Source organism: Stegostoma tigrinum, chromosome 9 (assembly GCF_030684315.1).
Source record: "Stegostoma tigrinum isolate sSteTig4 chromosome 9, sSteTig4.hap1, whole genome shotgun sequence".
Lineage (NCBI taxonomy): Eukaryota > Metazoa > Chordata > Chondrichthyes > Orectolobiformes > Stegostomatidae > Stegostoma > Stegostoma tigrinum.
Window position 1 is genome coordinate 86,235,948 of NC_081362.1, and position 144,179 is coordinate 86,380,126.

At 42.5% G+C, this 144,179-nt stretch overlaps 3 protein-coding genes across 3 annotated transcripts in view; 1 reads left to right on the forward strand and 2 right to left on the reverse strand.

Annotated features, from left to right (window-relative positions):
• Window positions 1-19,975, reverse strand: part of kif26ba (kinesin family member 26Ba) — a 379,843-nt gene extending 359,868 nt beyond the window's left edge. Inside the window, exons 1-2 of the mRNA XM_048536110.2 lie at window positions 19,460-19,975; window positions 18,929-19,309 (exon numbers count right to left, since the gene is read on the reverse strand). Of these exons, the coding sequence (XP_048392067.1) occupies window positions 18,929-19,309; window positions 19,460-19,519 (441 nt within the window). The 5' untranslated portion in view covers window positions 19,520-19,975. The remainder of the gene's footprint in view (window positions 1-18,928; window positions 19,310-19,459) is intronic.
• A 35,004-nt stretch (window positions 19,976-54,979) lies between these two features.
• efcab2 (EF-hand calcium binding domain 2) lies at window positions 54,980-110,433 on the reverse strand. The gene is made up of 7 exons (XM_048535610.2): window positions 109,813-110,433; window positions 104,119-104,203; window positions 92,121-92,193; window positions 88,555-88,634; window positions 71,141-71,183; window positions 69,678-69,744; window positions 54,980-55,303 (listed from the first exon to the last, which is right to left on the reverse strand). The coding sequence occupies exons 1-7, from the start codon at window positions 109,835-109,837 to the stop codon at window positions 55,188-55,190; spliced, it is 489 nt and encodes a 162-aa protein (XP_048391567.1). The 5' UTR covers window positions 109,838-110,433; the 3' UTR covers window positions 54,980-55,187.
• Window positions 110,434-130,620: 20,187 nt separating this feature from the next.
• Window positions 130,621-144,179, forward strand: part of hnrnpua (heterogeneous nuclear ribonucleoprotein Ua) — an 18,975-nt gene continuing 5,416 nt past the window's right edge. The window contains exons 1-10 of the mRNA XM_048536011.2: window positions 130,621-131,492; window positions 135,405-135,531; window positions 135,614-135,687; window positions 137,733-137,872; window positions 137,962-138,061; window positions 140,895-141,007; window positions 141,699-141,962; window positions 142,512-142,631; window positions 143,307-143,435; window positions 143,876-144,044. Of these exons, the coding sequence (XP_048391968.2) occupies window positions 130,775-131,492; window positions 135,405-135,531; window positions 135,614-135,687; window positions 137,733-137,872; window positions 137,962-138,061; window positions 140,895-141,007; window positions 141,699-141,962; window positions 142,512-142,631; window positions 143,307-143,435; window positions 143,876-144,044 (1,954 nt within the window). The 5' untranslated portion in view covers window positions 130,621-130,774. The remainder of the gene's footprint in view (window positions 131,493-135,404; window positions 135,532-135,613; window positions 135,688-137,732; window positions 137,873-137,961; window positions 138,062-140,894; window positions 141,008-141,698; window positions 141,963-142,511; window positions 142,632-143,306; window positions 143,436-143,875; window positions 144,045-144,179) is intronic.

Consider the following 144,179-nt stretch of genomic DNA (forward strand, 5'->3'; position numbering starts at 1 on the left):
CAGGCCAATTACCTCCTGCCACCTCCAGGCTACTCAATTTCCTGGCTGGTTACAAAGCTTTGCAATAAGAAGGGCCTGCCATTGTATGCCTTCTATTAGAACTCTCACTGGTTTATTTTGACCCATTGGACTCTCAATGGTTACTCATTAGAAGTAGGGATTGGGCACGTTTTCCTTCTTGGCACTGCTGAGAGGCTGAGCCTTTTCCCTCTCTGCCTCAGGCGGGGTTTCAAATCCCACTCCAGAGACTGAGACACCTCGGTTGACACTCCAGGGCAATGCTGAGGGAGTGCTGAACTGTCAGTAGTGCTCTTTTTTGGATAGCCCCATCTGCACTGTCTCTGTTGATTCTCAGAACTACAATGCCATGATACCCTTCCAAATACAAGCTGAGCTGTTTCTCTCTGGGGTCCAGGCCAACGCCTGACCTCAGATGACATGAGAGAACGGAGTTTCTGCTGATATAACACATTGCCACCTGTGGGATCTTGCTGTGCACACACTAGCTGCTGCATTTTTTTTACATGACAACAGTTACTGACACGAGAAAGAAGTACCTTTATCAGCTTTGAGTCTTCCTGAGGTTGCAAAAGGCGCTATGTAGATGCAGTTTCTTTCTTTTGCTTAAAAAAAAGGCATTGCACTGTTGGCACATTTCTGGGATTTGTAAACCTAACGCTCTCCTTCTGTGCCAACTTGCAACTAGAAAAACTGCCACAATTTTGGTCAGGCCAGGGTTCAGCGTGGTTCAGGTCAAATACTGAGATGTGTCTCTCTACGATGCCACCTTAACCAGGCACTCCCTCAGTGCAGTAATGCTGGGTAGTAAATGCAGCCACGTCAGGGACACACAGATTCCCTGTAAAACACAATCAACAGAACTGCTAACCACTGCCGCTCACCAGCCTGCAGATCACTAACCCTCTCCCACTGATCCCACGCCACTGAAGTGTTCCAAAAAATGGTGATTCCACTTCAAAGCTGCTGTACGAGCTACTGGTCACTTCTACAAAGCTGAAGATGACCAGTGAGAAACACAGAGATAATGGGAACTGCAGATGCTGGAGAATTCCAAGATAATAAAACGTGAGGCTGGATGAACACAGCAGGCCAAGCAGCATCTCAGGGGCACAAAAGCTGATGTTTTGGGCCTAGACCCTTCATCAGAGAGGGGGATGGGGTGAGGGTTCTGGAATAAATAGGGAGAGAGGGGGAGGCGGACCGAAGATGGAGAGAAAAGAAGATAGGTGGAGAGGAGAGTATAGGTGGGGAGGTAGGGAGGGGATAGGTCAGTCCAGGGAAGACGGACAGGTCGAGGAGGTGGGATGAGGTTAGTAGGTAGGGGATGGAGGTGCGGCTTGGGGTGGGACAAAGGGATGGGTGAGAGGAAGAACAGGTTAGGGAGGCAAAGACAGGCTGGACTGGTTTTGGGATGCAGTGGGGAGAGGGGAAGAGCTTCCCCTGCAACCGCAGGAAATGCTACACTTGCCCCCACACCTCCTCCCTCACCCCTATCCCAGGCCCAAGATCACTTTCCATATTAAGCAGAGGTTCACCTGCACATCTACCAGTGTGGTATACTGCATCCATTGTACCCGGTGTGGCTTCCTCTACATTGGGGAAACGAAGCGGAGGCTTGGGGACCGCTTTGCAGAACACCTCCGCTCGGTTCGCAACAAACAACTGCACCTCCCAGTCGCGAACCATTTCAACTCCCCCTCCTATTCTTTAGATGACATGTCCATCATGGGCCTCCTGCAGTGCCACAATGATGCCACCCGAAGTTTGCAGGAACAGCAACTCATATTCCGCTTGGGAACCCTGCAGCCAAATGGCATCAATGTGGGCTTCACCAGCTTCAAAATCTCCCCTTCCCCCACCGCATCCCTAAACCAGCCCAGCTCTTCCCCTCCCCCCACTGATTCCCAAAACCAGCCCAGCCTGTCTCTGCCTCCCTAACCTGTTCTTCCTCTCACCCATCCCTTCCTCCCACCCCAAGCCGCACCGCCATTTCCTACCTACTAACCTCATCCCACCTCCTCGACCTGTCCGTCTTCCCTGGACTGACCTATCCCCTCCCTGCCTCCCCACCTATACTCTCCTCTCCACCTATCTTCTTTTCTCTCCATCTTCGGTCCGCCTCCCTCTCTCTCCTTATTTATTCCTGAACCCTCACCCCATCCCCCTCTCTGATGCAGTAAGAAACTCAGCCTGCCCCAAACTGGTCCAGCGATATTATCATTAGACCGTTAGTCCAGAGAACCATGTAATGTTCTGAGGAACAAAAACAAAGTTGCTGGAGAAGCTCTGCAGGTCTGGCAGCATCTGTGAAGGAGAAAGCAGAGTTGACGTGCTGGGTCTGGTGACCCTTCCTCAGAACATTGTGTTCTGAGGATCTGGCTTCAAGTCCCCTCTGTGGAAGATGGTGGAAATTAAATTAAAATCCAGAATTAAGTGTTCAATGACGATGGTTGAGGGGGGGAGCCCATCTGGTTCACTAAAGTCCCTTAGCGGAAGAAGCTGCTGTCTTAACCTGTTCTGGCGTTTAATGCCACAGCAAGGTAGCTGCCTCTTAACTGCCTTCTGGGAAATAAATGCTAGCCTAATTAGTGATGCCCACATTTCCCTGAGTAAGTGATAGTCAGTCAGCGACAGCTCAGCAGTTTGTTATTGACTAGTGCACCAACAACTTTGAACAGGAGCCGATGATACAGATTAACAAGCCAGCTCTGCCATTCAATAGAGATAGTAGGATCTGCAGATGCTGGAGAATCCGAGATAATCAGGCGTAGAGCTGGATGAACGCAGAAGGCCAAGCAGCATCAGAGGAGCAGGAAGGCTGACGTTCGGGCCTAGACCCCATTTCAAATGAAGGGTATAGGCCCGAAACGTCAGCTTTCCTGCTCCTATGATGTTGCTTGGCCCTGCTGCGTTCATCCAGCTCTACACCTTGTTATCTCCACCATTCAATAAGCTTTTTACGCAGTTTCTTTTCAACGGAAAGTGGGCATCAGGTTGAGGGTAATAAGGAGTCAACCGCATTGCAGTCAACCAAGAGTCACATATAGCCCAGAGAGGGACAGCAGATTTCCTTCTCCAAAAGGGATTAGTGAAGCAGATGTGTGTTTACCACAACTGATCAGAGTTGTCACAGTCATCATTACTGCGACTAAATTTTTAGATTAGTTTTATCAGTGGAATTTTAAATTCCACCAGCTACCAGTGAGGGATTTGAACCCATACTCCCACAGCATTGGTCTGAGCCTCTCATATTACTAACCCACTGGCGTTACCACTGCACTGTCACTCCCCAGTAGCTAGCCCTCCCTCAGGCTGATCTCAGGTCACAATCTTCACACCCCCATCCCCATACCGCACCCCCCCCCCCACCCACTCCCCATATTAGTGAGAAAAAGAGGAACCAGATGGGCTTCTACAACAACCTGCCAGATCCAGGATCATCATTAACCAGTATTTTATCTAAGATGTATTAGTTACTTGTAAATTTACTCAAGGTGCTGTAATAGGATTTAACTCCACCATTTACATAAGCATCTCATCCTGCATTACCAGGAGGGTACCAGTTACAACATGAACTCCCCTAAAATACAACGAGTGGATCATTATTGAAGCTTTTCACTGTATTTTACTGTATTGTACACTGTAAGATGCAAGTGACAATATATCATTCAATTATGGGTCTGCAATATCTAAACACTGGCTTGTTGCTGAACTGTGTTAAAATATTTCACAGAGTAACTCATAGGTCACCATTTCCTCCCAGTTTCTTTTTAACTTCAATCAATAACTCCTAAGAGAGATTTCTCAAAGTATGCTTGCGGGTCAGAATTATAACTTTAGCTAAATTCTATACAACAGAAATTCTCGTACAAAATAATATGGAACTAAACGGCACCTTTAACATATTTAAAACTTCTCAAAGTTCATCATAAACCAGATTAATGTGACCAAGGCATATAAGGAGATATCTGGGCGTATTCATCACAGTGGAAGGTATTAACAGAGAAGAGTAGAGAGGCAGAGAGGTTTTGGGTGAAAATGTCAGAGTGTTAGGTTTAAATAGCAGGGGGCACAATTTCTGTAGAAGAACTACTTGTATTAGGTACGATTGTGGTACGATTGTATAATCCAGTGGCTAAATAAATACATTTACTTTTCAAGTGAAGGGTGTTTGGATCAGGTCCCAAATCTGTTAATCATTGGAATCAGTCTATTTCAGTTCAGTAAGTTTATTTAATTGTTTATCCAGTCTTCGGATGAGCAAGCACAATGGAAGCCGCACTGTAATTTGCATTGAGAGATGAAAAATATGGCATCTATCTCATTTCCCATTTTCAAATAAGAGATCCCTGGCACGTAACCATAAAGCACTCAAAATGAAATATAATAGGCAGCCTACAGTGAAGAAAATGTTTCCATTAGTCCATTTTGGCTCAATTCTCCTTCTAGAATTGGTGGCTCTATTCCTCCTCTCCCTTAGTCCTATCACAGAAGACAGACCCATGTTAAAATTCTCCTGCTGGTTTGTAAATCATTTCATGATTTGCCCCTCCCTATCTCTGCGATCTGCTCCAGCCCAACAACCCTCTGAGGTATCTGTGTTAATTCTAGCCTCTGCGGCTCCTCCATTCATGGGCCTTCACTTATTCTCATCATAGAGTCAGACAGCATGGAAGCACACCCTTTGGTCCAGCCAGTCCATGCTGACCATTATCCCAAACTAAGCTAGTCCCACCTGTCTGCGCTTGGCCCAAATCATGTCAAACATTTCTTATTTATCCAAATATCAATATTGTAACTGTACCCATATTGTTGACGACTTAAATTCTGGGAATCCCACCCAAAATCTCTCCATCTCTCTACTTTGCTTATCTCCTTTGAGACCCTATTTCTCAGCCCACACTTTGTCCTAATATCTTCCTAGTGGCTGGGTGTTACACTTTAATACTACTTCCCTGCAGCCCAAGTTGGAAAGTTTCATTATGTTAATGGTGCTACATAAATACAAGTTACCATTGTTATCAATGAACTATCAGAAAACTTAATTTTAACTTGTTTTTATTAAATGTTACTTTAATTTTCTCAGCAAACAACTCCTCCCAACAATGCCAACATTGGGAACTAACCTGAGTTTTCTCCAGCTATTGCCATCCTCTAAAATCACCATCACCACTGATCTGTAAGTATGACAAACTCAATTCATGACAAACTACATTCTGATAGACATGAGGGAACAACATATCTTTAAAACAAAGTGTCACTGTGTTCCCAGTTGTAATGAAATGATTACTGACATATAGGAAATATCACAGCCAATTTGCTCACAGCAAGCTCCTTAAACAATGAGGTGATAATGACAGGGCCGTCTGTAATTTCGATTGAGTTGTAAGAATTGACCAAGATGCCGAGGATCACTCCTCTACTCTCTTTCAGAGTAATGCCCTGAGATATTTAACATCTACTTGAGAGGAGACACAGGGTTTTGGTTTAAATGAAAGACGCCACCCCCAACAATGCAGCACTCCCTCAGTCCTGAAGTATCAGGACTCAAATCTCTGTACAGCTTCGGACTGCTTAGCATTTTAATTCATCACCATTCTCTCACATATCTCTCACAGTCTGCTGCAGTGTTCTTTTGATGCTCAATGCAAACTTTAGGAACAGCCCATCATCTTCCAATTAAACCCATTATACCCTTCTAATCTCAACACTGAGTTCAACAATTTGAGATATGAGCTCTGTTCCCCATTTTGATTCAGGCCATGTGAGTCCTGCTTTTCGTGTTTTTGCTTATGAACAATTGATTATTCTGTCATTTACACTCTTTCGGGGCAAATGCTTTGTTTTTTTTACACTACAGTCATTACCACTCCCTTGGCCTTTGATCCATGATGTGGAGGTGCTGGTGTTTGACTGGGTTGGACAAGGTCAAAAATCACACCTGGGAAAGCAGCAACGCTCCAAAAGCTTCTGTGTTCAATTAAATCTGTTGGACTATAAACTGGTGTTGTGTGATTTTTGACCTTTTGATCCATGACCTTTGACATTTAGTCTTTCCAGACCCGTACCTTTTCCCTGATTATCCCTCTTCTTCCTTCTCCCTTTTCAACATCATAAAACCCACTCACATTTCTACCTCCCTACATTCCAAAGAAGAGTCAGGCCAGACTGAAACATTCACTCTGTTTCTCTCTCCACAGATACTGCCAGACATGCTGGGTTTCTCCAGCCTTTACAAGCTTTATTTCAACATCGACAGTATTTTGCAATTCTCTCTGTGCAACTCCATTTGCAAGGAGCGTAACTTTTGGAAAGTACCGTTAAACACGAAGTAGGCTAATGTACAACACCCACACTTCACACAATGGTACACACAATCACCCAAAAATTTGTTTTAAATTGTGGCTTAAAGGAAATGGTGCATTCAATATGCCGGTGAAAGATTAAAAATTTCAGCTAGAATTCTGGGAGAAGTGTCATACTGGACTCAAGACATAAACTCTATTTCTCTCTCACCTGCAGAGTTTCTCCAGTATTTTGTATTTTATTTCAGAATTCCTGCATCTGCAGTATTTTTGCTTTTATTTAAGACATTCGGTCTCAGACTAACATTACATATGAGTGCTTATGTTAATCCTCCAATTTGCATCAAGTTCTGCCATTTGGGGTAATTTAGTACCTCTGAGTCAAAAGGTTCCAGGCTGATGGCGGGACTGGAAAGTATAAACAAAGATGGTAATTTAGCAATTCAGCAGCAATCTGCATTTATATAGAGCCTTTAACATTGCCAACAAAACAGCTTGCGGAACAGTCCAAAATGAAAAGCAATGAAGTGTGGAACATGGCAGGACCCTTAAAGTTTGCCAATAAGGGAAGATCACAATCAGAAATGGTACGTGCATAAACTAGGTTGCATAGAAGTGAAAATATAATGAATAATGATATTTCACAGTCACCTTTGCATTCAATGAACTGTCTATTCAGAAGCATCATCTCTATTTGCAATATTAATCTATCCATAGTGATTTGTGACATCATTCCAATAACACAGCATTAGCTCAGATAGCATTAAACAACAATTTGCATTTATACAGTGCCTATAACACAATAAAATATTGCATTGAGCTTCACAGGACCAGTGACAAACAACTTTGACACCATGCCACTTAAACAGATATTTTAGGTCCCTGTGTGGCACTGACATAAATCCAGTGTTGTCACTCAACAAGGAATCGCACCCACAACTCCCCCAAAGCAACCAGGGATGGGCAACAAATGCTGGGTTTGTCAGCAATCCCAACAACACCCCAAATGGAAGAATTAAAAAGGTCAATCCCTCAATCCAAAGGGTAGATTTTACACAGCATCTTTCAGGAGGACAGAAGAAAAAGCTGCAGAGCTGAAGAGGTCTGTGGAGCAGAATTCTAGAGCCTCGATGCTGGATGGCTAAAGGGATAAGCACCAATGGCTGGGGAAAGAAAATGGTCAGTGCACAACAGGCCAGAATTGGAAGGAATACAATAAGTTGTAGGGCTGGTGATGGTTAACATCCTGCAAACACCGTGAGATACAACAGCAGATATAGGCCATTCGGCCATCCAGCTCACTTCACCTGTCATGAAATCGTTGCTGACCTGATAATCTTCAACTCCATTTTCCTGCCTTTCCTCCATAACTATTGATTCCCTTACTCATTAAAATTCTGGCTGCCTCAGCCTTGAATATACTTAATGACCAGTGTCAACAGCTCTCTGTGATAAAGAATTCTACAGATTCACAACCCTCTGAGAGGAGAAATTTCCCCTCATTTGTGTCTTAAATGTGCAACCCCTTTTCTGAGATTATGCCCTCAGGTCCTAGACTGTCCCTCAAAGGAAACAACTTGTATGCTTTAGTAAGATCATCTCTTGTTCTTCTATATTCCAATGAGTACAGGCCCAACCTGCTCAACCTCTCATGAAACAGTCCCTCTATATTTGGTATTAACCTAGTGAACTTTCTCTGGATTGTTTCCAATGCCATGATATCATTCCTTAGATAAGGTATCCAAAAGTGTTCACAGTATTCCAGCTGTGATCTGACTAGTCCCTTGACTAGTTTAGCAAGACTTCCAAAGCTTTACACTCCATTCCATTAGAAATAAAGACCTACATTCCATTTACGTTCCCTATTACCTGCTGTAACTTTGTTGCTAACCTTCCATGATTCATGGATAAGGACTTCTGAATCCCTCTGTTCTGTAGCTTTCTGCAGCCTTTCTCCATTTAAATAGTACTCAGCTCCTCTTTTCTGTAATGTTTTTGGTAATGTTGGTCATGGGGACAGGTAGACTCCAGAGTCCTCTTTGTGAATTCTAATTCTTGTCCTTTAAACCTACCTGGTCATCTGTCCAAATCTCTTCTGCTGTGGTTCCTCGTCTCATTTGGTTTGATAATGCTTCTGAGACATTTTATTACATTAAGGGTGCTACATAAATGCAAGCCTTTGTTGTGTGGGATATTTGAGGTCTGCCCAAAACAACACAGTAGGTGGGTGAGACTTTGGTTGAACACACAATCCAAAGGGCAACAAAAACAGCCCATGGTGTTGGCGGCAATATAGTAGCATGAACTGAGGATTGGCTAAACATTAGAAGACAGAGAGTTCAGATAAGGGGTGCATTTTCAGGATGGCAGCCTGTAACTATTGATGTGCCACAGGGATCAGTGCTGGGGCTACAGTTATTTACAATATATATTAATCACTTGGATGGGGAAAGCAAATGTACTATCTCTATTTTTGCAGATGACACAACAGTAGGTGGGAAGTGATGAGGATGGTACAGAGAGTCTTCCAAGGGTTATAGACAGGTGAAGTGAATGAGTAAAACTTGGCAGATTGAATATAGTGTGGGTAAGTGAGAGGTTATACACTTTTGCAGGAAGAAAAGAGGAGCTGAGTATTATTTAAATGGAGAAAGGCTGCAGAAAGCTACATGAGGTTCAAGGAAGGTATATTTATACTGTGGGTAAGCAGGTTCTGTATCAATTTGGTAAAATGTTTCTAACACATGCCAATGGCAGGCAGTAAGACTGGGAGAAATTCCTGGTCAGCCATTCGAGGGAAAGAACGTTGGAGCCTGTCCCAAATCTCCAGACTGCAATATGCATGTTGCCACAGCAGCTCAAGACTTCCTCTTTGTGATCAATAGCACCCACAAAATTGGGGAAATGACAAAATCAACAGATGGCTTACAAAAGATGTAAATAGTTTTGAAACTGGCACATTTTCACCAATCCCTCCCGTTCCAACTTCTTACGGTCTTCTGGTCTTAAAACAGACAAGGAGGATTCTTTTTCTCTCAGTGTTGTGAGCCAGTGAAATTTTTATCACAGACAGCTGTCTAGGCTGTGTCATTAAGTATATTCAAGGTCAAGACAGACAGATTTTTAATCATGAGGGAATCAAGGGTTTTGGGGTAAGACAGGAAAGTGGAACTGAGGATTTTCAGCATAGCCATGGTCTCACTGAATAGTAGAGCAGACTCAATGGGTTGATTGGCTCCTATATCTCATTGATCTTTCATCTCTCAAAGGGTACTGAATCGGTAGAATTCACTGTAAAGGGATGTCGAGGGGTTGGAACATTAAATGCCTTCGGGGCTGAGATAGACTGATTTTATAATCATGTAATGGGAGTAAGTTGAAGTGGAGGATCAGCCATGATATCATTGAATTGGCGAGCTGATTTGATGGGCCGAACAGTCTACTTCTGCTCCTATGTCCTATCAGTGTGGTGGCTCAGAATAGGCAGCTGAACCTATAACAACTCAAACCTGGTACCCTAATGAGCACCCTGGGGTGAGCCACTAGGAGACTATTTTGGAGGGTGAAGTCTGGAACCCCATGCAATGCAAGTGGCTCAACTGCAGCTCTAAGCTAATTAGCAGATGGTGTGTTTGGTTCTGAAATTTACACTGAATTGACCAGCTTGAGGGGCGGGGGGGGTTTGCCAGTGGTTGGGGTGCTGGTAGAAAACTAAAGCCTGAAATAAAAATGTGTCAAAACCACACAGCTGTAAGGTTTTATGCATTGAGACTGTAGAAGGCCTTTCAAATATATCACTTACATCTCCCACAAACTGCTGACCATCCCCCAGCCAGTGAGTGGGTCATTACTGGCGAATGCTATTTTAATTGCATGTCTCTGGGTTTTATGAGCTGCCCTGACCTGCCATAAAAGCTGTGGGTCCCCGATTAATGCCTGAAACCTGAGATGAGAACTGACCAACAACACCACTGGCAAAATAACAAGAGTATCAAGCCTCCAGCAAACCACTGCCATCTGCTTGCTGAACCAAATATTTACATTGGCGCATCATCCCTGCCCCATCCCCCTCGGAAAATCTGTTTAACCTCACAGGACATCTGCTCCCCTCTCTAATCGGCTGCATGCTAACCTGCTGAGGCATTTGGCAACCATTAAGAGTGAGTCGGCTGTCTCATTACTTTTTAGGTGAACCGCGTTCTTTCATTGTCACTCCCTCTGAATGTCCTCCAGTTTCACCCCAGCTACAGTTTTTTTTAAACAAAGAAGGGACCTGCATTAGCATAGCACCTTTCCCATACATCCCAAAGGCTGTAGACTTTGCAGGCTTCCCACACGATGAAAACAGAGGGCGTGCCTTTTGTCTGTTTCCATAGTTTGCTCTTGTTGGTCACTAGTCTGGAAGCAGACTTTGAGAGGCACCTCTCTGCAGCAAGTAGCACTGACCTGGAGTCTCTCTCTGCTCTCTGCATCATGTGTTACCAGGTTCCTACTCAGCCTGTTTAGCTGCACTGTGAATTTCTTTGGTCAAAAAGTCCTTGGGTGGCAGTGAAACCGTCAGGTTCCTGACTCAGAAGGACGTTAACCACTGCAGCACAACCCTTTCCACAGCACTTTTCTGCCAATGAACTTCCTTTCTGAAGTTGAATCGCTGTCCCAGTCTGTGAATCTGAGCAGCCAACTGAAACACAGCAAGCTCCCATCAAGCACAGTATGATCACGGCCTGATAATCCAAATCCAATCTGATGTTATTCGAAAGATAAAGCTGACTAGAAATCTCACCATCACTTCCCTTTTCTTTGAAGTTTGCCGTAACCCGACAGGGTAAATGGGACCCCCTTTTAATGTCTCATCCAAATAACAGCAGGCACCTCTGATGCTGCAGCACTCCCTCTGTACTGCACTGGATCACCAGCCAAGACTTGGTGATCCAGAGTGAAATTTGGAGCCTAGCTATCCGACTGAGAGGCAAAGCTGAAACCCAGGACTACAATTGGCGCTAAGCATTACAGTGAAAGGGCACCATTATCACTGCTGCCCCCACAATCAGTAACATACATGCTACACGGTTACTGGACCACCTCTAACTAAACAGAACCTAACCATCACCTCTGATATCTGACGGCATTACCAAAAGTGAACCCCCTCCCACTGTCAACATCCTGGGGGCTACCACTGTCCAGAAACCAACTGGAAAAGCCCATATAAATAGAGTGGCTACTACAGCAGGTTAAGAATCTTGCAAAGAGTGACTCTGCAAGGACTGTTAACCAGCTACTGGCCATTGTTGGAGCTGCACTCATCCAGACAATTGCAAAGTATTCCATCATACTCCAAACTTGTGTGCGATGGAATACTCTCCACTTGTCTGGATGGGTGCAGCTCCAACAACACTGAAGAAGGTTGATCCCATCCAGGTCAAAGCAGCCCGCTTGGTTGGCACCACATCCACAAACGTCCACTCCCTCCAACACTGACAGTCAATAGAAGCAGTGCGTTCCATTGTAATCCCGGAATTCCCTCCCTAATATAGGTCAACTCAAATAGATCAGCTCACACCAACCTTCTCAAGGGCAAATAGGGATTGGTAATAAATGTTGGCCCATCCAGCAACACCCATGTCCCAAGAGTGAATAAAAACAAAACACTGTAAAAACATCTCTAATGTAGTCTGCTTTCCTGCTCCTCTGATGCTGCTTGGCCTGCTGTGCTCATCCAGCTCTGCACCTTGTTATCTCTAATGAAGTCCTTCATGTTTTTCCAGGAAACCTAGAAAGGACCAGTAACTGGACGGCAGGGCGAGTGCTCTGCTTAGAAACATTGCTGCTGTAAGTTAGCAATGCTCGTCACAGTGCTCGAACTACTTAGGGCCTCTGACTTCAATGGACATTCTCACTGGAGGAATGTGACCCACCCCCTCCACCCCAGAACTGTACTTAAGGCACCAGGTGGCATGGTATGTGTCAAATAAAACCAGGTCTGGTCCCTGCTGAGTGTGGTGATTACAGCTGGAGCGATGGTGGGGAGAATGGGTACAGTTTGGAGCAGGAGAGATGGTGGAGGGGGTGGGGGTGTGGGGAGCTCCAGGCAATGGGCAATGCCATCATATTCTGCCAGCTCCGTCTAAGAGACATTCTGAGCAACTGGCATTGGGCACACTGGCAGCAGTGATGCACCCAAGCCTTTGCTCTCACACAGAATGCTAGTCTTGGAAAAAGGTCCCCCTTGCCCAGCAGGTTTCAGCCATGAAGGCTGGACTCTGAACAGACTGAAGAAGCCCACACTCTACCCAGATTTATCAACATGGGGTTGTGCCAACATTCAAACAAATGGCCTGACGAACGGTTTTGGCCCAAAACATTGACTTTCCTGCTCCTTGGATGCTGTCTGACCTGCTGTGCTTCTCCAGCCTCACACCTATAATCTCTGGCTTCCAGCACCTGCAGTCCTTATTGTCTCCAAACAAATGGCCTCATCTTGTGGACTGGATGGTACAGAGTTGAATTTCACAAGAGATGCTCAGAAGGTTACGATAAAACAGCTCAAATCAGAAAGCACATAACTCCCTCAGCAACTTGAGGCACAAAACAGAATTAACACACTACCAACAAACTATTCACTGAGCCCAGAATACAACCTGATATTCTTCAAATGGAGTCTTTTAGAAAAACTGCCGAGAACTAATCTATTTTAAACTCCACTCAGCATGAGGAAACACAATTATCTGACCCATCTGAATCATTTCTCAATAAACCGCATCCAATATTCCACTCCAATACAATCCTTTCCCACAACAATACATTAAACAGCTTGAAGCATCACATTCATTTCTAAGGACAAATCCTTTCGCATTTTAGCATTGTTCATGTCACACATGTGATTAAAGAATGGGAAGATACAGCAAAGTAAAACAGTCTCTCCAGTATTAATGTGTTACTAAATGTGGTTACACCACTGGGAAGAGACCCAGATTTGGGAACACTACACCGGGACTGCACATTAACAGACTCTCCGGCATCACTCCGTGCACAGTACTGCAGTAAAAACATGCGGAACAGTGGAGACGTCAATGACAGGGGAAATCCATATTTAGGGATGGGCAATAAACATGGGCCTTGTTGACAGCATCCACATTCCATGAATGAACAAATAAAAACAGAGATAAATATGCACAGATCCAAAAACCTTCAACAGATACATGTGTAGAAACAGATCCAGTTATAGACAGAAAAACACGTGTTTTGATAGACACGTGTATACAGACACATGCAGAGAGACGTGTTTTCACACAGACACAAACATTCCAACACGTACAAATACAGGCAGGCACACGTACACAGATACATATATAACCGATGTACTTATACACATAAACACATATTGACAGACGTACAGATTCATGTTTAGAGCTGTGCATACACACAGGCACATCCATTCAGACACAAAAAAATACAGGCAGGCACATATACACAGATATATGTACACCGATGCACATATACACATAAACAAATACTGACAGACATGTACAGATTCGTGCATACACACACAAGCACATACATTCAGACTGACACATACACTGGAGGAGCCTAGAAACGATCAAGAACACAGGTACACTCTGACACAGGGAGACATACTTACAGTCAAACACAGAAACACAAACACACACTCAAATTCCACAGATTCCCACTATCAAATCGAACTCTTTTTTTCACAGGCACTGCCGATGTGATCAGCCTCTCGGTATCAGCCACTGCAACGCTGACAGTGTGCAGCTAGACAGGGAAACTGCGCCCCCCGCAGAAACCTACTTGTAGCTGTTTCATGATAACAAAGTGTGAAGCTGGATGAACACAGCAGGCCAAGCAGCATCTCAGGAGCACAAAACTGACGTTTCGGGCCTAGACCCTTCATCAGAGAGGGGGATGGGGAGAGGGAACTGGAATAAATAGGGAGAGAGGGGGAGGCGGACCGAAGATGGAGAGTAAAGAAGATAGGCGGAGAGAGTATAGGTGGGGAGGTAGGGAGGGGGTAGGTCAGTCCAGGGAAGACGGACAGGTCAAGGAGGTGGGATGAGGTTAGTAGGTAGGAGATGGAGGTGCGGCTTGGGGTGGGAGGAAGGGATGGGTGAGAGAAAGAACAGGTTAGGGAGGCAGAGACTGTCTCTGTAATCAAAGAGTTGAAATTCTTCGAGGACCAGTATCTGGAGCCCGAACATTTGCACACACAGTTTTAAATCGATCATACACGTTTGTTTTTTTTTTGAACAATACCCTTTCGCCTTCACACCACAGACATTAACATAAGGGGCCAGCTTCAGAAACCAATTAATTCCGGCGTTTTCCCAACTCAATCCTTTCTCGTCAGCCCCTGCTTCAGGGACTGGAATAGCAGGAGATGTATTAGCCAGAAGCTCACTCTGTTCGATGGGCAGCGCTGGAGCCCCGGGTTCAAATCCCCGCACCCCCTGTCCTGGAAGTATGCAGGAACACATCCAAACTGCCAGGCTCAAAAGCAAATGTGAAACTGTGAAGTCTTTCGCTTCCAACACGGTGATTAACGGAGGGACTGGAGACATGCAGATTGCAGACATCGGGGTATTCCGCTTCTTTCTGTCTGCACGTCGGTTTAATGTGACAATCCGAGCCCCATCCATTCCCCAACTGTGAGTGACCCCGCTCTCCCCCTCCCAGCCCCCAACCCCAGACACAAACTTGGACCAGTTCACCTGATTCAGAGCCGGCTCACCCGCACCCCCCCCCCCGGATGTGCATTGCTGTAGCGGCGGTGGAGGAGGGAGGAGGGGAAGGCATGGGTACTTTTCCTTCAGCATCTCTCTCACTCTGTCTGCCTGTACCAGGGCCTAACGCAGAGACTGTACTGGGGCTGATTCCGCGGTCATTTGCAAAAGGGTTTGGGTTCAGTACAAGTTTAAAACGGAAAGGCAGTGCAAGGGTGTGCGCTCGCCACTGGGGGCACTCGCTCGATCATTCTTTCGAAAGGCCAGCACCGGGTACGGTGGGCCGAGTAGCCTCTTCCTGTGTTGTCCAATGACAGGGGCCGATGTGAGCAGGGGCTACATTCAGCCAGGAGGGTCTGACTGATGTCTCTCTCACGCTCGACAACAAGCGGCTGATCCAGGAACCTATTCAACACGATCGCAACAGCCAGAAATGTAGCGAGTGTTTTCGGTGGAAGGCAGAGCTGTCGTTTATAGTGAACACAGAGCCCTGAGCTCCGATCCCGCTCCGTAAAAACGGATTCCCTCCGCTTCCACCCGGATTCAGTGCACTGCCTGTAAATATCCTGCTCTCTACATGAACTGGGATGAAACGTTCGCCGGCTGGATCCGGGGAGGGGGAAGGAGACAAAGCGCATGTATTAAGCCGCCCCCCTTCCCCATTAAAACAGCAGCGAGCTGCAGAGAAGGGGGGGGGGGCGTATCTGCAGAGAATGGGTATAAGATACTGCGGCACTTGAATGCATGAGTGAACGAACGAATGCAAAGGACAGCGCAGCCTGGCTCGTCTCAGCGGCTCGCCCCTCGTCGCTGAGTTAAAATACAGCGGGTGAGAGACAGAAACTCTATCCCACATGCAGCTCTCCCGAGAAATAGCAAAATCTAACCCAAACACGGTCTCCTGGAAGCAATGGCATAGCCCGTATCATTTGGCCTTGTCTACAAAACACACACACACTGTCTCAATGCACACACACTTTCTGAGCGCTGGTTTAAATCCAACACACGCAAACACACACAGAGAATACAGGCACAGACACTGACTCAGATATACACATATACAGGCGCACGCTGACACGGACACACACATTGACACAGGCTGACACTGACAGACACACTGACACACACAGATATACACATTGAAACAGACACACTGACACACACACATATACACACTGACACACACACAGATATAAAGGCTGACAGACACACTGACACACAGATATACACACTGACATAGACACACTGACACACATAGGTATACACACTGACACAGACACACTGACACACAGATATACACACTGACACACATAGGTATACACACTGACACAGACACACTGACACACACAGATATACACACTGACTTAGACACACTGACACACACACATATACACACACAGACACACTGACACAAATATACACACAGACACAGATATACACACTGACACACAGATATACACACTGACATAGACACACTGACACACAAATATACACACAGGCACAGATATACACACTGACACAGAGACACTGACACACAGATATACACACTGACAAGGACACACACACACAGATACACACACTGACACACAGGTATACACACTGACACAGACACACTGATACAGACACACGCAGATACAGGCACACACACTGACACAGACACATAGATACAGACATACACTGACATAGACACATACTGACACACACATATTGATACATAAACACACACACACACAAATACACAAACTGACACAGACAGTGACACAGACACACACTGACACAGACACACACTGAAACATGCATTGACAGACACACACAGATACAGACACACACTGACACAGAGTGACACAGACACATAGAGATACAGACACACACTGACACACAGTGACAGACACACACACACAGACACACACTGACATAGACACACACAGATACAGACACACACTGACACAGACACAGATACAGACATACACTGACACAGTGACACAGACACACACAGATACAGACACACACTGACACAGACAGTGACAGACACACACAGATACAGACACACACTGACACAGACACACACTGACACAGACACAGATACAGACATAGTGACACAGACACACACTGACAGAGACACAGATACAGACACATGCTGAAACATGGATTGACAAACAGACACACACAAATACAGACACACACTGACACAACCCATATTTGTACCGGGTCTTGTGCTTCTCATCTGTGAGAAACAGCAGTTTACTGCTTGGCACGGTGGGGCTGTTATTTTGATTTGATTTCATATATTAAAGACTTATTGAAAAAGCCTACTATCAAATCTCCATCCGTCCCCTCAGCAGCGAGTGAGAGGATATGAAATCAATCACATTGCTCCAGCTATGATTTTTGACCCTATGGTATTTCTAGGGCGTCAACATTCCGACACAGAAATATTGGTTGCATTTCGACACTGGAAGGGGTTGGGGGAAGGGACTTTGTAGAACATAACGTTGTTTATGATGTGATGTCTTATTTTTGGAGCTATAGATTCCTATGTCCAAGCGGTCAATCAGTCTGATTACAATCTGATCGTGATCGATAATATACCATTGCTGCTCCTCCTCTCAGTTCCACCTCACCTTCAATCTTTGGCCTCTGCTATTTAAGCTGGAATCTGGAGGAAGGGAAGGAGGGTGAGGGAGAGGAGGGCGAGGGGCTTGGGAAGAGGGGGTGAGCGAGAGGAAGGATTGAGGGAGTGAGGAGTTGTGTTGGGATTGGATGGGGCTTGGGAGTGTTGAGGGGGTGAGGTGTTGAGGGGATGAGTGTTGATGGAGAAGGTATTGAGGGGGTGAAGAATTTGAGGGGATGAGGGGTTAAGAGATTGAGGGGATGACGGGGTAAAGGATTGAGGGGCTGAGAGGGTAAGAGATTGAGGGGCTGAGGGAGTAAGGGATGTAAGAGATTGAGGGGATGAGGGGGTAAGGGGTTGAGGGGCTGAGGGAGTAAGGGGCTGAGGGGTAAGAGATTGAGGGGCTGAGGGGTAAGGGATTGAGGGGATGAGGGGGTAAGGGACTGAGGGGCTGAGGGGGTAAGGGATTGAGGGGCTGAGGGAGTAAGGGGCTGAGGGGTAAGAGATTGAGGGGCTGAGGGTGTAAGGGATTGAGGGGATAAGGGGGTAAGAGATTCAGGGGCTGAGGGGATAAGGGATTGAGTGGCTGAGAGGGTAAGGGATTGAGTGGCTGAGAGGGTAAGGGATTGAGGGGCTGAGGGGGTAAGGGATTGAGGGGCTGAGGGGGTAAGAGATTCGGATGCTGAGGGGGTAAGGGATTGAGGGGGTAAGGGACTGAAGGGGTAAGGGATTGGGGGGCAAGAGATTGAGGGGCTGAGGGGGTAAGGGATTGAGAGGGTAAGGGATTGAGGGGCTGAGGGGGTAAGGGATTGAGGGGGTATGGGATTGAGGGAATAAGGGACTGAGGGGGTAAGGGATTGAGGGGGTAAGGGACTGAGGGGGTAAGGGATTGGGGGCAAGAGATTGAGGGGCTGAGGGGGTAAGGGATTGAGAGGGTAAGGGATTGAGGGAGTAAGGGACTGAGGGGGTAAGGGACTGAGGGGGTAAGGGATTGAGGGGGTAAGGGACTGAGGGGATTTGGGATTGAGGGAATAAGGGACTGAGGGGGTGAGGGGTTGAGGGGGTGAGGGACTGAAGGGGTAAAGGAGTGAGTGGGTAAAGGATTGAGGGGGTAAGGGATTGAGGGGGTAAGGGACTGAGGGGGTAAAGGATTGAGGGGGTAAGGGATTGAGGGGGTAAGGGACTGAGGGGGTAAGGGATTGAGGGGGGTAAAAGGCTGAGGGGGTAAGGTTTCGAGGCACTCAGGCGCCTACCTTGCTGGAGAACGCTCCCGGGATCATCATCTTAAGAGCCTGCCTCTTGAGCTCCACCAGTCGCGTGTTACAATTCTCGCACCAAATGCCCTTGTCCTCCGAGCCGCAGGAACCGGGTGAACCAGAGCCCGGGGACGATCCGGCCACCGAACCCGGCGAGCCGCCGCCTGAGCCGGGGGAGCCGCCGAGAGACGATCCAGGGGAGCCGCCGCCGCTGCTGGAGCCCGGAGACGCGGTACCCGAGCCGGGCACCGAGCCGGCTCCTTCGGGGGCGGGTCGGTTCACTGTCCGGGATTCCTCGCAAGGCTGGAAGCTTCTCCTGTACCACATCTCCGGGGTGAAAGTTGCCAGTTTTGTCTGTGAATAACTCTCCGCCGTCCCCTGGGCATCCATCAAATGATAATTAATGACAATTAACAACAGGAAGGAAATATATTTGCAAAAAACAAATCAGCACTGGGGTCGGAGCAGATGCACAGTGGGGTTTGCAAACATTTGAAATAGTTTTTATGAAACAATCTCAACACTTACCACATGCTTGCGATTCCTTGCAAAAACAGCCCGCTCTTTGCTTCCAGATACAGAATTCATATCAACCCAATGATTTCTCTCGCTCTGCTCTTTTCTAGCTGAATTGATACTGTATCACCACTGGGTTTCCGTCCACCCAGGTTTGCACTCACTGTGCTGCAGAATGACACCGCCAGCTAATTCACTGTCACATTCAACTTCACCAACCCCTCGACCTGCCGGGGCATTTTTACTGCAGCCCCCACCACCCCCCACCCCCAGAGTCATACATTGCCCTTCATCCCACAACTGTCCGTGTCTGCATTTCGGTTTGAGACACACACACACTGCTCGCTACTCCCCGTTCCTGCGGAATTGTTTTCTGAGTGCAGTCCCCTGAACTCAGGGGAGGCGGCACAGCGCTGCACTCAACTTAGCCACTCTTCCAGCCGGCACTGCACCCCACCCCCTTCCAGCTGAGGGGCTCCTCCTCCTGCTGCTGATGCCGTCTCTCTCACCCCCACACCTCACGCCCAGCGACTTGGGTTCAGAATGAAAATGTGCCCAACTCTTGCAGTGAGCCATGTGGGCGGAGCTCGGCTTGGTCAGGGACCGCACCGCCCCCCCCCCCCCCCCGCTCGAGCTGAACGTTTCGGGTTTGGGGGGGGACGGGGGCTAAATTCGGGAAACAGGCTCTGATATGAAAGACACAGCCGCTCGGACCGGGAGACGGAGGCGGACTCGGGACTGATGGTTGGTTGTGGACAACTGACCAGCCCTCATCCCAAATAGATCCTTACCTGAGAAACAGCAAGCCCCCTCTTTCATACATACCCGTGACCAATGTTAAGATATCTTGACAGTCTAACATGCATTATCGATGTTAAGATACTTCTCAGGAAAAGATACATTGCCAATGTTGAGATTCATTTTCAATATGAAAATGAATTGTCAGTTAAGATGCATTATTAACATTAAGATGCATTCGTGGGATTAAAAGGCATTCTCAGGGTTAGTATGCATTCTCGACGTTAAGATGTATTGTTAATGTTGAGGTGCATTGTTAATGCTGAGGTGCATTGTTAATGTTGAGGTGCATTTTCAAAGCCAAGGTACATCCTTCATTTTAAGATACGTTGCCAACGTAAAAACGCATTCTCAACTTTAAGACTCGTTCTCAATGTCACTGTCGGCGTTGAAATGCCATGCATATCTGCAAAAGAAAAGTTTAACCGGTAAACGCGCTGATTTTCCTCCCCTTTTTTGTTGTGTTCGGTGATCTTGCTGTGTCCTTGCAGATTCCGAGCACTGCACGTATCAGTGAATGAGATTGGAACACCCAGTCACGGTAAAGAGGTGTGTGTTATTTATATATAATTATATGAATATGCTGAAATGAGCTGGTTGAAAGCGGGGGTGGGGGGGGGCGAGGGGTGCGGGTTTGTGATTGTAAATGCTCAGCGGGGCTGTTTTTGAGCAGATTGGAGGTGACCCGGGGAAGGGAGCAGGGCTGGCAAGGAAAGGCAAGGGGGAAAGCCTGGCGCCCTCTGCTGTTTGTACATCTCTGCAGACAGATGTTCTTCTCACATTTGCGATAAACCCTCATCCTCTCCGAACGCGGAGAATGCAAATGTCAAACCGAAACGTGTGCTTCAAAAACCCAAAAACCGGTTTGGATGCATTTCTTCAAAGTTTACTCAATGGAAAGAGAGGAGCAGTGCGATTGTCAAAAAAAATTGAGCGGCGTGAGTCCTTATAGATTACAACGAGGCGAACAGTCTATTGTAATGCAATGACTGAAGTGTTTAACAGATCCAAAGGAAGTGTATTGGGGCAAAGGAAGTTATTGGTTTCAAAAAAGGATCGATAACGTTATCAGTTCAGTAGAAATCTCTAAAGTGCAGATCGCTTAGCAGGTTGACGAAAATCAGTAAGTGTTTTCCCCTTGCTCATAAATTTTAGGAACTGTGTTGTATCCGGAAGTGATTGTACATTGTTTTGCAGAAGGGGTCCATTACCCTTTGTGGATGAAAAGTAACTGAATTATATCTGGGCCCAGCGTTTTCAGCCTAGATCCCGGGGGATAACGGCTACGTTGGGACTAGTGGATGTATGGTGCTGCATTGCCTGGTCTCCCAAAGGACCTCTTCACCAGACTCACTGGAAAATAGGGTCAAAGAATAGGCCATTCACCCTCTCCATCCCTTTCTAGCAATTAAATAACGGCTTGTCAATACCTGAATTATTTAATCTCTGACACCCTCAACTGACACACAAACACAACAAATCCTATTTCAGAGATAGTAGGAACTGCAGATGCTGGAGAATCTGAGATAACAAGGTGTAGAGCTGGATGAACACAGCAGACCAAGCAGCATCAGAGGAGCAAGAAGGCTGACGTTTCAAGCCTAGAATAATTTTTTTCTTCTGAAGAAGGGCCTAGGCCTGAAGCGTCATCCTTCCTGCTCCTCTGATGCGGCTTGGCCTGCTGTGTTCATCCAGCTTTACACCTTGTTATCTCAAATCCAATTTCAGTTGGCCAATCCTCAATTCACCACAGGCTCAACCGGATTTTAAAGGGAGAGATTTCCTGATTCCCACTACCTTTTGAAGAAGCACTACCAAGAAATAACCCCCTGAATGATCTGGATTTCATTTTTGGGGTTTCCTGCCGTGGTCTGGACTCCAGCCAGAGAGGCCATAGCTCCTTTCCATCTATAAGTTGATCTTACATTTAACAAAATGAAATATCCCATATTTCACAGGGCTGTGCAACAGAGTCACAACAGAGATAGTAGGAACTGCTGATACTGGAGAATCCGAGATAACAAGGTGTGAAGCTGGATGAACACAGCAGGACAAGCAGCATCAGAGGAGCAGGAAGGCTGATGTTTTGGGCCTAGACCCTGCTTCAGAACCAAAACCTTGATCAAAGAGGTAGGTTTTAAGAGCAGTCTTAAAGGAGAGAAGTGAAGAATAGACGTGTTGGAAGAGAATGCCAGAATGTAGGACTGAAGGAATTGAAGGCAATGGCACTAATGGTGGAGTGATTGTAATTGGGAATGCTCAAGAAGCCAAAACCAGAAGTGTGCAGATATCACAAGGGCTGTGGAGGGCTTGGAGGTGATTACACACTTGGGGAGGTGCGAGCCTATGAAGCAATTTGGAAATAAGATAAATTGAAAAGCAAGATGTTGATTGACCTGAAGCCACTGTAGGTCAGTGAGCGCAAGGGAGATAGGGGAACAGAGCTTGTTGTGAGATAAGATGCAGACAGCAGAGTTTTGAATGTCCTCACATTTATGGGATTGGGTGTGGGAGACGAGCCAAGAGTGTGGTGGAATAGTCAAGTTTAAAGGTGACACAAATGAAGGTTTCGGCAGCAGATGAGCTGGGAGACAGTATTTTTTGTCATCACCAGATAATGTGAAAGTCTATTAAATAAATGACGATATAAATTATAATCAAGAATTGCAATTGCCTGGTGTCTTTTTTCAATGATGTGTATTTGTTCTGGCATTAATCTGATACCTGTGTGGATCTCAGAGGTAAGGGCTGCAATCTGGATTGCAATCTGGATGTTTGAACTGAAAAAAAATCAGATTATGTACATGCCAACATTTTCTCTTTTGGGAGCACACGAACTCTGTGACATCCCAACCAATAAACTGACAGGCTGGAAAAATGCTTCAGTGCATTCACTTTTCCAAATCAAACATCTAGATTTTGATCCCAGCGGCAGTTAGTTGCAGAGATTTCCCTGAAGGCTTCTTTCAATAAAAAGGCATTTCAAAGACACAGCGATGCAAAATTAACTGGGACAAAATGAGAGGAGGGACTGGGACATTGGAAGACTTGGCAGAAGAACAGAATCAGTCACGTTACAAGTTAGTGGGCTCATTAGAAGCTAAGGGAAAAGAGCCTCGGATTTTGTTGTGAGCAAGGGGCTCCCATCCTATAAGTAATGAGGCTGTTTCCACACTGGGATAGGCTGCAATCAGTTCAGGTTATAGATTTTCATAATGTAGTCCTGGACCTCTTAGTATAGCAGAAGATTGTCAAATTCTTGTTTATCCATCACCAGACCACTGTGGCTCCCTGTATCTATTAATTTGCTGTCCCATTAGATCTATAGCTGTGTATACCAATAAAATATCTTCTGCCACAATAATACTCCCTATTGGTGGTTGTCACTTGCTTTCAGAAATAAAGGCAGTAATCTCTCAGGGATGGCTCAGTATTTGTAGGATGTGCCCTGAATGTGTTAATATTTGAAGGGCGCAGAAGACAATATTTCCTGGGAACTTGCAGATGTATGTCATTGTATGCAGGAAGCCCCAGGGAGTGTATCTGTTTGTAAGGGGGGTCTTGGGAGTGTGCTGATATTTGCTGCAGGTTCCAACATTGTATATTCAAAAGAGTTTGATAAGACTATGTCACAGTATTGGGACATTCCTGGGACTTGGAAACCATTGATGTGACTCTAAACACAAAGGCACACCCAACCTCAATATATGGCTGATGTGTTTCAACGAGGATAGGATTAACAGGAACAAGATCAACAGAATACTTCCACTGCATTCAAGCCATTGAAATTCCTCTTTCCAAATCGTCACCTTGACTCTGAAGTCAGTGGCACATCCCGGGATACAAAAGGACTGCAGAAATGTCTAGCACCTCCTGTGTCAGTCTGAACTACGCAGTAAACAGCACCAGAGAATGTGACGATTCACACCAGCACACGAGGACCAACCCAAGTCCTCACCCAACCTTCACACACAAGCACACACATAACATTTCAGCAGGAGTAATGTGATAGTCATTACGATGGATGATTTTTCTTCCCCTCCCAGACTAAAGGCATAATTCTTCACCGTTCCTTCTTAATTGAAATACACTGATATTAACCAGTAATGGCAAAGGCAAGATTGCACAGGCAAAAAAATGGCAAATTTTCCACTTCCTTCAAAACCCTCCCTCACCAACCTTTGTGAGTTGAGAGATAAGCCCAAGGCACTTGAGCTAATGACAGTTCTTGTAACATCAGCCTTACTGACATAGAACATAGAACATAACAGCACAGTACAGGCCCTTCGGCCCGCGATGTTGTGCCAACCTGTCATACCGATCTCAAGCCCACCTAACCTACAATATTCCATGTACCTCCATATGCTTATCCAATGATGACTTAAATGTACCTAAAGTTGGCAAATCTACTACCATTGCAGGCAAAGCGTTCCATTCCCTTACTACTCTCTGAGTAAAAAAACTACCTCTGACATCTGTCCTATATCTTTCACCCCTCAATTTAAAGCTATGCCTCCTCGTGCTCGCCGTCACCATCCTAGGAAAAAGGCTCTCCCTATCCACCCTATCTAGCCCTCTGATTATTTTATATCTTTCAATTAAGTCACCTCTCAACCTTCTTCTCTCTAATGAAAACAGCCTCAAGTCCCTCAGCCTTTCCTCGTAAGACCTTCCCTCCATACCAGGCAACATCCGAGTAAATCTCCTCTGCACCCTTTCCAAAGCTTCCACATCCTTCTTATAATGTGGTGACCAGAACCGTACGCAATCCTCCAAGTGCGGCCGCACCAGAGTTTTGTACTGCTGCAGCATAACCTCATGGTTCCAGAACTGAATCCCTCTATTAATAAAAGCTAAAACACTGTATGCCTTCTTAACAGCCCTGTCAACCTGGTTGGCAACTTTCAAGGATCTGTGTACATGGACACCGAGATCTCTCTGCTCATCTACACTACTAAGAATCTTACCATTAGCCCTGTACTTTGCCTTCTGGTTACTCCTACCAAAGTGCATCACCTCACACTTGTCTGCACTAAACTCCATTTGCCACCTCTCAGCCCAGCTCTGCAGCTTATCTATGTCTCTCTGCAACCTACAGCATCCTTCGTCACTATCCACAACTCCACCGACCTGAGTGTCGTCTGCAAATTTACTAACCCATCCTTCTACGCCCTCATTCAGGTCATTTATAAAAATGACAAACAGCAGTGGACCCAACACCGACCCTTGCAGTACATCACTAGTAACTGGGGAACATCTGGGGAAAATTTTCAATGCAACAAGAGAGGCTTTTTTTTAGAGATAATGGGAACTGCAGATGCTGGAGAATCTGAGATAACAAAGTGTAGAGCTGGATGAACACAGCAGGCCAAGGAGCATCAGAGGAGCAGGGAAGCTGATGTTTCAGGCCTGGACCCTTCTTCAGCAGTTGTTCTCGCAGCTCTACACCTTGTTATCTCAGGCTTATTTTTTAGTTGTTTTCCAGTAAATAAGTATTACAAATATGAAAAAAAACTTGGAAAGTGAATATTATCTGAAGCCGATGCCCCACTTCCTTTCAGATTTCTTAAACTATTCTTTCCTGAAATACCCCCGGATTAATTTTTTGTTGTCACCATTACTGAGATTAGCTTTACAATCCAGATTTTTAAATTTCAATTCCACCAGTAGAGTTGGATTTGAAACCATGCAATGGTCTGGCTCATTACATCATTAGTCCAGGGATATTACCACTACATTTTCACCACCTCACAATCATTCATTCTGTAGAATCTCCTTGCCAGCTAAGGACATTGTTGCGTGTGGAGAATGATTATTGAGGTGACATCAGAGGCAAGGGGTCATGCAGTGAGACCTTCCTGGAATACATTCTACTGTGTGACACGCTCCTCAGTGTCTGGATTTTGTGAGTCAATCCAATTTTAATTCCAACACCTTGCATAGGACTGACGAGCGTGGCAGTAGTACTGCAGACCACTGATCCAATATCACCAGTTTTACACTGATATCCACCTGTCTGTGCTATGTTTGTTTTACTGCCAACACTGTCACAACTCATTGGAGTAGCGGACTGGGAATCAAGCCCCACTATTCCTGTGTGAAGACGTGAACATTTGATTGAACAATCGAACTGCCCAACTTTGCACCTAACTGTCTAATTCAGGGGAAAAGAATATACAGGCCAGGTTTTCGTTCCGTGAACAAGATAATCACTAGTTAGTGTAATCAAACTGTTTTTAATCATTGACAAGAAAGAAACATAAATTGTTAACATAACTCTGTACCTTAAACTTCTTTTTAAAATTCCTGCATGCACACAAATCAGCGCACAAGAGAACAAGACAAGACACAAATATTATGAGTGGGAAGGTGAAACAGTTCTAGCACCAGTTTGGATCAAGGACTTTAATAAATTATTTTCTTTCAATTCTTTTTCATGCCTTCTGATTTTGCTAATAAAGTAAGGTTGTGGGCAAACTGATTCTTAATGTTTCATTCATTCAATGATGATCCACCCTTCTGGTGCCTCTGAAGTCATTTTCTTTACCATTTCCAATCAACATGAGCATTTACAGAGGGAGGAATGCACAGGGCAATTATGACAGGTGAACAGCTACCAGGAGAACCTCTGTTACTTCTTTTCACACAGGAGTGGGAGAGGGAGATAGTGAGATGCTTCTTTTCGCAGGGTGGATATTTCTGCTCTACTGTCCATGTGTTAGACTGTAGCCACCTTCTGAGAAACCAATTAAATCACATTGCTCTGCTGGGTTTTCTTGAAGCCACAGAACTGGTCAATTGAAAAAGAAACTATCCTGAATGCAACAAAATGTGAGGCTGGATGAACACAGCAGGCCAAGCAGCATCTCAGGAGCACACAGCTTTTGTGCTCCTGAGATGCTGCTTGGCCTGCTGTGTTCATCCAGCCTCACATTTTGTTGTCTTGGAATCTCCAGCATCTGCAGTTCCCATTATCTCCTATCCTGAATGCACATGCATACTCGCGTGCGCGTGCACACAGACACACACACACACACACACACACACACAGACACACAGAGCTGATACATCTAATTTCCTCTTCCACGGCTTGAATGAACCAATATTGTATATACTATGTCCTATATTATTTGTATGATGCATTTTTAAAACTGAAATCTCTTCTTTCACAGTTTCATTGGCTTAAGACAGCATCTTACCCTTTTTTTTAGATCACAATCTATCAAAAATGCACCCTTAGAACACACAGTCATCTCCTGACCTATATATACCAGACCTACATACCTGAATGAAAATGTGGGCTAGATAAGAAGTTGCTAAAATGCTGTTGTTAGGTCTATGAAATTAGAACTAGCAGAAGCTCTAGGACCAAGGCTGGTTTAGTGCAAAGAAAAATGGTTATAAAGAAGCCCATAAGTATCATTTGCTTGATGAAGCTGAAGAAGATCGGTGCTGAGTGAAAATTCAGCAGCTGAGCTATCTGACAGAAATTTGGAATTATAATAGCTATTAAATGTTTGCTATTTGTCTCAGGAATCCTATGGAATGCAATCTTGGTGGAAGGGATTGAACTACCAGGCGTCATGGCCATGGGTCATAACCTTTGATCATCTATAGACATATCAAGCTTTAATTCCAAATTTTTTCACAAAAGGACGTTCAGTCAAAAGTTGATCACAGATGTAGATTCAGTGGTTGCCTAAAGAAAGAGAGGCTCTGGAATGTTACACCTGACCAAGTCAAAAAGCTTCAAAGAGAGAAAATGCACCATAACCCAAATTTGTAATCTCCTATGAGTATCTCAGTATGTATCAGTATCTATGAATGTGGTAGTTAAAAAAAAGGCAGCAGCCCAGCAAGAGACATATTTGAAATTTTCCCTTTCGTGAATAAACGGGGATAGGGGCTAAAAAGTTTTCCTTCAAACCTCCGCTATATGTGTTCATGAACTGAGAGCTATACTGTGGGCTTGGTGTGTTGTGATGATCACAGCTCCGAGAACAGTCAGCTAAACAACCTTGAGCTGTTGATAAAGAGTAAGAAATGATGTTCCATCACTCCAAGTGGTGCTAGTCAGCTACTGCCAGCGGAATCAGAACAAGTGAGATTTGATTAACCTGCAAAGCCAAGAATCAGCAATATCAATGCTATCAGCGATCTCCACTGTGATGGTCATTACGTTCAACTGTCTGTTCTTCACAAACAAGACACAGACTTGTCCGGGCATTCATCTTTTAATATTTATCTTTTTGGACTCAACTCTTGTTTCTAATTTCCAGTTTGGGTATACGTTTCTTCTTTCCAGAAATCCCTCAAAGCTGTGCTGCCATGTAGCTGTGCAGCTGTTTGGAGGTTACACGTGCTGAATGATATGCCAACACATTAATTGAAATTGCTGAGAAATCTATGAGATCTGTCCTGATTGTATTTGCGTTCTCATGTGGTCTATGGGGTGTTCAAACATAGTTTTACAACCTGTATTTACCTCATGTAAATTGTGGATCTTAGAATACAAGTTGCATATATATTTTAGATTGATTTACTTTTCTAACTTATTGTTTGTCCTAAACCATGGAATCTTGTGACAGCACTCTGTTATTATCACCTGGGATTTCAAACTTTGTCTGCATTAACAGAGAAATTATTGGTTCCTAATCAAGTCATAACATTAATTTGGCAGTCTCATCTGAGATGGTAACAGCTATTCTACTTCACAGGTCAGTTTACAATTCAAATTTGATGCTCTGGCTTTCTTTTAAAACCATGACTTTTAATGTTTTTTTCTTGCATCCTCATTCCCAAAGACACTGGGATGTCGTTCATCTGAAAATGAGGACAGGAGCAGAGGGTTTTGGGATCTTATGTGCACATTAAATGGTGGCATAGCATGTGACAAAGTACTTAAAAGGCCCCCAGGAGCTTGGGCTTTATAAATAGAGTGACAGAGCAAAGGAATTATTACAAATCTTTATAAAACACAAGGTTTACCTCACTCGGAGTATTGTGTCCAAATCTGGGCACCACCACCTCAGGAAGAATGTGAATATTTTAGAGAGAGTACAATAAGATTTATGAGAATAGTTCCAGGGGTGAGGGGCTGAGCTACGTCAGGCACAGTGGCTGTTTTCCTTAGAGAATGTCAAGAAGAGATTTGATGGGGGTATCCAAAGTCATTAGAGGTCTTAAAGTATAAATCTGGATGTTATCTCTATTGATGGAAGAGCTAGGAACCAGAGGATAAAGATTTAAAATGAATTAGCAGAAGAGGCAACTTGAGAAAAAAAAACTTTAATGCAGCGAGTGGTTAGTGTTTCGAATGCTCTGTTTGAAAGGATGGTAGAGACAAATTCAATCATGTATACCAATGGGAATGGATAAGTAGATGAATGGAAAAATATTGCAGGGGTATGGGAGAACACCAGGTTATTAGGCAATCTACATTGTTCCTGCATGGAGGTCGCACCGTATCAACGGGCCAAAGACATCTTACTGTACTGTAACAATTGTATAGCGATGTGAAACACCACACCTATGACAGTACAGAGCCACCTCAGGGCTGCACTGAAATATCAGACATCTGAATTTTAGATATTAGGGAAATATCCCTTGGGGGGGTATAGTACTGCCAATGAACCAGGGTTTCATGAACATTTATAAATGCATACCACATCCATTGCCTATTGTTCTCAAGCATAACTTAAATTAATTCTCACTGGCTTTTCTTGGTCATGCAATGTATCTTCAAATGTGCAAAATCATCTTGAATCTAAGAGTTATCTTAAAGCAAATAGAATCCTGATTCAACATTGTGGGGCAACTTGAAGTTAGGGGCTGCCCCGCAGTCCCTCATTGTCATTTGAAGAATCTGAAGAAATTGTAAATATCAGAGTCCCTGTAATTCTGTTCCCTACCTCCGCGCCCCCCCCAACTTTGATTTAATTCAAAGACAAATGTGTGAACCTTTAGCAATGCACAATGAGTCACTAGGTATGAGTGTGAGTTAGAGACAGGACGCTATAACCCAACCTCAACTGTTTACAACTAATTCAGCCATGAAGCATTTAGTGGCATCACTTTCAACGAAGCAGGAACCACAGGGAGACAAACTCTTTGTAAATTGGGACTAGGATCCTAACCTGTACGCTCAGGACCAGATAAGGTGAAGTGTCATAGTCACAGTAAGCCTGTGGGTTTGATTTCTCGGATCTTTTTACTACAATTGATGTCTCTGAGACAGTACTGTTCATTTCTGAATTTCTTTTGTCCTCGGCTGCTGTGAGCAGCTTGTTATCTTTGCTCTGGTAACTGTTTATTTAAGCCCTCTCTGCTCTGCCTACCTCTAATTTAATGTGTCTATTACAGTTCAAAAGCAGCTGATTCTGCTGCTGCAGAAATCTCTGGTACAGTGAAATGTTGTCACAGCAAATTAAGGATTTAATAATGAACAATACCAATCGTATCAGCGATTATATTGTCAGTGGTGCGTATTCAGATGTGTCCACCTCCCCAGTCAGAGATGATCTCAAAGTTCTTGTTGCATTTCCAATGTCCTTGGTTTGTGTGTTACGCAAACAAAATCCTATTTTTGAGACTGTGTTAAATATCCCCGCTTAAACCGAAACCAATTTGGAAAGCAGAACACGCATGTATTTGAAATATAACGGTCATTTGACCACTTGTGCAGAATTAAGGCTTCGACGTGGACAGCTGCCAAAGCGAGCCAGGAACATGTTGGAATGAGAAACTGACATATTAGTTTAGGACTGAGTGTAAGGCTGGATAATGCTGGATAGGTATATCCCTAGAAACATAAACTGGTTAGATCACAACTGGAGATAATGGGAACTGCAGATGCTGGAGAATCCGAGATGATGAAGTGTGGAGCAGGATGAACACAGCAGGCCAAGCAGCATCTTAGGAGCACAAAAGCTAGACCCTTCTAGGCCCGAAACGTCAGCTTTTGTGCTCCTAAGATGCTGCTTGGCCTGCTGTGTTCATCCAGCTCCACACTTTGTTGTCTGGGTCACAACTGGAGTATTACATTGAGTCCCATTCTGAGCACCACATTTTAGAAAGTATTTGAAGGTCATTGAGAAGATGCAGAGGATTTTCTTCATTCTTTGATGGGATATAGGTGTTGCTGGCAAGGTCAACATGTGTCATCCATCCCTGCTTGGTGTTGACTGAGTGGCTTGGTTGGCCAATGCAGATTTTTTACAGTGGAAAGAAACAAATAAAGGCTGGGTATTCAGGGAAATCGATGTCTTGAAAACAGCCCACGTTACAGAAGAGGAAGTGCTGGAGGCCAATAGAAAACATAAAGGTGGGTACCTAATCAGATGTATTCCAGGACATTGCGGGAAGCTAGGGAAGAAACTGTGGGGCCTGTAGTGGAGATATTTATATCATCTATAACCACAGGTGAAGTGAAGAAGGACTGGAGGGTGAGTAATGTTGTGCCTTTATTTAAGAAAGGCTGTCAGGAGAAGTCTGGGAACTACAGAACTGTGAGCCCGATGTCAATAGTGGGTAAGTTGTTGGAGGGGATTCTGAAAGCTAGGATGCATTTGGAAAGGCAAGGACTGATTAGGGATAGTCAGCATAGCTTTGTTTGAGGAAAATCATGTCTCACAAACTTGATTGAGTTTTTTAAGGACATAATCAAAAAGGTTGATGAGGGCAGAGTAGTAGACATTGTCTAAATGGATTTTAGTAATGCGTTTGACAAGGTTCCACATGGTAGACAGATCAGGAAAGTGAAATTACATGGGATTCAGGGAGAGCTCGCCCATTGGATAAAAGATTGGCTTGACAGCAGGAGACAGAGGGTAGTGGTGGAGGGTGAAATATCTTCACAGAGGCTGGTATCCTATCACCAAGCCACCCTTTATTTACACATGGAGAGTCCTTGACACTGATCCAGCTTCCTCAGAGATAGGGGATTGGTGCCAGGTCCATGTTTGTCCATGACTTACAGAAATGATTTGGATGAGTATTTAGATGGCAATGGTTAGTAACTTTGCAGATGACTCCAGAATTGATGGTATGGCAGACAGTGTAAAAGGCAATCTTACCTAAGATTACAAAGGGATTTTGATCAATTGGGCCATGGGGTTGAAGAGTGACAGATGGAGATTAATTTGGGTAAATGCGAGGTATTTCATTTTGGTAATACAAATAAGGGCAGGACTTACGTAGTTAATGATAGGGCCCTGGGTAGCGTTGTCAAACAGCAAAACCTAGGGGTTAATGTAGTAATGTAGGGGTTAATAGTTCTTTGAAAGTTGCATCATAGATGGACAGGGTGGCTAAGAAGGTATTTAGCACGCTTGCTTTCATTGTTCAGAGCAGTATAGAAGTTGGAACGTCATGTTGAGGTTGTACAAGGTGTTGGTGGGCTCACTTTTGGAGTATTGTGTACAATTCTGGTTGCCCTGCTGTAGGAACAACATTATTAAATTGGAGAGGGTTCAGAAAAGATTTACCAGGATGTTGCCAGGATTTTAGTTATAAGGGGAGGATGGAGAGGCTGGGAATTTTTTCATTGGAGTGTAACAGGTTGAGAGGTGACATTATAGAGGTTTATAAAATTATGAGGAGCATAAATAAGGTAAATAGCAAAGCTCTTTTCCTTTGGGCGTGGTAGTTCAAAACTAGGGTGCATTATTTTAAGCAGAGAGGAAAAAGATTTAAAAGGTAGCTGAGGGGCAACTTTATCAGACAGAGGGTTGTTCATAAGTGGAATGAACTGCCAGAGGAAGCGGTGGATGCAGGGACAGTAACAACATGTAAAAGACATTTAGACAGGTACATAAGTAGGAACGGTTTAGAGGGATATGGGCCAAGCACAGGCAAGTGGGACTAGTTTATCTTGGGAAAGTTGGTCGGCATGAACAAGTTGGAACAAAGGGTCTGTTTCCATGCTGTATGACTCTGTGACTCAATGACTATGACTCAGACAGCAATCTGTATAAAACTTTAACTAAGTTATTTGCTGTGAATTGTCTTGGGACGACATATTAAAAGACGTGCATAAATAACTGCTGTTGTAAAAGTGAAGGTATTAAATACTACACACTTGAAACCTCTCCCCGACTTAATTTTATATCTACTGATGGCCTGTGTCCATCATCTCCCTTCTGTGTAGGGGGCTACTGAAAGAACTTTTGAAACTACTCAGCACAGTCTATTCTAGTTGGTCTATGGCATTATTAAAATAGAAGCAGACCATTATTTCCACTGGTTCGAAATTACCACCTTCAGGGAAAACTTCAATACAAAGAATATTCAGACCATAAAATATTAAAATTACACAGAAGATGGTTAGTTTTATTTAATCCAAACACAAGGGGATTTAATTTTCTCTGTGGCTACTTTATACATATTGGATAAAACATTTATGCTAAATCCTTGTCTGCATAATTGTCATTTAGTTTTCACCTTGCGCAAAATAAATGAGAAAATTATTGTGTTAATTTAACACAAGTGCATTAACCAATGCTCTTGAGTTAAGCACACAAAGGAAATGGGTGCTTAGATATTTTGTGAGAGCCTCAATCATTGTGTTTCACTGACTTTAATATTCTCATCTCACTTTGCTAGAGATCGCAGGCTGTTTATTTGACCAAGGGAAAGGGATTTCTCCAAGTATTCCAGCCTAGTTTCCTCCCTCAGCCAAAACTATCCCAGTGGTAGAGGTAAGAAGAAGGCTGCCATTGAGATGAAGCATTTCAGCTCCTCAGAGAGACTTAGAGTGGCTGTGATTGCTCTTCTCAGAGGAGAGTTAAGGGGAGATTAAATAGATATGTTCAAATTTTGAGAGGGGGTGAGATAGAGTAAGAGATTGTTTCCAATGGGAGGAGGGTAATTTTTGAAATTTGCACATGGAATACGGGTGCTACTAATAAAGCTGGCAATCATTATCCATCCCTAGTTGCCCTTGAGATGTGAGTGGTGAGCTGCCTACTTGTACCGCTGCAGTATGTGTGCTGTAAGTACACACGCAGTAGATTTTATTTCCCTTTAATGGATTTGATGCAATTGAATATCTTGCTGGGCCATTTCAAAGGGCAGTTAAGAGTCAATTATATTGGTTCCATAAGTCATATGAGTCAGATTAGGGAAAGACGGATTATTTCCCTAGATGACATTAGCAAATGAAGCAGAAGGGTTTTTGCAACAATCCACTAGCTTTATGTTCATTAATGAGATTATATACCAGATTTTTATTAATTAATTGAGTTTACAGAAGTTAAACAGTCATGCGCTCAAAGCAACATCAATGTTATTTAATCTTTCTCTTCCTACTGTAAGATCTTGGTGTCACCTCAGAGCAGCTATAGCTGAGAAAGCTACTGGCTGTTTTATCGCCTTGTCTCAGATATCGTTATCCTCCGTTAGGCCTGGGATTAGAGGGCTCTGTGTAGCTGCAGGAACATCCTCCTCAGCCTGACCTGATGGAGGCATTTGGGTCCCTGGCAGAGGCGAGGTGTTATAGCAGGGTGGCTCGCTGATGTCTCGGAAGGACAACTCCTTGGGGGGGTGGGGGGCATGTCAGTCGTGTCTTCTCTGTGTTGGTGTGCAACAGCATCTCTCTCACCCCTTAGGGAGTTGGGGCAAATGCAGGGACAGGTTGTTAGCTTGCTCACCAAGCTGACTGCTGGTTGTATATCAGCAGCCAGGTCGCGCGAGCGAGCCAACAACCTCATTCACACTCTGGGCTACAAATCTTCACAAGAACCTCAAATAGAGAGAGCCTAAGGTTACTGAGAGCCCTCTCAACCAGCCAGTGAATGAATGAGCGCGTGGCTCATTCAAAGAAGTCTATTTGCATATCCAAGAGATGCTGACCTTTCATCAGGACCTGGCTGCCCACAATGGCCACCAGCAGGCAGTCCATATAGCCTTCCCCACATGCTCACACCCTGCACCCACAACATCAGGCAGACTCCTCTGCTCTTCAATCCACATGACCCTCTGGCACCTATGTCAGTAGTTCTCCTGTGTGTCTTGTGCATCCTTGTCAGCTCGTGAATGGCTGAGTCCAAAGGCTCAGCATCTGTACTGGGCTAAGCAGGGCCCTGCTCTCCAGCAGCCCCTCCCGAGTGTCAGAGCCCACAGCCATTTCTTCCTTCTCTATCAGTGGGCATGTGCCAGTGCTGTGCTCTCCAGAATATGACCCCGAATCTGCTCTGCATACCTCACTCACCAGGATGAAGGTCACAGTGTGGGGTGGAGGATTCGTAGGAAGTGTTTCCTCTGAGGATTCTGACTGGTCCCCCTCAGACGTATGTATGAGGTGCTGGGGGGGAGCTGGCACTGGGGAGCTGGGAGACATGGGCTAGAGCTCTTTTTCATCTAGTCCTTGCTTGGGCCTGGGATCCTGAGGCTGAAGAATAAAAGATAGTGATTTGTTTGTGAAGCTGGAGGACCATAGCAGATCAGGCAGCCTCGGAGGAGCAAAAAAGTCGATGTTTCGCGTTTATACCCTTCATCGTGACCAGTCCTTCATGATGAAGGGTGTAAATGTGAAACGTCAGCTTCTGGCTCCTCTAATGCTACCTGACCTTTTGTGTTCCTCCAGCTCCACAATGTGTTATCTCTGACTCCAGCAGCTCTTGCTATCTCATAATGGTTTGTTTGTGTTGTAAGCTGCTATCCTTTTCCAAGCTTTTATTAAGATGCTGCTGCTTGATGGCCAGCCAGTATTAACTGCTTTGAGAATTCCTCTCCAGTTGGCTGCACACGCCCATCTTCTGTCCAGTACAGATTGGCCTCCCTTGATGGCCTGGAAGCTCAGTTCCCACCTCTCTCCTCCCCTACAATGTCTGCACACAGTGATGCTGGTTTCTCCATCTTTGTGCTGCAGAAGAGTAGAAGCATTAAGAGACGTTAACGTGGGAACCCGAGCACAACGCTCATTGATAGATACAGATGGAGACGTGAATCCCGGAACTGTGACTGTCCACGTCCTATTCCTGGAAGAAGAAGGGGAATGCAAAGACAGTCACAAGCTACGCGACTCTACGTGAGAGGGTAGCTGGAGTTAATGCACTCCAGGATGTGTGTGCCTGATGTCCCTGTGATGTGCTTATCCTGTACTCACCTCTTATGGATACGTCCTTTTCCCATGCAGGCATTGGGTGGGAGGATGTCTACAGTCTAGTTGTGAAGAAGGATCAAGGAGTCTTTTTTTAAATTTAATTCATTGTGTGAGGACTTTGCTGGCTAGTCCTGTATTTATTGTCCATCCGCAATTACCCAGAAAACAGTTAAGCATCAACCACAGCGCCGTGGGCCTGGAGTCACATGAAGGCCAGACCAGTTTAATCAACCAGGTGGGTTTTTCCCAACAATCTACAATGGATTCATGGGTCCTCAATTTTATATATAATTGAATTCAAATTCCACCATCTCCCGTATCAGGATTTGAACCAGGGCCCTCAGACCGGTTCCTGGGTCTCTGAATTAACAGTCCAATAATTCCACAAGCTCATTGTCCCCCCAAGGAGTTGATGGTGTGCAAGATGTTGAATGTTGGAGCTTCTTTTATGTTTTAAGTGTGAGCCCTGGCAGATGTGTTAGAGGCAGAGCCACTGTCGGACCAGGCGTGCAATTTGTAACATCACTGGAGTGAAAGACATTGAATGCACATGAGGCACCCGATGGAGATGCTTGGCACCTCATCTTGTGTGTGACAGTCTTGTGTGCTGACAACTCTACAATGCAAACTCACACTCACAGGGGCAGGAAGCCTTGAGTAGACAGCGGTGCCAATAATGGTAGTGTGTGACCAGTCATTCATCCTCTTGCAGCACTAGAGTCAATTTCCCCTCTGGTTCCCAGGCTCCTCAGTCAGTCATTTGGCCTGGCCTCCTACTGCCATCGAGAAATACACATTCTTTCTCTCACCTCTAAGGAGCCATTGCTGAAGTGTGAGGCTATTTTCTGGAATGTCTCCAACATCTCCAGGGGTAGATGGGTGGTGCTGAGCTGAGATCTGTTGCTGGTCCTGGGCTGGAGTGGGTGAAGTACTTTCCAGCCACCTTACAGCTCACAGATGGCCCAATGGAGAGGAATGCCCAACAGTGTATGCTTCTCAAACGTTGGTTGATGCTGAGCACAAATACATCCAGTTAGAGAAGTAAGGTTTGGCGGTCATCTCTGGTGTGAGAAAGTTCCACCAAAATCTTTACGAAGGTAAATTTGTAATAGCACTGGACCACCAAATCCTGCTGGAACTACTCAAAGATGAGAAGGCCTTGCAGCCCATAGCTTCAGATCAAATTCAGCAGTGAGTTGTCATTCTAAGTACAGCTACAAGTTGGAACACCACATGGGAGGCCAATTAGCAGATGTGGACACCTTGAGCCGGCTTCCAGTGGTGTTGTTGCCACTGAAAGAGCCTGTCCTGGTTTTACTTTCTGGATAGTCTTCCTGTCACAGCTGATAGTATCATGTTGTGGATGCAAAAAGATCCGGTCCTGGCAAAACTAAAACATCTGGGGGGGCCATCACAATCAGAATTGAAACCTTTCTGGACCCAGTGAAACCGTTTCACCGTAGAGGATGGCATTTATTTATGGGGAGCAAGAGTGATTGTCCTAAGCAAAGGTCATCGCCAAATACTGGCTGAATTCCACCAGGGTTATCCAGGGGTGTCCAAAATGAAGATGTTGGCAAGAAGTTATTGTGGCAGCCAGGACTGGATGCAGACATATCTGTGTTGTTGAGGCAGTGCTTATAGTATCAAAAAGGACAAAGATTACTGCTAGCAGCACCCCCAACATCTGTGGGAATGGCCAGGTGAACCCTGGTCTTGGTTACACATCAACTATGCCAGCTCTTTCAGGGCTCAATGTTCTCAGTCATTGTGAATGCCACTCAAAGTGGTTGGCAGTGGGTATAGAGTTCATTCATCAAACATGGGAATGACAATAGAAAAGCTCTGCACATCTTTTTGCAATTTATGGTCCTGGAGGTGTTTTTTACAGGCCACAGGCCATAATTTCCTGGCAGGGAGTTTGAGTATTTCCTGAAGTCAATGGCATTTGGTGTATAAGACCAGCTCAATGCCATCCATCGTCTCACAGAAAGCACAGTCCAAATTTTGAAGGCAGGCTTAAAGAAACAGGCTACAGCTTTGCTCAATACCACACTGTCCCAGTTCCTGTTTGATTATCAGACCACCCCTCAAACAACTACAGGGATAGTTCCAGCCGAATTGCGAATGCTGGGGGGATCACTCCCTACCAGGTTAAATCTGATCCTCCCAGACCAGAGGGGGAGGGTGAAATCACATCAGGAACACCAATGCCAGACACAAGACTCCTCTAAATGACAGAGACAGTTTACTTTAGGGGACGAAGTCAAAACCACAGGAATGACCCTGCATGAGTGAGAGGCATGGTCAATGCAAGGTCATGTACTGTGATGTACAAAGTACAAGTCAGTGACATGGTCCTGAACAAGCACACGGACTACATGAAAGCTGCAAAGTCTCAAACGGGGCAGGACCAAAACATAACGTGGCCCTCAGAGCTGCTGGAAAGGCTGTTGGAGCTGGTGTGTTCTCCCCCTCTGTCAAGGAAACTGGACACGTCAGATGTTGTAGCCTTGACACCTTTACTGCCTGAAGAAGATTAATTTCTTCTGAATCACTGCAGGCACAAGAGGGGAGCTACAGTCTGCTGCATGGAGCTTATATCTGAGGCTGAGTAGAGGAACAGGACCCCGTGCAAAAACACCCCAGGACAGGCTACATGACAAAGAACATTACTATGTCCCTGGACCTAGAGGATGTAGCGATTGTAACAAGGTCAGCCAGATGGAAAAAAAAGTTGCTGGAAAGGCTCAGCAGGTCTGGCAGCACCTGTGAAGGAAAAAATCAGAGAGTTAACATTTTGGGTCTGACGGCCTTTCCTCAGAACTCTGCTGGAGCTATCTCTGTAGTTAACTCTTGAGTTTTTTCTTCACGGATGCTGCCAGACCTGCTGAACTTGCCAGCAACTTCTGTTTTAATTCCTGATTTACAGCATTTGCAGTTCTTTCAGTTTTTGTTCAGCCAGGTCGACCTCATAGAATATGTGTTCCCTGAGTGGGGCTGTTAATCTGGTCCAATCAGGGAGCCCTGGCTGAAAGATAGAAACAGGAGTATCAGGTGTTTGTTTGCTCTGACAGCTAGCCCTGAGGAAGCCGTACCAGTGCTAAGTACTACACATGTGTAAATAAAGGGTGACGTGGTGACAGGATACTAAACTCTGTGGAGTTATTTCAAACTGAACATGTTAACTTCTAAATACAAAGAAGTGGGTGCTGAACAATTGAACAATTGAGAGCCACCTTTTAATCTTTTGAGGAAAGAACTCTCTATTATGAACATTGGTACCATGTAGGTGAATACTCCTTTGAGAATGTTCTTTCGTGTTTTGGGTTTGGCAATCATTACTCTTGAGAATAATGTCAGGATTTTCTTATGCTGAGCAGTCCGGTAAATTTGTTTAATTCCAGTTCCCATGGGAGAGCAGTTCAGCTGGTTTTAGGCCACAATGACTCCTCTCAGGCTTGTGAACAAATCCCAAGGAGGCAATGTGCTCCATTATTTATAATGTCATCATCAGCCAATGAGGGTCTGCATTTCACAGCTTTCAGAATTCCTTAAAAACACGGCGTTGGTTGGTCTCCTTGTCACTTTCATATGTTCCCAGTGCTTCTTTGATCAGTGCACTGATGGACAGGTATCACTATACTTATCCTTTGCTCGGTTCACCATTTCATTCTCAACTTTTGGCAACAAATGACGATATGACATCCAAAATTCAACAGTGAACAAAATGAACCGATCAATGGCTGAAAATAATAAAGCCGTGTTCTCATTGCAAATGGTCATGTTATCCAAGAGTGGATATGAGAAATAAAGGCCATTCATATCATGCAATATTTCATTGAATATTATCACCTTTACATCCATCAGTGCCAAAGGACCATCCAACAAGTGTTAACTTAGGAAAGACCCCTCTTCCATGTCAGAGAATTACATCCTGCTCTGGTTTCCTCCCACAGTCCAAAGATGTGCAGGTTAGGTGAGTTGGTCATGGGAAATTGCCCGGTATCCAAGGATGTGCAAGCTAGGTAGATTAGCCATGGGAAATTAGCCAATGGGGTCTACAAGGATAGAGTGGTGGGGGTGGGTCTGGGTGGGATGCTCTTCAGAGGGTCATGTGGACTTGATGGGCTGAATAATCTGCTTCCACACTGTGGGGATTCTATGATTCCATGAAAATAGAGAAACTTGATGAAAAGTCTATCAACTCAAAGAAATACAACTCAAGCCACATAGATGAGTAATCGAAGTGTTTATGGTGGTCTAAGGTAAGTAGTGAACATCTCCTAGCGGTGGGGGACATTAGAACAATTCGAGCTGGGACATTCATGGTTAATATCGGGAAGCACCTCTATGGCTAAAAGGGCAGTGGAAATCTGGAAATCTCTCATCCAAAAAAAAACTGTTGAGGCTGGGAGAGGTCAATTAAAAATGCCAGAATCATAGACTGATATTCTTAATATTAAGGAATATGGAGCACGGTGGGTAAATGAAGTTAAAATAGACATCAGCTAAGTGATTGGTGAAACAGGCTGAAGAAGACCCACTCTTGTTTTCAGATTCCTACAATATCTATCAATCTCCTATGGCATTGCACCCACGCACCAAGATAATTTGTATTTTTTTAACAAACTCCTTCTTGAGATGTGGACATCTGATATTCCTTGGGAGGGATGTTAATGTTTGTCTAATCACATTGTTATGTTTGTTAATGCCTTTACTTAAGGTGAAGAAACAGTTGGTATCTATTATCTGAGTACATTCATGGGCAGCACCTGTAACATTTGGGTTCAGATGGAAGGAGCTGTAGTCAATGAACTCTATCCCCACAATAGAGGTGTCTTGATTTCCTGTCTCACCAACTAGCGGGATCCAGATTAATCGTGGGCATCTGCTCACCACATTCTCAATGCCTTCCTCTGAATACTGACCTCATTCAGCAAAATGTTCTTGAGCACACCGCCACCTAATGGTCCAGTACTTTCAGGATTCATGAATTGTATTGCCTTTAACTTCACAAAGTGACTGCACAGATCGGCACCCGGACTACAGCTCCAAGCACTGATTAAAGACATGGTTCTTGGTTTCCATTATTTGTCACTGTTCGCACTCTCTTGTGTTTCAGTATTGTGGAGGAACACATGCCAGTTTTAGCTGTCCGACAATCTGTGTCAGCTTATCAGAATTTACGAGGTAAATAAACATCAAACAACTTGTATTGATATTGCATTGTTGATGTAAGAAAAATCCCAAGGCACTTAAGGGGTGAATTACCAAGAAAAATTAGTCACTTTTTCATTCAGAGAGTGGTTCATGTGTGGAATGAAATGCCAGAGGACGTGGTGGATGCGGGTACTGTAACACTGTTTAAAAGACACACAAACAACGTTACTGGAGAAGCTCAGCAGGTCTGACAGCATCTGTGAAGGAGTTCCGAGGAAGGGCAATGGGACGCAAAGCGTTAACTCTGCTTTTTCCTTCACAGATGCTGCCAGACCAGCTGAGCTTCTGCAGCAATTTTGTTTTTGTTCCTGATTTTCAGCATCTGCAGTTCTTTCAGATTTTACTGTTTAAAAGACTTTTAGATAAGTTCATGACTACGAAAGGGTTAGAGGGATTTGGGCCAAGCGTAGGCTGGTGGGACTATTTTAGTTTGGGATCATGATCAGTGTGGGCCACTTGGACCGAAGGATCTGTTTTCATGCTGTAGGACTCTACGACCTGGACCACATTTAATCAGGCAGCCAAAATCCTAGTCAAGAGCTTGATTTAAAGGAAGAAAAAGAGGGAAAGGCGAGAAATAGTCAGAAGTGAATTCTGGGCCTTAGGGCAAATGTGGCGGAGTAATAAAAATTAGGATTATTTAGCAATTAGAGATTACAAAGGAAGGGTGATGCAGGCAATGAAAGGATTTGGTAACAAGGATGAGAATTTAAAAATCCAGACATTGCTTTCCTGAAAGCCAAGTTATCTATTTCCTTACCTGAATTGTACAGCCAAATAGATTGGTTGGGTGTTGTACATGAAGGCTGTTAATAACAATCAGTCAGTTCTCTTCACACTAATTGTTATCAGTACAGAAATTTAAGATAAAAAATATTTTGAAGCAAGCAGATGGTTTTTGACGGGTGCAGTTACAAGTAGGTTCATTTAATATTTGTTCCCTAAGAGGTAACAAGTGTATAACTAAAGAAACTCCCTAGAACATGCTTCACAATTTTCTTAAATGAATAATCACTTTCCCAATGAGATTTCAGGAAAATTTTTTTGAGGTAAGCATTCCTCTTATTGCATATGTAGTACTGGCAGGCCATTGAAAATGAAAGGGGAATGGAGTTGGGATATTACTTAATCAATCAGTTATATCAACATCTTCATACTTAGCTCTTGTTGCTGTCGGATATGATACTGTATTGGTCCTGAATGCAAGTGGGTTGTTGTACCTCACTCTGTCTCATAACTTTGGGAATGGCTTTGGTTTGATTATGTGGCCATGGTGAAGAAAACCTTTCAAGTCATACAGAAGTCAAGGTCTATATTACAGTAGACAACATCCTTCAGGAAACATGGGGAGTGACACTAATCTGCACAAGTTTAATCGTGGACACCGCAGGGTGGAAGTAGCCAGGAACTCTTTGAGCACAAAAGTCATCACCCTTGCCCCCTTCCAGTCAATTGTGATTATTTCAATATTAGAATAATCACAATGTGCAACTATCTTCATATTGATTGTCATCAATCCATGAACAGTGACTTCCTCCACCAGCGACATTCTGTAGCAATTTGTACTACCTACAAGATGCACTGTAAAAATTCCCCAAGGTTCCTTGGCACTTTTCAAGCCCCCTACCATCTTGGAGGACAAGGGTAGCAAATACATGGGAACAATGCCTCCTGTAAGTTCTCCTTCAAGTCACTTGCCATACAGTTTTGGAAATATATCAGTATTCCTACAACATTGCTGGGTCAAAATCCTTGTACTCACTCCCTGTGGCGTCTTGGGTCAACCTATACCAGATGAACTGCAGTGGTTCAAGAGGGCAGCTCACTATTGGTCTTAGCAGTGCAACAGTTGTAACTTTGTTATCAAAAATCATTGCCGTGGAAATTATTGAGGTGTTTCTTCTTTGTCCATAGCAGGGAAATACTAACACACATTCTCCTGAATCACTACTTCTTATGGTTGTGGAAATCCTCCATGAGAGACACGCGATTTCCAATCTTCCAGAAGATCCAATGGTATCATTCAAATTAAAGAAAAATTTCAAGGAACTTTTCATTGCTTTCATCAATGTGAACAAAGCATTTGATTCAGTAAATCGTGAGGCTTTGTGCATCATGCTCCAGAGATTTGAATGTTGAACAAACTCCGAAATCTTGGAACTGTTTGTAATGATACAAGTACAGTTGCCTTGAATGGGAGATCTGAAACAGTCCCCTTCAAAATCTAAACTAGGATCAAGCAAGACTGTGTAATAGCCCCAATACCATTTACAATCTACCTGAAAATGGCTTATCACCTCATCTAATATGAATTTCCCTCTGGTGCGAGTATTAATTATTGCAAAGGTGGAGATTTCTTTCACTCAGTAGCCTCTGTGCCAAAACTGAACTGACCACCACACACACACATGATGCAGTATGCAGATGATTGCCCATTCTACACCAGATAGCCACATTATGAATGTTTGCTGCACTCCAAGATCAATTATTGGAAAAGCACAGCAGGAGTCTGTATGCACAGACTGAAGTGGAATGCTAGCTTTGATTGATTAACACCTTTATGACATTCCAATTCAATATTAAAGGTGTGCTGCACTGTTGGAGGTACTGTCATTTATATGAGACATTATCTGCCCCCTTAGGTGGATCCTCACTAATATATATCTCTCATTCACCATCACAAAACAGGCTATCTGACTGTTATTACATTGCTGTTCTTGGGAGTTGCAGTACGTAATGTGAACTAACAATGAAACAATGACTACCTTTCAAAAAGCACTCTAATGGGTGGAGAACTTGGGACATATATGCCTGTGAAAGGCATAAAAGCAAATATTTGTTTTCCCTATATATAGTCTTAGAGTATATATTCTGTATATATCGCAGGTCAAAGTCATTGTATAAATGCAAGATTTGGTTTTTTTGGGTTAAATCATTCTGAATCTATTCAAACAAAAACCATACTAAAAATTAAATGTTTATGTCATGATATTAAATATCTACATACTTTCATGCACCAGTATGATATTGTTAGCACTTGTGGATTTCTGGAAATATGATCCAAGATCTACTTGTATTTGCCAGAGAATCAATATGAATCATTATAATTACTTTAAAAAAGGATGAGGAGAATTAACATGCCATTCTGATGTTCTGCCAACTGATGGAGTTTTACATCATATAATTCTAGTGGATTAGCACAACTAGAGTTTCCTATAAACAGTGGGCAAATCTTGACCCTGTGAGATTACATAATGATTTCTGATTGCAGTGCAGAAGCTTTGTAGTTATTATCTTATTGACACAGGGTCATTATTTCTCCATTTTGTCACACACAGTTTGTCAGCTATCACAAATCACAAATGAATAATTTATGGCTTAGTAGAGAGACAGACAGAAAATAGGGTCGGGTAAAAATAGAGCATCGGTGTGCATGTGAGTGTGTGTAAAAGCTCAATATCAAAACCAAACAATTTCATAGAAGGTTTTAGAGTAGATTTGTAGCTTGGGTTGTGGATGTTGTGGTTGGTTGGCTCGCCGAGCTGGTTCGTTGACTTTCCGCAGATGTTTTAGCACTACTAAAACAAGAACAAGAACCCAGTGAAACCATCTCCACAGACAACATGCTGAGGCTACTGGTCCTTTGCCTCACCACCAACTTCACTTTTAATGGCCAAATATACGAACAGACCAACGGGACACCCATGGGATCACCTATCTCTGGAGTAATAGCCGAAGCGGTGATGCAGAGACTTGAAAGTACGGCCCTTCTGCTAATCCAACCAAAAATATGGATACGCTACGTGGATGACACCTTTGTCATCAGTAAATGGACCAATTTAAAGGAGCCACACAAATTAATAAACAACACCCTCACCGGGATCAGGTTCACCAGAGGAGAGAAGATCGAACAGTTCCCATTCCTGGATGTCATGGTTGGACACAGGACCAACAGGGAATTCCTTCCAAAGGTACACAGGAAAGCCACGCACACTGACCAAGTACTGAATTTCACTAGCAACCACCCTAACACACACAAACAAAGTTGCATGAGAACATTATTTAAACAGGCAACAACCCACTGCAACAGCACAGAGTCATGCCAAGAAGAATAAGAGTACCTCTTCCAAGTATTCAAGGACAATAAATACCCAGAAAACTGAGTCAAAAGATGCCTATTACACAAACGACACCAGGAAGATACTACATGCCCCTGACACACTCATCATGCCACCTTACATCAGGAACACATCTGAACTGACCACAAGACTCCTATGACTACTGGGCATCAGAGTAGCACACAAACCCTCATCAACCCTATGACAACTGCTCACCCATACCAAAGACCCACTACCCACTGTGGACAGGACCATTGTCATATGCAAGATTTTCTGCAGAGACTGTGACAAACACTACATCGGACAAACAGGAAGGAAATTAACAATAAGAGTATACTAACATTAATTAGCAACTAAAAGCCCCAACCAATACTCTCTCATCTCCATCCACATGGATAATGAGAACGACCAATTTAAACTGGGACAACACCAAGATCCTGGGACAAGCAAAGCAGAGACAAACATGGGAATTCCTAGAAGCCTGGTACTCCACGAGGAAAGTCATCAACAAACCCATTGAGCTCGATCCCATATACACTCCACTGCGAAGGAAAACTGTAAGTGAAGTAATCCAGCTCAACAGACTCCAGAGTTTAAATAACAGTTGGGAAAACACAATGGCGCTTCGTCAGGCTGCACTGATGATGTATTCCAGCAGGGTAACGAAATGTCTGCAGAAAAACAATGAACCAGCTCAGCGATCCTCCAACCGCAATCTCATGGAAGGGTCCCAACCCGAAACGTCAGCATTCCTGCTCCTCTGCTGCTGCCTGGCCTGCTGTGTTCCTCCAGATCCACACTATGTTATCTCAGACTCCGGCATCTGCAGCTCTGACTATCTCATACATACTTAAGATGTTTCATCTTCCTCTCCAAAGGGGGAAGACTCCGCTCCACACCGTAGGAACATTTTAATGTTAGAGGTAATCCATAGCAGTGAGTTAATAGTTAGGCCACTACAATATGGCTAGCTGGTGAAGAAAACGGTGATGTTTGATGAAAATTATACTTTGATACTTTGAAGAGAAATCATTTGCATTGTGGTGGAAGCAAAGTATACCTAATGTATGACTTACCCTTCAAGATTCCTGCAGACAGTATGGATTCCAATTGTTTACAGATTATTAATTCATATTATGTGGGACCTGGATGTCGATATATAGTTTGCAAGTTGTTGTAAGAGATGTTCGCAGATGGCTCCTAATAGGACATTCTTCGGATCGATTTGCTACTGCCAATCCTTTTTGTAATACTTATCTACAAAGCTTAGTAGTTCTAAATAACAAGGGATTAACCATGAATGAGTCTTCGGCAGAAGAAGCACTTACTTGAGTAACAAGTATTACATAATAGTAAGACAACAGGTTACATTAATTTAAGTAAAAACAAAAATTGCTGAAGAGACTAAGCAGGTCTGGCAACATCTATGGAGAGAGAAACACAATTACATTTCAAGCCCCACTTCTTCAGAACTCTTTTTCTTCAGATATTTATGTTTAGATTAGCTTGAGACTAGTTAACTACATTAATGCTAATTAAGAGACATTGTTATCTGCTCAAAAATAGTAACTAAGTCATGGTTATAAGCTTGGCTGAAGAACTGACTAACAACTCACAATAAGTAGGAACAACTAACTAGCTGTTCCCAGGGCAGGTCATGTATCAGCGGGTGAAACGATTCCAAAAGTTAGTTAATCCTTTCTGGACAACCGTTTTATACAGCAAGATATGCTCCATAAGAACTGGACAATTACAGAAGTACCTTAAATATTAGTTTAATTTTAACTTTCTGGAGTGAGGCTAAGACTCCACAGTAATAGTCAACCCTATGGTCCTATAGAAAATAAGAGTCAAGGGAGGGGAGACAGAAATGTAGAGTTGAGATGACAACCAGATCAGCCATGATCTTATCGAATGATGGTGCAGGCTTGAAAGGACTACTCCTGCTCCTCAATCCTAAATTCCTATATTTCTACGCAAAATACCGAACACTGTTGACATAGAGCAGGATACACCTCTACTCAGATGGTCCCTTGCTCATGTGCTAATATCATTGAGTCATAGAGTCATACCCTTCGGTCAGCCAGTCCATGTCAAACACAATCCCAAACTAAACTAACCCCATCTGCCTTCTCCTGATCCATATGCCTCCAAACCTTTTTATTCATTTATTCATCTTTTAAGGGAAAGACAACTACATGAGTGTATAACACAGGAGCAGGTCATTTGGATGAAATGTTATTGTGCTGGGATTAATTCTCCTTACAAGGCTCCACCCACGCTACTTCCTCCGATCCGATCAGCAAGTCCTTCTATCCCTTTATATCCTCTTATTTAAGTTTGCAGTAAACAAGACAGTGGAGTAGACCGTATCCAGCAACATCTTCATTGCAAGAAAATAACAAAACATCTGTTTAAAGATTTTGTTCAAAAATTCATGCTTGTGTCTCTATTCTCTTATGTGGAGACCTGCTTAGTTGTTGGTCCAATCCTGGGCAGATGTGGACTACCCAAATTACTATTTACCCACTTCCTAATTCACCAAGGTATTTCAATAACATTCTTTACCACATTAAAAACAGTCAAAGTTTGCAGTGCTTAGCAAAATATTGCTGAAAATCTTTTGAATCGTTGTTGGAACCTACTGAAAGAGTCCAAAGTTATGAAAAAGTCTCTTGGTGGATTGTTCACTTCATTCAATTTTGACCATTCAACACTATTATCCATGACATGAAGGGCACCACTGCTATATTGAAAAATAGAATTGAAATGGATATAATGCAGTTACACGCTGTGACAGGGCATAAATCATTTAGAAGCGGTGTAAATCCTATCAACCATTTCTACTCTTCCCATATAATACAGAAAGTATCGAACTAGGTGAGGGCTGAATGATGCAGTAGCATTGATTCACTTCTGGGACCACGAAATGAATCCACAGAAGTTTAATGGCATGAAAATCTCCTCTTTCAGCTGTAAAGTCCTGCTTTGAAATAAGTAAACACAGCTCTGCAATAGCAAGACAAGCAATGCATTAATGGATGCCTAAAGCTCATCAGTGAGCCTTCCATAATGGCAGCTGTGCAGTCAAGAGTCAAGAGGTAGAGAAGGGTGGATGCTTTGTTGAGTTTTAAAGTTAGAATAATATTGAGAAAGAGATAAACACAGAAAATGTTGGAGAAAATCAGCAGAGCTGGCAGCATTTGTGAAGAAAGGAAAACAGATAGTGCTTTGTGTCCAGTGACTCTTCTGCAGCAGTGTCTGACCAAACTTGAAATATTAACTCTGTTTCTCACTCCACAGATCCTGCCAAACCTGCTGGGTTTCTTCAGCATTCTCTGTGCTTGTTTCAGATTTCCAACAATCAAAATAATCTGCCTTTACCGAGAAAGAGATCCCTTTGTATCAGACTCACATTACTTAATTGTTGTAAACTGCTTTGACATATCCAATGGTTGTGAAAGGTGTAACATTAATTCAATTTATTCTTTCCTTCACTGTCACTAAGTCTTCAGAGCTGAGGTTGAGAGATTGAAGAACATCAAATTCCTTGGAGTGACAAGAACTGACGAACTGTTCTGGACTTGCCATGTAAATGCGACAGTTAAGAAGGCACAACATCGCATCTTCTTCCTCAGGTGGCTTGAGAAATCTGGCCTGTCCACGAGGTCCCTCACCAACTTCTACAGATGCATCACTGAAAGCACACTGCCCGGGTGGAATAACAGCCTGGTACGGCAACTGTTCTGTCCAGGACCATAAGAAACTGCAGAAGGTTGTGTACATAGCCCAGATCATCACAGAAGCCAACCTCCCATCCATGGACTCCATTTACAAAGTACAAGACCAAAAAAAAACAAAGAAAAGTACAGCACAGGAACAGGCCCTTCGGCCCTCCAGGCCTGCACTGATTGAGATCCTCTGCCTAAACCTGTTATCTATTTTCTAATGTTCTGTATCCCTTTGCTCCCTGCCCTTCCATGTACCTGTCCAGATACATCTTAAAAGACACTATCGTGTCTGCGTCTACCACCTCCACTGGTAACACGTTCCAGGCACCCACCACCCTCTGCGTAAAGAACTTTCCATGTATATCTCCCTTAAACCTTCCTCCTCTCACTTTGAACTCAAGATCCCTAGTAATTGAGTCCCCCACTCTGGGAAAAAGCTTCTTGCTATCCACCTCTCATGATTTTGTAGACCTCAATCAGGTCCCCCCTCAATCTCCGTCTTTCTAATGAAAATAATCCTCATCTATTCAACCTTTCTTCATGGCTAGTGCCCTCCACACCAGGCATCATCCTGGTGAACCTCCTCTGCACCCTCTCCAAAGCATCCACATCCTTTTGGTAATGTGGTGACCAGAACTGCAGACAGTACTCCAAATGTGGCCAAACCAAAGTCTTATACATCTGTAACATGACCTGCCAACTCTGGTACTCAATACCCTGTCTGATGAAGGAAAGCATGCCATATGCCTTCTTGACCACTCTATTGACCTGCGTTGCCACCTTCAGGGAACAATGGACCTGAACACCCAGAGCTCTCTCTGCATCAGTTTTCCCCAGGACTTTTTCACTTACTGTGTAAAACACCCTTGAATTAGATCTTCCAAAATGCATCACCTCGCATTTGCCCGGATTGAACTCCATCTGCCATTTCTCTGCCCAACTGTCCAGTCTATCTATATTCTGCTGTAATCTCCGACAGGCCCCTTCACTATCTGCTACTCCACCAATCTTAGTGTCATCTGCAAACTTGCTGATCAGACCACCTACACCTTCCTCCAAATCATTTACGTATATCACAAACAACGTGGTCCCAGCACAGATCCCTGTGGAACACCACTGGTCACAGGGCTCCAATTTGAGAAACTCCCTTCTACTACTACTCTCTGCCTCCTGTTGCCCAGCCAGTTTTTTTTATCCATCTAGCTAGCACACCCTGGACCCCATGTGACTTCACTTTCTCCATCAGCCTGCCATGGGGAACCTGATCAAATGCCTTAGTGAAGTCCATATATATGACATCTATAGCCTTTGCCTCATCAATCAACTTTGTCACATAATCAAAGAATTCTATTAAGTTGGTAAGACATGACCTTTCCTGCACAAAACCACGTTGTCCATCACTGATAAGCCCATTTTCTTCCAAATGGGAATAGATCCTATCCCTCAGTATCTTCTCCAGCAGCTTCCTTACCACTGACATCAGGCTCACTGGTTGATAATTACCTGGATTATCCCTGCAACCCTTCTTAAACAAGGGGGCAAAATTAGCAATTCTCCAGTCCTCTGGGACCTCACTCATGTTTAAGGATGCTGAAAAGATATCTGTTAAGGCCCCAGCTATTTCTTCTCTCACTTCCCTCAATAACCTAGGATAGATCCCATCCAGACCTGGGGACTTGTCCACCTTAATGCCTTTTAGGATACCTAACACTTCCTCCCTCCCTATGCCAACTTGACCTAGAGTAATCAAACATCTATCCCTAACCTCAACATCCGTCATGTCCCTCTCCTTGGTGAATACCGATGCAAAGTACTTGTTAAGAATGTCACCCATTTTCTCTGACTCGATGCATAACTTTCTTTCTTTGTCCTTAAGTGGGCCAATCCTTTCTCTAGTTACCCTCTTGCTCTTTATATATGAATAAAAGGCTTTGGGATTTTCCTTAATCATGTTTGCTAAAGATATCTCATGTCCCCTTTTAGTCTTCTTAATTCCTCGTTTCAGATTGACACTACATTCCCGACATTCTTCCAAAGCTTTGTCTGTCTTCAGTCGCCTATACCTTATGTATGCTTCCTTTTTCCTCTTAGCTAGTCTCACAATTTCACTTGTCATCCATGATTCCCTAATCTTGCTATTTCTATCCCTCATTTTCACAGGAACATGTCTCTCCTGCAACTTTAATAGCCTCCCATACATCAATTGTGGATTTACCTTCGAACAGTTTCTCCCAATCTACATTCCCCAGATCCTGCCAAATTCTGGTATAGTTGGCCTTCCCCCAGTTTAGAACTCTTCCTTTAGGACCACTCTCATCTTTGTCCATGAGTATTGTAAAACTTACGGAATTGTGATTACTATTTCCAAAGTAGTCCCCAACTGTAATTTCAACCTCCTGGTCGGGCTCATTCCCCATCACCAGGTCCAGTACGGCCCCTTCCTGAGTTGGACTACATACATACTGCTCTAGAAAACCTCCTGGATGCTCCTTACGAGTTCTGCTCCATCTTGACCCCAACACTAAGTGAATCCCAGTCAATGTTGGGAAAATTAAAATCTCCCATCACCACCATCCTGTTGCTCCTACAGCTTTCCATAATTTGTTTACATACTTGTACCTCTATCTCATGCTCGCTGTTGGGAGGCCTGTAGTACAGCCCCAAAATTGTTACCGCACCCTTCCTATTTCTGAGTTCTGCCCATATTGCCTTACTGTTCGAGTCCTCCATATTGCCCCCCTTCAGCACAGCTGTGATATCGTCTTTGGCCAGTAATGCTACTCCTCCACCCCTTTTACTTCCCTCTCTATCCTGCTTAAAGCATCGATATCCTGGGACATCTAGTTGCCAAACATGCCCTTCCCTCAACCAAGTCTCAGCAATAGCAATAACATCATACTCCCAGGTACCGATCCAAGCCCTAAGTTCATCTGCCTTACCTACTACACTTCTCGCATTGAAACAAATGCACCTCAGACCACCTGTTCCTTTGTGTTCATCATCTGCTCCCTGCCTACTCTTCCCTTTAGTCACGCTGACTTCATTATCTAGTTCCCTACAGGCTTTAGTTACTACCTCCTTAATATCCAATAACTTGTCCAATAATTGGTTCCCATCCCCCTGCCACATTAGTTTAAACCCTTCCCAATAGTGTCAGCAAAAGCACCCCCAAGGACATTGGTTCCAGTCTGGCCCAGGTGTAGACCGTCCAATTTTTAATAGCCCCATCTTCGCCAGAACTGGTCCCAATGTCCCAAAAATCTGAACCCCTCCCTCCTGCACCATCTCTCAAGCCACACATCCATCCTGGCTATTCTTTCATTTCTGCACTGACTAGCACGTGGCACTGGTAGCAATCCTGAGATTACTACCTTTGAGGTCCTACTTTTTAACCTGGCTCCTAACTCGCTAAATTCTGCGTGTAGGAACTCATCCCGTTTTCTACCTATATTATTGGTGCCTATATGCACCATGACAACTGGCTGTTCGCCCTTCCCCTTCAGAATGTTCTGCAGCCGATCTGAGAGATTCCTGACCCGTACACCTGGGAGGCAACATACCATTCAGGAGTCTCGTTTTCAACCACAGATCCACCCATCTACTCCCCTTGCAGATTGAATTCTCAATGACTTTAGCCCTTGCACTCTTTTTCCCACCCTTCTGTACAGCCGCTGCCCAAATAAATGAAGGCGGCTCCCGCTCGAGGTAAGCTTTTTAAAATGGGAAAACTTACCTTCCCGGCAGCCTCCCGGTGCTCTCTCTCTCTCTCGCTCCTCCTGAAAACTTACATGGCCCGTTGCTGTGGAAAGAGGGCCAACATCATCAAAGACCCATCACACCCTGACAATGACCTCCTACAGCCTCTTCCGTCAGGCAGAAGATACAGAAACCTGAACACACGCACGAGCGGGTTTAGTATCAGCTTCTTTCTGGCCATTATCAGACTGTTGAATGGATTCTAGCCTCAAATAATGTAACCAGCATTGTAACTTGTATGCCTCATGCCTCTAAGTTTTTTTGATCTGTACATCCTTTGCTTGCTGTAATCTGCCTGTACTGCTCATAAGCAGAGTTTTTCACTATATTTAGGTACATGTGATAATAAATCTATCAATCAAGTTAGAGTGACACAGGGCACAAATAGGGAGTAAATGTGCTCTTTGTCACCGCTATCCCACCCTGATTAATGAATGCAGGAGGAATAAGAAGAAATAATGGCATAACATTACATCAAAAATGCAGGTCCTTGGCTGGTTTTAGAAATGATTTTGGCTGACTCCCTAGTTAGCAAATAGAATAGGCTCTCAAATTGGAGGTGTCTATCTTGCGAGGGCCCCCAAGCCTGCTTCTCAGAGAAGGATGTTACAATTACTCCAGCACTCTCTTACCATGTGACCCATATGATCACCACTTACAGAGTTTCTGCATATGTTCAATCCATGTTAAAGCAGTTGATGCTGGAAACATCCTCCCATCAAGTTATGCAAGCTGTTTCTTTACTGTCTGCCACATTTAGGTTGGTATGGCCAATGAATTACAGTCATAATGAGTTGCCTATTGGAAAATAAATAGGATGTTCAAAAAATCTCCTGTCTTCTGAATAATGGGAAATATTGCTGGGCTAATTTAACAGTCTAAACGATTTTTCCAGATTTATTATGGATCTTGGTCTTGATTGGCAGGAGCAGATCAGTGCATGGTATTAAACTCTTCACCTACTCATCAGCCCGACAAGTTGCTTGAAGTGCAAACTGGCAACAGGTCTACTGGGACCTTGATGAATGATGGGACCAACACGAATACACCATAATCAATTCAGTCTAAGTCTAGAGAAATACCAGTGGAATGATGGAGAAGGAATTAGTATGAATTAGGTAAAATTGAGTAACGAAGGAGAAATAAAGCGAGAAGATGGATAGGATCAAGCAGGACAGAAAGAAAATAGAAAGGAGAGAAAAAAGATTTTAATTTTAAAAGTCTCTGAACTATTTTATTTCTACTTGTTGGAAATATCCCCTTTACTGACTAAACACAGTGAGAGGTAATGTAGGAACATCAATCTTAGCATTGAGAACTAAGTATCACTTCTGACTTTCTACACTAAGTTTCATTGGTTTGTGACCCTTCAGAGTTCAATACCCTGTGAAAAGTGCACAGTAGAAAATGTTGAGATCTGAAGCTGTTTAAAGTAGTGCTAAATTCTTTGAAGCACCCAGTTATAGAATGAGATGCTATTCCTCAAGTTTACATTGAACAATTCTAAGCAATTCTAAACAAAATTGAACAATTTTCAGAGATATAATGAAGTCAGCAAATACCTAACGTCAATAAATCTCTAAAGAAATTGCTCTGTTCGATCAGCTTGCCTGGTTTTGCATTGGTTACATGGTGGATAAAGAGGGCTGGTCTTGAGAGTAGACTAAAGTGAACAACCCTCAAGATAATGAGAGCTGTGGAGTTTCAACTTTGAAACTGTGGCACACAATATTGAACAGACACAAAGAACAAAAGCTCTGTATGAATATTTATACATATAAAAGGAAAACGTAATAACTCAGACATAATAAAGTAAATTCTCCTAATAAAAACTTAAAATATTTTAGACACATTTTTGTACTCCCTTTCGAATCAAGGTTTATTTTTGTACAAGTAGATCAGCTCCAATTTTAAAATAAATGCCCTGCATCCATTTATTCAAAATCTTGCTAAGTTTGAGTAGGTAGGAGGTTTGCCTTTGAATTTTTACGAAGATTTTTCTAATAGCATAGTTAGGTGTCTTCAATAGTCATCATCGCTGCAAAATCTTTATAAAAGATGACATTCTTTTCTGGATCCACAGCAGCTGATAGCATCTCTTCCATCTCCTCTTGTGTAAATGGCTCTCCTATGGAATGAAAGAATAACAATAATCACCTCTTTTTTCATTCTCCCGGAGGTTAATAGCTGAGATTCATGGCCATTATCACTCACCTGGATTTTGTGAAACTAAATATGAAGTGGGAAGGAAAGCTGAGTCTAAATACTGTTACATTTCATTGCACTACCACTCCTGCAATCCTGTTACACTAACAAACATTTACACCAATTTTGAAAGAAGTTGTACTGAAGCTGTGAGAGATGTTGCGGAGAGAAAGTACTTGGATAACCTCAACTCTTGCAATTTACATGCCTAAAGGCCTGTATTGCACTGTAATGTTCTATGTTCTATGTAACATGCTCTGTATATAATTGGAACACAATTCTTTTTTCATCTTTACCATGTATGCTCCAAGAATAAAGGCACTGACCACAACTAATTAGACAATTTACACAGGCACTGAATCAACTTTAAGGAGCTGCTGTCCTGATGCACTTTTATTGAATTGCGAAGACAGAACCTGCATTTACACCATGCCTTTCCCATTCAGCCATGTTGAATTTTTCTGCCAGTTTTAGGACTAATTGGAGGTTCCGAACCTGTTCTCATCAGCAGTGTGCCCACTGATGCAATCCTCAACAATGCAGACACCAAACTGTTCACAGAAAGCTTCCACAAATAGCATATTCATTGAGATTGGATCATTAATTTTGTAATGCAGATTTAGGGAGAGCCATTGGACAGGACAAGAGCATAACACACATGGTCTTCTTCAAAGAAGTGGTGTAGGATTTATTCCACATACCTGAGAGGGCCTTATCTTCTTATCTGAAAGATAGCACCTTCAACACTATTCTTCCTCAGGAAGAATAACAGTCTTATTTTTGCACTGAAGTACTGCAGGTAGAATTGAACCCATATCATTAGACTAAGAGATAAGAATGGTACCAACTGAGCCACAATTGAAATTGGGAGCAGAGCTCTCCCAACCCTGAATAACATGGGCAATTGTAAGTAGGTTGGAAAAATATGATGATATCAGAAAAATTTGATCCTTGATGTTGAGAAACAACAGGTCCAATTTTCCAACCAAAGTTTGAACAGCAAGACAAGAATCTCGCTAGTGAGTACCAAGAGGTGTTTTTGCATCTGATTAGAACTTAATATCACCTCGTTCATATGCAGTTTGATATTCTCCACATATCGGAGAGAAATTAAATGTGAGCATGCGAGTAGGTGAAATAATTCCATATCACTACAGGTCAAGGACTGGGTCACAGTCAGTCATGCAAGTCCAGTACAATCAATTGTAGGATTAGTGAAAGATCAGTCAGGAGCTGCACAGAGATCAGTCAGCGGGTCTCATCACTCATCCTTTCCAAGTCAGTCACAGGATTGGGCCACAGTCCATCCAGTTCACTGCAAGTCAGGGGCCAGGCTGTGTGGAAATTTGAGGTTTGGTGGCAACAATTTGGGATGCTGAAGGAGCAATAATTGGAAAGTACAGCAACCCAATACATAAAGCTGACAGATGATACAGCATGATAGGGCAAGGGGTACCTTGAAAAGTTGATTTATTGACAGTCACCACCACCCTGGCTTCGATGGGGGTAGTTAATGCGTAACCATATCTCGCAATACTAAGCTGTATACCTAGGGTTCAAGGGGTGAAGTGGAGAGCTGAGCAGTTAAATAAAACAGTAAGGTGGGAACATGGGTAACATTAAAGCCAATAGGGTTGTCAGGGAGAACAGTGCAGAAAGGAATAAGGAGGCCTGACAGATCACCTACACTGAAAGGCTGACCTGCATCTCGCTACATGATTCAATACCTGTGATGCCTACCACTCTCATCCAAAACACAAACGCACAATTGAAGTGGAAACAGCTACCAACATATGCATAGTGGGCACAGCAAGTGCTCTTTTTTCTCTGAGGGAACGGGCCCTGTTTTTGTTCAATAAGCCCTTGATTGGGCAAAATCATTAAACAGAAATCTATGCCGTGCAGGTGTTATAACATAATGCAGTGCACGGACTACACGTACAGACTTACTGTGTCGATAACAAGTTCTAGCCACAAGCTAACTTGACTACTTCATTCAATACTTCCATGCTGTGAAGCACAAGTAATGTCAGGCGAGATGTAAAAATTCACATCAGTTGCAAAAGGCGGAATCAACTTGGTGCTCACTATTAAATAAACCATTAAGTGTTCATACCGTTATCCTATAGGCAATGCTGCCCTTTTTAGATAATGAGGGTGGGAGAAAAGATTTTCATTACTGCTGCTACCCGTACAATCTCTGACAGTATGTGTGCCAAAGGCTTGAGCAGTATACACCTGAATCAGGATAATGATGTGCTAGGTCTGTTTAAAAGCATCCTGTTCGCCATCCGTCTTGGTACCCTCCATGTCCCAAGGTTCTGAGGATGTTGTTTAAATGTAATTTATGTGTACCGCGACTGCTGACTGATCATGTCACAGAGGAGCTACTTTATTTCTGATATTGCTCACATAGGCTCATTGGAACCCTCCTTATTTGACTCAGGCACAGAAGCTGTGGTCACCTCTGTGGCTATTGCACTAACAGCATCTACACTGATAGGTGATGAACACAAGCATCTGGAGCAGCAGCAAACTCCAGGAGATCTGAACTTATGCAGAGTTTCCAATCATTGGTGACCTCACGATTGAATTGTAGCATTTTACATACAGAAGGATGCCATTTGGCACATCATGTCTGTACTGGCTCCTGAAAGAGCTATTCAGCAAGCCCCATTCTCCAGCCCCTACAGCCTCTACATTCTTCGCTTTCAAATATATATCCAGCTCTCACTTAAAACCTCGTATGGAATCCACCCCCCTGTTCTCCCAGGCAGCACATTCCAAATCCTAACAACTCTCTGAGTAAAGAAATTTCTCATCTCAGTCCTAGTTCTCTTGCTGACAGTCTTGAAATTGTGATGCATAGTTTTTGACATTCCAACCAGTGGAAACAGAATATCCTGCTTTACCCTTTCAAAAATGTTCATAATTTTGAACACTTAGTAAGCTCAGCTCTTAATCTTCTCTGCACCAAGGACAATAATTTCCTTAATTTCTCCAAACTTTCCTTGTGTCAAAATTCCCTCACTCCTGGTATCATTCAAGTAAATCTCCTTTACATTCTCTCCATGGCTTTAATATCCTGTCTTAAATAAGGTACCCAGAGCTGGACACACATTGCCTACATGATGGAGCAAACATGCAGATGAATCACAGTTGCCTGTTTTCTATGGAATTTCATGTAAATAAAAGAGGGGCAGTGGTGCTTTACTCTGTTTAGAGGGAGCAGTCCACTGTATTTGCAGCACACCATCTTTTTCTATTGGCACCAATGAGGGCTATAAGACAATTGCTCACAAAGCTGACAATGAACAGACAATATGATTTACAAATGTGACAATGTGTTTTCAATGAAATTTCACTCATGCCACCTATGTGCCCTCAGGAGGATTACTTTCTTCTTTTCTTCCACCACAATAATGTTCAGTGCAACGGTCTGCAGCCAAACCGGAGGCAGCCTACCTTGTATTGGAGCCTGTCGATCATAGAATTTTGGGTGATATGACTCCCAAAGCATTTGTAGCTGGAGGGTCCAGACATGGTCAGAGTTTCCTGCCTAGATTGCAGGTTTACCTACCTCAGATTTGGGAATTGCAAGCAGAGTTTTTTTTAAAATTCATTCACAGGAAGTAGGCATTGCTGGCTGGGCCAGAATTTATTACCTATTCCAAGGTGCGCTTGAGCAGGTAGTGGTGACCTGCTTTCTTGAACTGCTGCAATCCATGTACTGTGGGCAGTCAAGAAGGTGTTAAGGAAAGTGTTCCAGGACATAGATCCAGCAACATTGAAGAAATGGAGAATTATTTCCAGTCAGCAAGGAATATGGTTTGGGAGCGGTGGAAGGGGAGGGGAACAGGTGCTCCCATGTATCTGAGGAGAGGTGGAAGTGCTGGTCTTCTATGAAGTGACCTGACAGGTGACTCCTGTAAGCCCTATATGTGGTTTCTCCTTCTGCTGGGTGCCTTCTGGCAAGATCCTGTCTCCTTGTGAGGAATGGGCATTTGGAATGAGGTCAAAGCCCCTCATCCCCCAACTGCCTTGCCATTGGCGCTGAGCACCAGTAGCTTAAGTGATAGAGAGCAGGTCTGTGCCGAATATCCAGCCAATGTTGAATGTTACCAGAAATGGGTTACCAAGGCTGCCGTTAGTCTGACCGCTGACGCTGCCTGACACTTTCTCAAAGGTGGAGGAGGAGATGATGCCCTCCTGGCTGTTGTCTTCATGGCTAAGACTATTATAATGCCACCAGTGCCTGCTGGTGGCATTAATCAAGAGAGAGAATGAACTGTGAAATAGGAGTAGAAGTTTGGGCAAGTTAAGAATACATTCAGTCATGGTAATAGGACAGCAGTGTAGCACCTAACAGTAAATTTTATTTGATTGCCAGGAAATGGAACACTTGGGATCATCACATCAGCTGTCACGGTCCTCAACTGTTGGGCAAGGAATCTCTCCTTGTAGGGGGTAAGGAGACAGATGTTAGCATCCCACTACCCATCTTGGTTGTCTCCGTCCTGTGGTGGGCTGTTTTTTTCTTGGACTGAGAGAAAGGGAGGGTTGAATGAGATGAAATTGGTTGGCATACCTGTTACAACTGGTGCAGGTGGGGGAAATGTGGTGAGGTGTCCAGGGTAATTGACTAGTAATTGCAGAGGGTTTGCAGGTGTAGTCATCTGGGAGGGCTGTAGTGGATGACAGCAATGAAGGAAATGAGAGCAATACTGAGAGTGTTAGCCATAGAGTTTTGTGGGAGGTGGATGCAGGAGCAGAGTTAGAGTGACTGTTAAGTAGCAAAGACAAGAGGATGGACATAAACCTTCTTCCTGCACTGTTGGACCTTTCTCTGAACCATGGACATCATATGACTCATATGGCAACTTCAGGCCAGGCTGACAGGAGTTGCTGCTGTAATGTCCTATAGTAGATCTGAACAGTTCTCCTCTCCACCCCCATTTAGCAGGATATCCAGATCTATGACAGCAAATTGGGTGACAATTTGCCCCTGACAGGCATCTCCAGGGCAATTTTTCCCACACTGTAACTATGACTGACAACTCTGGGCCTGCAGTAATGATCTGGTGCACAGTTGATGTTAATGTGGTGCTGGCACCAGGATTCTCAGAAGGTCCCAGTGGAGGCAAGTATGCAAACGCTAGCAGGCACGAGATAGGAGGGGATGATGTAGAGGCATGGCAACCATTGAGAATTGTGTGAGATAATTCTCTAGAGCTCATGGAGACAACCCCTCCAAGAAACATTCTGAAATTGACAGCCAATTTTCGTAAAATTCAGCTCCATGAAGGACTACACCAGCATTACTGTAAGAAACGTCTTAAAGGTTATAGCCCCAACAAAACTAGTTATTGTGAGAGATTTTTTTAAGTTGGGAGATGTGGAAAAATAAATAAAATTTGTGTAAGAAAAAACCACAGACATCCAAATTACTATTAAAATGACTGAATTTATTTAGTTTTATCCTTCCCACTATGTAACAGTGTAGTTGTGTCATCAAAAGAGTACTCATTTGAAGTTGGGAATAAAAATATACTAAAAATTAATGCACATAGATCTACAAGGGAAAAAAATCTTAAATGCAAAATGTCATAAGCACCAACAAAATAAAACTGCAAGTGCTGTCACATTCATAATATTGAAGTCTGACTGGCTTTTCCTAATTACATAAATATAAACATGCTCCTCACCAAGTAGCTTCAAGTAATTAGACTTTACAAAATAAATATTCATGTTTAGGAAAGCCGAGAAGAAAGCAAGCCAGATACACTCAGTTTTCATTTATGTTCAATGGAACATGTTAATGCCAGATCGTCAAGTACTGATTGAAATAAGAGGGCAGAATTCAGATGCAGAAGACGTGTCTGATAATTAGTGAAATTATACCCACGTACTTGATAAAATTGCCTAGTTCTACTTCTAAATGACAAACATCAGGATTAATTATGGAATAGGGAAGATCTCTCTTTGTAAAAGTGAGATAATTATGAATCTTTGAATGCTTCATTTTAAGTTGAGGATTACAATTAACTTAATACAGTATATAAACATCAAACAGAATCCATGCAAACAACGCATTGCCTGAATTCCAATTTCGATTTTGACCTAAGTCTTTGTCACATGACTGTTTCAATCCTTAAGTGCGACTCACTATACATTTCCTGAATAGAGTTTCTTACATCTTTTGCTAGCAAATGTTTTCTTACACCCTTCCATGGCAGGCAATGGAATATTTTATAAAGACAGGAAGACAAGATAATCTAAAACACAATGGTAGAGGATTGAGGTACCCTAATGGATAAAGAGGTGAAAATAAGAGAGGAGAGATCTCTGCCCCGGTGCTGTGATAGTCATGACCATTTTGCCAAGATTTTCAGAAAAATTGCTTGAACTAATGGATAATGCTGTTGTGACTCTGACAGGTGGAATACACAGCTAATCAAACCGCATTACTCCACAAACTGTACCATTGGTGTAAATATTTCAATTCAATCACCAAAATGTCACAAAATTGTTTTCCTCTATTGTTAATATCCACGGTGAAAGTGATTTCCACCAGCTTTATTTTAAAACTCTAAAATAATTCACTCTTTATAAATGAAATTCATTGAATTGGCAGAACTGGTTAAAGGGGCGCTGCAGCAGAGGGGCATGGCTGCATATACGCTCAGATCATTGAAGGTGGAAGGATGGGAGAGTAAGCAGTTAAGAAAGTATACAGTGCTCTTGGCTTTTTTAATAGGAGCATAGAATACAATTTCAAGAAGGCAAAGTTGAACTTGTACAACATACTCATTAGACCTCAGCTGGAATATTGTTTTCATTGTGGGTGCTACATAATAGGAAACATGTGAATGTATTGGAGAGTGTGCAAAAGCGGTTTACAAGAATGTTTTCAGGAATGAATAACTTCAGTTATAAGGATATATTTAAGAAGTTGGCACTGTTTTCCTTGGAGAGAAGAAGGTTGAGAGGAAATTGAATAGTTTTCAAAACCATGAGACACTGAATAGAATAGATAGGGGAAACTGTTCCCACTTGTAACTGAAAAAAGAATGAGATGTCAATAGATGTGAGAAAAATGCTTTTCAAGGTATGGATTGCACTGCCATAAAATGTAGGGGAGGCAGGCTCAACTGAGGCATTCAAATGGGCATTGGATGATTATTTGGAATGGCGTGCAGGGATATGGGGAATAAGTAGGAAATTGGCATTAAGGAATAGAACCGGGTGCAGGCACAATGGGCCAAATAGCTTTCTTCAATGCCGTTACAAGTCTGTAAGCCTGTGCTGAACAACTAAGTTGAATTCCAGATGTAAACTATACACCATTAATCCCAACAAACACATTCACACAACAAACAAGATAATGCAGCTCTGCACAGAAAACTGGATTTTTTAAAAAAAGTCCCTGTGAGCAAAGGGCCTGAACTCAAAGGATAAAATGGGATGGTTTTACACAGCTCCCTAACTATCCTTTTGATATAATTAAAATATTGACTGTCACAGAATGATAAAAAAAACTTCAGGCCAGGCTTCAGTTCAGACACCAGTCAGTTAGACATTGTTACGAATACTTCACTAAGAGAGAGGTTCATACAGTGTTCTAAAATCACACAGGATTAGGGGTAATATATTAGCTTGGATAGCGGATTCAATAATCAACAATTTAATAATGCTGTGGCTTTAGGTTGTACTTTGTCTTGGTTTCTTTTAGAGAATGGGGGACAGTTGAGGAGCAGTCTATGAGACAATAAACAGCTCGTGAGGTCTTGTGCTTTTAAAAAAGTTGGAACAGAAGAAGCAGCCTAAATGGGCATGGCCAGCACTGACAGATCAGGACCTCTAGTTTTTTTGTTTGTTTTTTACGTTTAGCTTTAAGCAGTTGCTGTTTTGGGTTTGTAAAAGTGGAAGCTGCTTTTCACTCCATTGACTACGCTGGGGGGTTTCTTCATAGGCTGCTGGATTGCATGTGAGACAAAACCCGTTTTCTGAATTTTCCAAAACTACCAAAGGATGTGCATAGTAATTGGAACCAGGTAGATCTTATTGACTATGAGATACTTGATTAGGGTTGTTAATCTGGGCCAAGCAGGGAGTCCTGGCTGACAGATATAAACAGGGGACTCAGAGATCCTCCTGTCTTTAGGGACTGACTCTGAGCTGGATGGTGACAGGCTGCTTCTCGATATGGTGCTAATTAAGCAGCTGGCTTTGTCCTGGATGGTGTCAAGCTTGTCGAATGTTGTTGGAGCTGCACCCATTCAGGCAAGTGGGGAGTTTTCCATCACAATCCTGGCTTGTGTCTTGTAGATGGTGGACAAGCTTTGGGGAGTTAAGGGATACTTTATCACTGCAACATTCCAAGCCTCTGACCTGCTCATGTAGACACTGCTAATGTGATGAGTACTGTTGAGTTTCTGGTCAATGGTAACTCCCAGGATGTTGATAGATTCAGTACTGGTAATACCACTGATGTCAAGGAGCAGTGATTAGATCATCTCTCAATGGAGATAGTCATTGCATTTCTGTGGCACGAATGTAACTTGCCATTTGTCAGCCCAAGCCTGGAAATTGTCCAGATCTTTTTGCATTTGAACATGGGCTGCTTCAGTATTTGAGGAATCGTGAATAGTGTTGAACATTGTGCAATCATTGGTGTAAATCCCCACTTCTGACCCTATGATGGAGGGAAGGCCATTGATGAAACAGCTGAAGATGGTTGAGCCTAGACACCACTCTGAGGAACTTCTGCAGAGATGTCCTGGAGGTGAGATGACTGACCTCAACAACCATAACCATCTTTCTATGTGCCAGGTATGACGCCAATCAGTGGAGAGTTTGCTCCAATACCCACTGATTCCAATTTTGATAATGCTCCTTGACATCACACTCAGTCGAACATGGCTTCTCTTCCTGTGAGTTGTTTAAGTGACCACCACCACTGGATGTGACAGGACTGCACAGCTTAGATCCAGTCTTTTGGTTGTGGAATTGCTTAGCTCTGTCTATCACTTGCTGATTATTCTGTTTGGTAGCTTCACTAGACCGAATCTTATTTTTAGCTGTTGCTTGATTGGTCTGCGAGGCAGCCCTCCCAATTTTGGCACAAGCCTCCAGACATTGGCAAGGAGAACTTTGCAGGTTTGACAGGGCTGTTTATGCCATTGTCTCTTGTCGGTGCCTGGGTTGACACCACATGGGTCCATCCTATTTCATTTCTTTGATGAGACTTTGTAGCAACTGATACAATTGAGTGGCTTGCTTGGCCACTTCAGAGAACAGTTAAGAGTCAACCACATTGCTATGGATTTGGAGTCATGTATAGGCCAGACTAGGTGAGGATCTGGCAGAAACAAATACAAAAGTTGCTTGAAACGCTCAGCAGATCTGGCAGCATCGGTGAAGAGAAATCAGAATCAATATTTCAGGCCAGGTGGCCATTCTTCCAGAGAATGGAAGATTTCATGGCAATGAGAATTTCAATGACAATAGTGAGCCAAATGGGTTTTGTCTGACAATTATCATGGTCATCGGTAAATACTTAATTCCAGGTTTTTTTTGGCAATAAATTCAAATTCCACTATTTACCATAGCAAGATTTGAACCCCAGTCCCCAGAACATTAGCTGAGTTTCTGGATCAATAGTCTTGCGATAGTACCACTAGGCCATCACCTCCCCTATAACAAGCAGGGTGCCACAGATTCTGATCTCCAGCACCAACTATTTACAATCTATATTAATGACTTGAATGTAGGGATAAATATAGTATAGTCAATTTGCAGATGACACTAAAATAAGTGGGAACATCAGTTGCAAAGGAGAAATAAGAAACTTTAAATGGATATAGAAAGATGATGTGAATGGGCCATAATTTAACAGATGGGGTTTAATGTGGATAAGTGTAAGGTTATTCATTTTGGTTAGAAGAATAAAAAGGCAACTTATTATTTAAAAGGACACAACTTCAAAATGTTTGGGCGCAGAGGGATCTGGGTATCCTTTTGCATTAGTTGCAGAAGGCTTGTGTACAGTTACAGCAAGTAATGAAGGCAAATGGAATTTTGCATTTCTTGCTAAAGAAATGCAGTATAAAAGTAGAGAAGTGTTGCCAAACCATAAGACATAGGATCAGATCAGGCCATTTGGCCCATCTGCTCCACCATCCGATCATGGCTTTTATGCTTCTCAAACCCATTCTCCTGCCCTTTCCCCATAACCCTTGATCCTCATACTAATCAAGAATCTATCTATTTCAGTCATAAATAAACTCATGACTTGGCCTCCGTGGTCCCCTGTGGCAATGATTTCCACGGATTAACCACCCATTGGCTGAAGGCATTTCTCGTCATCTTAATTCTACAGAGTTATCCCTTCACTCTTCAGGCTGTGTCCTCAGGTCTTTGTCTCTCAATTAGTGGACACATCTTCTTCACTTCCACTCTATCCAGGCCTGTCAGTACTCTCTAAGTTTCAACCAGAGGTGAGATGAGAGTGACATCAAGGCTGCATTCAAATGAGTGAGGCAACAAGGACTGCTAGCAAAACAGAATCAATAGGTATCAAAGGAAAACTCTCCACTGGTTAGAGTCATACCTTGCACATTGTAATGTGGTCATGGCTGCTGCAGGTCAGTTATCTCAGCTCCAGGACATCTTAGCAGGAGTTCCTCAGGGTAGTCCCCTAGGTCCAAACATCTTCAGTTGCTTCATCAATGGTCTTCCCTCCATCATAAGGTCAGACATGGGGACATGTCTGATAATTGCACAATGTTCAGCACCATTCACGACTCCTCAGATACTGAAGCAGTCCACGTTCAAATGCAACAAGATCTGGGACAATTTCCAGGCTTGAGCTGACAAGTGGCAAGTAACATTTGTGCCACACAAATGCCAGGCAATGACCATCCCCAATAAGAGACAATCTAACCACCACCCCTTGACATTCAATGGTGTTACAACCAGTGAATCCCCCACTATCCAACATCCTGGGGGTTACCATTGACCAGAAACTCAACAGGACTCACCACATAAACACAGTAGCTGCAAGAGGAGGTCCAAGGTTAGGAATACTGCATTGAATAACTCACCTCTTAACTCCCCAAAGCCTACCCATCATCCAGAAGGCACAAGACATGCATGTGATGGAAAACTTCCTACTTGCCTGGATGGGTGTGGGTCCAACAACACTCAAGAAGTTTGACATAATCAAGGACAAAGCAGCCCACTGGATTGGCACTACATCCACCAGTATCCACCTGCTCCAACTCTGACGCTCAGTACCTGCAGTATATACTATCTACAAGATGCACTACAGAAATTCACTCAAAGTCTTCAGACAGCGCCATCAAATCCATGGCCACTGTCTATCTAGAAGCACAAGGATAGCAGATACATGGGAACACCACCACCTGTAAGTTCTCCTCCAAGCCACTCATGATCCTAACTTAGAAATATATCGCTGTTCCTTCACTGACACTGGGTCAAAATGCTGGAATTCATCCCTAATGGCATTGTGAGTCAACCCACAGCAGGTGTACTAGAGCAATTCAAGAAGGCAGCTCACCACCACCTTCTCAAGGGCAACTAGATCTGGGCAATAAATACTGGATAGTCAGTGATGACCAGATCACACAAATGAGTAAAATAATTAGAGCACCCTCCCCCCCATCTCATCCATCAAGTACAGACCTAGAGTCCCCAACTGCTCCTCATATGACAAGCCCTTCATCTCCAGGATCATTCTTGTAAACCTCCACTGGATCCCCTCCAATGTCAGCACATCCTTCTTTACATGCAGGGTCCAAAACTGTTCATAATATTCTAAGTATTGTCTGCAAGAGACTTATACTGTTTCAGCAATACATTTCTGCTCCTGTATTCTAGTTTCCTTGAAATGAATGTTAACATTACATTTGCCTTCCTAACTTCCAAATGAACCTGCACAATAACTTTAACAGAATGCTGACTAGGACTCCCAAGTCCCTTTATGCTTCAGATTTCCAAAGCCTTTCTCCATTTAGAAAATAGTCCACGCCTCTAATCTTCCATTATGCAATTGTACAAGGCATTAGTGAGACTGTATATGGTATGCTATGGACATATGCTATGTTTTGGTCCACTTACTCAAAGAAATACATAATTGAGGGAAGGTTCACCAGATTAATTCCAGAGATGAAAGGCTTGTCTTATGAGGAGAAATTGAGCAATTTAGGCCTATACTCTCTAGAGTTCAGAAAGATGAGAGGAGATTTAGTTGAGATATCTCAGATGCTAAAGACTGATTTAGTTTTATCGGGCTAAGAGGAGCAGGAGATATTTGTGCACATTAATGCCAGATGTTAGTTACACCTAGCCCCAAAATAAACCAGGCATTATGCTGACTGTCAGGAGTGGATGAGGGATCGAAGGGATTCGGCTCCGACTCTTGATTGTCTAAAACATGCATTCAAAGGAAATCCTGTCCTAATACATTCTACAAGTATTGGCCTGGCTCACTCAGTGCAGATAAAACACTACTTTGCATGAGCTAGATAATAAAATGTGAGGCTGGATGAACACAGCAGGCCAAGCAGCATCTCAGGAGCACTGAGATGCTGCTTGGCCTGCTGTGTTCATCCAGCCTCACATTTTATTATCTTGGAATTCTCCAGCATCTGCAGTTCCCATTATCTCTGATACTTTGCATGAGCTGGCTTCTTTCTAAATCAACATTTAAACTAGATTCCACTTACCTGTTCAGGTGGATATAAAGTACCTGAGGAAAGATCAGATAGGAACTGCAGGTGCTGGAGAATCTGAGATAACAAGGTGTAGAGCTGAATGAACACAGCAGGCCAAGCAGCATCTTAGGAGCACGAAAGCTGACGTTTCCGGCCTAGACCCTGCATGATGAAACGTCAGCTTTCCTGCTCCTAAGGTGCTGCTTGGCCTGCTGTATTGAGGAAAGATCAAGTAGTCTTGCTGGTATCCTTGGTCACCAGCCTGACCTTGTAACTCTTCTTTCTCATGCTATATGCCTCCACCAGATTATCTGGTTATGTGTCTCAGTTACTGTTGTGGAACGCTGCTATATGGAAATCAACTGCTGTGTCGGCCTATATAATAATTGTGATTGCACTTCCTGTAGAACACTTTGAGCCATCTTAACATAAAGCACTACATAAATTAAATAATTTTTTCATTGCTTTCCACAAATGTGTGCTTATGCGCCCCTTTCAGATTACAAATATATGGGTGAAATAAATACTGGGCAAATTCATACAGAAGTCCACTGAGAGAATACAGATACTCTGGCTCTATGTGCATTGTCCTTGAGGATTTCTTTGATTCTTTATACTCTGCCAAGGACGACATACATTTGCAACAGGCATTCAAAACCTAATTAACAGGAAGCGTATACAATGTGAACTGTCTATATTACTTTCAGAACCCATGGTTTTGACCGTGGTGAGTTAAAAAATATACTGTATTGCGACTAAAGATGTTTTACCTATGAACAATTACAGCCACAACATATTAGCAGAGCCACGAGTTTATAATAACACAGTAAGTCAACTTCTATTTTCATTGCATGATATTCTGGTAATTTTGATAAAATGCTGTGTGTCACTAGATTTTCCATAGAAACTGAGACCTTAAAGAAATATTGGCTTTTTTTACTGTTTCTTTTAGAGTCGTGGGTTAAGACCATATTATCATAAGACCAGAAGACTGAGGAATGTGGTAGGAAATAAAACAGACTGGTTTTACATATGTGCGATTTAGGAGTAGTGATAGGGGAGAGATTGTGGGAATTAGAAACAGATACAAGTGATGGGCTTGTGTAACACTGCTGTGTATGTTATGGCATAAGCTAAAGGGGAATCCAGAAGAATTTTATAGTGGTGGGAGCATGTTACAGGTGCTTGGTTTACTGGTGGAATTACTGAGATCCTGCAGTAATATGTGGAGGGTTCCCAGTCACCTCCTTTCATTCAATGCTGCAAGGGCTAGTGGGGAGCTAAATGTGTTGTATGCTATCTCATCATAGCATATCTGCCAATTTTCTGTCAGAAACAAAAAGGGCTCCAAGATTGGTGAAATAATGCCCCACTCAAAAATCACACAAATGCCATTTGGCTATCTTTCCCTTCTTGACGCTAATGCCACGTGTTTTCAGCTCCAGGAAGGTTAAACATGACCAAGAAAGCATAAGAAAGTATTATTGGAAGTGTTACATTTACAGAAAGTTCATACAATATATATACATACATACACAAAACACAGAAAAGAGACAGTACCTTCCTCAGTCAAATACTTTGTAAGTTCCTCTTGGGTAAGATATCCTTTTTTAGTTTGATCTAACACCTGGGGATGAAATATAGCAGTGACATAAAAAGGTTGATGATTAAAATTAATGGATATTTACAGACTTTGATATTTTCTCAAATACAGTGTGAGATATTCCAGTAAGTAGTCTGAACCTCTCACATTTAGAGATGCCCCAGTGACACCCTAACACTGAACTTTTATGATACTATAGCCCAGGAGAGTAAATAAATCTGATCCAAACTGGTCTTTTCATGGCGCATATGTGACCTACGCTAAACATTTCTAATCATTTTGAAGCAATGTACTTGGTAAGGTGAGGCCAGGCAGTAATTGTTGAACTGCTTCATTTCACTGATAGCAAGTGAGTAACAGTCAAAGTAATTAACACAAAGTAAATATTCAGCCAGATGTTCTGTCCCTTCCTTGCTTTTGGCAGTGCCTTTCTTTCCAATTACTTTTAACAACAAAAACTGACATGCTGTTATTTGACCTTCACTTTCTAAAGATTATGTTTCATGTAGAATTTACCATATGGAAACAGGCCACTTGTCAACTGGTCTATTTTCACAAGATCTTCTTCCCATCCATGTCATCCAGACTTATTGGCTGGTGAGAGTGTTGAGATGCTTGACTTCCCGCCTGCAGTAGGCTGCCAGGTCGATTGAGAAAAAAACTTCTCACCCCCTTCAGGTACAGTTCAAAAGGCCATCTTTTGTCATTCAACTTAGCTGTAGTAAGTAAAATTATGAGAGACGTGGATAGGGTGGATAGTTGGAGTCTTTTTCCCAGGGTGGAAATGTCAAATACTAGGTGCCATAGGCTTAAGTTGAGGGCAGAAGGTTTAAAGCAGGCAATTTGCAAGCCTAGTTTTTTATGCAGAAGGTGCAAGGTACCTGAAACATGCTGTCAGAGGAGGTGGTAGATTGAAGCAGATAGGGAATTGAGGAAATGTGGACCATGTGCAGCTAGATGGGATTGACTTAGAGTTGGATCATGATTGGCACAGACTTGGTGGGCTGGAGGGCCTGTTCTGTATATCCAATCAATGGGTCTGGGATGAGATGTGATGAAACCTTTGATTCAGCTTGAAACAGACAGTGAATTGCAACGTTTCACAAGTTGCATTGTCTGGTTTCAGTGCCTGCAAATCTCACAACAGATCTGTTGGAGATTTGGAGTTCATTTCCTGCAGGGGTGTTAGAAGCAGAAATCTTCATCACAGACCAAGTGCGGAAAAGTTGGTTTAGATTGTAAAGCTATTTTTCATCCGGCAAGGACAAAATTGGGCTGAAATGTCTCCTTCTAGGTTGTTTATCTTAAAATTTTCTTAATTTTTTGCATTCTAAATGAATAATAATCAGAAGCGTTGAAACTAGGAAGTATGCTATTGCAAAATAAGCTTTATGATATGGAATTTAAAATTCAACCATACCTCAAATGCTTGCAAAATAACATCCTCCGGTTGGGGTCTGTATCTATAAAGGAAAGGTAGAAAAAATGCATGTTAAGAAAAACTTTCCATTTATTTATCACCACTGCAACGTCAAGACATCCCAAACACCTTAAAGCCAAATTTGAAGGATAGTCACTGTTGTAATGGTGAATCATGATAATTCAGGACATTAGCCATAAACACTGAATACAGGCAAGCTTTAAGGTAGCATGGCATTGGGCAGCACTCTGTGCTGTGCTGTTCATTGTTTTTATGAATTAATTAGACAAAGGAATTTTGCCTAATGTTCCAAACAGATGTTACTGAATTGAAGAATATCAATGAATATCACTGTGCACAGCTTCAAAAAGGATTTGAGAAGGTCCATCGGTGACAGAAAAATTGCAGACGTAATTCTTTATGGAAAATGTAACAAATTGAGATTTGGCAGAGATGAGGTTGATGTTTGTTTAAGTGATTAGTGGAAATTCAAGCAGCAGTTCAAATAAAATATGAACATTTAGAAGTACAGAACACAAAGGGATACTACATACAGGACATTAGGGTTCAGTTTCAAACCGCATGTAGCCTTGGTGAGACTATGGTTAGCAGTGGATCAAACTACTTGACCATTTTCCAAGTCAAACATCCTAACCACCAGAGCATTTTGCAACGAAACGTTCCTGTGCTGAAATGATAATATATATATATGAAATATCTATTACTCATATGTTTATAAAGATGTCCTTGGTAGCCGTCTAAAACAAACACAGGTTTTGATCAATGATTGAAACTCGTTAGTTAAATTGGTTATCAGTGCATGCGCGAATCAGCACCTCACGTCCACTCAGCAAATCATGGTAGGAACTGATAAGAAGCAGTCTTCAACTGCAGTTTTGAAAGGGATTATCACCAATTCCATTTAGGAAGGCATGGACTGCATATCAGCGGTACACAAGAGAAATTCCACCAGCAATGCCTTTGTGTCATCCTCCACATTCAATGGAAGGGGTGGGAGCAGCTCATTGAACAAATGCCTGTGTGTTTCTTGAAGCCAACTGTACAAGTATTCAGGCAAAACTGCAAATTTGACTGCACATCTTGTCTCAATAGCTGAAAATCACCTTCCCTGCTAGATTTGTTTTCTCAATTCTTTACTGGCCACTGTTATGAGGAGGGAAAGAAATGTTGCAAAGACCCTCTAAGTCTCCCTTTGAAGCATAGTAGCATTGACATTAACAACTGGGAGGAGCTTGCTACCAATGTCCAAAATGGTGACAACTCATCTGTTGACCTACATCATGCTTTCAATCCAAATACCTTAAAGACAACCCAGAATAGCAGCTAAGAAGGAAAGTAAAGGAAGCAAGTCTTGCTCTCCAGAACACAATGCCTCATGTAATGTTATGAATATGTCCAAAGATCAGTCACATGAAGACGCACTGCCGAAACACACTACCTTGAGGAGACAGCATCCTTGAATTGAGGGACATCCAACAATGGCTATTAAGGACTTTCTGCAAATTAAGATGCAAGCACAAATTTTGGCCAAGGAAATGTTCATGTCGGATGGTCCATGGAAGGTCAGCCAGGACAGCAATGGAATAGTCAAGTCTCGAGGTAACATGAACATGAATGGGGGTTTCAGTAGCAGGTGAGTTGGAGCTCAGGCAGGGATGAACGTGGGCATTATTATGGAAGTAGAAGTACTCATTCTTGGTGATAGAGGAGGGCTGTAGGAAAGCTCACCTTGGGCACAATCACAACATCAAGGGTCTAAATAGTCTGATTTCGATGCAGCTCGTTAGCAAAAAGGAACAAAATTGGTAGCCAGGGAAAAATCTGTTGTGGAGACAAAAAAAATTTAAAAAGATTTCCATTCACTCAATGCAGCTAATAGTTAATTGAGCAGCAGCAGTTGTGAGAGCACGAGCCAGGGGCAGCTGGGAAGGTAAGGTTTCGGTATAAAAAACTTTCCCCATGAATATGTGGAGCAAAGGCTGAGCAGGAGCAAACGTGGACACGGAGCCTGCTGGGCAAGTGAACTAATATATTTGGGCAGTGGCGGTATCCATTGGGATACCTTCTGGGGAAGGTGGGGCCTGTACAAGAAGGATGGGTTGCACCTGACCTGAAGTGGCACCAGTATCCTGGCTGGGAGGTTTGTTAAGCTCTTTGGAAGGATTTAAACTAGTTTGGCAGGGGGATAGAAACCAGAGCTGCAAATCAGAGGATGGGGTATCTGGTGTACAGGCAGATACAGCATGCAGAGTCTGTGAGGAAGAATAGACAGTTGATAGGGCGAAGTTGCAGTCAGTGTGATGGGCTGAAGTGTGTCAATTGTAACACAATAAGTGTCAGGAATAAGGGGGATGAACTTATAGCATGGATCAGTATTTGGACTATGATGTTGTGGCCATTACACAGACTTGGATATCACTGGAGCAGGAATGGTTGATGGATGTTCCGGGGTTTAGATGCTTCAAAAGAAATGGGGAGGGAGGTAAAAGAGGTCGGAGAGTGGCATTGCTAATCAGGGATGGTATTACAGCTGCAGAAAGGGCGGTCAAAAAGGAGGGTTTGTCTATTAAGTCAGTACGAGCAGAAGTCAGAAACAGGAAAGGAGCAGTCACTTTATTGGGAGTTTTCTATAGAGCCCCCTCCCCCCCACCATAGCAACAGAGACATTGAGGAACAGATTGGGAGGCAGATTTTGGAAAGGTGCAGAAGTAATAGGGTTGCTGTCATGGGTGACTTCAACTTCCCTGATATAGGCTAGAACCACCTAACCGCAAATAGTTTTGCAAGGAGCAGATTTTGTAGGGTGTGTCCAGAAAGGATTTCTGGCTCAATATATAGATAGGCCAACAAGAGGGGAGGCCATATTGGATTTGGTGCTTGGCAACAAACCAGGCCAGGTGTTAGATCTCTCAGTGGGAGAGCATTTCAGTGATAGTGATCACAACTCCCTGACCTTTACTCTAGTTGTGGAGAGGGATAGCAGCATATGGTATGTGGAAGTATTTAATTGGGGGAGGGGGAATTACAATGCTATTAGGCAGGAACTGAGGAGCATAAATTGGGATCAGATGTTCTCAGGGAAATGCACGACAGAAATATGGAGGTTGTTTAGAGAGCAGTTGCTGCGAGTACTGGATAGGCTTGTCGTACTGAAATAAGAAAAGGATGGTAAGGTGAAGGAACCTTAGATGACAAGACATGTGGAACATCTTGTCAAGATGAAGAAGGAAGCTTACTTAAGGTAGAGGAAGCAAGGATCGGACAGGGCTCCGGAGGGTTACAAGGTAGTCAGGAAGAAACTGAAGAATGGACTTAGGAGAGCTAGAAGGGGGCATGTAGGATTAAGGAAAACTCCAAGGCGCTCTATACTTATGTGAGGAACAAGCGGATGGTCAGAGTGAGGGCAGGAGCACTTGCTGCACTTTTGGAGATGGTCTTTGCGTCCTCACTGTCCACTGGAGTAATACCAGATGATTGGAGTGTGGCAAATGTTATTCCCTTGGTCAAGAAAGGAATAGGGATAATCCTGGGAATTACAGTCCAGTCAGTCTTACTTTTGTGATGGGTAAATTATTGGAGAGGATTCTGAGAGATAGTATTTATGATTATTTTGAAAAGCACAGTTTAATTAGAAATAGTCAGCATGGCTTTGTGAGGGGCAGGTTTCATGAGCCTTATCAAATTCTTGGAGGATGTGACAAAGAACATTGATGATGGTAGAGCAGTGGATGTGGTGTATATGGATTTTAACAAGGCATTTGATAAGGTTCCACATGGTAAGCTCATTCAGAAAGTAAGGAGGCATGGGATTCAGGGAAATTTGGCTGTCTGGATACAGAATTGGCTGTCTGGAAACAGAATTGGCTATGCAATTGAAGACAGAGGGTGGTAGTAGATGGAAAGTTTTCAGCCTGGAGCTCGGTAACCAGTGGTATTCCACAGGGATCTGTTTAGCACCTCTGTTCTTTGTGATCTTTATTAACATTTGGATGAGGAGGTGGAAGGATCGGTTAGTAAGTTTGCTGATGATATGAAGGTTGGTGGAGTTGTGGACAGTGTGCAGGGCTGTTGTAGGTTGCAACGGGACATTGACAGGATACAGAGCTGGGCAAAGAAGTGGCAGATGGCATTCAACCGAGAAAAGTGTAAAGTGATTCATTTTGGAAGGTCAAATTTGAATGCAGAATACAGGGTTAATGATAGGATTCTTGGCAGTGTGGAGGGGTTGGCTTTCATTGGCAGGGGAATTGAGTTTAAGAGCTGCAAGGTTATGCTCCAGCTCTATAAAGCCCTGGTTAGACCACACTTCGAATATTGCGTCCAGTTCTGGGCACCTTATCATAGGAAGGATGTGGAAACTTTAGACACGGTGCAGAGGAGATTTACCAGAATGCTGCCTGGACTGGAAGGCAGGTCTTATGAGGAAAGGTTAAGGGAGCTTGGGCTTTTTTCATTGGAATGAAGAAGGATGAGAGGTGACTTGTAGAGGTGTACAAAATGATGAAAGGCACAGATAAGAGTGAAAAACCAGAAACTTTTTCCCAGGGTGGAAATGACTATCAAGAGGGGGCATAATTTTAAGGTGACTGGAAGAAGGTATAGGGAGGATGTGAGAGGTAGGTTATTTACACAGAGAGTGATGGGTGCATGGAATTCATTGCCAGCAGTGGTAATAGAGTCAGGTACATTCGGGACATTTAAGCGATTCTCATATAGGCACATGGATGATAGTAAAATGAAGGATATGCACGTTAGTTTGATCTTAGAGTAGGATAATAAGTTGGCACAACATCCTGGGCTGAAGGGCCTGTACTGTGCTGTAATGTTCTATGTTCTATGTAACACTCAGCTTGTTGGCATCTTGTCCATTGGTCCCTTAGCAATTGTCATACCACTTTCACATTCTGCCAGTTCTCAACATCTCCTCTAGTCCATTCAGGTCATTGTGGAGCAGGCTGGTGGTTAGCAGACTCAATGGAGTTTAACCTTGCAATCAAAGTCATGAATACTATCAGGGTCTAGATAAAAGACAAGAGTGCCTACATAAACAAAAATCATTCAAAGACAAGGGTTCTGATGACCAGCACGGCAGCCTGAAACAATGGTTTCATTCAATACAATGTGGAGCTGGAGGAACACAGCAGATCAGGCAGCATCAGAGGAGCAGGGAAGTCGACGTGTTGGGTCAGAACCCTTCATCAGGACAGGAGGAAAGGGGCACAAATAAATAGGGAGGTTCCCAAAGGGTCTAGGCCCGAAACGTTAGCTTTCCTGCTCCTCTGATGCTGCTTGGCCTGCTGTGTGATCTCAGATTCTCCAGCATCTGCAGTTCCTACTATCTCTGAGGGGATTGTGGAGATTGGTCAATGGGAAGGGTGGGACAGATAGGTGAGAAGCAAGATGTACAGGTTGTGTCAGGTCAAGGAGGTGGGGATGAGAGGTAGGGTTGGACATGGGATGCAGCTGGGGGTGGGGAGATGTTGAAGCTGGTGAATTCTATGTTGAGGCCATTGGTCCATACGCTCCTAAGGTGGATGATAAGGAGTTGTTCCTCCAATTTTCATGTGGCCTCATTGTGACATTGGAGGAAGCCCAGCATGGACATATCACCAAGGAATTGGGAAGGGGAGTTGAAATGGCTGGCAGATGGAAGGTGGTGTTGATCAGAGTGTACAGAGTGCCGATGCTCCACGAATCTGTCACTGAGTCTGCGTTTGGTCTCTCCAATGTAGAGGAGAGCAATGGATGCAGCAGACCAGGTTGGAAGAAATGCAAGTGAATCCCTGTCGGATTGTTTGGGGCCTCGGACAGGGGTAAAAGGGGAGGTGTAGAGGCAGGTGTAACACTCCTGTGGTTGCAGGGAAAGGTGCTAAGTGTGGTGGGTTTTGTGGAGAGAGTGGAGCAGACAAGGGAGTTGCAGAGAGAGCAGTCCCTACGGAAAGCAGATGGGGTGGGGAGGGAAATATCTCTTTGGTGGTAGGGTCTAATTGCAAGTGGTGAAAGTGGAGGAGGATGATGCATTGGATTCAGAGGTTTGTGAGGTGGTATGTGATGTCCAGGGCGACTCTATCCTTGTTGTTGTTTGGGGAGGGGTTTTGAGGGCAGAGATGTGGGAAATGCAGGACATGCGCTTGAGGGCATTATGAAATCACAGGAGAGGGGAAGTTAGGGTCCTTGAAGTAGGAGGACATCTGGGATGTCCAGGAGTGGAACGCTTCAGTCTGGGAGCAGATAGAGCAGAGGTAGAGGAATTGGGAGTGTGGGGTTCGCATTTTTGCAAGAGAGTGGGTGAGAAGAAATGTGGTAAAGTTAGCTGTGGGAGTCGGTTTGTTGTAAGAGTAAAGAGTATTTTGATTAAAGCCTCGTAGTTTGCCCAATCAAATCACATTTAGGATCCAGTGACTTATACTTGTCTTTAAACAAGGTAAAAGTTAGGGTCTAGGCTATCTCCTTGATATGTTTTGAGGGGCTCTGGCCTGATCCATAACAACAGACGTTTCCATCTTAGGCAATAGAACCCTGAACCAGCAGTTTAGAATTTAATGACACTCATGATTTGTTTAAAACTCAAACTCTGCAATCATGAAGACCTTGTCCATGATTAATAGAGTTATTTGGTATAGTTCAAAGCAGTGGTTTCCTAAATGCTACAAGACAGTCCTTTAAGTATCTGGGTACGTTTTAAATTAGTCAGGAAAGTGTAACAGAGAAAAACACATGTTGTTTTTCATTTGTTTAATTTTCCATAATCTCAAAAAGGAATGTGTTATGGCGTGTCTCAAAATTCGTTGTTTCCTTTTGTTCTGTCAGCCTGTAATGTCACACAGATGTCTACCTGCAGATATACTAGAATTGTCTGACTATTTTTTTATATACTGGGAAACATAGCCAAAGGTAATAAAACAAATTACACCGACTGCAATTTTTAACACTCTCAACAGTCATCCTTTGGATGAAAGAGCTGTCCGTTCTATGCACTAAAACGCTCAATCTTTTGTAAATTACAATGTCCTATCAGTCATCCTACTTTGTAATTCTTAGCACCTACAATTTTCAAATGGGTTTTTCTCAACCCTTGTTCCTTTTATGTTCTTCCTAAATTTCACACTGCACAGAAATGGTAGGCATAAGTTGAACAGTAAAATCTAATCCTCAAATTTATGTTAGAAGTGTCATCAGAATTAGACAATGATAAACAGTGCAGCGATACTACATTGATGTGAAAATGAAATCTGCATGCCAACATCATGAAATTAGCCACTTTGAACCTTAAACTACATTTTGAGCTTTACTGTTATGGCTTGAAGATGTCATATGAATCCCCAGGGTAAATTACAGCCACATTATACTCTGCCAAACCATTACAATTGGATATAGAATATAGGAAACCTATTAACTATTGAAGAAAGTATTTAGTTGAATGCGTAAGGATGCCTATATGTAGTCAATGAACTCATTAATTTCTCAGAAGTGGAAACATAGCAATTTTGTATGGATGCAGTATGGGTTGCAATTTGAATGGCCTAAGTTCAGAGCACAAAGGACCATTTTAAATTAAACTCTTAGCTAACCATTAAAAAATGTGTGTATATGCTAATTCAGCCAGCAAGAAACTGAGCACTACAGGGATCTGACAGCACCTAAGGCTGAGAAATATACATGACATGGTGTTACTAGCGGTTAGGCTTACACTGCCGCACACTGAGACAATTGGCATGATAATAAGGCTAATATACTCTACATACATTAATGCCTTGTGTTATAAAGACACTTTATATTTAATACTGTTTGGAGGACTTCGGTATTGAAAGATTGTAGAATATGACTCATTTCAAATTTTGTGTAAATACGTGGAGTGCTTTCTTTATAAGAGGTCATTTACATTTCACTTTGGACATCAGTTTTTTTTAAATAAAGCTTCTTGTAAGTCACATGGCTGGTGATAATTGCTTGCTATGCTGTACATCCTTGCTAGGACTGTTTCTTTACTGACTGGCTTTGATTGTTTTATCTGGTTCAATTGAAGAGAAGCCTGCTTAAAGTCATAGAGTCATAGAATTGTACAGCCCGGAAACAGATCCTTCAGTCCAACTCATCCATACCAGATATCCTATACAAATCTAGTCCCATTTGCCAGAATTTGCCACCACTTCCTCAGGCAGCTCATTCCATACATGCATCATCCTCTGCATGAAAAAGTTGCTCCTTAGGTTGCTTTCATAAATTTCCCCTCTCATCTTAAACCCAAGGCCTCTGGTTTTGGACACCCCCAACCCGGGAAAAAGACCTTACCTATTTACCCTATCCCTGCCCCTCATGGTTTATAAACCTCTATAAGGTCACCCTTCAGCTTCCTAAGCTCCAGGGAAAATGGAATAAGCTGCATAGCTGATCTCTTTCATTTCTGAAAAGAAATGGTGAGTTCAGGATGAAATCTATTTGTTTTTTCTTAAAGAGTGACTGAGGAAACATCTCAAAATTTCCTGAGTAATTGTGTCTGCAAGATTCAGACACAACTGGAAGATTAGTGACTTCACTACCCATGCTAGAACATCAGAGCAATGACTTTTCTAGTCCAAAGCCTTGAAGGCAACCCATTGGTCAAAGTGTAATTTTTTCAGAAAGTCATTCTCTAGAGAAAAGTCTGTTTACATTCCCCTTTTCCTGCGTGTGTATTTGTGTGTGCACTTTGGGGATGTTTAGAAGGAGGCATATTTATAATTTTGTATTACTTACTTGATTGATTATTTCAGTTTTATTGAATACATTTTGATTCAATAATAAGCCAATAATTGTGTTTATCAAGAAGCCTGATTGATAGATCTTGTTGCATAAAACCTGATTTAGATAAAGCCATTCTTTGGTCATTTTGGCAACTGGGAAAAGTATCTTTGTTTCATAAGCTCCTCATGTCTGCTCCATCATTCAATGAAACCATCATTCAATGGCTGATCTGATAACCCACAACTTCACTTTCCTCCCTCTTCCCCATAACCCTTGATTCCCTTATTGATTTAAAATCTGTCTCTCCCAGCCTTGAAAAGACTTAACAACTCAGTCCTCTGTGGTAAAGAAATCCACGGCTTCATTACACTCTAAGAGAAGGAATTTCTCTTCATCTCTGTCGTAAATGTGTGACCCCTTATTCTGAGATTATGCCCTCTGATCCTGGACTCACCCACAGGGGTAAACAACCTCTCCACGTCAACCCTGTTAAGTTTCACAAGAATCTTGTGGTTTCACTAAGGTCGCCTCTCATTCTTTTAAATTCCAATTAGTACAGGCCCAATCTACTCAAACTCTCCTTATAAGACTGTTGTTCCGTATCTTGTACCAGCTTACTGAACCTTGCCTAGACTGCTACCAATGCCAGCATACCTTTCCTTAGATAAAGGTGCCCAAAACTATTCACGGTATTCCAGCTGTGGTCTGACAAGTGCCTTGAATAGTTTCAGAAAAATCTCCCAATTTTTATACTCTATTGAAATAAAAATCAAAATTTCATTTTTCTTCTCTATTACCCAGTGAACTTGAATGATAAATTTTTGTGATTCATGCACAAGTGTCATAGAGTTGTAGAGCACAGAAACAGAACATCCAGCCCAACTTGTCCATGCCAACCAGATATCCTAAATAAATCTATTCCCATTTGCCAGCATTTAGGCCATTTTCTCCAAAATCACTCTGTTCTATAGCTTTCTGCAGTCTTTCACCATTTAAATAGTACTCAGCTCCTCTATTCTTCCTGCCAAAGTGCATACCCTTACATTTTCCATATTCCTTCAGCCAAGTTTTTGCCCACTCTTTTAACCTGTCTATATCCCTCTGCAGACTCTTTGTGTTACCCTCACCACTTCCCTTCCCTCTATTTTTGTGTTAACCACAAACCTGGCCAAGTCTATGCACTTTCCTCACCTAAGCCATCAATATATATTGTAAGTAACTGTGGCCCTAGCTCTGACCTCTGTGGCACTCCATCCTGAATATGCTTCCCTTATCTCAACTCTGATGTGACTCATGGTACAGTGGAATTACAGTGATGAACATAAATTTGGTTTCTAACTACAATTCATATAATTTCATTTTAGAGTTAAAAATCAAAGAATATTGAATGAAACATTTACCATGGATTCCGGTAATACCATTAGTCATTCAGGCACTACTACTCTGTCTCAGGATGCCACCTGAAACTCATCTCTCTCCTACCTATATGTAAATTACAGCTTCAATAAGTCTTTCCATTCTACCTATAACTGGACACAAAAGATGGGGAAAATAATAACTGTTAAATATAATATGATGCCTTTGTGTAGTCAATTTTACAGGGAATCCACCTTTCATTTTAATCTTCCTCACATCACGTGAATGACCAAGTGCTAGAATTTCACACCAGATGATTATATATAATTTGCAAGCCAGAGAGACAAAAGAATAAAAACAATGCAGTTAAACTGATAACGTACCTGCACAGTATAAAGCACAGGGAGTACATTACTCAATTAATTTCAATTTCTGGAATCACAGACTATTAAGAAAATGCTATCATAAGGTTGTAGGCTTGCTCATCGAAAGTTTCAAAGACTTTGAAATGCTATCATATTTAGATAACAAATTGGCTTGTTTCCTTGATATCATGTTTGCTTCAATTCATATAAATCATTTGTTAAACATATAGAATCATGTGAACAGCACTGATGCAAGGAGCACACATGTACACAGGGATAATACTCAGGTAGTCAATTATCCTCATAAAATACTTTTTATTCATTGATTAGTATCTAATTATTAGCCAATTTAGTCTGTAAACTTCTTTTGTAAGTACCAATACCTGCAAATTTGAAGAAAATTTGATCTTACAGGGTAAAGTACTGTATCAGAGATAATGGGAACTGCAGATGCTAGAGAATCCAAGATAATAAAGTGTGAAGCTGGCCACTGCATCCCAAAACCAGCCCAGCCTGTCTCTGCCTCCCTAACCTGTTCTTCCTCTCACCCATCCCTTCCTCCCACCTCAAGCCGCACCTCCATCCCCTACCTACTAACCTCATCCCACCTCCTTGACCTGTCCGTCTTCCCTGGACTGACCTATCCGTTCCCTACCTCCCCACCTATACTCTCGTCTCCACCTATCTTCTTTTCTCTTCATCTTCGGTCCGCCTCCCCCTCTCTCCCTATTTATTCCAGAACCCTCTCCCCATCCCCCTCTCTGATGAAGGACCTTGGCCCGAAACGTCAGCTTTTGTGCTCCTGAGATGCTGCTTGGCCTGCTGTGTTCATCCAGCTTCACACTTTATTATCCAGGGTAAACTACTGAGTTTGTTTGTTCATCATAAACAAAGTAACTGCTAATTACAAGGGGAGACAGTGGCATGGTAGTCAATAGAGCAGTAATACAGGGACCCAAACTATTGCCCCAGAGACATTTCCCATCACAAGAGGTGATGGAATTAAAATTCAATTAAGAACAACATAAGAAAATAACATAAGATTCAGGAGCAGGAATAGGCTATCTGGCCCTTCAAGCCTGCTCTGTTATTCAATAAGATCATGGCTGATCTTTTTGTGGCCTCGGTTCCACTTATTCACTCTCTCACTACAACGCTTATTTCCTTTACTGTTCAAAAACTATCCATCTTACCTTTTAAAATGTTCAACTACTTCATCGGGCAGGAAATTCCACAGATTCACAACTCTTTGGGTGAAGAAGTTCCTCCTCAATTCAATCCGAAATCTGCTCCCCCTAATTTTGAGGCTATGCCTTCTAGTTATAGTTTCACCTGCCAGTGGAAACGACCTCCCTGCTTCTGTCTTATCCATTCCCTTCATAATTTTATATGTTTCTATAAGATCCCTGCTCATTCTTCTAAATTCCAATGAATATAATCCCAGTCTACTCAGTCTCTCTTCATAACAAACCCTCTCAAATCAGGGAATCAACCTAGTGAATCTCCTCTGCACCCCGTCCAGTGCCAGCACATCCTTTCTCAAGTACGGAGAGCAAAACTGAACACAGTACTCTAGGTGTGCCTCACCGGCACCCTGTACAGCTATAACATAAGCCCCCTGCTTTTAAACTCAATCCCTCCAGCAATGAAGGACAAAATTCCATTTGCCTTCTTAATTATCTGCTGTGCCTGCAAACCAACCTTCTGTGATTCTGTGAATTGCAAGAATATCCATAAGTAAAAGGTTAATCTCACTGATTTTAGCCATGAAGCCAACATCAATTGTCATTGAAAATCCATCTAATTCACTGATGTTCTTCAGTGAAGAAAATCTGCCAAGTGTACTTAGTTTGATTGCATGTGACTCGAGGGCCACAGCAACGTTTTTGACTCATAACCACCTTCTGAAAGTGACCAACAATGCCCAGATCTCACTAAAGAGTAAATAACAATAAATAAAAGTTCAAGGCCAGTATGAATAGAATAAAAATATGCAGCTTTAAGATTATTGGAGAAACGTGTCCATTTAGAGAAACTATTGATCAATCATTGGTAAATTAAAACAAATCTAGAAAAAGCTAAAATTATAACAGTCTCTCACTGTTGTGATTAAAGGTGTATTTGACATATATTCTAGATTTGGATTTCAAAATAGAGGCAATAGATGTGGGTCAGTTCTGTTGATAGAAAATCAATTTGGACAGTGATCTAAATACATCAATTCCAAGAAAGCAGATGATTACAGTAGAGCACTATAATATTAAATCGGTAAAAGTTTTATGCTGTCAGGTTTATGAAACACAATACATACTTTTAAGTCAATTAGTTTAGTTTTAGTTTTAAAGGTTCAAGATATTGCTTCAGCAGAATTCAGTTCAGAACAGAATGATTTTCTCCTAGCAGGCAATTAAAGCTGTTAGTTAGTCAGTCAATCAGTTGGTTCAAGGTAACTGGTCGCCTCAGTAGAAATGGTTTCTTTTCAGTGAAGCTTCCAAGCCAGGAGAGTTTGGATAGAAATCTTCAAGCTGTGTGAACTGAGAAAATTTATGTCATTAGAATTGTGAGGCGTTCATACCAGTGGACTTGGAAAGTATTCTAAATAAAGATCTCAGCAGTTCAAAAGAAAGAAACTTGAAAATGCCAGTTAAGTAAAGACTCAAAGAAAAGTTGAGTGAAATTTTTCTGGATTAGATCTTTGAAATGCAAAGTGTTGGAAAAAAGGCTAAAACTCAGTTTTGGTCTTTCTAACTATATTAAATATTTGTTTTTCACTGTATGAGTACGTTTGGGGACTAACCACCACGTTAACCAACATCAAAAATTAAACATATGATCTATCAAGCCAGATTTAATTTTGGGATCTGACTTATCCAGTATCATAAAGAACTGAGATCACAACACATTTGTCACTTTCTGAATGCTGATGTCAATAAACTAGTAATAACTGAAAGTGATGCTTGTTTTGTTGCTCTGTCAGTTTATTTACTGTAAAAGTGTATAGCCTACAGCAAAAGCATAGGGCTAGATCTTACTTCCTTTAACAAAATCGTAGATTGCTGGAAAAAGCTCAGGTCAGGCTAAATCTGTGGACAGAAAGCAAAGTTAACATTTTAGATCTGGTCAGAGATAATGGGAACTGCAGATGCTGGAGAATCCAAGATAACAAAGTGTGGGGCTGGATGAACACAGCAGGCCAAGCAGCATCTTAGGAGCATACTAAGATGCTGCTTGGCCTGCTGTGTTCATCCAGCCCCACACTTTGTTATTTTAGATCTGGTGACCGTTCTTCAGAACTTGATTTTGGTTATCTCAGTTTTTAGTAAGGTCTCGCTCTGCATCTGTCTAAACTTGTCTTTTTAATTATCTACCCTACTGCTACTGCACCTCTCTCATCTGATTCTAACCCTATTGGACCACCCATCAGATCCCAAACAACACTGCTGGAATATCCCAGAATCGATTGGCAATTCTATCCCAAAACTGACCAGCAATCCTGATGCTGATGCCATCCTTAAATAGCCAATGTGCACCCGAATAGCACTGTTAGTCTGGAGCTGATATGCACAGATCCTGAAATTTGCCCTGGTCATAGTAGAGAAGGGAAAACTGGTGCCATGCTTTGTGGGCAGGGATCTAGATGTCCTCTTCGCCCACAAAAACAGAGGCCATGACACCAAACGATACCAGATCAGTGCTGTCTCAGCCATCTGAAGCATGACTGATTATGTTCAATCCTTGGATTGGTATTGGAGATTCCCATTGACTTGCTGTGCAGGAACCCCCTTCTCGAAGGTATCTCCTTTAACTTAACTGAGGATAGATGACTACTGTGACAAACTTCCTGACTTTGTATTTGTGCTAAATGGGATTGCATTATTGGAGAATGGTGAGGCTGGAATCTCTATCTAAGGCAAAGTGCAAAAAGGAAGAATTCTGACAGTGTGCAGGTGGGCTCAAAGTGATTGGGTGCTAAAAGAGCAGTGAAGAGCCTGGAGATGCAGCCTCCATGAGCTGGGCTCACGTCCTCTGAGTACAGAAGTGTCCTGAAGGCAGATCAGAGAAGTACCATTTTCATTCTTAGAAACTGGCACGTGTGGATGCCAGTATCTGTGGATCGCAGCAGTTCAAGATGGCAGCTCATCACCACCTTCTCAAGGACACTTAGGGATGGGCAATAAATGCTGGCCAGCCAGTGACACCCACATCCCGTGATAAATTTTTAAAAATGGGATGTCTGTCTGGCTGTGAGTACTGAGATGATGTTTCATGGCAACCAACATGAAGGTTCTTCACAGCCAGTGGCAAGCTGAAGTTGCCAACTGCCCACTATGATTTCCATGTCAAGATTTCCCAGCATATAATTTGTTCACAGCAGATGGTCCGACAAAAAGATGCGTATTACTGAGGCAAGATCTGCAGTTAATAAGGTCATTAATATATAAAAATGCTCCTCAATAGACAACTTACCTTAACAGACAACTTGCTGCTACCTGGTGAGAATCTTGTCTGGATGACTGGAATTTAGTTTAAAAAGTTAAGCAAGTTGTTCTCAACATCATGATAGGTTTCATAGGACCTCTCCCATTGTTCACCATAGCCCACATAGTTCGAGCCACAATAAAATTCTATCCACAATATTCCTACTTTTAACTATGCTCTCAAATATAAACTAGGTATGCTGCATCAGAAGCTGATGAAAATCTCTGAAACTGTGATGGATTAAGGCCACCTGTTGTAGGCAGCTAGGTACGCGGATCTGCTCCCAGCAAACGGTTCTACTTTGATCACTGCTTCTCCAGCCTCCTGCTAGAGCACAACCTACACGGTTGATAAAATGAATGGGGTTGAGTAATGCATAGAGGCTCCAAGGAAATAAATGTTCTCAGAAGGCAAAGCGTCAAGTCTGAAACTATAAATAAAAACGAAAAGGACCAAACAAAATCCACCATAACTGGATCATACATGGATATCATTGTTTCAAATGAAACATGCCCTTGGAACAGTAGAAACAAATCAAAGTTATTAATAATTTACAATGAAATTAAATCACTGTTTGAGCTGTATTTCAAAGTGAAATAAGTCTGTGTTGGAAAAGGACCATGATGTGAAGGTGCCAGTGTTAGATTGGGGTGGACAAGGTCAGAAGTCACACGACACCAGGTTATAGTCCAACAGGTTTGTTTGAAATCACAAGCTTTCATAACGCTACTCCTTCATCAGAAGTGAAGAGAAGCACGCAGGCATAGATCTTAAAGGGAGAGAGTTCAAAAGATCAAACAAATAGCCTGATTGGAGTGTCAGCAGGCTGAATAATAAGTCGCTGCAGGTGACTGAAAGAGTCAGTCAGTATGAGTGAAGGTCAATAGCTGAATAGCAACTGAAGGGACGACCCATGTTCCACTTAAATGAGGCACAATTAAATGTGGGTCAGGTCCAAAAAATTAAAAATAAGGTGGTGCTGGAGACAAACCAATGAAAACAGCCTCAACTATGATCTTGGGTTCATGTCGCTCTACATGTAACCCCACCACGCTGTTCCGTACCTGTAAAATCTTCCATACTGTCCTATTTTGACACCATCACTTTGATAACTTACACAGTTAGTTTGCACAGTTTTGGATTACTTGTTATTTTGGTTAGACCCTTGGCATACAACTCTTATACATATCAGGTTATTTTAGCCATTTGGGTTGTCTCCAGCAGCACCTTATTTTTAATATTTTGTAATTATCGCTCTCCCTCAATTAATTGGATTACAGGTCATCCTTTCACATGCTATTCAGCTGCTGACACTTTACTCACATGGTCTAACACATTTGATCACCTGCAGTGACTTATTATTCAGCCTCTCGACACTCCACTCACACCATTTGAATGATCTGTTGATCTGTCTGCCTATAATTCTGTGCCTGTTTGCTTTTATTCACTTCACCCGATGAAGAAGCAGTACTCCGACATCTTCTGGTTTCAAATAAATGTGATGGACTAAAACCTAACATTGTGTGACTTCTGACTTTGGAAACAGGCTCCTAGGATGTTAATGAATACTTTGGGCACATGGTGGCACTATTCATCACAATGTCTGCTGCTTCATTATTCAATTCTGTGATAGTTCAACATCCTACAAGATCTGACGCAGTTAAAGCAAAAATTTTAAAAATTTACACATTTTGTAGCTTATGGAATGAATAGCACAAGGCTTTTGGAATAGTCACCTGATCTGAAACAGTTTAGAATAAAGTTCACGCTGATGGAGGCAGTTTAATACAAATTAAGCTTGTCAGGATATAAATAATTCCACAAGGAGCATGTTCCTCTTTGTGGTGTTAGGGCAATACTTGCTGTCCAGGAACGCAGAGAATGAACTAGAGCAAAGACTCCTTGAATTAGATTTTCATCCCTGTTAGGCTGCTCCCAAGATTACTAAAGGATATTGGTGGCTCCTACACCTGGAGTCAACATACAGTCAGCGGATCAATACAAAGAGAGGTCAAAGGAAAAATTGGCGAGGTCTACACAGGGAATTTCAATGAAAATACATTAGTTACCTGTGTAAGATCTTTCAAACAAAATTTCAATGTCACCAGGGATCAACACAGATGAGCTGGAATGGGTCATTCTCAGGCCTCGCATCTCACTTTCATAATTTGTTAAAATTCCCAATCATCGTGGCAGTTTAACACCATTGAACTTTATTCAAGCATATGTGGAAGATAAGGAATGAGGAACAATAGTTGATACACAGTCCTAAAAAATTATTTATAGAATTATTATTATTTATAGGCCAAGTTTACATTTCAATATTAACAAGTGATTTTTTAAAGATTGGAAAATTTTTGATCATCACAGTCATAAATTTTTATATCATAAATTAGTCATGAAGGCATTTAAAGAAACTAGTATATAAATCAACAAATAAAGAATGAAGCAATTTATCTTAGAACTCACTTCCTTTCTAATAACACTCTAGTCATCATAGGAAGGAACTTTTCAAGTTGTATATATCCCGTGGGTTCTTCTTCCTCCACCTTTAAATAGAAATTGCCAAACAAAATTACAATAAAAAAACAATGCAAGTACAAAAGTATTAATTCCATTAGTCTTCCCATTGAAACTAATCAGATGCAATTGCAATACAGTACTTCACTGGCCACAGGTGAAGTGAGAGATGACTATGTTCAAGAAGGGCGGCAGATCTAGGCCTTGTAATTACAGATCAATTAGTCTGTGGTACGGAAGTTATTGGGCAAAAATTCTGAAGGACAGATTAATCAATACTTGGAATGGCAGGGATTGATTAGGGATCATCAACACAGATTTGTTAGAGGGTGCTGCTGTCTGATTATTTTAACTGATCTTTTTGAAAAAGCTGCTAAATATACTGATGAGGGTAGTGTAGTTGATTTGGTTTACATGGACTTTAGTAAGGCCTTTGACAAGGTCCCACATGGAAGGCTGGACCAAAAGGTAAAGTCCATGGGATCTAAGGTAAGTTGGCAAACTGGATCCAAAATTGGCTTACAAATAGGAGGCAAAGGGTGATGGTGGATGTTTGTTTTTGTAATTGGGAATGTGTGACTAGCAGTGTACCACAGGGAGTGGTCCTGGGCCACTTACTGTTTGTCTTTTTTTTAATTCATTCACAGTAGGTTGGTGTCACTTGCTAGGCCAGCTATTGTTTCCCATCTCTAATTACTCAGAGGGCAGTTAAGAGTCAACCACATTGAAGTGAGTCTGGAGTAACAACCATACCAGACCAGGTAAGGATGACAGTTTCCAACCCTGAAGGAAGTTCTCTAATAATCAACAATGGTTTCATGATCATCATTGGACTCTTACTTCCAATTTTTTTTTAAATGAATTCAAATTCTACATCTGCCATGGTGGGTTAGAATCTGGTCCTTAGAATATTACCTGGGCCTGGAATTCCACTGCCACCCCCAAATATGCATGTTATAAATATTAATGGATTTGATGTGAATGTAGAAGGTATAATTATTAAGTCTGCAGATGACACAACAATTGATGGTGTTGTTGATGGTGAGAAGGATGGTCTCGAGCTACAGCTGATACTGATCAGATGGTAAATTGAGCAGAACAATGGCAGATAGAATTTAATCCTGATAAGTGTGAGGTGATGCATTTTGGGAGGTCCAAAAGGGAAGGACCTACATGATGAATGGCAGATCCCCAGGGACTACTGAAGAACAAAAGGACCTTGATATACAAGTCCATAGATCCCTGATGGTACCAACACAGGCATACAGGGTGGCAAAGAAGGCATATAGGATGTGTGTCATCATTAGCTGGGGCATAGCAAGTCAGAGCAAGGAAACCTTCTTACAACTGTATTAATTTTTTTTCTTTATTCATTCATTCACGGGATGAGGGCATTGCTGGCTAGGTAGCATTTATTGCCCATTGGTTAGGCCACAGATGGAATTCTGTGTGCAGTTCTGGTTGCCACTCTATTGGAAGGATGTGAATACACTGGAGAGAGTGCAGAGGAGATTCACCAGGATGTTGCCTGAGATGAAATGTCTCATTTATGAAGACAGCAACTGGACTGGTTGGGTTTGCTTTCTTTGGAACAGAGAAGGCTCATCCGTTTGAGGTGTACAAAATTATAAGAGGCATAAAAAGTAGGTTGTGAGAATCTTTTCCCCGTGGTAGATGTGTCTAAGACTGGAGAGCATACATTTAAGGTGAGGAGTAGGTGGTTTACGGAAGATCTGAGAATTTTTTTCCCAACCCAGAATGTGTTGGCAATATGGATGTGGTGCTTGAGACAGCAGTGGAGGCAGGCAGTGTCACAACATTTAAGAAGCATCTAGATGAGTAGACTATTGGCCAAGTTCAGGTAAGTGGGATTGTTGTAGTTTAGTGTTTGATAGTCAGCATAGATATAATGGGCTAAATGGCCTGTTTCTATGCTATATTACACATATATAACTCTCTGATAGGATAGTTTTTTCTGGTAATATTGAAACCTCTGTTATAAATCAAAGTCAAAATGTTGGGGGTGAACATTATCCCTTTCAAAATAGCCTACGGTACATTTGCTAAATGGTCAAAATAATCTAAATTGTTAAAACATAACAGATAATTAAGTGATATTTTTTAGCTGATATTAAATGATCCAAAAATGTCATGACAGCTGTCTAGCAAGACCCTGAAATAGAAGCTTTTGCATTGTTTCTGTAGTTTATAGCATCTTCCATTGTTATATCAAAATGATTTCATATTCACAATACAAATACAAATAGTTGCCTTATTTCACAAACCAACAATCTGATACTTAAGTGAAATGTCCTGTAGAGCATTTCTTCTCACGCTTGTGTTTATATATATCAGGGATAAATTTACTCTTCTTGAAGAATGCTTATTTCATAATCTTCCATTATTCATTAAACAAGGTATTTCCCTTTGTTATACAATAGTATGTATTTAAAATTTTATGATGTATACATTTCTTAATATGCACAGAACATCTGGGTATAAAATAGCAAATGTTGCACAGTATATGAGATTGTTGTAGCAACAGGCTCACTCGGCTGGATTTTCATCTTAGACGTGAGTATTGGGAATTAGGAAACTTCCCAACTATATACAACCACCTCGGGGGATAGTTGAGCCAAATATCAGACTTTCACTATCGGCTAGTTAGTGCGGACTAGTCAAGTCAGTCAACTTCAGAAAGAGTTATGAAGCAGCCACAGCCGTTGGTTGCCGAGGCATGCTGTTTAAAAGGTTCTGGGACTTTGTTCCTATTTTAATAGAAACAGTTAAGGTCATTTAGCCTTCACAACTCATACCCCTCGGCCAAGAACAAATAATGGGGCATAACTGCAAGCCCAAAAACCCATTAAACTGTTGAAATTGCTGATCCCCAGATGTTTCAAGTGCTTTCATTTTCTGCTATTGATACTTTAAACAGTTTAGATGACTGATTTTCTATTGGCCTTTAATGAAAGGAGAGTTTTAAGTAAAATATTTTTTAAAAGCTTTATCAGCAACATGTTTTTGTCAATTTAGTAATCATTGGTTCTATACAATGGGTGAATACAGCACCATGGCTTGGTGTGATGGTATGTGAGGCCATGTGCTACTGGGTGCTTAGCTTTGCATGGAAGGTATGTGGGGCCATTATGAGGGTAGAGGACTTAACTTGGAATGATGTGTGTGTGAGAACATGGAGGTAGCTAGCTTGGCATTGGGCGCATGGGTCACCAGCTGGTCTGGTCAAGGACACAGAAGGCACCACATCCGTGCCATTATCAATAGCTTCCTGACACTAACTCTTTAATACCCAGAAATGTGGGTCAGGTCCAAAAAAGGTGAAATCTCAGGATTGAGAGCACTCAAATCTTTTATTGCATGACATTATGATAAATGAACAAATACACATAGGGGAGCAACTGCAAATAATTGGCTTTGTGGTGGCTCAGTTTTCTCAAATCGATACATGGCAATGACATATCATTTGAGATTAGTCCTAATTATACTTGGCATACCTCTGCTAACATTTCATGAAGTTCTCCTTCATTTGGGCAGCAGCCCAGAGATCTAATAATTGTGCCAATTTCCCTGTGTACAGAAGAAATACAGATTACCCATACAGTTTAGCAGGTGGGTTTCATAAAATGCATATGATAGATAATCAAATTTACAGAATGTCTTTAATACAGAAATACCACTTGAATAGCAATATTTTTAATGACAGATCTCATTTACACCAAAAATCATCAGAGTTATGGTCAAACATTTTATAAATCACCTGGAATTTTAGTCACAGCCAGAAAATAGCAATGAATTTTTAACAACAATGCGTTGATTTCTAAGGGCGTTGCTCACAGACAAAAATGAAAAATGTGGTTCTTTCTATAATCAACTTTGTCCTTGTGCTTTACTTTCTTGTTCATTCTGTCGCTCCATTCTGTCTTTTATTACATAATCTGTCTCTATGAGTCCCACATACTTTGTCATTGCTATATCTATACCTGTATCTTTCTTTATCTACTTTTTGTGACATCTATTATGGTCCCAGATTAGACTGCCAAAGTTATGTTACAATATTGCTAGGGACCCGTAACTTTTTTCTTAAAGTATGAGATCAGAGACTAAAACCACAAGACCCCGTGGTTTTAAACAAACAAAAATAACCTTTGCTATATGATGAAGTCAGAACAATAATACAGTGCATAATTTATACATACATATATATATCTATATATATATACATATAATATATATAAATATAAGGTAAATATCAGTAACAGTCAAACTGTCGTAGAGCATCGCACAGAAAATGCCAATCACAAATGCAGTCAAGACACATCTCACTGATTTCTCAGCAACCCTCCATGAGTTAGCGACACCATGGGACATCAAGTCTAATTAAAGCTTTCCAAGTGTTCCAACTTTTCTTTTTCAAAGCTAGCTTCAGAATTCCCTCAAAAGCAGCGCAATCGCAGACTGCCTCAACAAATGCTAATAGTCATAGAGTCATAGAGACGTACAGCACACTCGTCCATGCCAACCAGATATCCGAAATAAATCTAGTCCCATTTGCCAATATTTGGCCCATATCCCTTTAAACACTTCCTGTTTGTATACCCATCCAGGTGCCTTTTAAATGTTGTAATTGTACCCTCCACTACTTCCTCTGGCAACTCATTCCATACATGCACCACCCTCTGCGGGAAAAAGTTGCACCTTAGGTCATTTTTAAATCTTTCTCCTCTCACCTTAAACATATGCCGTCTAGTTTTGGACACTCGCACCCCTGGGAAATGACCTTGTCTATTTACCCTATCCATGCTCCTCATTCTGGCAGTTCATGCTCCCAATTGGGACTATACTTCACAAACTTCTGGAAACAGGACATAGAACCTACTCATGGGCACAATTTCAGTTTGTTCACAGAGGCATCCCTTCCAGCTGTAAACTGGCTCAACTGCAGAACACATCACTGCTTGTGGGCTTTTGCATCCCATTCTCTACTACACTGAATTTTAATCACTCACGGGCTTCCTCCAGCTTCTCACAGTTGCCAGAACTTCACCTGAATCCTACCTGCATGAAACTATCAAATATCTCAGGGACTTCCTCCTCAGCCTCAACTACACAGAACCAGTGGCCTTCAGTCACCTTCTCAGCAGCATAGTTACCAAGCATGCCTGCTGCAAGGCACATTCTCACACACTCTCTTAGCTCTAACTCACTCTAGCCCTTGAATGTTTTGAGAGATCTATGAAAAAGTTACAACAAGCCTCATCCTGTTGCTAAACTGAACTAAATTAGCAACCAAGAGATAACAGGGTGTGAAGCTGGATGAATACAGTAGGCCAAGCAACATCGCAGGAGCAGGAAAGTTTGACATTTCGGGTCGAGACCCTTCTTCAGAAATTGGGGAAGGGAAGGGGATTCTGAAATAAATAGGGAGATGGGGGAGGCGGATAGAAGATGGATAAAGGAGAAGATGGATAAAGGAGAAGATGGGGTGAGAGGAGACAGACAGGTAAAAGATGCGGGGTTAGAGGCAGCAAAGGTGAATGTAGATGGGGAGTTAGGGAGCGGATAGGTTAGGCCGGGTAGGATGGACAGGTCAAGGAGGTGGGATGAGGTTAGTGGTAGGCGATGGGGGTGGGGCTTGAGGTGGGAGGAATGGTTAGGGAGGTGGGGACTAGCTGGGCTGGTTTTGGGGTGTGGTCAGGGGAGGGAGATTTTCAACCTTGCGAAGTCTGCATTGATACACTTGGGCTCCAGGGTTCCCAAGCGAAATATGAGATACTGTTCCTGCATCTTTCGAGTGGCGTCATTGTGGCAATGCAGGAGGCTGAGGATGGAGTTGGAGGGGCGGGGAGAGTTGAAATGGTTCGTGACTGGGAGGTGTAGTTGTTTGTTGCGAACTGAGCATAGGTGTTCCACAAAACTTGGAGACCGCTTTGCGGAACACCTACACTCAGTTCGCAACAACTACACCTCTCAGTCACAAACCATTTCAACTCGCGCCCCCCTACTCCTCAGACAGCATGTGCATCCTGGGCCTCCTGCACCGCCACAATGACGCCACTCGAAAGATGCAGGAACCGCATCTCATATTTCGCTTGGGAACCCTGCAGCCCAAGGGTATCAATGTGGACTTCACAAGCTTCAATATCTCCCTCCCCGACCACATCCCAAAACCAGCCCAGCTAGTCCCCACCTCCCTAACCATTCCTCCAACCTCAAGCTCCCATCCCACCTCCTGAACTGTCCGTCCTCCCTGGACTGACCTATCCCCACTTAACTCCCCACCTACACTCACCTTTACTGGCTCCATCCCCGCCTCTTTGACCTGTCTGTCTCCTCTCACCCTATCTTCTCCATTATCCATCTTCTATATGCCTCCCCCTGTCTCCCTTAATATTTCAGAATCCCCTTCCCCTCCCCCATTTCTGAAGAAGGGTCTCAACCCGAAATGTCAAACTTTCCTGCTCCTCCGATGCTGCTTGGCCTGTTGTGTTCATCCAGATTCACACCATGTTATCTCAGATTCTCCAGCATCGGCAGTTCCTACTATCTCTGAATTAGCAACCAGCTGTGGAACTAAAATGTTGGAACACCAAGTTCCCTGAATGTTTCAATTTTCACAGATTGCTAGCTTACACAATATACATTGAACAAAAGAAACACACTTCTCCTATGTTGCTGTTTCTGGAAATTCTTACTTCTGCCAACTTCCTTTCTCTTACGTATACCTCACTTTTTCTTGGTGTTGGAGAGATAATTTGAAATAGAGCCCAATGTGGGTAGGAGGAGGTGGGTGGGGGTGGTGTGCTATAGGAGTATGGGTGTACAGACACCCTGAACAGGACATTTAGTCAATTATTGTGATGAAAGTCTATAATAGGCTGGACGATCTCCAGATTTGTTGTCCAGACATGTCCAGGAAGCAAACCAATTTGCACGAATGAGAGGCTCAGATTCAGATGGAAGGGTTTCAGAGACTGAAGTCTGCACTGGGATAGTTTGGCATACAGTGGTGCGTGATTTAAACTGTCAAGACATAGCAGGTTCAGGTTAAGTGGGAATCGATTAAGCTAACTGTAAGAGAAATTGGAAAATGTTTTGAAACTAGATCAGGAAGAGAACTTGGGGGTAAGGTATGCAATGACATTCAAAACTGGAATCTGGGCTAAAACACAACAAAGCTAACTGGGGGAATAGGGGGTTCCTGAATATAAATGTTATCTTGCAGCAGCAAAAACATGGAATCCACTGACACTTGGTGGCTAATTTAATCATTGTTATCAGCACACTGACCCACATAAGGACAATGTAAATGATATGTATTTTCCACACGATCTTATGTAATGTTGTAAGCCTGTGGCACTTAGCATTTTTCAAGGACGGAATGGTTTCCAGTGGAAGAAACTTCAATTTATTTTCAATTACAATGATGGCAAGACTGGATCACTGTGGGCAGGATTTTGCCTCCAGGGTAGGAAAACTAAACGTTCTGGTCAAGATGGTGGTAGAGTAGGATGCTCCAACTGGAAATCCTCCGCTCCTTCTGCTTACTTCCCGATTTCTTCTCTGTTTCTCCCCTTTTCCCTTCCTGGTGTTTCTTTCCTGAGGTACAGTGAGCAGGAGGCATGGAACAGAGAAGGCTGCAGCCTCACAGCGGAGTGGGGAGGGCCAGCTAGCTGCAGCTGTGCACAGACGGGGGATGGCCAGCAGGCTGGAGACTCATGCAGAGCGGGGGCAATCAGGGGGCTGGAGGCTCGCTCGAAACGGGGACAGCCGGGGCCGGGAGCCTTGCACTTTGTTGGATTGTGGACTGGTGTGGGCGGGCAGCTTGTGAGCCTGGGCAGACCGTGTAAGGAAGCCCCTTGAACTGATCTACTGGAAGACTGTAACACTAATTTTTAGGTTAATTCTTATTTTTCTAACTTATACTATGAACAACTGTAAGTAATGTAACTTATTTTACTTTTCCCTTTTGTTTCTGTATTTGGTATCTAAGATCTGTACCTGGGTACTTTGTGCCCAAGATGGGGCCATATGGCGCAACATTGTAAACTTTTCACTGCATACTTGAGTACACATGACAATAAAGGATATTCTAATTCTAATTCAATGTTGGAACAACTTTTGGATCCTAATCCTGCACCAGAGATGGTGGATGGGGGGAATGTAGACCCACTGCTTGTGATTTTCACAGAAGTAGCTGGATGGGAGCTTTGGTGTCCAATTAATAATTGATCATGTGGGATGGAGCCAGGGCTTCTGAACTACAAGTCCAAATTTAAGCTATCACAGCAGCCACTATCATGCCAGCTGTTTTGAAGCATACAGGTATCAGTTTTTTTAATTCTCCAGTGGGACATGGGTGTCACTGGCTGACCAGCATTTATTGCCCATCCCTAGTCAGCCCACGTGCTGTAGAAAGACGTACAATGTCATGAGGAAGGAAATTTCAGAATTTTCATCCAGTGGCAATGAAGGAACGACAACAAATTTCCAAGCCAGAATAGTGAGAGGCTTACAGTGGAACTTGCAGCAGACCAAGAAAGAAGACCCGCCACATAGGGAAGAGCTACCCCTCACTTTGAGGTTTCGGAACTGGAAACATCACTGGAGGCAATAAGAGAGATGACGGATGTTCTGTTTCCAGAAGGTCGCAAGAGAAAGCCACCTGGTGAAACATGGCGAGCATGTAGCCTAGAAGTGGTTGAAAATATCACGCAGAGGAAGTAAGTGCAGTTCCACAATCGTTTTCATACCTTCTTCACCCTGGCAAGGTGACTCTCAAGATAAAGGCAGTTCAACATGGAGGCCATAGATTTACCATGAGAGTCAGTACTTTCAGAGTGGCATGTACAAGGGTGCACAAATCCAAAGAATGCAGCATCATGGAGGAGAACAGAATAAAAAGCTAACAATAACAACAGCAATTGGGCATGGACCCAAAGAAGGTAGAATGGACTAGGTTTGATGAATGTGGAACATTATTACAAACCACTATAATGAAGGAGACACAGCTGGAACAGTGTCAGTGCGAGCCAATGTTGAAGGAGCGGTGTAAAGCTCAGTGTATTTAAAATGAGCCATCACAGAAGGCATGGGCAGATGAGGCTGCAGCACTTGAGTGAACCCAGGAGGAAGAAGAGCAATGTAGAGATCTAGGAGCAAACAAAGCAAGTAAAATGCCTGCGTGGAAGATTACCAAATAGGACAAATGCAAAGTGTCTCATGGTCAGCGCTCCCAAATCAACACCCCTCCCCACTCCCAGCCATCCAACTGGGTATTTGGAGCAACTAGCAAAGTTAGAGGTACCCTACAATATCCAAACACAAGATTTTTAATGTAGAAGATGAGTAACATTTAAAATGGTCTGCGTGGATATGATCTTGCACTGACTGCAGCAATCGATTTGGTCACTGAGTGTCAGTGCCCTCCAGGTTTGCTGTTGAGATTTATCTGTATTTAGGAAACAACACAATAACATCATTCAAACATGTCTATATGAAACATTGTTTGTAGCTCATTGGCCAATTCTGTGTCCATTATACAAAATAACTATCCCTCAAAAAGGGTTTTTTGATTAACCATTACTCTTCAGGTTTTACTTATTAGTGAAATGTTTAAATTTTTGACTGCTTAGGAAGTCTAACAAAAATCTTTTGATGGAGACATTCAATTTGTGGCTGCCCATATTATGTCTCGAAGTGGATGTTAGGCCTCTGAATTTGATGTTGTGAACTGTCACTCCTAGTCTGGCCAGAGATGGTCGGACCCCCAAGCTGCCAATTGATTTGAGATGGAGGGAGGCTTTTCCCATCTAACATCATGCATGACTGCAACAGGTGTAGGCTACTTAAAGGTTTAAATTACTGAATCCAGTTGACTCTGATATAAAATTCAGGTACTATTGATCATTGCTAATGTCAGGCCTGTCTTGCTCTGTTGGATCAGGTTTTGTGTGGCTTGACTAGTTGACCATAAAATCAATGGAAGCTGCTCAGAAAAAAAAAAGATATTTTCAGCCCTTATTTTTGTGGGCAGAGAGCAGTGGGAACATCATATATTTGTGCCCAAGTTGAAATGTGTCTTATTTGCTTTCTGTCGTCTAAACAGGAAATTCTGTGATAAAGAACAGGACTTGGAACTGAACTCCTTGATGTTTTGGTTTGCAAGAATTTGTGTTTTATCAGAAAAGAAACCTTTTAATTAACTATTTCCATGTGCTTAGCCATCATAAGAACTGCTAGAAGAACCCACGCCAGATAATAAACATTATTTGAAGCAAGATAAACTCTAACGGACAACAAATAGCATAATGTTGGACCATAGGACTTAAGTGGAGTAAGACTGTTTAACGCCTGAATGACAGAAATCAGACACCAATTTTACAGTTAAATGATAATGAACACATTTACTAACAAGGGAGTTATGTCTACAGTCACACGATGCTGAGTTTTGAAATACCTCCAGTGAAACCATGGCCCCATGACCTGTCACAAGCTGAACTTGTGCCTTTTCAGCCCAAATGACAAGCACTTTTGATCACTTTATATGTTTGCTTTCATCCGCTTTCATTTCTAGATCTCTCCCCTTGGCACCCTTTGAACTAGCTCCAGCAGTGCTTCCATTAATCTTATACCCCTAGTTCCATCAGCAGCATCTCATGAGGGTCTGTTCATCCCGAGCCTCACAGCATTCCTAATTCTGCTCCAATCTTGTCCCTGCCTCTCTGTATTCCTAGTTTCTCAATATTCCTCGCTCACCCATGCCTCTTGACATAATTGGGACAGAAGAACCAGGGTTTTAGGATGGAGATGGAGAGAAGAATCATGAAGGAAGGGTTGGGAAGAATGGAGAGCTAGGCGCAACAGGTGTGCATGCAGAGCTGGGAAAGCCACCTTCACCAGGGCAACTGAAGATGGGCAATAAATGTTGACGTAGCCAGAGATGCCCCATCTTATGAACAAATAAAAAGCTTCACTCAGGGTGGAATTCTGTGAAGGATATTGCGGTGGAAAACTGTTGTATCTTTATTTTTGCTGTCTGTGATAAGATCTTTTCACATGGCTTTGTATTTATACTTGATGTAATACACTTTTTTTGTTAAAAGTGTGTAGGCAGCATCACGTGAATATGTTCAGTGACTAACTACCATTGTAACCAGATTACAAGAATAAAACTGATATTCTATCAAGCCAGGTTTAACTCTGGAATCTGATTTGACCTGAATTTCTATCAGCTGGAAACATAATAATAGTGACTGTGAAGATATCCTTGCTAGTCACAAAAAGTCATTCAGTACACTAATGTCCTTCAGAGAAGGAAATCTGCTATCCTTACCACATGTGGCCTACATATGACTCCAGATCCACACCAGTGTCATTGACCTCTAAATGCCATCTTGAAGCCACTTAATTCAAAGGCAATTAGCGATGGGCAAGAAAAGGTAGTCTTGCCAACAATGATCAAATTTGCATGAAAGAATAAAGAAAGTATAAATCAGTGTCAATATGACATCCAGGCATGCCAACTGTGCTCAGGCTGGGCACATTCAGTTAAACTGCAATTTACAGATTCAAGTATAAGTTGGCTCAATTGCAGATAACAAAGTGTGAAGCTGGATGAACACAGCAGGCCCAGCAGCATCTCAGGAGCACAAAAGCTGACATTTCGGGCCTAGACCTTTCATCAGAGAGGGGGATGGGTAGAGGGTTCTGGAATAAATAGGGAGAGAGGGGGAGGCGGACCGAAGATGGAGAGAAAAGAAGATAGGTGGAGAGGAGAGTATAGGTGGGGAGGTAGGGAGGGGATTGGTCAGTCCAGGGAAGACGGACAGGTCAAGGAGGCGGGATGAGGTTAGTAGGTAGGAAATGAAGGTGCGGCTTGAGGTGGGAGGAAGGGATGGGTGAGAGGAAGAACAGGTTAGGGAGGCGGAGACAGGCTGGACTGGTTTTGGGATGCAGTGGGGGGAGGGGACGAACTGGGCTGGTTTTGGGATGCAGTGGGGGAAGGGGAGATTTTGAAGCTTGTGAAGTCCACATTGATACCATTGGGCTGCAGGGTTCCCAAGTGGAATATGAGTTGCTGTTCCTACAACCTTCGGGTGGCATCATTGTGGCACTGCAGGAGGCCCATGATGGACATGTCATCTAAGGAATGGGAGGGGGAGTTAAAATGGTTCGCGACTGGGAGGTGCAGTTGTTTATTGCGAATCGAGCGGGGGTGCTGTGCAAAGCAGTACCCAAGCCTCCGCTTGTTTTCCCCAAAGTAGAGGAAGCAACACCGGGTACAACGGATACAGTATGCCACATTGGCAGATGTGCAGGTGAACCTCTGCTTAATGGGAATGTCATCTTGGGGCCTGGGATGGGGGTGAGGGAGGAGGTGTGGGGGCAAATGTAGCACTTCCTGCGGTTGCAGGGGAAGGTGCCGGGTGTGGTGGGGTTGGTAACCAGCTAGAAACTGATGTCCATTTCAAGCCCACTCACTCCCACAGTTACCTAGAATACACCTCCTCCCACCCACCCTCCTGCAAAAATTCCATCCCCTATTCCCAATTCCTCCGCCTCCGCCGCATCTGCTCCCACGATGAGGCATTGCACTCCCGCACATCCCAGATGTCCACGTTCTTCAAGGACCGCAACTTTCCGCCCACAGTGGTCGAGAACGCCCTTGACGGCGTCTCCCGCATTTCCCGCAACACATCCCTCACACCCCGCCCCCACCACAATCGCCCCAAGAGGATCCCCCTCATTCTCACATACCACCCCACCAACCTCTGGATACAACGCATCATCCTCTGACACTTCCGCCTTCTACAATCCAACCCACCACCCAAGCCATTTTTCCATCCCCACCCTTGTCTTCCTTCCGGAGAGACCACTCTCTCCGTGACTCCCTTGTCCGCTCCACACTCCCCTCCAACCCCACCACAATGTGGACTTCACAAGCTTCAAAATCTCCCCTTCCCCCACTGCATCCCAAAACCAGCCCAGTTCGTCCCCTCCCCCCACTGCATCCCAAAACCAGCCCAGCCTGTCTCTGCCTCCCTAACCAGTTCTTCCTCTCACCCATCCCTTCCTCCCACCTCAAGCCGCACCTTCATTTCCTACCTACTAACCTCATCCCGCTTCCTTGACCTGTCCGTCTTCCCTGGACTGATCAATCCCCACCCTACCTCCCCACCTATACTCTCCTCTCCACCTATCTTCTTTTCTCTCCATCTTCGGTCCGCCTCCCCCTCTCTCCCTATTTATTCCAGAACCCTCTACCCAACCCCTCTCTGATGAAAGGTCTAGGCCCGAAACGTCAGCTTTTGTGCTCCTGAGATGCTGCTTGGCCTGCTGTGTTCATCCAGCTTCACACTTTGTTATCTTGAATTCTCCAGCATCTGCAGTTCCCATTATCATTGGCTCAGTTGCAGTTCTGTTGCAGCCCTCAATAGCAGTGCCTTTCCTAGCATTCACTGCTGCTGGGATTGCAAGTTCTGGGCAAAAATATTTCTTCAAAGTAACATTAATTTCCTTATCTTAGGTATTCTTTTCCATCATCCCCTATTGTGCTGCCCCGCCATCCACACTTTCCTATAAGCTTAATTCATTTGCAGGGCTACTCTTTAAAATTATTACCCATTCTATACAATATGCAGTGAAGCTGGGCTCATGTGAGGCATTGCACCACAATTCATTATGATTAATAATGCAGTATTTAAGGTTTGCTTATAGACTGAAGTCTCAATTGGCAAGTACTTAGCAAAGTATTATGCTAGTAGAGGCTAATAAAAACAAAATAGCTACTTCACAGTGCTTTGGAGAATTTTGACATACAAAAAACATAAGAAAAGTCAAAGATGAAAAGTAGTCACTGGGAGCAATAAATTCCTCTTTTATGACATCCTAGCAATCTACTATATTTTAAACAACTGCAATGTTTTGTTTCTCTACTCTGCAGGCAGATCATTCCAAATATTTAAGTTCAGGTAATTCAGACTGGACTATTTAGGGCTCCCATTAGAGCAGTCAATTTTATTCCAGTTCTTTCACTTCAATGTAGTAGCTGCAAAAGAGATTACCTAAAGTATGTAAGAAATAGGAGAAGGAGAATGCCTCTTCAACCTCCTCTAAAATTAAATAAAACTTCGTCTGACCTTCAACTGCAATTCCACTTTTTATCCCTTGACATGTCGCTTAGCTCTCCACGTCATAACTGTTAAGAGTTTTACAGCACAGAAAGAGGCCCTTTGGCCCATTCTGCCTGCAGCAGTTATCAGGCTATCTTACACTGATGCCATTTTCCAACACTTAGCCATAGCCTTGTATGCTATGGTATTCCAAATGTTCTTTCAAAATACTTCTTAAACATTGTGATGATTCCTACTTCCACCATGCTTTCAGGCAGATACCCACCAGCCTCTTGTGAAAAAATTCTTCCTGAATCCCCTCTAAACCTCTCACTTCTTATCATAAAGCCATGGAACCTGGTTGTTGGATCCTCTTAAAAAGAGGGAGTTTTTACCTAAGCGCCCCTCATAAATTAGTTTCCAAAAATCTATCAAACCCATTCTGGAATAGACTTTCCTTTTGTCAGATTGGTCAGCAATCCAGTGTTGCAGATGATCTCATCTCACCTTACTCAATCCCATCACATCACATAAATTAAAGGATTTACCATTTAGTACAGTCTTTCTTTCCCTGATTCCTGTCCAATCTACATCCTTCTCTCTCAATATGTTCCCTTTATGGCAGGGACCCTTTCACTTAAGATCTCTGTTTTCAACAAAATGTCTAGAGAGAGACCAGTGAAATCTGCCAAAAATAGCATTTGCACAGGATTTTCCAACCTGCCTTGTGATAGGTGAAATATCCATACATTTCTTGCAGACAAATACTGGCAGGGTAGGGATTAGGCACGGGAGAGGGTTGGTAGGGAAAGCGAAAGCAGGCAGCACTTTCAATAACCATCCAACTTCTTTCATGATTAAAAGAATCCCTCCCTAATGGCAATGTGAGTCTACCTATTGGACAGGGACTACATTGGTTCAAGAAGGCAGCTTACCACCACCTTCTCAAGGCAATAAATGATGGCCCAGCCAGCAATACTTACACTCCATGAATGAACAAAAAAAACTCATTTGAAAATATGCAAGCAATGCCAAATATTCCATTCAGCAACAAACAATACAGAACATCAATACAGAAATGTGCTGTGTATACTGTCAATGTGCCAGCCACTTAAACCATACATTCTTAATTAAATAACTACACCTCTCTCAATCATGTATATTGCCATATGTGGTGAGAACATGTCTGATTGCATTATTCTGCCAAGCATTTTTAGTTCACAGACCTCAATTCTATACAAGAAGGTGATTGAAGTTCGAACTTCACATCAAAATTATGGTCCAAATTTCAATAATTTTCTACAACTATACAAATTACAGCTTTGCCCTCAAAAACAAGAATTATTGCTTTCATAAATGTAACTCTACATCTTGGACTGACCTGACATCCACAGAGTTGTTTGACTCATGATCAAAAACAGCAAAAGCATCTTTGATGTTCTTCTGAAGCTCTGCTATTAATGCTTCTGTAGAAAATGAAAATGTGACAAATTCAGTATTTCTGGCTGAGTTGCACGCATTTGCAGTTAATATAATCAAATGTTCAAAGAAGGCAATATTGCCTGGGTGCAAATTGATAATCCTGGCAATGGGGTGGAAGCTTAACTCATGGTCAAAGGGCTGTTGGAGGAGATGGTGGAGGTGGGTACAATTACAACTCTTAAAAGGATGGGTACATAAATAGGCAAATAGGACTCGATCAGCTTAGGATATCTGGTTCGCGCAGTTGAATTGGACCGTAGAGTTTATTTCTGTGCTGTATAACTCCAAAAGTCTATGACTCCATGTTTTCACACCATTGGTTTTCAATCTGAACGTACAGCCAGGCACAGTACTGGGACAGAGAATATAACTTTTGGCTCAAGTTGCATTGAATAGCTCCAGCATTATCGTCTTTTTTAAGCTGAAGAAAGCTCATTCATCATTTGACTTTGGTTGACCAGCCAAATAAGCAGCTAACTAGAAAAGTGATAGTCAAGGCATTAAGAGTAGTGGCAATGTGGTAGAATTGTTTTGTTCCCAACATACATATGGAAGTACTTCAACACCTATTGGGCATATAGCACATGGACAAAGAAGGCCCAAGAATTTGGGAACACAATCAATGAGGTGAAATTGCTGGCCATGTTAGATAAGGAAGAAGTAGAACTAAATAAAAGCAGCACCACTTTGGAACTAAATACAGCTAAAAGAACTCTGGTTGCTATGAATCAGAAACAAAACAGAAATTGCTGGAAAAACTCAGCAGGTCTGGCAGCATCTGTGAAGAGAAATCAGTGTTAATGTTTCAGGTCCAGTGACTCTTCCTCAGAACACCTGAGGAAGGGTCACTGGACTCAAAATGTTAATGCTGATTTCCCTTCATAGATGCTGTCAGACCTGCTGAGCTTTCCCAGCAATTTCTGTTTTTGTTACTACTATGGAACTCTCTGTCTCGGAAGGTGGTAGAGGAGAAATCATTGAATATTTCTAAGACATGGGTGGATAGATTCTTGTTAGGCAGGGGAATCAGGCCTACCAGGGTAGATGGAAATGTGGAATTCGAAACACAAACACAACAGCCATGGCCTTACTGAATGGTGGACCAGAATCAAATTGTCTCCTTCTGCTCCTATTTTCTATATTCACACGCACAGAAATTGACTGTAGGAATAAGACCGGAGAGAGTAGAACAAGTATTGGAACTCACTGTGAACATTGTTAAATGCATTTATCCAGGTGGAAATTGAACCGAAGAAATTCAGACAGTAGTGGCTTTAAAGGTAGATACTGATGTCAGTTTCAATGATTGATGATGTTCAAAAGAATGGGATATTATTGATCTGCTTATAAGAGACAGAGCTTTTGCAAAAGGTACGGTGGAGGAGAATTGGCTGAGGTCTTAAAAGTTTGTTGCCAGACATTGCGTATGTGACTAAGCTTTTGCAGAAATGGATGATGATACGAAAGGAGGAGGATGATAAGTATCTACTACCCATGTTATCATATCCAGAAATCTTTCAATAAGATGGTGAACTCATCAAATTTTAGATTTTGTCATGTACAATTGGCAGTCAGATTTTATGAGAGAAAAGGACAGCAACCAGTGATATAAGTTGTCCTGCCAGGCTCCTTTTGGAGATATTTCTGACACAAGTTTTTAAATGATTTGCATGAGAACATCAATAGAACCTTCACTAGTTAGATGGATGCTGGAATTTCATTCAAATAACTGGGTGTGGAGTGATTGCAATGTCTCATAAGCTAATTGGTGGCAGATTTGCATCAACGTATATAAGTTTGTAAAATACTACTGAAGAAATCTTGAATTACCGTCGTGTGCTTGGTGGATACACTGCATCCCTGGAATGATTCCCAAAATGTTGACAATGGGGATTCAGTGAAGGCACTGCCATTGAATGTCAAGGAAATGCTAGATTATGTTTTGTTGGAGATGCTCATTGCCTGGCATTTGTGCAACACAAATAGAATTATAAAGTCATAGTCACACAAAATGGAAACAGATGCTTCGATTTAACTCATCTGCACCAACTAGATATTCTTATGTGACCTAGCCCCATTTGCCAGTGTTTAGCCTATACCCCTCTAAACCACTCCTATTCATATACCCATCCAGGTGCTTTTTAGATGTTGTAATTGTATGTGCCTCCAACACTTCCTCTGGCAGCTCATTCCATACACATATCACTTGCTGTGTGAAAAGTCCCCTTAATCCTATGCCCTCTAGTTTTGGTCTCCCCAACATCGGAAAACAAACTTGGCTATTCACCCTATCCATATCACTCATGATTTTATAAACCTCTCTGCTCCAGGGCAAAAAGCCCCAGGCTATTCAGCCTCTCCTTATAACTCAAACCCTTCAGTTCCTGCAACATCCTTGTAAATCTTATCTGCACCCTCTCAAGTTGAACAAAATCATTCCTGTGGACGGGTGACCAGAATTGTAAGTAGTTATTTAAAAGCGGCCTCACCTATGTCCTGCAGGGTCACAACATGATGTCCCAACTCCTATACTCAATGTTCTGACCAATGAAGGCAAGCGTGCCAAATGCCTTCTTCACCAACCCGTCCATTTTGCCAGTCCTCAGTTCCAGTCTGAATGTTGTCTAGGTACAGATTGTTTCATTATCTGAGGAGTTGTAAATGCATACAATCATTTCGACTTCTGAATTTGTAGTGGCAGTAGCTAAAGTAGCTAAAGATGGTTTGGGCCTAAGATACTACCCTTGGGACAGTGCTCACCTTTGTCTATGTAGAGGTTCAAGTCCAGTTCCTCACATATAGCTGAAGATATCAGGGAGAACAACCAAAATTATACTCCATACTATACTGGGTCACTGTTCTTATTAAAATAATTGTGAAGACATCTTTCTTAGCAGACAAAATAAAGAAATAGAGAGCCCAGGATTGATTTTATTTTAATTTTCAGTGGCTCTATTTGATTGAATGGGTTTTTTCAGAAGTTTGGGTTTGGAAAAATTGGGAGGCCTGAGGAGAAAATATGCCTTACCATTCTAATCGGCAACACATGCCGTCTGTGAAATGATTTCAAGTTAGAAGTGTGCAGAATGCACAGCTCCAGCTCATCCAAATGAATTACAAATAGCATCAGAATAATGATGGTGTGGATGCTTCTTCCTTCGATTTTATTTTATATCATCTGTGACACAATTTTGTTGATAGCATTAAAAGACAACATGTTCTGGTCTTTGAAATAATTCCAAACTCTTCATCAACACCATTGAATGGGATAATAGTGATTTTCTTTTTGGCAAGATTATAAATCCCCACAGAAGTGACATGATAAATTGCTTTTTATTGCTTTGGGAATAGCATAGCTCTCTGTCCTTAAGGTTCTGGTCTCTGATTGTTGTTCAAGAAAGAAATTGAAAATGAATTGCATACTACCAGCAAAAGAGGGAATAAAATGGCAAAATATAAAAAGCGAATTTTAATATTTCATGTACTCTTTTCTTAATAGCAGTGTAGAAATAGTTTTTGGTAGTACAGAACCTGAACATTGCCTAAAAAGGACACATTATTTTCAGGTTTTTCATTTTGCACTCCTCAGGACAATTCACAAGAATATTGGAAAATAAGGGAAAACATTTATACTGAATGATGAGAGTGCTGACTGGTTGGCAAGTGGATTCTTGTTAGCAAAGACATTGCCATGGAGAACTTACCAGTTAGATTGTGACTGACAATTAAATGCCAAGACATGTTTAAATTTTAAATCAGGCAATATTACTCTGATTGGTCAAGGCATTTGCCTGAGAAATGAACCACAGAATGGATGTCGCCAGCATTCTCTCTAATTTTTTTTCTGACTGCATGAGCCTCCAAGCCGAATATCTGAAAGGTTTTATCAACAGGTGAAGCAAGCTTTTGAAAGTGGTATCACAAATGCCGTTCACCACTAACAGGATTCTGCCATTAAGCTAAAAAGATGTTTTCCCTGTTACACAAATGAATAATGTGGTAAATGAATTTCAGTGTCAGTGTGGTGCTAGCTATGTGGGCCATGTGTCCTCAAAGCTGGAAAATTATATCAAACAGCAAACCACTTTGGCTGTTGCAACAAATAAGACTGTAATCAACCAATCAACCAGCCCACACTTGCAAAATTCAAAACATGGTGCCAAACATTACATGTGACTCTGCAAATGGACAATATTTGCTACATGATCCTGAATGTGCAAAGAATTATACTGTCAAACATTGTAGGATCATTAGAGATAGTAGGAATTGCAGATGCTGGAGAATCTGAGATAACAAGGTGTAGAGCTGGATGAACACAGCAGGCCAAGCAGCATCAGGGGGGCTCCTCTGACGCTGATTGGCCTGCAGTGTTCATCCAGCTCTACACCTTGTTATTGTAGGGTTATTAGTTGGTTTGTGGCATATGTATGCAAACTGGAAGCTAGAGGGTGCTGGTCTTTGATGCTGGAATATGGACATACACTGTGCGCATTTCAACTGAAGAAAATAGATGATGGCCATTCTCTGGTTCATTTCTCAGGAATATGCGTTGATGAATCAGAGCTAATTTGCCTGGTTTAAAATGTAAACAAATCTTGGTAGTTAACTGTCAGTCACCATTGAACTGGCACATTCTCCATGGCAATTCATTCATTGGGAGACCATTTGCTAATCAATCAACAGTCCCCTCTCATACAGTACAAATATAGTTTCTCCATTACATTGGTATTCTTATGGATGTCACTGGTTGGTGCTAGATAAAACATTTCACAAAAGTGTCCTTCTTGGCTGTACTCAACGTGAAAATTGGGCGTATTTAAATTAAAAGTTAAATTTCATTTACAAATATGATTTTAAAAAATCAGTAAAATGGTGTTTTTAAAAGTACAGCTGCTGGTAAAACAATCAATTTCCTATAAGAATAACCTCCTAGTTAAAAATTCTACAAATCTGACATGAATTATGGCAAATAATATTCACTAAATTGTTCCGAAGAAGGATCACTACTTTAACTCTGCTTTCTCTCCACGGGTGCTGCCAGATCTGTGAGTCTCTCCAGCATTCTGTATGTTCATTGCACTAAACTGTGGCTAGTCAAGCTGGATTTTAAATAAACTCATTTGTCGCCATTCATGCATTTTTGAACAAATATAACGTTTCTGTTTATAATTCGGAAAAGATGATTTTTTTCAATGTGTCGCTCAAGTGGCAGGTGACTCGCTGATATTGATTTCAAAACACCGTGGATTTTAACGCCTCTAGCTTTTTTTTAAAAAAAGTAAGCTGAGGCTCCGCTAGTTTTAATGAAGACGTGATCTTTTTGACAGAGAGCAAAACAAATCACTAGGGGGCTACAGCTCTCCCTGTCTACAAATGATGGGTTAAAATTCTTTCCACATCATCGTCCTCTCAGAACAAAGACCAGAGGTCTCCAGCTGAGCTCCATCTTGAATCTGGGCGGAAAAGATTAAGCTGGAATTAAGCTCCGGGCCTGAAGAGTCCCTTGTTGTTGATGGGTTTTCTATGTGTGTGTCTTATGGAGGTTGCACCATCACCATCGCCATCGCCGACCTTTATCCAAGCTGCTGCTTACCTGCCGCTTCTTTGTCGTCGGCCATATTGTTTCGGATGGTTGCTAAGGAGCGCAGTTGTCAAGGCGGTTGTCAATCGAAGGGAAAGGATGGGGAGACAATGTTGGAGAAATCCCGGTCTCCCTTCTTCTTTTTGCAGCTTTGACGATTTTATATCAAAGCGCTGTTTAACAGATTCGTTGTCTGTAAAATCTCTTTCCTTTAAAAATCTGTTTGAAATCCCTTGAACTCATCGAGGTCTACTGCACAGATAAGGCCCTCTTGACCCTCGGTCCATCCACTCAAAAACAAGCCCCTACCTGTTCTAATTCTATTTTCCCAGCTCTTGGCCCTTAGCCTCGTGTGCCTGGGCACTGCAATTGCACATTTAAATTCTTCAGTGATGCAAAGATTTCTCTCTACCACCTTTACAGGTAATGAATTCCAGATTTTCAACACTCATGGTTCAATAAGGTTTTCCTCACATCCTCTAAACTTCCTGCCCCTATCTTAAATCTATGCTCCCTGGTTATTGATCCCGCCATCAAATCTACAATCTCTTATCTTTATGTCTGCTTCTTAATTGCTGTCTCTCTTGCAATTGTTTGTGAGTGCCATGGAAGGTTTCACTATGATGAAGGCAAGTTGCGTATAAATCCGAGTTGTTGATCTTGTTTTTAATCTTCTATCTTAATGCAGGGAAGGAGGGATATAAACATACATGTGTATTGAAACCCAGACCTAGTGTAGTATTTCTGTCATGATTTTAAAACAAAATGTATTTTTATCCTTCAAATTAAACAATTGTATAACGACATATCTGTACGATATCTATCAGATATATCTGTATATCTGTAACAACATACAGCATCTTTAATAACTCATCACAAGATTTTCACAGGGGCACTCTGAAACAACATAAAAAGATATTAGGGCAAGTGACCAAATTTTTCTCGGTCAAGAAGAGGTAGAAAGAAGGAGTGCCTTACCCTTAAAGAAGAAAAAAGAGCTGAAGAGACAAAGAGGGAGGTAATTCCAGAGCTTAAGTTCTTGTTAATCAAATTCTGAACCACAAATGGTGGAATGGTTAATGTCTGTGATTTTGAAATCCAGCATTAAAGGTGGGTCAAGGTTGCAGAAGGTAGTGAGGTTGAAAAAGATTACAGATATAGGAACAAATCTATGAAGGGATTTGAAACAAGAATAAATTTTAAAGTCAAGAACTTGCTTAACAGTAAACCAGTATAGATCAGTGAGTGCAAGGTTGATGTGATAACAGGATTTGGTGTGAGCTAAGATACAGGAAGCAGAGTTTTGGATGACCTCAAGTTTAGAGGGTAGTCTGTGCAAGAGAGCAGGTAGGAAAGAATTATTCAAATATAGAGATGAGAAAGGAATGGATAAGAGTTTCAACGGCAGGTGAACTCCTGAGTGATGAGTGAAAGTAAATGGTCTAAGTAATGATATCACAGTATAGTTGGAAGCTCATCGTGGGTTCTAATATAACACCAATGTTGCAAACAGTCTCATTCAGTCTCTAGAGAGGGGAATTGGGATCTTTGGCTAGGGAGTGAGGTTAGTTAGCTCATCCAGTACTAACGTAATCAAGAATTTAAAGACATAGTGGGATTGGAAGAGTTTCTGGTGAGGACAGCTGGATGTCATCAATACATCTGGAAATGAATGTGTTTTCAGGTAGCGTTGCAAACGGTATCTTGAGTAGGAAAGTTTTAAGAGAGGCCTGAGGATAGATTATTGCAGGTCACCAGAGGTAATGGTTTGAGAGTGGAATTAAAAGCTGATTTGACTTGCTGGCTGCAACTATTTAGATAAATTTGGAACCCCGTGGGTGAAGTCCCACCTGTTCACATGACAGCAGAGTCATCGGAAGAGGACAGTTAAATCAACTTGCATGGAAGTCTACAGAGAGATTAAAAAAGAAGATAGAGCATAGTTTAACATTGTCACAGTCATACAGCCCTTCACTTATAACTTTGATGAGATAACAAGGTGTAGAACACAGTAGCGCAAGCAGTATTAGAGGAGCAGAAAAGCTGATGTTTTGGGTCTGGACTCTTCTTCAGACCTTCCATCCTCAGACCTTCTATTTCTGAAGAAGGGTCCAGACCCGAAACATCAGCTTTCCTGCTCCTCTGATGCTGCTTTGTCCTGCTGTGTTCATCCAGCTCTACACCTTGCTATCTCAGATTCTCCAGCATCGGCAGTTCCTACTATCTCTAACTTTGATGAGAGTTTTTTTTGATATGGTGTGACAGAAATCTGACAAAGGAATTCAATCATAGCGATCTAGGAAAGATGGATCTTAATTTAGGAGATGGCAACAGTTCCTCAGACAGCAGAGAGGATTTAAAGGAGATGGGGACAGCATCTGAGGAGGCAAAATTGTTCATAATATTATCTTACATAGGAGCCAGGAGAGAAGCTGGGTGGTCAGCAGTTTAGTGGGAATAGGGTTGAGAAAGCAGCATGCAGTTCTACAGGACATCATGGGCTCAGAGAGGGCATGAGGAAAGATATGAGACAAATATGGGACTAGAATAAGGTCAGCTTTACAACATTTGAGAGCATCCAGCTGTGCCCCTGTAGTTTATTTTCTATAATTTCTAAACTGTTCAAATTACTTCAACTTTACCCAGCCTTTGAATTCACATGAATTGCTTACTGTCCTTTTTAAGATAACAGCTCCTCCTTAACACGTCGAGATCCTATTATCTTTTCACCATGGATTTACAAGAAGAACTGCCCAGGTCCCAGGCAGAAGAGGATCTTGTGAAAATGGCAATTAGGAACTTCATTCAAATGCATAAGGAGGTAAAGGAGCAGCAGGCAGGTGATGTGAGGCAATGGCCCTTGTAGCCCAGACGCTGAAGAGCTGCAGCTATGCTATGGAGGTCTTTGCTACCTTAAGATCGTCTGCCTGCCTCTATACATAGGATGATAGTTGCCATGAAGAGCAAGCTGCAACACTCACGGTATGCTGGATAGCATATTGGACTTGCTGTGTATCAACCAAACCATTGATCCTCAGGACTGAAGGCAAAGTCAAAGGGATCGGGGGAACCTTGACCTTAATCCAGGTGCCCCTTCCTCCAGGAGGCACCCTGCTGGAGGAGAAACCACACACGAACCCCTCAGAAGTCTTCAATGAGTACAGCCCAGAAATGCTGGGTCTTCCAGCCCAACCCCGCCTGTGCCTCTCCAACCTGTGAAAGTTTGAGTCAAGGAAGATGCATTTGCCTCTAGCAAGGACACAGTCAGCTTGTTTGGGCCCTCTAGATACAAATGCCCCCAGTGTCACCTGACCAAACCTCCAAGGCCAAATGGCTGCAGTGTAGAGCAGGCTCCCTCTACCCAGTTGTGGCACCTGACACTGCATCGAGATGTAACAGGAAGGAAAGACATGTTGATGGCCTGGGTGACATAACCCTTAATATTAAGCCTCATATTTTTCATAGATGTTAAGATTTTTGCACTAAATCTGTATGTTTCAGTCTCTGGTCTACCCATGTAGCAAAATGTCCACCCTTGTCAGAAGTTTGATGACTAACAAGACAAGCTGCCTGGTTCTGTAACTATGCTAAGAGTCATGGCAAGGCAAGAATGTTGTGATGATACATGTGAGTGTTAAATGAGTGAATATTATGAAAGCAAGTGAACAACTCTGAGATGCAGAGATAATGGGAACTGCAGATGCTGGAGAATTCCAAGATAATAAAATGTGAGGCTGGATGAACACAGCAGGCCAAGCAGCATCTCAGGAGCACAAAAGCTGATGTTTCGGGCCTAGACCCTTCATCAGAGAGGGGGATGGGGAGAGGGAACTGGAATAAATAGGGAGAGAGGGGGAGGCGGACCGAAGATGGAGAGTAAAGAAGATAGGTGGAGAGAGTATAGGTGGGGAGGTAGGGAGGGGATAGGTCAGTCCAGGGAAGACGGACAGGTCAAGGAGGTGGGATGAGGTTAGTAGGTAGCTGGGGGTGCGGCTTGGGGTGGGAGGAAGGGATGGGTGAGAGGAAGAACCGGTTAGGGAGGCAGAGACAGGTTAGACTGGTTTTGGGATGCAGTGGGTGGGGGGGAAGAGCTGGGCTGGTTGTGTGGTGCAGTGGGGGGAGGGGACGAACTAGGCTGGTTTAGGGATGCAGTAGGGGAAGGGGAGATTTTGAAACTGGTGAAGTCCACATTGATACCACATGGCTGCAGGGTTCCCAGGCGGAATATGAGTTGCTGTTCCTGCAACCTTCGGGTGGCATCATTGTGGCACTGCAGGAGGCCCATGATGGACATGTCATCTAGAGAATGGGAGGGGGAGTGGAAATGGTTTGCGACTGGGAGGTGCAGTTGTTTGTTGCGAACTGAGCGGAGGTGTTCTGCAAAGCAGTCCCCAAGCCTCCGCTTGGTTTCCCCAATGTAGAGGAAGCCGCACCGGGTACAGTGGATGCAGTATACCACATTGGCAGATGTGCAGGTGAACCTCTGCTTAATGTGGAATGTCATCTTGGGGCCTGGGATAGGAGTGAGGGAGGAGGTGTGGGGACAAGTGTAGCATTTCCTGCGGTTGCAGGGGAAGGTGCCGGGTGTGGTGGGGTTGGAGGGCAGTGTGGAGCGAACAAGGGAGTCACGGAGAGAGTGGTCTCTCCGGAAAGCAGACAGGGGAGGGGATGGAAAAATGTCTTGGGTGGTGGGGTCGGATTGTAAATGGCGGAAGTGTTGGAGGATGATGCGTTGTATCCGGAGGTTGGTAGGGTGGTGTGTGAGAACGAGGGGGATCCTCTTAGGGCGGTTGTGGCGGGGGCGGGGTGTGAGGGATGTGTTGCGGGAAATACGGGAGACGCGGTCAAGGGCGTTCTTGATCACTGTGGGGGGAAAGTTGCGGTCCTTAAAGAACTTGGACATCTAGGATGTGCGGGAGTGGAATGTCTTATCGTGGGAGCAGATGCGGCGGAGGCGGAGGAATTGGGAATAGGGGATGGAATTTTTGTGGGAGGAGGTGTATTCTAGGTAGCTGTGGGAGTCGGTGGGCTTGAAATGGACATCAGTTACAGACTAAGGGGGTGGCCATGGGCACCCGCATGGGCCCCAGCTATGCCTGCCTCTTTGTAGGTTACGTGGAACAGTCCCTCTTCCGCACCTACACAGGCCTCAAACCCCACCTCTTCCTCCGGTACATTGATGACTGTATCGGCACCGCCTCTTGCTCCCCAGAGGAGCTCGAACAGTTCATCCACTTCACCAACACCTTCCACCCCAACCTTCAGTTCACCTGGGCCATCTCCAGCACATCCCTCACCTTCCTGGACCTCTCAGTCTCCATCTCAGGCAACCAGCTTGTAACTGATGTCCATTTCAAGCCCACCGACTCCCACAGCTACCTAGAATACACCTCCTCCCACCCACCCAAAAATTCCATCCCCTATTCCCAATTCCTCCGCCTCCGCCGCATCTGCTCCCACGATAAGACATTCCACTCCTGCACATCCCAGATGTCCAAGTTCTTCAAGGACCGCAACTTTCCCCCCACAGTGATCGAGAACGCCCTTGACTGCGTCTCCCGTATTTCCCGCAACACATCCCTCACACCCCGCCCCCCGCCACAACCGCCCTAAGAGGATCCCCCTCGTTCTCACACACCACCCTACCAACCTCCGGATACAACGCATCATCCTCCAACACTTCCGCCATTTACAATCCGACCCCACCACCCAAGACATTTTTCCATCCCCTCCCCTGTCTGCTTTCCGGAGAGACCACTCTCTCCGTGACTCCCTTGTTCGCTCCACACTGCCCTCCAACCCCACCACACCCGGCACCTTCCCCTGCAACCGCAGGAAATGCTACGCTTGTCCCCACACCTCCTCCCTCACCCCTATCCCAGGCCCCAAGATGACATTCCACATTAAGCAGAGGTTCACCTGCACATCTGCCAATGTGGTATACTGCATCCACTGTACCCGGTGCGGCTTCCTCTACATTGGGGAAACCAAGCGGAGGCTTGGGGACCGCTTTGCAGAACACCTCCGCTCAGTTCGCAACAAACAACTGCACCTCCCAGTCGCAAACCATTTCCACTCCCCCTCCCATTCTCTAGATGACATGTCCATCATGGGCCTCCTGCAGTGCCACAATGATGCCACCCGAAGGTTGCAGGAACAGCAACTCATATTCCGCCTGGGAACCCTGCAGCCATATGGTATCAATGTGGACTTCACCAGTTTCAAAATCTCCCCTTCCCCTACTGCATCCCTAAACCAGCCCAGTTCGTCCCCTCCCCCCACTGCACCACACAACCAACCCAGCTCTTCCCCCCCACCCACTGCATCCCAAAACCAGTCCAACCTGTCTCTGCCTCCCTAACCGGTTCTTCCTCTCACCCATCCCTTCCTCCCACCCCAAGCCGCACCCCCAGCTACCTACTAACCTCATCCCACCTCCTTGACCTGTCCGTCTTCCCTGGACTGACCTATCCCCTCCCTACCTCCCCACCTATATTCTCTCCACCTATCTTCTTTACTCTCCATCTTCGGTCCGCCTCCCCCTCTCTCCCTATTTATTCCAGTTCCCTCTCCCCATCCCCCTCTCTGATGAAGGGTCTAGGCCCGAAACGTCAGCTTTTGTGCTCCTGAGATGCTGCTTGGCCTGCTGTGTTCATCCAGCCTCACATTTTATTATCTTGGAACTCTGAGATGCAGCCTGTTTGTATCTGTGAGCTTGTTGCCTGTACCAGCACTTCAAATGTTTTCTGCAGCAATATTTTCGTGCTAGTTTCTAGTGCTTCCAGAAGTGCTGCTCTCAAAGTTCTAAACATTCTGCAAATGGATCAGAGGTGACATGAGAATCCTGAGAGATGAGCAATTATTGGATGTCGATGCCTGTGGATGAGGAGATAACACAGTGTAGAGCTGGATGAACACAGCAGGCCAAGCAAACATCAGAGGAGCAGGAAGGCTGATGTTTATGGCGTTCTGAAATAAATAGGGAGAGAGGGGGAGGTGGTTAGAAGATGGATAGAGGAGAAGATAGGTGGAGAGTTGACAAACAGGTCAAAGAGGCGGGCATGGAGCCAGTAAAGGTGAGTGTAGGTGGGGAGGTAGAGAGGAGATAGGTCAGTCCAAGGAGATGGACAGGTCAAGGGGGGCAGGGTGAGGTTAGTAGGTAGGAGATGGGGATGGGGCTTGAGGTGGGAGGAGGGAATAGGTGGGAGGAAGGACAGGTTAGGGAGGCGGGGACAAGCTGGGCTGGTTTTGGGTTCCGGTAGGGGGAGGGGAGATTTTGAAGCTTGTGAAGTCCACATTGATACCATTGGGCTGCAGGGTTCCCGAGTGAAATATGAGTTGCTGTTCCTGTAACCTTCAGGTGGCATCGTTGTGGCACTGCAGGAGGCCCAGGATGGATATGTCATCTGAGGAATAGGAGGGGCAGTTGAAATGGTTCACGACTGGGAGGTGTAGTTGTTTCGTGCAAACCGAGTGTAGGTGTTCTGCAAAGCTGTCCCCAATCCTCCGCTTGGTTTCCCCAATGTAGAGAAGGCCACAACAGGAACAGCAGATGCGGAATACCACATTGGCAGATGTGCAGGTGAACATTTGCTTGATGTGGAAAGTCTTCTTGGGGCCTGGAATAGGAGTGAGGGCTTAAGTGTAGGGGCAGGTGTAGCACTTCCTGCAGTTGCAGGGAAAAGTGCTGGGTGTGGTGAGGCTGGAGGGGAGGTGGAGCAGACAAGGAAGTCATGGAAACAGTGTTCTCTCTGGAAAGCAGATAACAATGGAGAGGGAAAAATGTCTTTGGTGGTGGGGTCGGATTGCAGTTGGTGGAAGTTTTGGAAGATGATGCGTTGGATCCGGAGGTTGGTGGGGTGGTACTTGAGGACGAGTGGGATTATGTTTTGGTTGTTATTGCGGGGAGGGGTGTGAGGGATGAGTTGTGGGAAATGCGGGAGATATAGTCGAGGGCGTTCTCAACCACTGAGGGGGAGAAGTTGCGGTCCTTGAAAAACGAGGACATCTGCGATGTACAGGAGTGGAATGCCTCATCCTGGGAGCAGTTGCGGTGGAGGCGAAGGAATTGGGAATAGGGGATGGCATTTTTGCAGGAATGTGGATGGGAGGAGGTGTATTCTAGGTAGCTGTGGAAGTCAGTGGGCTTGAAATGGATATTGGTTTCTAGGTGGTTGCCAGAGATGGAAACAGAAGTGTCCAGGAAGGAGAGAGTGGTATCAGAGATGGTCCAGGTGAACTTAAGGTTGGGGTGGAAGGTGTTGAAGTGGGTGAACTGTTCGAGCTCCTCGTGGGAGCATGAGGCGGCGCTGCTACAGTCATCAATGTAACGGAGGAAGAAGTGGGGTTTAGGGCCAGTGTAGGTACGGAAGAGGGATTGTTCCACGTAACCTACAAGGAGGCAGGCATAGCCTGGGCCCATGCAAGTACCCCTGGCCACCCCCTTTGTCTGTAGGAAGTGGGAGGATTTGAAAGAGGTGTTGAGGGTGAAAACAAGTTCAGCTAAGTGGATGAGGGTGTCAGTGGAGGGGGATTGGTCGGGCCTATGGGACAGGAAGAAGCGGAGGGCCTTTAGGCCATCTCTGTGGAGAGTGCAGGTGTATAGGGCCTGTGGGTGAGGGATGCATACAGCTGATATCCAGAGATGCTGTTGTGTGATGACCAACATGGAATATCTTTGCAGTTAGCTGAAATCTCCAGGTACTTACTCTGACTTTCATGTTGAACTTCTCAGCATCTAGTTTGCTCATGGTGAATGGTGGGATGGAAATCTGAATATTAATGAGGCACAATTTTGCAGTTAATATATTTAAGAAGCAGTAATCCTCCTTAATAAGAAACTCATTGCTGCAAGGTGAAAATCTCAACCTGACATCCACAACTTAGTTAAAAAGAAAGTACCAGGTTGTTCCTGATGGCTAGATAGTCCTTAGTAGGCTTCTCAATTGATTTTGCCAAATTTCTCACCAGAGCCCACATTGTCAGGCCCCTGTAATTTGCTTTCTATAATTTCTAAACTGTTCAAATTAATTCAATTTTATCCAGCCTTTGAATTCACACGAATTGCTTACTCTCCTGTTTAAAATAACATCTGCTTCTTAACACTTTGATATCCTATTATCTCTTCACCATGGATTTACAATCTCTTAATACCACATGCCCTCTACTCTCCTTGAACAAAAGTCTAGGTATCCACATGAGATAGTCAAGCCAATTAGAAGCTGTACCTATCTCACTAGCTCAACAGGTTCCTTTTTAAAATTTAAAGTGACAGTATTTGCAAAGCCCTTTAGGGAATCAAAATCAACAGTCTTGAGCCATACGCATTTAACAACTTGCCAGTGCTTGTTTAGCAATTATTCTGTGACTGCCATACCAATAGAAATATTCTAAATTTGAATGGTACTAGTCACTCTGATCTACAGCTCAGTACTATCCACACATTCACCTTCTAAGCAGGAGCTTTCTACAAATCCGGATGATTAAAGCTGCTTTCACGCTGAGCAAGACCAGTGCATGTGACATCTGTTTCACATGAAGTCCAAAATAAGGTGCTGCATTTTGCAAATCATGGCAAAATAAAAGACTTGCACTTATATAGCACCATTCACAACTTCAGGTCATCTCAAAGCTTTTGACAGACAATTTTATACTTTTTGAACTGCAGTCATGTTAGGAGTGTTGGAAACTTAATATACCCTACAGTCCACACTGACATCTGCACATTGCAAGCTACAGTACTAACAGAGATCTCCCATATTGTAAATGCAGATTAAGGAGCCAGCATCAATTTGATTAAACCCAGAAGGTTGTAGATGATCCATTTTTGAGCATGTTCAGGACTCAGCTAGGTAGATTTTTGGATACTAAGGAAATTGAGGGAAAAGGTAAGAAGGTAAAGGTGATCCAGGGAATCAGTCATGATGATATAGAATGGCAGTGTACACGTGTGGGGCTGATTGGACTACTGCTTCTAGTTTTTTTTTAAATGCACGACTGGGTAAAGGATAACTATAGCAGCCTAGTAAATGTAGTACAGCACACCTTTGAACACTGTGCATCACAAGTGGCTTTTCTGCCCTGTGTGTACATTTAGACCAATTGAAGTGTTGTCCTTTCCTCATCAGCTAATTGAGACTGTTAGCTGTACGGTACAAGAGGACGCAGATTTATGATCATTAGTGAAAGAATCACAGTGACAGATGAAACATGATGTTTACGCAATGAGTTTTTGTCATCTGGACTTCTACCTGAAAGGATAGTGAAGGCAGATTTGGGTGTAACTTTCAAAATAAAATTGTATAAATATTTGAGAAAGAAAAATGCTGCAGGACCATAGGGAAAGAGTGAGTAGGAAGCAATCTTATCATCAAGGTGCCCCTGGCTAACAGCAAAAATAATGTGATTGAATTTTACATTCACTTTGTGAGATTTTAAAATTTTAATTAAGAAAACTAATGAGGGCACATAAGCAGAACTGGCTAAAATAAATTAGCACATGAGATTAAACAATAGTTCAATTGAAACACAGTGGTAGATATTTAAGGGAATGTTCAAAATATACGGAATAGGTATATCCCAAAGAGGAAGAAAAATTCCAAGGGATGGACCCATCCGTTGTTAACTATAAAATGTTAAAAATAGTATCAAATTTAAAGAAAAAACACAAAATTGTGCAAAGAGAGGTGCCAGAACAGAAGATTGGACAATATAAAAAACAGCAAAGTATGATTAAGAAAAAATGAGGGAATATCTAGTGTATTGAGAAAGCTAGCCAGAAATACAAAAACAAAGAGTAAGAGTGCCTATAAATATTTACAAAAAAAGTTAACAAGGTGAGCATTGGGTTATACAAAGTGAGACTGAAGAATTAATAATGAAAATAATCAAAAGACAGATGAATTGAACATGTATTTTGCACATTTTCTTCACAATAGAAGTGACAAGTAACTTCCCAAAAGCAGTGATAAATTAGGAAGTGGGAGAGAGGAGACCATATTCACAACCACTGTGGAAGTGGTACTGTGTAAATTATTGAAAGTGTGAACTGACAAGTGCTGGGGTCCTGATCAGCCTCATAATAGGGTTTTAACAGAAATGGCTAGTGAGAGAATTGTTGCATCAGTTTTAATTTCCAAAAACTCATTTGATTCAAGTAAGATACCATTAGATTGAAAAATATCAAAAAAGGAGTGAGACGGAAAGTGTGAAATTCTAGGCCAGTTCGTTTAACGTCTGTCATTGGGAAAATTTTAGAAATTACTGCAAAAGTTACTGTGGAAACAGAAGCTTGTAGAATAGGGGGAAACACATTGGCAGGGATAAAAAAAAAAATTGACTGGCAAACAGAAAGTAGAGTCAGCATACCATAAAAGGGTCTTTCTCTGGTTGCAAGACATAATGCCACAGGCATTGGTGCTGGGACCTCAACTATTTATAATTTAAATAAGTGACTAGAATGAATGGACAGAAGATACTATTGGCAAGTTTGCTTACAACACAATGTTAGGTCAGAAAGTAAGTTATGAAATGGACATAAGGAGGCTACAAAAAGAAGTAGATAGGTTAAAGGAATGGGCAAAGATGTGGCAAATGGAATCTAATGTGTGAAAATGTACAATTATCAATTTTAGCATAAAGAATAAAAAAAGCATATTATTGTCTAAATGGTGAAAGATTGCAAAGCTCTGAGGTTCAGAAAGATTTTGGTGTTTTATAACATTAATCACAAAGGGCTAGCATAAGTACAGCAAGTAGTTAATAAAGCTGACAGACTGTGAATGCATTGGAAGCAGATCAAAGCGAGTTTACTGTATTCATACTTGGAACAAGTGAGTAATCTTATGGGCAGTTAGACAGGCCATTTCGGAAGAATAAGAGATGACTTGGTTGAAACACAGCAGATCCTGAGGGATCTTGACAGAGGGTGAATCGGGGGAGGAGGGGGGAGGATATTTCCTCTTGTGGAAGAATCTAGAACTAGGGAGTCACTATTTAAAAATCAAAGGTCATCCATTTAAAACAGAGATTAGTGATTCTTTATTTCCTCTCAGAGGGTTATGATCCTTGGAAACTCTCTCTCTCTCTCTCTCTCTCTGGAAAGGTGGTAGAAGCAGAATCCTTGAATATTTTTATGGTGAAAGTAAATAGTAAATGAAAGGAGTTAAAAGGTTATCGAGGTAAGTGGGAATGCATGTTTGAGGTTACAATCAGAGTAGCCATGATCTTATTAAATGACAGAAAAGACCTAAGGCTAACCAAAAGAACCTTCTCTGTGCAATCATTAATTAGTTCTGTCTTGGTGCACAGTACAATAACAGGTCTATTATACCTTACTGTCTGATCAACTTCAGGATATGCTGTTCAAAGAAACTAAACAAAATTATTCTATTAACTACTCATCTATGCTACCTTTTATAGACTCCTGCCATTCATAAATAGCCTGCAGTCTTGAAAATCCCACTCCATAGCATCCTGCAGCCATGTCACTGCATTAACCTATCATATCATCCTTATTTGCATTCTCACTTCATCTGTTTTGTCAAATGCTACATGCATTCAAATACACAGCCTTTACTTTTATCCATTTACTTTGTTTGTAAATTCTAGTCTCATAATTTGGTTTACTCTTAGATTCTTGTTGTCTATCCCTTCCTGTCAAAGTCTGTTCATCATTTCCCGTATTTGTCCTCGGCTGTACTCATCTATTCACATCTTCCCAAGTTTCATCCTTTGCCCTCACAATTTAAAAATTCTCTCTACTGCCCTAATTAAATGATTGGCAAGAATATCAGCCTCAGCACAGTTATGGTACAGACTGACCATTGATACAGATCCCACTTTCTCCAGTAATGGTGCCTCTATCCCGTGAACCAGCATCCATTTCATCCAAATCACTCAGTTCTCTAATCTGATGTCCAATACCAATTTGCATACAGCCAGAATAATAATACAGAGATTATGACCTTTGAGTCTCTACTTCTTAATTTGGTGCCCAGCTCCTCATACTGACTCCGCATAACAATGATAGATCAGTGGAAGTAGATGGTGAAAACTTAAATCAAACTAATGGGAAAACACGGATTTTAGTACTCTATAATCTGCATAATTACCTAATTACAGATGTTGACAAATGTGCTGCATACTTTGACATTTTTTACATTTATTTAATATTAATCAGTTTGGGTAACAGAGATAGAGGATCTTAAATTTTGTGCCCATAAATCTATCACATAAAACCTTTATTATAGAATTCTATTGCAAAAATAGACCATCAGGCCTATTGTGTTGAACTGGCTGTCTGAGCGTTTTTGGTTGGTGCCAGATTCCCACTTTTTCCTCGTAACCCCAAACATTGTTCCTGTTTAAATAATTATCTATTGCTGTCTTTGATGCCTCAATTGAATGTGCATCCATCATATTTCTAGGCAGTGCATTCCGTACTCGAACCACTTGCTGTGTAAGAAAGATTTCCTCATGTCACACTTGCCTCTTTTGCAGAACACTTAAAACTCTGTGCCCCCTGGTTCACAATCCTTTTGTGAGTGGAACAGTTTCTCCCTACACACTATATCCAGACCCTTCATGATTATAAAAACTTCTATTAAATCTCGTCTTATCCTTCTCCTCTTCAAAAAAACCTGTACCCGAGTCTTCTTGTCTCCAAGGAAAACAGTTCCAACTTCAGTCTATCCTTGTAACTGAAATTTCTCATCCTTGGAATCATTCTCATAAACTTTGCATTCATTCCACTGCAAACACATCCTTCCTAAACTGTGGTAGCCAGAACTGTACATGATCCCACAGCCGAGTGTCCTAATAAGTTCCCAATAAACTCAGTACCCTATGCCTTATTAATGAAGTCCAGAATACTGTGTGCTTTATGAACAGTCTGTCCACCTGTCCTGCCACCTTTAATGAGTTATGCACATACAGACCTTGCCGCACATCCCTTAGAATAATACCCTTTATTTTATATTGACTCTGCATGTTCTTTGTGCAAAAATTTACTTCTAATACATATGCTTCTCTACACTGAAATTTACCCCACCAAATTGTCTATATCCTTTTGATGTTCCACAAGGGCTTCTTTCTGTGCTGTAAAGCACTGACTCCAGGATATACCAAGATCTAGATTACCTAGATATATCAAGAAAAGCAATAGTTTCAATATGGATCCCTGGGAAACTCCACTACTAACCTTCCTCTAGCCTGAAATATACATGTTATTCATTACACTTGTTTCCTATCACTCGGCCAATTTTGTTTCTACATTGCAACTGTTCCTTTTATTCCATAGCTATCACTTTCATCACAAGTCTGAAGTGTAACATTGTACCAAATGCCATTTGGATGTCCATGTACATCACATCAACAGGCTTGCCTTTGTCAACCTTCTGTTACCTCTTCAAAAACACCAGCAAGTTTGCTAGACATGACTTTCCCCACAGCAAATCCATGCTGACCCTTCCAAATTAACCCACGTTTTTCGGTAAGACTATTAATGGTAACCCAAACACTTATTTCCATAAGTTTCCCCATCACTGAACTTAAACTGACTAGTCTATAATTGCTGGGTGAATCTCTACAGCAATTTTTAACAGGCGTATAATGTTTGCAATTCTCTAGTTCTCTAGTACCAACCCCCGACTCCAGGGAAAATTGAAAGATTATTGCAGGTGCCTCTGCAATTTCGCCTCTCACTTCCTTCAATAACCTTGGATGAATTTCCAAGTGCCTTTTCAACTTTTAGATGTAGAAAGCTTATTCAACACCTCATCAATTTTAAATCCTTCTCGTGACTGAGTTCTCTCCTCTGTTACCAATGCCTGGGCAGTATCTGCTTCATGGGTAAAATCAGATGTGAATTATTTTGCTGAGTCCCTTGCCTCCATGTGCAAATCCCTTTCCTGTCCCCAGTTGGCCCTACTCCTCCTTTTACTATTGATTATAAACCATCATTTCATCTTTCCCGACACTGAACATTTCAGAGGAAACGTCATTTATGTTTAGCGTATGGATTTGAGAATAACCAATCAATATTTGTTTTCCTTCAAACAGAGAATGTTTATGGGTGTGTTTAATAGTGGTCTACCAAATTAGGAGGTGTAATGATAGCAGATGTAGGGACAGGATTGGATGATGACGTAAGTGAGCTTCTCATGCAAGTAACCAGCGATATCACTGTGACCTCAGTACTCATGTGTTAGTTCATTTCAGAGTGCAGGAGCAGCAGTAGGCATACTTAAAAATAAGGTGTCAACCCAACAGGCCTACTTGCATGCCAAACAGCATAACTAGCAAGTGTTAGAGCTAAATGAGCCCAAGACCAACAGATCAGATCTAACTTCTGCAGTTCTGCCACATCCAGTCATGAATGATTGTGGACAATTAAACAACTCACTGGAGGAGGAGACTCCATATATATCCCCAGCCTCAATAATGGAAGAGCCCAATGTGTAAGTGCACAAGATAAAGCTGAGGCATTTACAGCAATCTTCAGCCAGAAGTGCTGAGTGAATGATCCAGTCTCACCTCCAGTGGTCTATAATATAATTTGATTCACTCCACGTGATGTCAAGAAATAGTTGGAGGCATTGAATAACAAAGTTTAGAGCTGGATGAACGCAGCAGGCCAAGCAGCATCTTAGGAGCACAAAAGCTGACGTTTCAGGCCTAGACCCTTCATCAGAAATGGGGGAGGGAAAGAGGGTTCTGAAATAAATAGGGAGAGAGGGGGAGGCGGATCGAAGATAGATAGAGGAGAAGATAGGTGGAGAGGAGACAGACAGGACGGACAAGTCAAGGGGGCAGGATGAGGTTAGTAGGAAGGAAATGGAGGTGCGGCTTGAGGTGGGAGGAGGGTATATTGAGAGGAAGAACAGGTTAGGGAGGCAGGGACGAGCTGAGCTGGTTTTGGGATGCAGTAGAGGGGCGATTTTGAAGCTTGTGAAATCCACATTGATAACATTGGGCTGTAGGGTTACCAAGCGGAATATGAGTTGCTGTTCCTGCAACCTTTGGGTGGCATTGTTGTGGTACTGCAGGAGGCCCAGGATAGACATGTTGTCTAAGGAATGGGAGGGGGTGTTGAAATGATTCATGACTGGGAAGTGCAGTTGTTTATTGCGAACCGAGCGTAGGTGTTCTGCGAAGTGGTCCCCAAGCCTCCCCTCCCTACCTCTGCAGGCTCCATCCCCGCCTCTTTAACTTGTCTGTCTCCTCTCCACCTATCTTCTCCGCTATCCATCTTCGATCCGCCTCCCCCCTCTCCCTATTTATTTCAGAACCCTGTTCCCCTCCCCCATTTTTGATGAGGGTCTAGGCCCAAAACGTCAGCTTTTGTGGTCCTAAGATGCTGCTTGGCCTGCTGCGGTCATCCAGCTCCACACTATCTCAGATTCTCCAGCATCTGCAGTTACCATTATCTCTGGAGGCATTGGACACTCCAAAGGCCGTGGGGCCCTGACATCATTCTGGCAATAGTTCTGAAGACTTGTGCTTCAACTGTGATACCAGTTTGGGTTCCAGCAGGGCCACTCAGCTCCTGACTTCACTACAGCCTTGGTTCAAATGTGGACAAAAGAGCTGAATTCCAGAGAGGAGGTGAGAGTCACAGCTCTTCACACCAGGACCGCATTCGACCGACTGTGGCATCAAGGAATCCTCGAAAGACTGGAATCAATGGGTATCAGTAGGCAACCTCTTCACTGGTTGAGAATCACACCTGGAACACTGGAAGATGTTTGTGGTTGTTGTACTTAATCATCTCAGCTCCAGGACATCTCTGCAGAAGTTCCTCAGGGTAGTGGCCTAGGCCAAGCCATCTTCAGTTGCTTTATCAATAACATTCCCTCCATCAGAAGGTCAGAACTAGGGATATTTTCCAATGATTGCATAATGTTCAGCACCATTCATGACGCCTCAGACGCTGATGCAATAAGACCCGATCAAAATCCAGGCTTGTGCTGACAAGTGGCAAGTAACATTCATGCCAGACAAATGCCAGGCTATGACCATCACCAATAGGAGACATTCTAACCACCATGTCTTGACATTCAATAGCAGTACAATCACTGAATCTACCCCTATCAACATCCTTCAGTTACCATTGACAAGACACTCAACTGAATTCACCACATAAACATTGACTACAAGAGCAGGCTTAAGGCTAGCAATACTACAATGAGTAACTCATCTCCAGCTTTCCTAAAGCCTGTCCACCATCTACAAGGTACAAGTTGGAAGTGTGCTGGAATGTTCCCCACTTGTCTGGATAGGTGCAGGTCCAACAACACTGAAGAAGCTTAACACCATCCAGGACAAAACAGCTGCTTGATTGGCACTAATCAACAAACGTTCATTCTCTCCACCACCAATGCTTAGGAGTAGCATTGCGCACTGCAGAAATTCACCAAAGCACTTAGACAGTACTTTCCAAACTCATGACCAATTCCATCTAGATAGTTAAGGACAACAGATACATGGGAACACCACCACCAAGTTCCCCACTGAACTACTTACCGTCCTGACTTGAAATATGTCATCATTCCTTCACTTTTTCTGGGTCAAAATCCTGGAATTTCCTCCCTAATAGCATTGTGGCTCAAACCACAACACATGGACTCCAGTGGTTCAAGAAGGTAAGATCACTCCCAACTTTTCAATGGCAGCTAGGAACAGGCAATGAATGCTGGCCAGTTAGCAATGCCCTGGTCCCATGAATGAATTAAAAAAGTGTTCTCCTAAGAATTTGGATCCTGTACTGGGTGAAATGTGCTGCTAAGTAGCCTTATCATCTCGTAGAGTTAAACAATATATGCAGTTCGACTGTTACGAAGAAGTCTGGCTTGGGCTTCTATTATGATCAAATAACTCATCAGCAAACAACACTGCAGTGAAAATGTTTTTACTGAGGGGGAGCAGTAAACAAAGGACATTTTTTAAGAAAATAAAATAAGTAGTCGGGAGATGAAATGCTCTGAGCTGTTCTGTTCTAATGTCATACAAACCATAAGAAATTGACCACTTGACCCTTGAGACTCTTCCACCATTCAACAAGATTATGGTGAAAAGACTGTGGTCTTAACTCCACTTTTCTTCCTTTATCCTCTAACTGTTGACTGCCTTATAATCAAAAATCTGTCTAATTCAATTTTAAGCATATTTAATGACCCAGTCTCAACTATTCTCTGGAGTTAATACTCCCAAAAACTAATGGCCCTCAGAGAAGAAATTCCTCTTCATCTCCATCTTAATTGGACACATTATTTTAAAACCATGTCATGTAGTTCTAGATTCCATGATAAGCAGATAACATATACTCAGCATTTGCTCCGTTTAGCCCGCCAGAATCATATACATTAAGATCATCTTGCAGTCTAATAAACTCCAGTGGGTAGAGACTCTATCTTTTTAGCTATTCCTCAGAAGAGAACCCCTTCATCTTTGGAATCAACACAGTGAATCTTCTATGAACTGCCTTCACTGGAAGCATAACCCTCTTACATAATGAAGCCAAAAAGTATGCGAAATTATTTTACATGAGGTGTCATTGACTCTTCTATAAAGAAAGGTTAGCAAGTCTTGCCAATTTACAGTCCATTCTCTTTGCATTAAAGGCCTATATTCCATTTGCTTTCTGAATTCTTTGCAGTATCTGCAGAGATGTTTTGTGATTAGTGTACAAGAATATCCAAATTCCCCTGTACCACACCATCCTGCATTTTTTCTTTTTCTTGGAATAATTGGAGACATCATAACCCCAGTTTTTTTAGCTAAGTGAGGTTGGCTGTCATTTTACGATTCTCATTCTTTTGCCCTGACTTTTTCCTTTAAGTACAAGTTATCTTTTGAATTGCAATTATCTTAAGACCATGTGATTTGCCAGACCTTAGACATTTACCAGAGATTCTTTCCCCACAGCGCTTAACATTTAAAATTCAATTTCTACATTTTCTACAAGGTTACATCTCTAAATCACATGAAATCATTAGGCATTTACTACAAGGAAATTACAAGACAAACCAGAAGCAATAAGAAAAGACAAAGATTTGTTTTGATCTCCGATGCACTACCTGTAAGGGTGGAAGTAGTAAATTCAACAGTGACTTACAAAAAAGAATTGGATAAATGTTACAGGTAAAAAGAAAAGGCAAGGCAATAAGAGTAATAAAAATAGTTCAATATAGCTCAACCAAACAGCCAGCATAGGCACAATCTCCAAATGACCTCACTCAGTCCTGTATCATTTCTATGGTTAGGATTACCACAGATCTAACTTTGAACTAACACTCATCCTAAGATTTATAACCATGTATAGTGAACACCAAACCCAATCATCTTAAAGTTCAGAATTTATTTTTCCAGATTGCTTCCCTGTATCATCAAGTAGCAGCCTTAATTGCTATTAAGGCTAGTAATGAATTTTGATTAGTGCCAGAGGAAACATCAGAATGCAAGATATGATACCCACTCCTTTATTCTTCTAACATCTTGAACTTGAAATTCAGCAGCAATTCTACCTTAAATTCAACTCATTGATCTCTGCATAGAAACACTGTGTCATTTCCTTTATTTATACAGTTGCTACATACTAATGTACAAAGCATGCATAGTTACTACTTTAGATTTCCAAACTAATGTGACACAAATAGTAGGTCAATCAGTCTATGCAGTTTATAACTTAGCAGCCTTCCAGTTATCTCTTTTAATGCCAATTCCCGACACTTTACTCGTATAGTTTTCACCACATTTGATCCCTATCTCATGAGAAATTCCTGCTCTTATTCCTATCTTTTATTTATTTTGCTCTAAGAGATCCATAAGATGTCTGAGATTTTTCTATCATTTAATAAGGCTGGCTGAGCTTTGACTTTGATTTCCTTTCTCTCTCATTCTTTTTGATTCCTTTAACAACCAAAACATCCAATAGTGATGGCAGATAACCCAGAGCACTCTGGGCTAAAGAATTCCAAAGATTCATAACCTTCTGAACAACGGCATTTCCCCACATCTCAGTCCTAAATGTCTCATTCCTTCTCCAGAGACAGCAATCCCTAATTCTAGATTATCCTGCTGGGGAAACAATCTGTCAGCGTCTATCCTTTCAAGCTGTCTCAGGAACTCACATTTCAACAAGTTCATCTCTAATTCTGATAACTTTACCCAATAAGGGAGGAAAAAGCTATTATTTGATGTTGAACAACATCTGACTTAGTAGTAATTATATAAAGGTAAAGTTGCCATGACCTCAGAGGACCCTAATGCTGCTGTCTCATTAGAGATGATTGGTGGAGTTTAACCTGAAGCTCATGACACCTCAGACGAGGAGCGAGATTGAGAAGGTGGGACCCTCATAGTAATTTACGAGAATTGAACCCAAGCTGTTGCATGATAAAGCAGCTGTCTAACCAACTGAACTAACCAATCCCCATGGTAGATATAAGAGTACAGGCTATCATTAGTGTACTATGAAAGGTAACCCATTCCTGCGGATGATATGAGGGGAAGCACGTTGAAGAAGAGAGGAGCAAAGGATAGACTCTCAAGCACAGCTATCTGCAAACAGAGTGCTTCAAATGTCATTATTGATGCTTGCAGATAAGATATGCCCAGTAACTGATATCTCCAACCAGACACTAATCAATAATGACAATGACCATATCTTCCCCCCCCCCCCCCCCCCCGCAGTAATCCAGCAGCAGCTTTGTCGATGATGCATAGGCAGTCAGTGGCATTGGGTTAGTAATGTGCCAGCAGCTCTGTCAGCAATCTCCCTGCTTCTCCAGCAGAGGCGCTCACTCTCGGGGGTTTACGGTAGGCCGGTGCTGACCCCACACTGAGTCTGCGCGGCGCGGAGCCGAGCCGAGCCGAGCCTCGAGGAGCCGGGTCGATCGGTGCAGGGTGACGGAGCCCGAATCGAAGCGGAGCCCGAGGCCGGAGCTGAGCCCGAGTCCCCGCCATCGTCCTCACCATGAGCGACATCAACGTGAAGAAACTGAAGGTGCCCGAGCTCAAGGATGAGCTGAAGCGGCGCGGCTTGAGTGTGCAGGGCCTGAAAGCCGAGCTCCAGGAGCGGCTGCAGGCCGCACTCGACAGCGAGGCCGAGGAGGAGATGATGGAAGAGGAGGAGGAGGAGGAAGACGGGGGGCCCGGGCCGCTGGAGACCCCCGAGAACGGCGAGGAGGAGCTGGAAGACGAGACGGCAGGCGGCGAGGAGGAGGAGGAGGAGGAGCCGCCGCAGTTGGCGGGAGGAGACAAAGCCGAGGCCCAGGCGCGGGGCCCGGGACTGAACGGCGCTTCCCTGGCCGCTGGGCTGGAACCGCCGGCGGCCGTAGTGAGCCAAGTCCAGGCGGAGGAGGAGGAATCTCAAGGAGAGGCCGAAGTCCTGGTCCGAGCCGCGGGAGGGGGAATGGACGACGAGGAGGAGGAGGAGGAGGAGGTCGAGAGCAAAACAGGCGAGAGCGGCCTGGGCGACGAGGAGGAGGAGGAAAACGGGATGGGAGAGGCGGAGGGAGCGGTACCGGAGCCGGCCCGGGTCCAAGAGCAAACCCAAGTCCAGGCTGAGGCGCAGCAAAGAGCGGGAGAAGAGGAAACAATGGAGCTGGGGGACGGCGAGGCGCGGGCTGGTGGCAAACAGGAACCTGAGGCCGCTTCGGTCCCGGCTCCCGCCCCTCAACACTCCAGCAAAGGTGGGGGAACCCGCCTCCCTTCGCCCGGGGGCGGGGAACCTGGGCTTTTTATTTCTCATTCATCCGTTTTATTTCACAAAAAAAAACTAAAACATCAACGAGCCTCAGAACCCATCACTTCCGGCGCCTCCATTGGGCTCCGGCTGCTGGGCGCGCGTGTTAGACCGTGCCCAGGGGGTGGGGGGGTGGTGGAGGAGGAGCTGCTTCAGCCTGAGTCCCAGTCTCTTATCAGAGAGAGACTGGATTTAAAATGGGAGAGTGGATTGGAGGCGGGGGTGGGTGGTGGTGTGGGATGAGGATACAGGATGGCTGAAGGAAGCCACTGAGAAAATGGAGGGTGGAAATAATGCAAACCAAAATGGAGTAGCTCAAGGAATTAGGAAAAGGTTGTAGGGGGAGGGGAAGTGGGAATAGAAACAACTTTGCACCTTCTCTTTTATTTTGCTTTGCATTTGCTGTTCGATGTTTTAGATTAGAAAATCACTTCCAGCACTGTCAGGCCAGATAAGCCACATGCTTTTATCATTTTCTGAAGAAGGGCCTAGGCCCAAAACGTCAGCCTTCCTGGTCCTCTGCTGTGTTCATCCAGCTCTACACCTTGTTATTGCAGATTCTTCAGTATCTGCAGTTCCTACTATCTTTTATATCAGAGCATTTTGATGAAAAGTAGGCCGTCAGGTTGGAGTGGGGATTTAGCTAAAACATAAGGTCAGGGCACCTTTAGGGTACAGTAACTTGGCTGTGTCTCTGAAGAAGTGCAGGGAAGGGCTGGAGTTGCATGTATAGCTTGCATCTGTGAATGTTTGGTCAGTTTGAAGTTGAAGCTTCATCCCATCCTGGATTTCATCCAAAAAGTTTTGGAGGAGTTGAGTGGGTTAAAGTTGATTATGAAGTAACTGCATGTGTGAAATGTGGTCTTAATTCTGTGGTTAAATGGAGATCACTTTTAGGTTTAGGGCTAGTAATGGATTCTTAAACCTCCCAGAAAAACTATGGGACCGGGTGGATAAAACAGTGGGAATGGTTTAGAAAAGCTTGCAGCCAAGCACATATAGCCCCAATGTGTGGGAAGGCTTTGACAAAAACTGTGGGTTGCAAATGATGAAATTGGCTAATGCATTGTATGTGCAAGGCTGCGTTTACTCTGTAGCTTGGATGGTAGCTTGATATCGGGTCATGGGAGAAATTAAGTTTATTTTAGAAAACGACAATGTCTTTGACAACATGGAAGGCAAACAGTCTGGAGGTATGTTGCTTGTGAGTGTGGGTCCTTGAGTCAGAGAAGAATTTTTTGTGTTGGCAATATTTTTATACAAGGTAAGCGTTTAGAGAAGGTGGGCCACTTTCAATGGCTCCTAATGGCAAACTTCTTTCATGTTTCAATCTTTGAAAAATCTATGATCTGTAAGGAATTTAAATTATAAATATAATCTATAGAATCACAGCATCTGCTAGGTAATTCAAGTTCTAAAATAGTAATATTTGTGTTTTTTTTGCTAAAAGTCAACCCTAAACTAATATAAATCGTCTTTGCCTTCCCTTCAGCATCATGTTCATCCAAAGCTGGAAATTTGAGTGTACAATTTGTAAAGTTCCCTTCCCCCCAACAGCAATTGATGTATAATTAACACCTGTATTGTGTATTTAATTATACTTGGTGGTCGATTTTGCATGAAGCAGAATATTGCATGGTAATTGTGTGATGTAGCAATCCTGGCAGTATATAGTAATGATACATGCAGTGCATTATCAGTCATGAAATAGTCATTCACAAACAACTTGGCTTCTACAGAGTGTGCTATGTAAACATTGCATGGGATGCTGGACTGCAATATCGATGTACAACTGAGACCAAGTGGACACCGTCCTGTCTGAGAAAAGGTTGAATTGAATTTCCACTGTCCAGATTTGAAGAAAGCAGCAGTGTTTAATTTCACTGCTTTGGTGTGTAGCAGATGTAGTTATTTAAGACACCTTGTGCTGCTTGGCAAACTCAATTTTCTGGCATGTAGATAGATGCATATTGCTTATGAAGAGCTTTGTTCGGGCTGGTTTGTTTTGAGTATTTGAGAGCATTCAGACTTGGTGAAATCCTATTTTGTTAAAGTACCCAGGCAATTTGTACACCGTGCATTGTCAAGTCTGATAAGATATCTCATTGTTTTGTTCAGCTCCATCACTTCTTGTGGACCAACTTTTCAGCAGTGACCGTTGAGAACATTTGAAATATTTTACATACCCAGAAGACATTAGCTAAACTCTTCATATCTGAACCTCTAAAATAAGTGGAAATTCACAGTGTAGTTGAATTTAATGAGTTGTCCAGGTGTGCTTGAATATTTTTATATTGACTGCACTTTTTCAAAGAACCAATAGCTCCTGTACCCAAAATTTAATGTTCCAATTCAGCAAGGCATAGAACAGATTTTGGTGTAAACCTAATTCTGTGATGAACTTTTAAGTGCCTTAAAAGAAAATATGTTGGTACATCTGACCATTTTAATGTCTTGGTACATGCCATTGCCCTTCCCCTTCCCTCTCCAGAAATGTATCCTTACTGAATTTGGTGCCCTACTGATATATAGCAGTGCAAACTAGGCAGCTGCTTTCAGGCTAACAGAATGGGAATTGCCTATTAATAGTCAAAACTATTTCTGGAAACAGCTTTGTGTTCCATTTCAATCTCCCAATGACAACTGTCCTATTTGAGCTGCAACCTCTTTCATCAGCAAGTTTCCACTGAGGAATGATTACCGACCCTTTACTACTTCCTTATTCAGCGTGAAAGTGATTTTTGAAATACTTTATACATGCATGCACCATACCATTGTCAACTATGCCAAAGTGAAGTTGGATATTGATCCTGTGTTTAGTGTAAATTTTACTTGAATCCTGATTCCAGGCCTGGAGGAGGCAGTCTCTTGTTTAGCTTGATGCTAAATCTGTGTTGTGAATGAATGTTAAATTTAACTCCTTCGTTCCTATGTAATTTAATAATACAATATTTGCAACATACCAAGAATTACAAATACATGATCACTTCAGGCAAAGGCTTATTACCTGAAGTCCTCAGGATAAACACCTCTCTCTGGAAGTAGTGTTAATATTTCTAGCAGGCAGTCTTTTCCTGTATGGGCCCACAGTGCAAAATGATCCCTAAATTAGCATTCTAAAGTAGATGAGTGGTTGGTCAAGGAACTGAATGATCAAGAGACATGTTTGATGTAGTTGTGTTGAGGTGTGTACTTTCAGCAGAGCAAACTTCAGTTTGAATGATGCAGTGGTACCAAGCAAAGTAGAGGTAATGAATTTGGCACAGTTATATTACCTGGCAGGTCAGTGGAGGGAAGTACTGGAACAGTTGCTATTCTTGGTCAGTTGTGATTCATATATTTGCTTGTTATTCAGTTAATCGAAGTGAAAATTCTACTTTAGTAAATCAGGATGTGAGCAGCAGTAAAACTTGACATGGTTACAAAGGCTATGATCAATGTTCATCAGTTTGAGTGCACAGAAATATCACGTAGCATATCTTTAATCCTTTTGAGAAACGTTACAACAGGAATGTTCAGTTTTATTAATAATTCAGCTTCTGCATTAAATACCCTCTGTTGGGGGTAAGTTGTGGTTATCATTGAGCCAATAAATTCTTGTGTGCACTTTGCAAAAATTTCCTTTGAGAATTCTATGTAAAAGACCATTTGCACTTTCTTCCTATTAACTCTAGGTAAAATGTAATGTATTTAAAGTAAGCAAATTGAAGCCAGTCCTCATTGAGAACAGTTAAAATAATTCTAACATTTTATGTATTATATTGATCTTTATTTTGCTATTTTGAACATAACTTGCATACTTTCATCCCTTAAATGGAGCCTTGTAATCTTGAATTTGTAACCTGCTTTTTTTTTTAAGGAAAAGACAGCCAGGCTGAACAGGCAACTGATAAGGGTAAAGAGCAAAATCGCAAAGGTGTAAAGAGACCTCATGAAGACCATGGACGTGGCTACTATGAGTATATTGAAGAAAACAAATATCGACGGTATGACTGACTTATCAGCTCCTGTACCTTGCTATTCGTTTTAAAGCCAAACCATTGACTAATGTGTATGCCTGTGTTTTAGGTCCAAGTCTCCCCAGCCACCTGTGGAAGAAGATGAGGAAGAGTTTGATGATAATGTAGTTGCCCTGGATACATGTATGTGACATTAACTAAATCGGGTAATTATGTATTGTAAAATGAGATGAGGCAGGAATTTGATTTAGTGGGAAATGGCAAATTGCTGCCAAATTCAGCATTCTCCAGATATAATCAAGCTGTTAAGATTACACAATCCACAGAACTCCCAGCAGTGACACAGTGCAGCGACTTATCACATTACTGTGTCCCTCCCCTCCTTTGCTAAGTGTCAGGAGTTTTCTGGGAGAATCAGTTGGCAATCCATTCTGTACGTGCACCATCCTCTGCCTGAAAAAGTTGCCCTCAGGTCCTTTTTAAACCTTTCCCTTCTGACCCTGAATCTCTGCCCTCCAGCCTTATCATTCAATTCATCTTATCTGTGGACCTCATTATTTGCTAATATATTTTCAGTGACTTTAACAATTATGCCTCCCTATGTCCCTAATCATACTTTGTTACAAATTGTATAATTTACATTGGGCAGCCATTCATTTAATTTGACCACTTGTTCAGTCAGGTCGATGGAACTGGTCATGATTTACTTTTAGTAAGGTGGTCCAGCATCTTTTTATAGCTGGTGTCCAATAGGTCCACAATTTCTTAGTTTCTGGTTTCTTCCCCTTTTTAGTTATGGGAATCTCATAACTTCCTTTAGTCATTTGGAACCAGCCAAACCTTCAGAGCTCTTAAATAGATTGACACATTTCTTCTATAATATGTCTTATGTCATTTTGCATTCTGATATGCAGCATCAAGTCCAGATCAGCCCTGGGTGACTTTATCCTTTTTAAGACAATTTCTGCATCAAACGTAGGAGCAAATAAATGCCTTGTTAACATTATCTTCAACATTGAAAACCTGGTGGGTGTTCATTTGCACTTCAGGCATATCTTTATCTTCAAACCTAACATCTCTAACACCTGATGGCTATGGAAGTCCAGTACCATTCTAAAACAGTTATTCCTGCAGCAGTCCACAATCCTTGGCCTTTCTAATGACAGCCTGAAATTTTGCCGTTATATTGTTCTAAGTGACAAGTTACCTTGAAAGACAGTGCTTGTCAAAATTTTAAAATTCACTTATTGAACTGTAATTTTCTTTAAGTCTGAAATAAATCTTCGTAACAATGTCCAGGTTTTCTAGCATATCTCGTTCACCACAGATGAGAGAGCAAATAGACAGTTTGCATGTTCTTAATGGTTAATGGCCAGGTTTTGTTACCGGGGTTGGTGGGGGGGTGTTGTTGCTGGGGGGAGTGCAGTCTTTATGGTATCACAAAAAAAAGTGGGTATGTTTGGGAGAAAGAGCTGTCAAAATGCATTTTTGTTTTGTTATTGAGGTTCTTGTGGAGGTTTCTATTGATTGCTTATGATAGACTTATAGGAAAAGGGAACTTCTGGCTTATTTCTTCTCCAATGCATAAACTTGCAACTTATTTTTGATTTATTTCCTTAATACTATTTGTCTTATTTTGCTTCTGTTTTGATATGCTATTAAAATAATTGACTGAGTTATTTTAAGTTTCTTGTTGTGGAAATCTTGATTTTAATGACATTAACTGACTTTAAATCAGTAACGGCAGAGCAGTTTTCTAATTGCCACAATGTTCTTTTTGAGTTTATTGCGTGCCATTATGATAACATAATAGTATTTAACCTTGAAAAGAGGAGGAAATTAATGTCTCCCACCTTTGTGGGTGTTAAAAATATCTAGTATGTTCTGTTATTACTCCTAGTAATTCTGGTACAGCTTAGTCCCTGAAAAGATACTGGAAATATTCTGGTAATTGCTGTGCTGATTCTGTGGTCAATAAGCAATGTAATGTTAGTACAGGACACTTAATCTTTGGGTCCAATCTTGTTCCTTGATTTCTAATTAGTGATCTCCTGTTGTGGTTGAATTTCTTTAGCTGGTGTATGGCACTATCTTCATTTAGTATAATAGTGGGAAATGTCCCTCTGTGTTAGGTTTGTCACAGCGCTAGTCAGTGTGTGCCAGCAATAAGCTTTCTACTGTATTAGGTGACATGTTAAAATACTGACATGTCCAGTATTCTTTTACAGACAATTGCGATTTGCACTTTAAGATCAACAGAGATCGGTTTGGCGCCATGCCACTGACCATGGAAGGATTTGCCTACCTTTGGGCAGGTGGAAGAGCTTCTTATGGAGTTACCAAAGGCAAAATCTGCTTTGAAATGAAGGTAGATGTCTTTGCATTTTGTGCGCAAATAACTTTTTAAAAACTCAAATTTATGATGATATTGTCTGACTTTGACATTTGTGTTAACAGGTAACTGAGAAGATACCAGTTAAGCATTTGCCGCCAGATCAGACTGACCCACATGAAGTGAGGGTTGGCTGGTCACTGGCTTCCTACAGCATGTTACTTGGTGAGTTTTTCAACATCCTGTTTGCAGGTTTTCTCCATCTCCTTACAGAGGTGAACATGCACAACTGTTTCTGGGGAGAGCGCCTGATTTCTCTAAAATTGCAATTCCTCAAATCTGGTAAAAACTTACCTGTTGATTAATAAGACTTAAAATTTGCTCAGTGTTGGATGTGTCGCAGATCAGTGATGTGATTTGACAATACATATTTTTGATGACAGAGTTCTACAAAAGGAGGACTTTTATGGTTTGTAGTATCTTGTTAGTTACTGTAGGAGCGTGGTGGCCAAATGGCAGTGAGCTCAGAACTATGTTGCAATGGTTTCAGTGGCATCTTTCAGAAAGGAAACCACTTGCTGAATATAGCCATATATTTTGTAGAACAGATAAACAGAGTTGCAGAATTTTGTCTATAAAGTCATACAGCATGGATACAGACCCTTCGGTCCAACCAGTCCACAATGACCATGTTCCTAAACTAAAGTAGTCCTACCTACGCTTGGCACATATCCCTCAAAACCCTTCCTATCCATGAACTTACCCAGGTGTGTTTTAAACATAGTAACTGCACTTGCATTCACCGCTTTGATCTGAGCAATGAAGGCAAGCATGCTAAACGCCGCCTTAACCACCCTGTATAGCTGTGACACAAATTTTAAAAGAATTTATGTACCTGAACTGCTATGTGTTTGTTCTAAAATGCTGCCCATGGCAGTTTCATGATGGTTATTTAGCAGTTTGATGACATTGGGATTTTTTAAAATCACTTTTTAATAACATTCCAAATATAAAGTGCTGTATATGGGTGATAAATGTGTTATATATTTTTTTCTTGTTTGAGTTGGATTTGATCTCAAACCAGACTGAAATTGAAAACTTCCCTATAGCTTATTCTAACAGTACTATGTGAAAAGTGAAACTGTTTTGAACCGGTTTGATGTGCAGTGAGCAGCTCAGCATTGCTCCTAACCTAACACAACTGTTTAGGGATGTAGAACATTTCCTAAAGTACATAAAGATGCTTTGGATCATGGTGTATTGGAGCAACATTGAATATCACTGGCAGTCTACTAAGTGTACTATGACTGCTGTATGCTTGATAGTAAAAATGATAAAGCAATTCATAACTATATACTTAATATTTCTCCTCTTGGTGAAAATAATAATTTCAAACCAGTGACAAAGAAGGAAAATGAGATCTGAAGAACGGATCTAGTCATATCAAGGTTCTACGTGTTTATATTTTTGCACTTGCAAGCATAATTCTGGTTTATGTTGTCTCTGAGAAACCATCATGAATATTGTGCTGTCTACAGAATTGTGCATATACAATAATTTGTACAGCACTTTATAGGGAAACTTGCAATGATGATTTTTGCTTGTGTAAATAAATATGTTGCATTTAAGCTTAAGAGGTTTCAAGGCTTGATTCTCACTTGCTGTAATTGATGTCAGGTTTTGCAATTTTGTCTTTATCCCAATCCAGAGGTAGGTTGAATCAAATATTTAATTTAGGTTTATGCTTGTTTGATGACAAATGATGTCTGCTGGAACATACTAACATGTGAATGTTTAGTGAGAAAGCGGCAAGCTGCAAGTTGCAGGTTATCTGAGATATTTTTGATTTCCAAGCTCAGAAGCAAAGAATGCCCACTTGCTTAGTGAACAGAGGCTTACCAGGAGAGAAACTTAAAGGCCCATTGCTGTAGCTACATCTCAAAGAAAAATGAAGAAGCTCAAAATAAGAATTCAGAGACAATAGCGCCTCATGCTATTAAACATTCCTGCATTACATAATGTGGATAATATATCAGGTTTTAAATAATTCTGAAATTCCTGATCATATTTGTAAAATAATTCTTAATTTGCTCTGTATTTTAAAATATAAAGATCATTTGAACATAATTTGAAGACCTGAGAGTCTTCTGGTTTCATGTTTCTGAATTTGTCCTTTGAAATTTGATATAACCCACATTGTTTAATGTAAAATGTTTTGCAGTCTCAAACATTGTTCTGTGCAGACTCTGATACCTTATTTTTCTGTCTCTGTTTCACTTGGAGGGAAAAGGAAACAAAGATATTTTAGTTTACTTCATTTGTTGGTTCTTTAATATTGTTGTCTTCCTGTCTCTATGTCACAAATGTTATGTCTTTTTATAATATTTGTCTCAGGAAGTGTTAATGTTCATGTCTGAGACCGTTAATCATTCTGGAAAAAGTTTGATTTCAGTTCTTTGTGTTGTCCAGTTTAGCTTGGTAAATTGCATTCCATCATTTGTACATGTGTAGGTTCCCTGTTCTTCAAAAGTAATGCTGAATCTTACCCCTGATGGGATTACACATTAGACTTGCCACTTTTCATAAACTTCGGATATAGCAGCTTTTCCAGGAGACATTGCGACACAGATGAAGAAAAATCTGCTGTTATGTAAACTAGCAGGGCATGGTTTCAGAGTTGGTTCTGAGTTGGTTGTGCAAGGATTTCTGGCAGTTTGCCCTCTCTCTTGTCCTGATGATTGTAACTTGAATGTCACTGTAATCTAGAGATAGAGACTACAGGTTTTTTCTTGATTGCAGTATACCTGACCACCATTTGCCCAGTTTAGCTTGATATTAATTCTGATGCCATTTAAGTTGTGAGCAATTCTGACGTGGCACCTGCTACCAAAGGGCAAGGTCTGCCTTTTCTCTACAGCCTCTGAATGGCCTTGTATATATCTTCTTCCTTTCTTCCAAAAGTTTGAGAAAGAATTGTTTTAGTGTCTACTTCTTAATTCTTGACACAGACAACATTAGTTGCTTAAGTTTAAATGGTTTCAAACTCTTTTGCTTTCAGGTGAAGAAGAACTTTCTGTCGGATACTCTGGAAATGGAACAAAATGTTCAAATTGCAAATCTGAAGATTATGGTGAAAAGTTTGGAGAGAATGATGTGATTGGCTGCTTTCTTGTAAGTTAATAATATTTAAGGAATCATGGCATTAGGACAAACAAATACTTCTCATTTTTGCTACCTGCCTTCTGTCATGTTTTCAAACCCCAGTAGATATCATTGATTTGAGATTCCTAGTTAATGAGATCAAGAAATCCACACATTTAATTACTAATTTTATAGTTTTAAATGCGATGTTTGAAAAATGCTTCTACATTAATTTAGGTCCTTGCATTGGATTTAGTAACTGCTGTGCTGCTGGTATCAATATTGTCAGGTATAAGAGTGTAAAATTAAAAATTAGTTAGGTTTTACTTAGAGCAAGACGCATGGAAGGTTATTAATGAAAGGAACTTTGTAAATATGCTTTTATGCACATCAAGAGCAGAGCATTGCAGGTTTCAAAGATCTGTTACATTTCCTGTGGAAATTTTTGGCAAGTGTTGGGGTTGCTAGTGCATACAATGTGTGATTTTAAAACATTTACCCTCATCTGTAGAAAATAAGATTTTGAAGAATCTTTTGTCCACAGTTATGGCTGTGATTGTTGGGTGAGAGGTGCTATTTAATGATGTTCAGCTGAACTAGTGAGATAGTAAAAATCAAATTTTCATAAGCTGTGGACTGCAGTCAAGTCTACTTGAAGTTTGTTGTGTGCAGGAAGTTAATCATGCTCCCAGTAGTTATTTTGTGTGTTCTTTTGTTACAGAACTTCGACGCTGATGAAGTGGAAGTCTCTTATTCCAAGAACGGTCAGGATCTGGGTGTCGCATTTAAAATTGGGAAAGATGATCTCGCTGGCAGAGCCTTATTTCCACATGTTCTATGCCACAATTGTGCTGTGGAGCTTAATTTTGGACAGAAGGAGACTCCCTATTTTCCAATACCAGAAGGCTTCACCTTCATTCAGCAAGTTCCATTGGAGGAGCGTGTACGAGGACCAAGGGGACCCAAAACCAAAGGAGAATGTGAGGCAAGTGTGATACTTCAAAATCATTGATTCTTACCTGGTTGTTCAGAAGTAAGAGCATAGGAGTAAGCTGCTGCAACTAGATCACGGTTTCATTTTACCCACCTTTGAGCCATTGCCTAACAAAGGCTCACTCATTGAAAACTGCCAAAAACTGTTTCTCCCTCTGTTTTCTTTTACTGTATGACTATAATGTGCAAGAAGTTTCTCAACATTTAGAGTGCCCTGATTAGATTCCATATTTGATATTGCAACGTTCCTTCTTAAAACCAAAAGTATGAACCGTTTGGGTTCCACCTAAGTATGGCCATAATATCTTCACTGGTTGTTACACTTCAGGGGTGTATATATATATGTCTCCAGACATCAGTAAAGCAATATGATTGCAATACATTTGTTTTCTAAATTATGTTGGATGCAGACAGGAGTATGGTAGACTAATGGTGTAAAATATAGTCAGTAGAAGATCCTTTTCGTCGTTGATATTGAGTGATCAGTTTGGGAAGAAGATACTTGGAATAGTTTGTAATAATGTTGTTTGGTTTGCTTTAGGTTTTGATGATGGTTGGCTTGCCTGGAACTGGCAAATCGTTATGGGTTTCAAAGCATGCAGCAGAGTACCCAGGCAAATATAACATTCTGGGGACAAACAACATCATGGATATAATGAAGGTGAGATACTTGAGAGCCATTGGATGGAAGAATTTTGCATTTGGAAAACATACTTGTAAACAGCAATGATTTATTGTGTAATATTATAAATTGTATGTGCATGTCGTGCCGGTCTAATTTTGGACTGTGATTTCCTTTTTTTTTGTTTTCTTTCCCACGTTTGAAGCTGCATGCCTAAGTACCTCAAAAACCTGTATGTAAACAATTGATTGTAACAGCGTAGTTGCAACTTGGAATGAGTAGTTGGTGCTCTGCAATGAGGTCCTTATATCTTTTTCCTGTCCATTCCCAAATCATCATCATCTTAAGATGAGCATGTGATTTACTAATGTTGGGAAACTAACATGAAACATGGATTGCACAATGACAATTAGCTGAGCCCTCCTTAGGGTAAGGGAAACCAAAAGGATGTGTTACCACAGTAACAATTTTGGTGCCACTTTACAAAAACAACCTGAAAGAAATAATTGGTAATCATACAAAAGAAACTATGAATTACATTCCTGCCAACTAGCACAGAGTAAAAAGCTAAGGAATGCATATTAATAAAGATTCCACTTAACAGCAAAAGCCTTGGTCCTTACAGAACAGGAATCCATGAACAGATTAAACAATGCTTCATCCTAATTTTACCAAGCTCTTGAGTGTCTGTTCAAATTTTATACCCTCTTTCAGGTTTTGAGCTTCAAGCGTCAGAAGACTGACAGAGGTAAACTAACTACGTTGATTCAACAAGCCACACAGTGTTTGAGCAAGTTTATTGAGATTGCAGCACGCAAGAAGCGCAACTACATCCTTGATCAGGTATGCTCATAGTTGATCTTTCTCCTGCCACTGACTGGTTATGTGTTCAGGTTTATTTGTGTTCCTGTGCACAATCTAATTAGGTCAGATTGTTTGGGAGACAGAAGGAAAGAATTAGGGCAAGAATTTGATACGTTGCAATAAATAGATATTGAGTACAGATTATAGATAGGACACTTAAGTTTTTGCTAAGTAGGAAAGCAAACAATTAACCCGGTGTAATTGCACTTTGATTCCTTACAATCAATCATCTTTGTAATATGTTTGCTATAATTAATTGTATACATGGTGCACAATAACTAATGCTGTCTTATCAGCTTTGGCTTTAAATTAAGGTGGGATGCTGTGCAAGAAATGGGAGGTTTTGGGGGTGCCTGGAAAACTCAAAAATGAGAAGCACAGTTTTTTTTTTCAAAAAAACTTTTAATTTTCTTGTGTAGACAAATGTGTGTGCAGCTGCACAGAGAAGGAAGATGTGCCTGTTCGCAGGCTTCCAACGTAAAGCGGTTGTCATTTGCCCATCAGATGAAGAATATAAGGAGCGTTCAAAGAAGAAAGCAGAGGAAGAGGGAAAGGATGTCCCAGAGCATGCTGTTCTGAAAATGAAAGGTGTAGATCGAATTTGAGTGCGACCCTGGTGTTGCCTTATCAACCAGTTTTTCTTTAGAAGCTAGAATACCTAGTTTGCTCTGTAGTTTGGATGTGTTAGTGGTACAATGGTGCACTGAATGGTCACTTCCAGTC

Excerpts from the sequence above, each read along its gene's own strand:
- efcab2 (XM_048535610.2), bottom strand. The coding sequence starts at position 109,837 with ATGGCCGACGACAAAGAAGCGGCAG. Across the intron at positions 104,204-109,812 it reads CGACGACAAAGAAGCGGCAG|AAGCATTAATAGCAGAGCTT; the intron begins GTAAGCAGCAGC and ends CATTTTCTACAG. Across the intron at positions 88,635-92,120 it reads TTCATGAAATGTTAGCAGAG|GTGGAGGAAGAAGAACCCAC; the intron begins GTATGCCAAGTA and ends TTCTATTTAAAG.